Raw genomic sequence first — 122,581 nt, forward strand, 5'->3', positions numbered from 1 at the left:
TAAAAATAATCATGCCAGGCCCTATCCAGGTCAATAAAATCAGAATTTCAGGGGCCCGGACAGCAGCATTTAAAAACTACCCCAGATTGGGGCTTCCCTGGTGGCGCAATAGTTAAGAATCTGCCTGCCAATGCAGGGGACACAGGCTCAAGCCCTGGTCTGGGAAGATCCCACGTGCTGCAGAGCAACTAAGCCCACATGCCACAACTACTGAGCCCACGTGCCACAACTACTGAAGACAGAGTGCCTAAAGCCTGTGCTCCACCACAAGAGAAGCCACTGAAATGAGAAGCCCCGCACCGCAACAAGGAGTGGCCTCTGCTCTCTGCAACTAGAGAAGGCCCATGCACAGCAACAAAGATCCAAAGCAGCCAAAAATAAATAATTAAATTTATTTAAAAAATAAAAACTACCCAGGATTGAGAACCACTGTTCAAACCATTTAATTATTTCTCTCGCTGGTGAAGAGAGAAATAGCTAATTTCATTGTTTTGAATTGTTGGGGAGGAAAAACTTTACCCACTTTTGTGTTTGAGAGCCTACTAATTAAACTGACAGATTAGCGAAAGAAAAGACAGTTGTAGTCGAGTTAGAGGAAGTTCACAGAAGTGTGACTTAAAGGGGTGGTTAGAATTTGGGGCTTATATATCATCTTGCTAGGGGAAAGGGGGTGAAGTACGCTTATAAATGACTTAGAGGAAGTTGTGGGGAGAAAGCACTAATGGGAAAGCCAATGATTTTTAGGAAAGATAAAACGATCCTTAGGAAAATAGATGGTAGATATGATAGTTCTGTAACAAAAGTCTGTTTAGGTGTCGATTTCTCGCTGTCTCTGGTGATGAGTTAATCTTCCCTGGTTGCTCCCTGTGAGGGGATTTATGGCAATGGAGTTCTTTGGGGAGGCTCTGCTATTAGGCAGACAGGATTTCAGGAACTCCAATGTCTTCTACTAAAAATTTTATGCCCCAGTGGCATATTCTGGACCCCTTAAGTGTGGATGAAGTAGTTGGAATACTCAATTCTAATTACCATGTGAGTCAGTAAATTCTTAAATTGTTCCTTTTATATTCAGCTGAATCTGTTGAACACATATACAGGCACTCTCCAGGGGGTTTATACTAGCCTGGATTGAAATGTAACACATTTTACAGTTTCAAATCAAAGATACAGTGAGGAAAATGTGCACTCTCAAATATGACAGATCCCTTTTTAGGCTTGGGATCTTCTATGAGCATAATTCTTATGTCACTCCCCTATTTAAAATCTTTCAGTGACTCGATTCCAGGAAAAGCTTAAATTCCCTATTACAAAACACCTTAAGCTCCAGTTATGCCAGACTCCTTGGAGAAGACGTGCCCTTGTGCTGGCACTTCACTTAAATTCTTGTAAGACTCTCCGGGCCACTCTTGTCTGACACCATCTCCACCTCTAAGTCAAAGACATGTCCCTTTGTTGTGCTTCCAAGTCATGCTGTGCATACCTCCAGGACTGTTTACCACACTTCTAGAAGACTTTTTAATTGTATGGACTTAATAAGCCTCTTGAGGGCTCAGCCTGTTTTGTTTTGGTATACTTTGTGCTTATCACATAATACATTCAATATCTGAATAAATGGATGAAGCTTATTTTCCTAGTGCTTATAAAATTAAAGGTGTCCTCCTTTAGAAAAAAAAATGTGTCTAAATGTAATAAAATTACGGATAAGAACTGTTATGCAACTTAGTATTGGAATAAAGGAAATAGATTAGGCTCTCTAGGAGTCTTATCAGGCTGGGGAGAGAAAGCAAGACAGCAGAGCAGGACCATGTGGACACTATCTACAAGTTCTACAAATGCATTTGATAGTTGCTCCCTCCCTAGGTCTGGGGAAACTGGACCAGATAATCTCTAAGACCCCTTTCCTGCTCTATTACTCCATGATTCTAAGGGATAAACAATTTGTTATCCAGATCATGATAACCTTACATTAGAAAAATACTCTAGAAATGTCAAATTACATTTGTAGGCAAGATGTGAGGGGGAGGCAAGATGTGAGGGGGAGAAATCTACTAGAATGTGCTTTTGAGAAAACTTATAAACCAGGTTTTGTTAATAGCAAAGGCAAAGAAGAGAGAACTTAGTTTATTCCCCACCGCCAAGGGTATCTTTACTTCTCCCACTTCCTTTCCCTGTCCCCCATTTATTTCTCTATTTATTCATTCATTCAGCATTTTCCTGAGTATTTCCTTAGTGCTATTTTATTGCCCTACCCTGAAGGAACTATAACCCAGAGCAGTGGTTCTCAAAGTGTGATTCCGCAGACCAGCAGGGTCAACATCACCTGGAAACATGTTATAAATTCGTACTCTTGGGCCCCACCCCAGACCCTATGAATCAGAAACTCCAGGAGTAGGGCCCCAACAATTTTAACAAACTTTCCAGATGATTCTGATGCACCCTGAAGTTTGAGTACTACTACTCTAGAAACACAATTATGATACAGTTTTAGTGGTTTGATAGCAGTTGTACTAGGCACCCAGTGTGTTCAGAGGTATGTAGGTGAGAAACGATGACATAACAACTGGCCTGTAGTTCTGGCATGAATAGTTCTTTGAACTCTCATTAGCCTAATAATAATAAACATTTTCATTACTTAACGTTAACCGTTAGTATGACCAAAACCAGATCAAAAACTCTTTGAGGGCAAAGGGCCGTCTACTTGAATCCCTGATGTTTAAAAAGTATTCGGTGATGGGCTTCTCTGGTGGCGCAGTGGTAGAGAGTCCGCCTGCCGATGCAGGGGACACGGGTTCGTGCCCCGGTCCGGGAAGATCCCACATGCAGCGGAGCGGCTGGGCCCGTAAGCCATGGCCGCTGAACCTGCGCGTCCGGAGCCTGTGCTCCGCAGCGGGCGGGGCCGCAACAGTGAGAAGCCCACGTACAGCAAAAAAAAAAAAAAAAGTATTCGGTCAATCAAAGGCACAATAGCAAATTGTTACTGAAATCTTATTTGACATGCAATAGTACAAATCATATGCCGTGCTCCTTCAAGTTGCAAGACCTTAATGTTTTAAGTATAATAAGAGATATGGAAAATCCAACGGCATATCTTGAATTTAAGATGTTGCAACCTCAAATGAAACAGTATCCAACTAATGCAAAAGAAATTAACCTTTGCCCCGAGTACAGGGTACATATTTTTGCTACGCGGCTGTGACATACCAGCTGCTAGGATGATGTATACAAACTGCTCATATTAAAGTATAAGTACCTACACACGTCATACAAGGGGTTTACCTAAGAACTTGTGGAACAAAATTCCTTAACAACGGTCCTGAAGGGCAGATCAAGTTATGTTCTCTAACGCCTTCCATCAGGAAACGAAAGTTAATAATCTAAGGAACTTTTGGGAAATGCTCTTCAAAGCTTCGAGTCCGCAAGCCACGGTGGCGCCACAACCTAGAGAGTTGGCGTCTCTCACCAGTCGCACCCACAAGGCTTGGCCTCACTACCCACGTGCTTCCTAACACTTACCCGCAGGGCCAGCTTGCGTCATGTGACACACCTCGCAGGCCCCGCCTCTCATCTATGACATCCCCAAAGGAGCCAGATTATTTTTTTAAAGAAAGCTGGCTCCAATCTCCAATAAAAAAGAGAGAGAGAACAAGGACTTACAAGCACTTATCTTCTGTGATTTTCGCTTCTAAGCTTTTCCTCCCCTTTACGAGCAATCTTCCGGCACTACTTTTTCCTTATTGATCGGGCGTCTTCCTGGGCAGCTCCGCTGTTCTGGGTCTTTGCGGGCTATAGGCGCTGGCGCTGTGCGTCACTGCCCGCCGCCGTGTCCGCAGGCTGCTCCAGCCAGCCTCCTCTCGAGTCTGCGGTCTCAATGTCCTTCCGCAGGTGTGCCTCGTTGTGGGCTCGGCTTCCCCCGGGGCGCCAGCCTGGCCCCCGGGCAGCCATCTGCTCTGCCCTTCGCGCCCACACTGGGCCCTTTCTTGGGACTCTGGGGCGCGTTCCTGCCGTTGCCTGCGCCTCTTCCTCTGCCTCAGGAGGCTCCAAAGCTCCGAACACGTCCTTGTTCGTGCCGCTGACTGTGAAACCGCAGGGCCGCAGCGCGGACGGCGATGTCGGGGCCGAGCTAACCCGCCCTCTGGACAAGAGTGAGTGCAGGAGCTGGCGAGGGCGGCGCGGGTGGTGTTGCAGGGCCCACGAAGAAGCTTACCCCCCGCCCTTCCCCTGGAGACCCGAGGTCCCCTCGAGCGTTGTCATCGTGCCTGTCACTGTCTGCCTCCCTTACTGGCGTGTGAGCCCTTCAAGGCTTGGGACTGTGTCTTATTGATCCTTTGATGTGCTGCTCCACAAGTGGCCTTCTCCCTTTCACTGTTGTCCTGTGAATGGTTTAAGCCCTCTTGTGATGGGACGATTCACCTTTTTTGAGTCGTTAGGTGGACGACTGATTTCTAGCGTACTCTTTCTCCTCCCCCGCTACCCAGAACTATTGCTCCGAGAAGGGACAAGGGAGTGGGGCATTGAAAAGCCAGAGGAAGATTTCTTTCAGGAGTTTTTGTCATTGACTGGGTACCTACGCAAACCAGACATTGTGTTAGGCTGTATGGTGGTTGCCAAGAGGAACCAGACTCACAGCCAGATCTCTTCCGCTCCAGAAACTTACAGTCTCGTGGGGAGGAAGGACATATGAATGGCCAGCTGTAGTACAAGGTGGAACATAAGGGTGTGCACACCGAAAGTGGTAGGTTCCCTGGTCATCCGGGGCTCCAGAGGGAAAGGAATCGGTTAGCATCAGCAAGTGGCAAGATCTAATCCTATTGCTCCCTTGCAAAACATTGTTTAATGTTTTTCCATTGTTCCCAGTTTAAAAGGGTCCTCAATCCCTGCCTGATCTGGCGTGGGTACCTGTTGGAGAAGCGTTGTTGCGAGCCACTCTCCTTGTTTCAGTCAAACTGATGAAATGTGCACTTGTGCCCCAGGGCTTTTACACATGCTACTCCCTCTGCCTAGAATACATCTGTAATTCCATCTTCTTCTTCTTTTTCTAAAAATAACAATGGCTAATACTCAGTGTTTGCTAGAGATAGGTACTGTTTTAAGCATGTGACCCGTTTAATCTTTCCTGTAACTCTTATGAAGTAGACAGTCTTTACCCCTGACACTTATCTAGTCATGCAGTAGCACATACATATACTTATATATTATGTAAAGATATATATAATATATATATTTTTTTCTGGTTGATTGTAACACATACATATATGTATATAAGTATATGTATATATATTGTATGTATATGTGTATTTATTCTGGTTGATTGTAACACATTTAGCCATGTGAACATGATTGACTCCAAGTAGAAAGATGGTGCATATTTGTGATAGTCATTACAGCACTTAAGTGACTGGCCCGATTTACAGTTTACTTACCTTTTCTCCATTTCCCAAATGGTAAAATGAGAGTAATATTTTCTTTGCTTACATCTCTGGATTGTGAAAGTCATGATAAAGAGTTGGGCAAAGCACTTTGAAAAGTGTAAAGGGGTGAACAAATGTAAACTAGTGTCACTTGTACTAAACATTTGCTATTTGAAAAATGGAATTACCCTGCAGTAGAATCTGTGATGTGTGGAAACTGGGAAAACTATTACCCTAGGAGCCCAAATAATCTATCCCAACTATATAGCATAGGTTGATGTGAGGATTTAACAAAATACTTATTTTTGGGGTATCGTATAAATAAAGGTTCTAAGCCTCTCTTTCTTTAGGCTGTTAATAGCTGGTGTAAAATTCCTTGGATGTATTTTTACTCATGATCAGCTGGTCCCACCAGATTAGTGTTTTGAAATCTTTTGGGCACTGTTATGAATTTTTAAGTGTTTGGAAGTTCTAACAATGAAGTGCAGCTACCTTTGATGGCAGAGTGGCCCTCCCCTTTCTTGGACAGCTGACTAAGCTGGAAGTTTTGGGCGGTCTCAAGTGGAGCAGTGAAGGAGGAAGGTAGCACCGAGGCACTGAGGTAAGCTAGGTGAGCCCTGGCTGACCATGGGTGATTGATGCACCTCACATGATCTCTTTCTGATTTTTGATTGATAACTGGTATGTTTACAGGACGTGACAACAACAAATAATATTCATGGTGAATTTTATTAGCAGTTGTGACTCCTAGGGAAGGTGTCAGATTAATTGAGACAGGTTGTGGTAGTTTCCTCATAGATGCTAGTAGTGCTAGATGGGTAGATGCAGATTGGAACTTGGATTCGTAGGGTTGAAGCCACTCAGCTCCATATTGGTAAAGTGAACTGGAGTCAGAGTTTTGGGGGAAACTTGCTTTTCAAAACACCTGGGTTGGTATGTTCTGGCGAATCACTCACGAAGTACAGAATTACGGTGTAATGCTAAGGGGATCAAGATTATGGAGACAGTTTCTGCCTAGGGTATTAGGCAACACTTTTCTGCCCAGAGCACAGCTAGCTTCCTGGATGAGAATCATGCTGTTGGTTACAAGGGGAACCTTAAGAAAGAACAGAAGCCTAACAAAGTCATTGTAATTTGATGTAGGTGTATCAGGTACAGATACATTTGAGGGTGTAGGGAATAGTCATCTCTCACACCCATCACCTGAGAGAGATGCAGAAGGGTCGGAGACATTTGGCCTAATGCAACTGTCTGCTGCAATAGGGACAGTTTCAGTAAATCTAGTACTATTTTTTATAATTCCCTTTGTGATGATAAAAAAGGTTCATCATGAGTTCAACCACTACTAGAACAATATTTCAGTACTTCTTCATATTCAACAAGAGTGGTAATACTAGTTGTAATATTAAAGGGGTGGAAACTAAATGCCACTACTAGGTGGTCTTTGGTATAGTCCCTTCAGGATTGATTCTCCCTTTCCTTTTTGGATCCTAGAGATGTTCTGATCTATTCTGATCACTTCTCCCCACCTGTTTCCACTATGACTTTGGCATTTCCAATTCTGTTTTGAAGAGGTTGAGTTTTGTACCTTTCCACCTGCTTCTCCAACCCTCAAGTGATCACAGAGCTTTGATGTATTAAGTAATGGGCTTCTAGTTAATTACTGATAAGTACAGTGGAACATGCGAATTAAAACATTTTAACAAAATGGGTAAATCATAAGGTTTAAGCAGTCCCACCCATTAGTAGTAGCTACTTCGTTCTTCATCGAGATGTACGTGGAGTGAGTAAAGTGGATCATTTTTGTGTAAAGACTCATGTGAGGTACATTTACATTTTAGAAGAGAACCTGTTATTAAATCCCAAACTCCCATTGTAGGAAGCTGGAAGAAAGCTATGAATTGGTTAAAAGTTGTAGTACTGAGTCATTTTTACTGTGGCTGCAATCTAGAGAGTCTCCTTTAATCACCGTTAATTTAAATGAGAAGTAACTGGGATCCCCAAATCAGGTCATTCTGTTAAGAACAATGAGACAGGGACTTCCCTGGTGGCGCAGTGGTTAAGAACCTACCTGCCAGTGCAGGGGACACGGGTTCAAGCCCTGGTCCGGAAAGATCCCACATGCCGCGGAGCAGCTAAGCCTGTGTGCCACGACTACTGAGCCTGTGCTCTAGAGCCCGCGAGCTACAACTGCTGAGCCCGTGTGCCACAACTACTGGAGCCTGTGCACCTAGAGCCCATGCTCTGCAACAAGAGAAGCCACCACAATGAGAAGTCCGCACACCGCAACGAAGAGTAGCCCTCGCTCGCCACAACTAGAGAAAGCCCACTCGCAACACTGAAGACCCAGTGCAGCCATAAGTGAATGAATGAATGAATGAATGAATGATTTTAATGATTTTAAAAGAACAATGAGATAGTTAAAGCTTAATTTTTATGAAAAACAAAACTATGTTTCCATATACTTCTGTAGTAGATTAAATTTTTTTCCATGCTATTTCCATTGTGTTAATGTTTTTGCAGTTATCTTTTAAATTTTAGATAAAAGAAAGTATTGATACAGAGAAACTTCACTTTTAGTATGTGGGTAGTATTCATTTTTTAAAATAGCTGTACAGTATGATTTACATATCATAAAGTTTTTCCATTTAAAGTGTGTAATTAAATGGTGTATTTGCAGGGTTGTGAAACTATCACCATAATCTAATTTTAGAACATTTTCATGACCCCAAAAGAAATCCCATACCCAGAAACAGTGACTCCCCATTCCCCTAGCCCCCACTCCCCTCTGCCCAGCCCGTGGCAACCACTAATCCACATTCCCTTTCTGTTTGGACCTTTCATATAAATAGTATACAATACGTGGGCCTTCCTGACTAGTTTCTTTCACTTAGCATAAGAAACCTCATGTTTCTGAAGCATTTTAAATTGAGTGAAGTATCATAATTCTTGCATAACACTGGAGTGTTAGTTACAGAAAATGGATTAATTCTAATAAATGTGATGTCTTCAGTTTGTATTGAGTTTATAGGTCAGCAGAATTTCCCCAGGCAATTGCATGTGCCTTTTTTGTCACTGATTTTTCCACTATTGTAAAGAAACTGTTGGACCCACTGGGTACAAAGTAACAGAAACCCAGAAATATCAGGATAGCTGCCTGTGATAGTAGATATATTTGTATGCATCTTACATTTAGTTGTGGGCAAACCTAATGGCTAAACCAGCGACTTTGAAATTCCCTCATTCTGCAAAACAAAGTTTTGGTAGTGAGATGCTTTATTCAGGCTTAATTTCTTCAGTGAGTGTTGTGTGTGTGTTGTGGTTGGATGCAAGTGCAGTTGGTACTCTGGTGGGAGGCAAAAATACAGGCCACCTGGCCTTTCTGTGTTTCATGAGCAAAGACTGTATCAGTTTTGGCCTGCCTTCCCAGAAATGTAGAGTGTGTGGCTGGATTAGTAAAATGTTTATCTCTACAGAATAATGCAGTAGTGTTTTCACATGTGCAATGTTAATACAATTTCAACTTGATTAAAGTATTTTCCCGTGTACCGCAAAAAAAAAATTAAAAAAAAAAGTATTTTCACCTGTAAAATTAGGGACTCATAGTGGCATGTTATTTCAGCAGGTATCTAATCCAGCCTCCACTATAGCACAGTAATTTCTCTGCTGTCACCCTTGAAATACAGTCATCTAAGCCTTGCTTGAGTACTTTTCAGTGACAATGAGCTGGCACTTCTGTGAGACAACCCCTTTTCCCTGTTCTAATTATTAGGAAATTCTTGTATAAATTACACTGAAATCTGTTTCCTTCACTTCCCACTGACTTTAGTTATGCCATCTAGAACAAAATATGTATAATCTGTTCTCCCTAAAATCATCTCCAAGCTAAAGATCATCCCTGGCTCCTTTAGTCATTCACACGAAAGCATAATGATCTGGCCCTCACAGTATTGGTTATCTTTCTAGATACCTTTAGCTGCTCACTATTTGATGTTCAGAATGGTTGTAAGTAAACAAAACAGAACATGGTTATCTAAAAGTGGTCTGATGGAGGCTAGGGGTGATGCTAATCCTGTAGCACCTTGCTTAGTCTTCTGCAGTATTACAGGAATATTGCATTGTTTGACTTTATACTTTTTCTAGACACTATTAAACTATAAAGAGTTTGTGATCAACTAAAACCTTCAAGTTCTTGCAACACTCAGTAGACTGCTGCCTTGAGTGTTATGACTTCAGGTTTCTTTTGCTCTTTGGGCATTTCTCTGTCTGGAAAACAAATGTTAAACATATGTTAAATTTTTATATCTTTCTTCCAGATGAAGTAAAGAAGATCTTAGATAAGTTTTACAAGAGAAAAGAAATTCAGAAACTGAGTGCTGATTATGGACTCGATGGTAAGGCTAATAAGATTTCCATTAGAGACATCTTATTACTGCTTAGATTACAGCTTTGTCATTGTTGTGTGGGACCTAGTGTGGCCTGGACATACTTATTAATACATAGTTGTAATCTAGAGAATGTCCCTGACTTTTGCTTCTCTGTAGGCAGGAGATCGGCAGGATGCACCTGGGGAGCCAGACACACGGCAAGGGAGCTGTGTGTTCAGCTTTCCTTCATGCTCTACTAGAATATCAGTTTTAGCCCAGATCATAACAAACCAGCTGTACTACAAGAAAAGAAAAAGACACTTTGATGAGTTAGGTGTGACGTGTATATGTATTTTTTAAAATGAGAAATTAAATGAAAACTAAGTCCTACCTATTTTGATTTTGTGTTTCCCACAGCTCGTCTCTTCCACCAAGCTTTCATAAGCTTTCGAAATTATATCATGCAGTCTCATTCCCTGGATGTGGACATTCACATTATTTTGAATGATATTTGCTTCAGTGCAGGCAAGTGTTTAGAGACTTTTTAAAATCCTGTTGAGCATACTTTTTATTTCTTCCTATGTTTATTTCTCTAGTTAGGGTGTATTTGCTTTAGAATAAGCCCTGTTAATATCCTCTGTAAATAATTCAGTGCTTTCGTAGGAGGCCTTCTAGGTCCTTTTGCTTTTATAGTGGGTCCCTGAACTGGTTATTAAATCACCCGTATGTCTTAGGCTGGAGGAAGACTGGGGTCTTCATCTGTCATTATCTGCTCTTCACTATGTAGTAATATATAGGCTACAGTGAAATAAACTCTCACACAAGACAGAATTAATACATGACAGATTCCATCTGTTTCCGCCACTGGCTTGTTTCTCCCTCATATTAGGACAAAGCTCTTGCTATAAAAGATAAAAATGTAGGAACATTGGGCTTCCCTGGTGGCGCAGTGGCTGAGAGTCCGCCTGCCGATGCACGGGACATGGGTTCGTGCCCTGGTCCGGGAAGATCCCACATGCCGCGGAGCGGCTGGGCCCGTAAGCCATGGCCACTGAGCCTGCGCGTCTGGAGCCTGTGCTCCGCAACAGGAGAGGCCACAACAGTGAGAGGCCTGCGTACCGCCAAAAAAAAAAAAAAAAAAAAAAAATGTAGGAACATCATTATTTTGTTCCCATGGGCAGTTTGGCTTTGGTTATAGTTTTAAGTATTTGACTATTAGACTTTTGCCGTGGGCCAGGCACTGAGGTAGAACCTGGACACAAAGCAGAATTGGACACAGCCCCACCCTCATCAGAGCCACTAAGGTGTGGAGACTTCTTGCTGAGGCGTCAGTTCACTTTCATGGTTTGTCTCTTAGTGGTCTCTGTAGTTTAAAAAATACTTGGCACCTGTATTTCTCTTCAGTAACCACAGGCCTTCTCTCTAATGTATATTACCAGGTCCTTTGTTTTTTGTTGTTGTTTGTTTTGACCGTACCATGCCACTTGCGGATCCTAGTTCCCCAACCAGGGATCGAACCCGGGGCCCCCTTGCGATGAGGTGCCGAGTCCTAACCACTGGACTGCCAGGGAATTCCCCCAGGTTCTTTGTTTTAAACTTAACTTTCATCAATGCTGATCTTTACCTGTTTGCATAGAAGAAGTGGAACGTGGTTGTTGAAAGCCAATTTTCTGTTTTCCTGGAAAATATAGGTGAAATAAGGAGGAAAATGTAAGACAAAGCCGGACCTCAGGAAAGGATAGAGTTCCTTGTTTTAGGGTTTTTCTTTTTATTCTGGCAATGCCCCCTTAATTTAGCTCACTAAGAGTAAAGTTCTCATTCAGTGCAGTTATGGATAACATTTGGATTGCACATATTAATGCAGTGTTTTATTTTCCAGCTCACGTGGATGATTTATTTCCATTTTTCTTGAGACATGCAAAACAGATATTTCCTGTGTTGGAATGTAAGGATGATCTACGTAAAATCAGTGACCTAAGAATACCACCTAACTGGTTAGTTTCTTTATTTGTAGATTTGAAAGTTTCAGTTTCTAATCTTGGAAAATTAGTGATCATTATATACTTTTATTGTATGCTGGATGATAAATCATAAGTCGTCTAGATTGTTTTGTTTTCTCTAGAAAAGTGGGCAGTTTGGGCAGGCAGTTAACTGGTGTCTCCCCTTGAATCCTAATCAAGTTTGGTTTAAGGTTTTATTAGGGCAGATCTAGAGTAGCCCTTTGGGGTGTCATCCTTACAATTCAGGTGTGGCCTTCCTGGTGTCTCAGCTGAATACGCTATTAATGAGCTCTCCCCACTACCACTGTGGCTGGAACTCCAGCATCTCCTAGCACTTTGCCAACTCTTTGAGACTTTCCACTCAAACTCTTAGCAAGCTGTCCTCTGTTAGGCCCTGCACATGCTCAGTCCAGCCCTTGGCCAAGGACCCAAGGAACTCCCACACAGACTTCAAGGCTCCCCCTCTATTGCACCCTTTTTTCTCTTTCACACTCTGGCTTTCCAATTCCAGCTGCTTCAGCAGCTTTGAACTTGATCTGTACTGCTCAGCTCAGTGGGACTACTTTACCTTGCTTGGGTTCCACCTCCCTATGCCCTGCTGGGGTACTGCAGGGCTCATCTCAGGTGTTCCTTTCTTTTGGGGCTTGTAGTCCTGCACTGCCTCCTGTCCATGTCCCCGGGCAGCTGCTGTATATATTTTGTCCAGTTTTGTACTTGTTTATGGTGAGAGGGCAAGTGCTCATGGCCAGAAGCAGAAGACTCAGTCACTTTATTGTGTATGCTGAAATTCAGAAGCCTAGGAATATTTATTTATAGGGCATATGTAGAGCTGTGGAAATAATGTGGACAAATCTCTGGAGCTGTTAGCAGTTTAAACTTATTTTAGGTAACTCTTGGGGAAGGGGATTTGTACAGTGGCAAGAATATCCAATAAATTAATTTTCATTTGGATTTTTCTGTCCTCTAGTTAGTAAATGCTATTCTTGGAAAGCAGTCATTTTAGTGTGGATATGAAGCTCATCATTTAATTTTTCAAAGATGCTATCTTATGAATGTTAAGAGGATGTTTCCTTGGAATTTTTTTCATTTAATACCTTTGCCAGGATTTTGAGGTTAATGGAATTAAGCTGTTTACCTACTCATGTTTTAGGTACCCAGAAGCCAGAGTCTTACAGCGGAAGATAATATTCCATTCAGGTCCCACGAACAGTGGAAAGACTTATCATGCAATCCAGAAATACTTGTCAGCAAAATCTGGAGTATATTGTGGTCCTTTAAAATTACTGGCACATGAGATCTTCGAAAAGAGTAATGCTGCTGTTAGTATATTACCAAATATTCTCTCTTTTTCTTGTTAATTTGGGGGAGAGTAGAGTGAAAGGGGTAGAGGGGGAAGGCGTATGTAGTAATTTACTGTTAACAAAAAGTGCCATATTGCGTTGCATCTAACAAGCCATCAAGTGTAAGATGTACTGTTATTTTATGTAAAACTGAGAAAGAAGATGGTGCTGCCGACTGAATTCTGACATGCCATCCATTGTTAAGAGGTATCCTGGTTTCAGAGATACTAAAATGTGAAAAAACGTGTGTATTAGAATGAGTGAAATACAATATTACAGAATATTTCACATATACAGAGAAATGCAGGGAATAACATTCAGATAACCTGAGTCCACTACCCAACTCCCATCAGATTCAAGAAATAAAATATTATTGGGGAATTCCCTGGAGGTCCAGTGGTTAGGACTTGGTGCTTTCACTGCGGAGGGCCCGGGTTCAATCCCTGGTGGGGGAACTAAGATCCTGTAAGCCACGTGGCACAGCCAAAAAAAAGAAAAAGAAAATATTGATATAGATGAAACGCCCTCTGAACCCCTTCTTTGTCTCCTCAGAGTTACGCACCTACTCTGTTGTATTCAATTTACCTTTTTTTAAGATTAGACCTTTGATGCTGTCAACTAGAACTAACGATAAAGACTGAGAAAAGGACTGAATGCCCTGTGGTCTGAGGCATCGTTTCAGTAAAGGGGCCACATTTTAGTTCATTGTTTTATTATGACTTTATAATGAAAGATTAACCCGTTTTGGTAGGTGATTTGCATTCTCTTTTATTATGTTCTGAATAATTTGTGTAATTTGCATACATAATGCCTCCTTATTCATAAATAGTTAAAGTATTTCCACAGAACAAAGACTTTCTTTTACATAACCTCAGGATATTCATCTAAAGTAGGACATTTAATATCGATAGAATACCATTATTTAATCCACAGTCCATTTTCATATTTTGCCAATTGTCCTATAAACACTGCCACCACTCCATTTCCCCATCCCACCCACCCCCCCACCCCAGCATTCTGTTCAGGGTCTCCCACTGTGTTTTATTGTCATGTCTCTAGTACAGTTCCTCAGTCTTTCTGTCTTTCATAACCTTTACATTTTGTTTTTTTTACATCTTTATTGGAGTATAATTGCTTTACAGTGGTGTGTTAGTTTCTGCTGTATAACAAAGTGAGTCAGCTATACATATACATATATCCCCATATCTCCTCCCTCTTGCATCTCCCTCCCACCCTCCCTATCCCACCCCTCTAGGTGGTCACAAAGCACCGAGCTGATCTCCCTGCGCTATGCGGCTGCTTCCCACTAGCTATCCCTTTTACGTTTGGTAGCGTATATATGTCCATGCCAAACCTTTACATTTTGAAAGACTACAGGTCAGTTGTGTTGTAAGTTGTCACTCAGTTTGGATACGTCTGATGTTTCCTCATTAGTTTCAGGCCACTGTGGAGACCAGCTGTTCCAGTTTGCCTGGACTTTCCCTGATTTAGCACCAAGTGTTCTTCATCCTGGGGAACCCCTCAGTCCTGAGTGGACGGGGGTGGTTGGTAACTCAAATACACCATAGCATTGATGTTGGTCCTTCTCAAAGAAATATATTAGGAGGTCTTTATATTCTTAAATTTTATTTATAATATTCTTCTTGAACATAGAAACAATTTCATTTTAATAAACTAAAATGGTACAGAAACTATTGAAATAGTACAGAGGTAAAAAGTGAAACTGCTGCAATTTCTCATGCTTTTGTTACCTGAGAATTTAGCTGATTTGAGATGTTTCCAAGTTTACATAGGTTATATAAAAGAGTGACTTTTATTTTCTTATTAAAATTTTTTTTAAAGGATTGGGGGTATTTTGTTTCAACTATTAGACAAATAAATTTGACGTAATGGAGAGAATACTCTATTAAACATCCAAAACTTCTTTTTGCTATTGTTTTCAAGGTGGAAATAATTCCAGTTTTCTTTTTGTCATCTTAGGGTGTGCCATGTGACTTGGTTACAGGTGAAGAACGTGTGACGGTAGAGCCAGATGGGAAACAGGCTGCCCATGTTGCTTGTACTGTTGAGATGTGCAGTGTTACAACTCCTTGTATGTATACACCATTTTAAAAACTGTATGGTTTAGTATTTTTTTATTTTAAAATTCAGATGAACATATGGAATGTGTTTTTTATTGTGAAAAAAATTTTAAATTGAGACAAAGAAAAGAATAGTACAGCAAATACCCAGGACTTACCACTACTTAAAAATGCCAAACTTTCTGTTATGTTTGCTTTTGAATTTCTTTCCCTTTTTCTCATAAAAGAACTGAGATGTCACTAAGTATGAATTTTCCTTTGTGTCACTCCCCAGTTCAATTCCTCTCTCCTCTTTTGATCCAGTTGCTATCAAATATTTGGTATATACCTTTCCTTTTTTTTTTTTTTTTTTGGTATCACTGTTATGTATTGCCTATCAATACGGTGGATTGTGTGTTTTAAAACATTTACATGATTATCATATTGCATTATTATTCCACAATTTGCTTTTTATTTTACATATTTTTTAGATCTAGTCTCGTATACATATATATGTATCATGAATATATATCACATTTATTCATTTAAATTGTTATGTAGTATTCCATATTATGACTGAAATTATTCATTCCTCTATTAAAGAATATTTAGGTTGTTTAAAGTTTTTCACTATTACACATAGTACCACAGAAAACTTCTATTTAAGTACTGTAGTTTTGAAAGTATTTTAAATGAAAATTAACTTTTTCCTTATTATATAGGCAATCATTTCTTCATTATAGAAAACATAAAAATAAATGCAAAGAGAAGGAAAAAAAAAAATCTCCCAATTCCACCCATCCAGAATCAACAAGTATTAACCCTGTGGTGTATATTTTCTAGACTGTGTTTGTATTGTGTATGCATTATACTTATGTGTGCATCGTGAGTGTGTATATTAAATAAAATAGGGATTATATATTATGTACTATTTGGTAGCTTGCTTTTTTCATTTTAATAATCTTAACTTTCTGAGTAAATGGATAGTTTTCAAAAAAATCCATTTATTCTAAAAGTAATACATTGTAAAAATTAAAATAGCACATATAAATGAAAATTCCTTCTTCTGTGCCCTCTTTTCTAATCTTGTTTGTATACGCTCAGATATGCTAGTAATTTTTAATCTGATGGTTTTTCAGTATAGAATTAGCTTTCTTTTGTTTGCTAAATGTCATTGTGGGCACATTAAATTTTTCCTTTTTTTAAAATATGCTCCTTGCAACTCCTTGGTATTTTGGGAAGCAAACTAAAATATAATTTATATGACTTAAAAAGAATAAAATAATATGGTTGGAAGCATTTTGGCATTAGAAAATAAAATGAGCCACTATTTTTTTTACCATAATAAGCTTTAAAACCCCTAAGAATAAGCAGAGCTGGAGCTCAGGGAATTACACGTTCTTCTCTGGTTCTCCTCCTGACACCCGTCTGGATTCCTGAGGTGCTTCATTTTACTGCAGGGTTATCTACTCTTTGGTCCCAGGAGCTACTTCAGTTGCTGTGTGGATGTGTTCTTATTAGGCAGATTCTCCAGGCTGCTTCTGAGATTGCAGAAAATAGGACAACTGAACCTGTTCAGTTTGGGAGGCAGTGCAGTAGAGACGGTCTGGGTTTGAATTTCACGGTTTTAAATCTTACACTAGGGCCAGTGACTTAACTTCTCTGGGTCTCAGTTTATTCTTCTGTAAAATGTAAATGTACGGGAATTCCCTGGTGGTCCAGTGGTTAGGAGTCCTCACTTTCACTACCGAAGGCATGGGTTCAGTCCCTGGTTGGGGAACTAAGATCCCGCAAGCTTCACGGCGTGGCCAAAGACAATTATTTTTAATTAAAAAAAAAAGGATGAGATTAAAAAAAAAGGAAATGTAAGTAATAATGATACTTACCTAATGGGTTTGTCGTGAGGATTAAATGAGTTGTAAAGCACTTAGAACAAGCCTGCCAGAAATGGAGCACCTAATAAGTAATGATGATGATTATGGTGGTATTGCAAGCTTGAATTTTGGTACTGTGGCTTGTTTATAATACTATTGAAGTAGATGGTCTTGCTCATGATAACTTTTTATTTTAAGATGAAGTGGCTGTGATTGATGAAATTCAAATGATTAAAGATCCAGCCAGAGGATGGGCCTGGACCAGAGCACTACTAGGTTGGTGGTCTTATTGCTATAAAACCTGTGCTTTGTGACATCTGCACTGCGAATTATCTGCATTTATCTGCTTGACATTGCCAAATAGAGCCAGCTAGATTCTCTCTTGACACAAATCAAACAAAAAAGTCAGCTAAGTGTGAGCTTTAATTTTCCAAGTATTGTTCTAATAATGGGAAGTCCATTTCTTCTGTCATAAAATTAGCATAATCACTTAATTAAAGTGTTCAAATCCTGCCATATTTACACAACCACTATTAACATTTTGGTGTTTCATGGCAGTCTTTTTTCTCACGTGTATGGTGTTTTGTGAATATATAATTTTTATCTTGCTTTTTTTTTCAGTTCTGTTGTTTCATAGACTTTTTTTTCATACCACATATTAATGTTGCATGTTCTCCATTGAAGAACTGTACTACACAGTCGTCCTTTGGTATTTGCGGGATGTTGGTTCCTGTACCCGCACAGATACCAAAATCTGCAGATGCTCAAATCCTTTACAGTTGGATGGCTTCTGCATCCATGAATTCAACCAACCGCGGATTGAATATGTTCAATCCGCGGTTGGTTGAATCTGCAGATGTGAAACCTGTGGATGTGGGAGACCAGTTGTAATTTGTCCCAAAGAGTCGAACATTTTTCTCTATTATTAATGATGCAGTAAAAATCTTTGTAGGTGTTAACTTTTTATTCATTTTATTACTTCTTTAGGATAGGCTCCTGGAAGTGAGGTCCATAGACATGAATGAACGTTTCTCCTGCTTGATATTGGAGTGAATTTTTGATCAGCATATTGTAGGGCAAGTGTTTTGAAATTTAAAAACATAGGTAAACTTTCTGTAAACAAAGAGTATACACTAAAGCCTGTAATATAAAATAGATGAAAGTGGATGTGCTCAGGGGTAAGGAGCTTGGAGTTTCTCCTACCTACCAGCCCCCAGCCTCTGAGGCACCTCAGTGATTCCATGGAGCCTAATTTGAAAAAAAAAAGTATAGGACTAATGTTCAGTATTAACCATCAAAATGCAGGTTCTAGTTCAGGCTGGCTTCATCCTCTAGTAGACTCAAAACCTTGGCCAAAGCAATTTAAAAACCCCAAGATTTATAAAAGTGGTGATAATTTTTGCCTACTAGAAGGTTTTGTTTTGAGGTTAGAATCATAGAGATAATATGAAAACACTTGGTGAAGTTGTAAAGCAATAGGTAAGCAAACTTAAAGTATTTTTGGTATGTAGAGTATTGCATATTTAATTTTATATCTTTAAAATTTTAAGAAATGCCAATTTTGCATTTAACAGGACTCTGTGCTGAAGAAATCCATTTGTGTGGAGAATCTGCTGCTATTGACCTGGTTACCGAGCTTATGTACACAACTGGGGAAGATGTGGAGGTACTAGATTATACACTTTGTTCTCAAGGTGGCATAGCAAATAGCCCAGAGTACCCAGGCAGTGGCTTCATAGGCCCCAGATGGTGGTAAAATCAGAACTTGAAAGATTAGCTTCATTTCCTCGTAGTTGACTAGATCATACATAGTTGGTTGAGCCTCATGAACTAAAGTTCTGACTGCGTGGCTGTCACACCCTAAGTCTCCAAAAGTATAAGGAGATTCCTTATCTTTTCTTGACGAAACCTTTTGGAGTTTAAACAGAACTCTTTAGAATTAAATAAATCAGGAATGTTGGAAGTTGGAGGCTCCAGCAAAAGTTTGTGATTTTCAAAGTCTCAGGTGTCAGATATTGGGGACTTTGATATATATCTGATTGGTAGAGATAGTTTGTACCCTTTTTCAAATTCCTAGAGTAGGAAGCCACTCATTTCCATTTAATCCTACTTTTTGTTTTCTTTACCAGACTTCTGTAATAAAATGAAGAAATATTTTTAAATTGGTCCATTACTTTAGTTTTGTGCTCAGCTTTCAGAGAGAGATAGTGGAATGTAGTGGAAGAAATTCTGGGTTCCAGTCTTGGCTTTGCTGTTATTCACTTTGTGTTTTTAAGCAAATCAGAGAAGGCTAGAACTGGAAAAATCCTCATCAGACCTGATCTTTTATTAGACTCTATTTTATTCTTTCATAAAAGGGAAATAATATTTAATAACCTTTCTGAAATTACCACGTTGCCATAAAAATCAAATATATATGAAAGTGCTTTGAAAATTTATGAAATCCTCTGTAACATTTTGTTAATTTAGAAATACCAGTGAGAATGGATGGTAATATTTATAATATCAAAATAAATGTTTTTCTGTATTTTCTCTTGAAAAAGTTGGAACTTATCAGTTTCTAGCTACTCTTGATTGTGAGTTTTTCACAATATTAGAAGAAGCTGAGTTAGGTATGTTATTTTACAATATCATATCGTTTATTGTAGGTTCGAACCTATAAGAGGCTTACCCCCATTTTTGTGCTGGATCACGCATTAGAATCTTTAGACAACCTTCGGCCTGGGGACTGCATTGTCTGTTTTAGCAAGAATGATATTTATTCTGTGAGTCGACAGATTGAAATTCGGGGATTGGAATCAGCTGTTATATATGGCAGTCTCCCACCTGGTAATTATTGGCTTTCATCATGACAAGATATGAAATCTCTTGTTTTTGCCATTTGTGTTGAGATATGTCTAGAAAACACAGTAAAAGATATGAATTAAGTTGCTTGGTGTGTAATTTATTATAGGTCATATAAAATAAATATTTCTCTAGTCATCTTTGTGGTGATAGAAGTATTTTAATTATTTATAGCTCTTGTTACTTGATATTATTAGACTGTATTTTTAAATGTTGAGCTGATGACTTTCTTACAGAAATGTCATTAAAATATGAACTTGGTAATATTCTTAAAATATTACCAGAAGTCTATTGATGAGTGTCCTCAGAAATGATAAGAGGATTGTGTTGCTCTTTGTGGATATACTTAAAGGAATGGAAATAAAGGATAACTGGCTCCTTGAGAATGTAAAGAAATAAATTTGAAACAATAAGAATTTTATCCATAAAAATGGAGAGTAGGAGGTAAGGGTTTCCAAGATTTAGTTAGATAGTTAGTTGGTTGGTTGTCCGCGGGCCTCTCACCGCTTTGGCCTCTCCCATTGTGGAGCACAGGCTCCAGACGCACAGGCTCAGCGGCCACGGCTCACGGGCCCAGGCGCCCTGCAGCATGTGGGATCTTCCCGGACCGGGGCATGAACCCGTATCCCCTGCATCGGCAGGCGGACTCTCAACCACCTGCGCCGCCAGGGGAGCCCCCAAGATATATTTAGTGTGATGTAGTAAAAGATTGAGAATACTGATTTAACATAAACTGTTGCTGTTTTAGGGACCAAACTTGCTCAAGCCAGAAAGTTTAATGATCCTGGTGATCCATGCAAAATCCTGGTTGCTACAGATGCAGTTGGCATGGGACTTAATTTGTAAGTAATCTGTTTTTAATAATCATGGATATTCAGTGGGTTAGATGGAAATTAAAAAAACTTATAATTGGCATTAGAATGACCAAACACTTTGATTTAGGAGAATGGATATTATAGTATAGATCTGAGATTTATCTTGCTCAAACCTGTTGAGGGAATAAAATGAAAATATCACATAACACTTGGACTTTTGAGTGCTGCTTCCTACCACTGCTAACCTATTACATTAGCTCACTTGATTATCAGTGTCTCAGTCAACAAGGGTGTGTGCCTGTTGGGCGTGCGGGGCCAGCCACTACTTTTAGGGGTTAATTTGTAAAAAAGTTATTTTCTAGAGCCTTACTGAGGTATAATTTACATATTATACGGTTCACGCATTTTAAATGTATAATTTGATGATGATTTTTAGTAAATGTACACAGTTGTTAAAAAATGCTATTTAAAGGGAAGAAAAAGAATTACCAACAAACCCTTTTACCTTACTTTGTAAATAGTGGGCAATATTGCAAGTAGGCCTAAACTGGAATTAGAGTGAGCATTTCTGTAATGAATCAAATGATGGACGGTTTTTCAGACAGCAGTCTGTGAGATCAGTTGTATTTCTGTTTCAGGAGCATAAGAAGAATTATTTTTTACTCCCTTATGAAGCCCAGTATCAATGAAAAGGGAGAGAAAGAAATAGAACCAATCACCACCTCTCAAGCCTTGCAGATTGCTGGCAGAGCTGGTAGATTCAGTTCAAAATTTAAAGAAGGAGAGGTTACAACAATGAATCGAGAAGACCTCAGTTTATTAAAGGAAATTTTGAATAGGCCTGTGGATCCTATAAAGGTAAGGTGTAACACAGTAATTGGTACTTCTCTGTGGAGGACAGTCATTCCTTCCTTCCCTTACTTTCCAGACTTTTGCCTCAGACACCTGGAAACAAATAAGCAAAAGAAAATTTTGTGCCATGAAAATCATGTCAAGAAAACCCTGCTTTGGACTTCCCTGGTGGTGCAGTGGTTAAGAATCCACCTGCCAATGCAGGGAACACGAGCTCGAGCCCTGGTCCGGGAAGATCCCACATGCCGCGGAGCAACTAAGCCCGTGCACCACAACTACTGAGCCTGCGCTCTAGAGCCTGTGAGCCACAACTACTGAGCCTGCGTGCCGCAACTACCGAAGCCTACGTGCCTAGAGCCCGTGCTCCGCAGCAAGAGAAGCCACCACAATGAGAAGCCTGTGCACCACAGCAAAGAGCAGCCCCCGCTCACTGCAACTAGAGAAAGCTTGTGCACAGCAACGAAGAACCAACACAGCCAAAAATAAAATAAGTAAATAAATAAAAAAATAAAGAAGAGAAAACCCTGCTTTATTGCTTTTGAGAGGCCTAATAGAGACCCTTTTGTTAGAGTATGTATGTATGTATGTATGTATGCAAGTGAAAGATTCAGATTTTACAAATGTAGCCATAATATAACAAGTTTAGTAAACCTGATTTTCCTTTAGTTCTTCCTATAATCTAGCAGTGGGTGGGGATAGGGGCACGGTTGCTTCAGGTGGGCACACAACTATATCAGCAGACTGAAAATTGTGAGAAGCTCGGAAGTAGAAGAAACCTTTGTGTGGGGGGCAAAAATAGCATTAAGCTATACAACTTTGAACCAGTAAGGACAGGGTTAAATTTTGGTTAGTGTAGTTAATGAGGCAGAAGTGTACATGTTTTAAACAAACTTGCAAATTAAAGTTTGCCTGGAAAATTCACTAATTAAGGCTCATCTGATTTTAGTGAACCCAGGTAAAAGGGTATATAAATGAGAGAATGCAAGGAAAAGTTCCGGGAGGAAAGCTGCGGTTGAAATCATTTCTGTAGCTTTTGTTAAGAGTGCAGCTGATAACGGATCTCCCCCGTCTCCCTCCTGTGTAGCTCCTTTCTTGTGTTCATCGTCTGCCTCCCTCCCATGACTCATCTCTCTCTCCTCCTTTCCTCTTTGTTTTTCCCATTCCTTTTCTCTCTTATTTTCTTGCTTATACTTATTGTGGGCAATTCTTAACATTGTGTAAATATACAGGTAAAGAGATAGCTGACCTCCAATTTAGACATTTTCTCTTTATGTATGTATGTCAGTTTTATTGCCCTGGTTAAAGTGATTGGGTTTTCCTTTTTCGTTTTTGTTCAGTGGAGAGAATTGGGACCCCGGAAACTATTTGTGGTACTCTATCAGATCATCATAGATTTTAGAAATATAACTAAAATATAAGCAAAAGATTAATTACTCGATGGGTATACTTGATTAGTTTTACTAAATCATCTCGTCTGCTTTCCCAGTTGGTAATAAATGGCAAAGTATGTTGCTTTTCTCTGTTTTACTTAAATTCTTGTCCCTTAACTCATTTGGCAATAGCTTAACCTGAATATAGGACTTATCTTGAGATAACTTAAGAAAACTTATCCTTAAAAAAAAATAATAAGCTTATGGTTGTTTTTTCTTTACTAAAGGCAGCTGGTCTTCATCCAACTGCTGAACAGATTGAAATGTTTGCCTACCATCTCCCTGACACAACGCTTTCTAATCTCATTGTAAGTAGAAACTCTTACATCGCTTTTCTAAAAAGGTCAGTATGTCAGACAATTACTGGTTAACCTTGTGGACATGAATGGATAGTCTGTTTTTGTGAAGTTGCTGTTTATGAAGTTTATCTTGAAAGCGGAAACTTTCTCTCAAAATCTTTTGGGACTTTTGTCCTGAGGAATTTTCTGAGTATTTCAGGTCGGGAGGGCTATGGGGGAAGTCTGTTAGCTTGAGGAGGCAGTGAATTAAGCAGGCCTTTCTGGAAGTCTGTTAATGGATTAAAGTGATTGTCATTTATAGACTTGAGTCTAGGTAGTCCAGTAATTTAATATATTTTTCCCCCCCAGGATATTTTTGTAGACTTTTCACAAGTTGATGGGCAGTATTTTGTCTGCAATATGGATGATTTTAAATTTTCTGCAGAGTTGATCCAGCATATTCCATTAAGTCTACGAGTGAGGTATGTTTTCTGCACAGCCCCTATCAACAAGAAGCAGCCTTTTGTCTGTTCTTCATTGTTACAGGTAAGCCTTTATCTTTGTGATATTTTGAGTTGTTTCAGGTTGATGCATTTTCCCCAGACAATAGTTTGTTATTCAAAATAAAGAAATAAGAGAGTACCCTTTAGTATGAGGTACTGTGTACGAACTTAAATAAAAATGGCTCTTTTTTCTTACAGATAATTTTTTTGGGGAAGGAGAAGTCTTGCTTTGTATTTGGGCTTATATGGTAGCCTTTTTGAAGAAGCTAAAACAAAAATAATTAAACAGTTTTTTCAAGGAAAGGGGTCTTTGCCTGATGATATACTTTTTCCTTATTGGTGTTGGGTAATATGTTTTGGAAGGGAGGTGGCTTTGGGGTCAGTAGTGGCCATAGTATTCCGTTTTCTTAACTATCAGGCATTGGGCCGGGGATGGCTGTCTTGTGTGAATTTGGTGCCAAGGTTCCAGCCTCTTTTAACTCATTTGGGTAGGGATACAGATCTCTAACTTCTGAGCACAAGATTCACCCAAACAGGGGGACTAGGCAAAGGCAGTAGAAGCTGAACTTCCAGTCTCCTGCCGTGTCCTCTCACATCTCTGGGCCTTTGCTGTCCCTCTTGCTTCTGCTTGGAGCGCCCACCCCACTAAATCCAAAGGTCTCCTCTTTGAATCTTTTCCTGATTCATTGTTGTAGTTTCACTGCCATCTTCTTAATAGATGTTAGCTTTCTGCATACTAGCTCTGTTTTTACCAAATCTATTTATAAGCTTATGTTTTAAATTACTTTAAAATTACATAAATAATACATAAGTACTTTTTTTGTGTGAGCAAAATTAAAACATTAGAGAAGGTTAAATTGGGCTACCACCTTCAGTCTCAGTCCTCTGGCATAACTGCTATTATCAGCATTGTGTATCCTTGCAGACCTTTTCCGTTACATTTGCCTACATACCTGTGTGAGTAGAAATTCTAGTTTTTGTTGGGTGGGTGTGCTTTCCCATAAATGTTACAATGAATTAGTCTGTAGCTTGCCTTTTTCTTTTTTCCTCAATGTGTCTCAGAGGTGTTCCGTGTCCAGCTATTTACTGTGTCCAGCTATTACCAGCTCTCTGTTTCTTAGAGCTGGCGTTTGTGAGAGAGCTAACTAGCATAAGGTTGAAGTTTATGGAACAAAGTCTTAAACTTAAAAAACTGGCCTGGATGGAGCTGGAGCCCATGGCCCTGACCCCATTTACACCATCCGTCAAGCAGCTACCCTAATAAAGCGGAAGCATATTACTAAGGAGTAAGGAGTCTGGAGCAGTACAGGTCAATAGTTGTTATGTGTTGTGTTTACAGATTAAAATGTGAAATCTAGAGATATTTCTTTTTTCTTGATCTCCATTATTACTGAAGTATAAAGGAGCTCAATCCCACTGATGGTCTCTGATGCCCCTTAGGAAGTTGTTTTGAAACTGTGTTCCGTGGCTCCTGCATGGGCCTCTCTCCCTCCCCGTCTCTGAGCAGCTCCGTGCTTAGCTGTTTTACATATGGGCTTCCATTAGTTGTTTGTGGCCAAAAATATTAAAGCCACTGCCTTTATAAGAGAGCTTTTTGGCATGTCCTGCTTATTAGTAAGTTAGCGTGGTCACATTTACATTCTTCATGGCTGTCCTACTTGGCATTTATTAAACCTAGAAGAATGCACCAGACTAAAATTAATAAAATTGTGACATTATTTAACCACAATTATTTGAAAACTGCCCTGCCTCTCTAAAGTACTGACCTTGCTTAGGTTAAGTATTTAGAGATAATTTTCCCTAATTAGGAAATGAATCATTTGAAATCACCTTATCCTTGAAGCTAAAGATTTTTTTTTTTTTTTGAAGCTAAAGATTTTAAACTTCTGCTTGATAGCTCTTGCATGGTTTTATTTCTGTCTCCTATAGTATATTATGATGCATAATAATGCCTAGCATTGTCTGGGAGGCGGCATATTCTCCAAGAGTGTCGTGTGGTTCAAGAAGGAGGTATGATGGTCTTATGGTAATGAGGAAGCTGAAGCACAGTGGTGACTTGGCCAAAACTATATAACTAGTAAAGAGGTAGTCTCTTTACTAGTTTGATTGACTCATGACCAACCTTGCACGAAGCCACCTCAAAGAGTTTCTTTATAATAAGTGAGGATATTAAAAAAATACAAGCTCACATTTGAAGCTATAGGACTGTTGCATGAAGGAATGAGAGTCTTCGGGTACTGTCTGCCTAGAACTTAGAACATTAATTGTTCATAAAAGTTAATAGACAGTCCCTGGAAAGCTAGTTCATGTATATATTGTTGCCCTGGTTTTGGAAAAAAGAAGGAAATCATGTCTTTTTTTTTAAAAAGTACCTTTATAAGATATTAAATGTTCTCTAAAATACAGAAAAGTATAAAGAAGGAGAGAAACCAGCCTGCCTATTGAGATATAGCCACAGTTAACATTTTGTTGTGCTGTTTTGTTTTTTTTTTTCTGGTCACAGACTGAAGTGAATTCTGATTGTTTTACCAAATTCGTTTCTTCTGTTTCTCTCAGTTTGCCAGGCAGTATAGCAGGAATGAGCCCCTGACCTTCTCATGGTTACGACGATATATTAAATGGCCGTTACTTCCACCTAAGAATATTAAAGACCTCATGGATCTTGAAGCTGTCCATGATGTCTTGGATCTTTACCTGTGGCTAAGGTACCAATTTTTTCCTGTATGCACTCTCATTTTTTAAGTAATAGGGTGAATCAAAGGTTTTATGATGGTCTTTTGCACTTTCAAATTAGGGACATATTTGCAGGGTGCTCTATTTTATGTTTATTGTCCATTAAGGCAGTTGAGCCTGGTTTATACCTATTCCAAAAATGACTTAAGGAGTTCTTACGATTCTAGTTAAGATAAGTAGGTGAGAAAGTCCCCTAGATCCTTGTGACGCAAATGGTGATCCCTGGACCAAAAGCATTGTTATCAACTGGGAGCTTGTTAAAAATAGAGAATATCAGACCCACCCAAGGCTTAATCAAATTCTGCATTGTAACAGGATCCTGAGGTGACTCATGTATACATTGTGATTTGAGAGGTACTGCTGTAGATCAGTGATTATCAAAGGAGGGGCATGTCCCACTAGGGGAGCATATTGGAATCATTTAAGATATGAGCAAGGACCGACTCTCATAACAACATCTTCTTTAGGTGTGTTGGCCGAAATAAAGGTTGAGCAAAGGCACTGGACACAGTTTTGCAAAAGCAGAATATTTGGAATGAGTCAGTGTCAAGATGTAGTTACTTCATTGAGATTAGTCCAGTGACTGCGGTAAGAGCTGTTCCTATAATGTAATATGTCTTTTTTTCCAGCTACCGGTTTATAGATATGTTTCCAGATGCCAGCCTTGTTCGAGATCTCCAGAAACAATTAGATGGCATTATCCAAGATGGTGTACATAACATCACCAAACTGATTAAAATTTCAGAGGCACATAAACTGCTGAATTTGCAGAACTCATCAGTAGAAAGCCAGTCCCGTTTGTCAGGAACAGTAAAGAGCCGAACTAGAAGGAATCATGGCACCAAAGCTTTAGGGAGTAAAGCTGCTGAACCACTTGGCTCTGGTGCAGGAGAGAAATCCCTTGCTTCCAGATTGGTGCAGCAAGGACTCCTCACTGCAGACATGCTGAAACAACTAGAAAAAGAGTGGATGACACAACAAACTGAGCATGGCAAAGGAAGAACAGAATCTGGGACTTCCTTAACAGGGACAAGAAGAAAGAAGAAGGAACCCGATTCAGATTAGTTTTATTTTTATTTTTGCAAATAAAAATCTATTTTAAAATCCTTTTTTTCCTCATATGCATTTACTGCCTGCTATGGTACTGTGGCTATCTTTTACTGGTCTTTTTTTTTTTTGCTAAGAAAAATTAACTGTTAAGGATAACTAAACTGCTGTTTGTTTTGTGTCTTAGAGAATTTATTTAAAGATTTATTTAATGGCCATTTGTAGTATAGCACTAAGACAATGCACTATAAGGAACTCTGCGTGGGAATAAAATCAGTTTGGTGAATTGTTTTGACCAGTTTCCTATACCTTTGCTGAGGATGTCACAGGTAAAATTCTTTGACAGAGGTTGCTGTCTGTTGTACCCATGTACCAGAGGCTGTTCTAGGTGCTGGAAATACGCAGTAAGTGAGACAGATAATGTTCCTGCCCTTGTGGAGATTATATTTTGGTATGGTGACTGACAGGAATAAGTTAAATAAATAATGTCAGCTCTGTGAGGGCAAATATTGTTGTCTGTGTAATTCACTGCCATATCTATGGTGCCTGGAATATAGTAGAAGCGCAAATGAATGTGAAATTAATAGATGTGATTTCAGAGATAAATGCTAGAAAGAAGTAGAATAAGGGAAGAGAGTGGTAGTGGTTGGTGGGCTATTTTACATAGAGTGAGTGGTCTTCCCGTGTCCAAAGGCCAGTCTGATGCATAGTGGCCTTTACTTGTCCAATAAAGATTTTAAGCCTTGGTTAGAGATATAGCTAAAAGGAGCTTAAGGACATAGTCTTTGGAGTTGGATAGATTTTGGTTTAGCTTCTCTCATCACTACCAGTTAGTTCAGTAATCTTACCTTCTCTATGGCTTGGTCTCCACATCTGAAAAAGATGGACAATAACACCTACTTAGCGTTGTTTGGGAGGTTAAATGTGATGAGATGCCATATAGCACAGGACTTGGTATACAGGAAGTGTTTTATAAATGAACCTGAAGGTTTGGGTTCATTCTGGGCTGTGAATTGAGCTCTTAGGTCATTCGAAGAACTAAACTAATTTCTTGAGCAACTGCTAAATCGAGGCTGACTTCAGACTAGGGATTAAACTGACTTGGTCGTAGTTGGGTCAAGGAGTAGCCACATTTACAGTTAGTCATCTCTCTGACTTTTTCTTCAGTAGTTCAGAGTTCAGATGATATTTAATTGATAGCAGTCTTTATTCTTCTAACCTTTGCCTTCATGAAAATGAAGGCTGAACAGGCAGCACTGACTGTATAGCTCCCTTACTTGTGGATAATCAATAGTGAAATGCCTGGAAGGGCATATTTCTTTTGATATTTTGCGTTTGAGCAACTTTAACTTCTAGGACTTGCTTTTCCGCTGTGACTTAACGTCATGGCAGACATAGTCTATTCTTGCCCAGATGGACTCAAGAAATACCCATGAACTGAACTGGATAATGGAGGGTTGGTCTCGTATTTACGTGATGAGATACGTTACTTAAGAGGGTTTTTTTTTTTTCATAAATTTATTTTATTTTTGGCTGCATCGGGTCTTCATTGCTGCTCGCAGGCTTTCTCTGGTTGGCGGCGAGCGGGGGCTACTCTTCGTTGCAGTGCGCGGGCTTCTCACTGCAGTGGCTTCTCTTGTTGCGGAGCACGGGCTCTAGGAGCGCGGGCTTCAGTAGTTGTGGCGCACGGGCTTAGTTGCTCCGAGGCATGTGGGACCTTCCCAGACCAGGGCTCGAACCCGTGTCCCCTGCATTGGCAGGCGGATTCTTAACCACTGTGCCACCAGGGGAAGCCCTTAGAGGGTTATTAATTCTCTCACTTTCTCCAGTTTAGAAGCTAGAATTGGTAAGTCAGAGAAGACACTTAGGCAAGACACTTGCAAGTTAATTGTTAGTGAAGCCTCAGATAAGAGGAGTGGGGGTGGGGTGCTGTCAGAGAAGGGCTGCTTGAACATTGAGCTACAGAGTGTTTATAAATACTAGTGATAGTTTACTTTTCACCTTTCCCGTCTTTGTGGGGGAGGGAGAGCTCTGTGGTTAGGCAGAAGAAGAGATTAAAAGAAAGATGAAATCAGGTGAAACAAAACAGGAAAAATATAATTGGAATGGCTGTGAATAACTCTAGTGTGTTTAAAATGATCACTGTGAAATCAGGTCTTCCTTCTCTGCTACAAGTTTGACATGTCACTTATCTTTCTTTGTGGGCTTATGGGGCAAGCTAAGTTCAAGGCATGCATTTCACTAAGGTCATGTTTTCAATCTTTCCAAAACTTTTTTTTCTTGCAGTTTTCTAACAGGTTTTGAAATACTTGCCTGAAAACCCTCCTTGGACTATTGTGGATTCAGCTGAACATCAGCATTGGGCATGGACTGAGGCTTAGATGCCGACCTCAGTTCCATCAGTACAGATCTGGGTAATTTAGTAAAATGTGGTTAGTACATAAATGGTTAACAATAATAACCAATGACTTGTAATGCTTTGTACATTGTTTATGGACGAGTGTGAGTATACAAAATGGAATTGGGTCTTTTGAAAAATGACTTATTGTGAATCACAAACAAAACTGTCATCACAAATCACCAAAAATTCTTACACCTCAGACCTGGGAGTCTGTAATTATGATGCAGTCATTCTTTGTGTGTCCAACTGAAAACAAACCTATGAGGATATAATGAAAAGTTGTGGTTTGATAAGAGAAGCAAATGGATAAATGAATTAGGCTGTTTCCCTACTCTATTTTCAAAAGTTGTAAAATACATAAACTTGAACAGAGATAACAGTGTTTCTAAACATGCTTCTGAGCACTATTATCTAAAAGTCTGTCACCCAACATAGTAGGACAATTCCAACAGAGACGATAAACAGTAGTTGTCTTAATGGGCAGAAAGATGCCAGAGAAGGGGAAAAAAGCTTTTGAAGTAGGATCGGGTTTTGAAAACAATTTAAGAAGCTACTTTTGGCAAATTTGGGTTGAGGAGGCGTTTTGAAGTCCTTTAAAGCTACGCTCTTAGAATCTGCCCAGAGATTCAATATCATGTGCTCCTTAACCAGTCCAGGCCTTTGAAAAGCCCTTGGTGCTTATAGAGGCTTGGGAAAGGCTTGTAACCTCAGTGACTACTTTGTTGTTGTTGTTGTTGTTTTAACATCTTTATTGGAGTATAATTGCTTTACAATGGTGTGTTAAGTTTCTGCTTTATAACAAAGTGAATCAGTTATACATATATCCCCATATCTCTTCCCTCTTGCATCTCCCTCCCTCCCACCCACCCTCCCTATCCCACCCTTCTAGGTGGTCACAAAGCACCGAGCTGATCTCCCTGTGCCGTGCGGCTGCTTCCCTTTAGCTAGCTGTTTTACATTTGGTAGTGTATATATGTACATGCCACTCTCTCACTTCGTCCCAGCTTACCCTTCCCCGTCCCCGTGTCAAGTCCATTCTCTGGTAGGTCTGTGTCTCTATTCCCATCAGTGACTACTTTGAACTGCTATTTGAGACACCTGTAAAGTGCAGTGAAATTGATAATTCCCTGCTGGGAGATCGTTTTTTTTCAAGTGCTTGTAATTAGGTCGAGATCATATATATTTTTAAAAGTTCCTTAAGTAATTTGTAATGTGCACAAATTGACTTATTCTTTCCTCTTAACAGCTGCATTTTCATTTTCTCAGCATGTTTATCACTCATTGTTATTCTTTAAAAACTGATAAATAGATGTTGATCGCATGTAATTAAAAGTAGTATATAATATAAATTCAAAACAAAGCTCACTTGGAAATAAGAACTTTCCCCTAAGCCACACTTCTGCACATTAACTTACCTCTAACTCTATATACATAAGCCAAGTAAGCTTAAGCCGTGTTTTAAAAATTAATTTTTGTCAAAGGAATATATACATAGCTTTAAAAACCAGAAACAAGCATTTTCAACTCTATTATCTATTTCTTCTAATACTTAACCTCATTGACTGCATAATATACATCTCCTACTGTCTCTTGAGTCATCATTTTAAAGCATTAGCTACTGATTTCCTGTTATAGCAGGTGAGGATTTAACTTTCTTAAATCACTCCTTAAATCATTCCTTTTCTCCATTTCTCTTTTGATATATCTATTATTCCTTTTTGTGGTTGTTAAATCAGTATTTTAAAATTATACTCATGACTTTTCTGCTACTTTCTAGGTAATTTCTCCAACTTTATCTTCTAACCTATTGAAAATTTAATTTTCTCTATGTTAGTTTTCATTTCTTAGAGCTCATTATTTGATAGTTCCTTTTTTCATTTTGAAAATAAGAGGAGTAACAATAAACAGTGTAATGTCTACATCTGAGAAGAGATTCAGATACACATTTGAAAAGAAAGAGAGTTAGAGAATTCAGAAGAATAAAGGGGAGTATGGCAATGTGCGAGAAAGAAGGTAAGACTTTTGTTGCTTATTATGAGAATGTTGGCATTCTCTCATTTTTTTTTTAATTGAAGTATAGTTGATTTACAATGTTTTGTTAGTTGCAGGTGTACAGCAGAGTGATTCAGTTATGTATATATATGTGTGTGTGCCTGTGTATGTTCTTTTTCAGATTCATTACCCTTATAGGTTATTATAAAATATCGAGTATAGTTCCTTATGCTATACAGTAGGTCCTTGTTGGTTATCTATTTTGTATATAGTAGTGTGTATATGTTAATCCCAAACTCCTAATTTATCCCTCCCCCCCTCCTTTCCCCTTTGGTAACCATAAGTTTGTTTTCTATGTCTGTGGGTCTATTTCTGTTTCGTACTTAAGTGCATTTGTAACATTTTTTTTTAGATTCTACATATAAGCGATATCATATGATTTGTCTTTTTCTGGCTTACTTCACTTAGTATGATAATCTCTAGGTCCATCCATGTTGCTGCAAATGGCATTCATTCTTTTTTATGGCTGAGTAATATTCCATTGTATGTATTTACCACATCTTCTTCATCCATTCATCTGTCAGTGGACACTTAGGTTACTTCCATGTCTTGACTATTGTAAACAGTGATGCAATGAACATTGGGGTGCATGTATCTTTTCAAATTATAGTTTTATCCAGATATATGCCCCAGAGTGGGATCCCTGGATCATATGGTAATTCTGTTTATAGTTTTTTAAGGAACCTCCATACTGTTCTCCATAGTGGCTGTACCAATTTACATTCCTACCAACAGTGTAGGAGGGTTCCTTTGAGAATATTGACATTTTAACAGCTGGCAGTCCTGAGTTCTCAGAAAGTAGATGCTTTCAGCTCTGGCCTTTTCTGGGGAGCTTTCAGCCACTAGAAGAGTCTACCCTGAGATGACAGAAGAAAAACCTCCCATGATTTAGTCTCCTAAGTTCTGCACAGTGATTTAATTTTGTCACCATCTGGTCCATATACTGTGACTTTTTACTCAATTATATGTGCAAATTCACATAAATGATTTCCAGCTGAATTATCAATTCTGACTCCTGTTTTTAGTAATATTAGAACTCATATATTTTCACATATTCTTTTAACTATAAATCTTGCCTTGATCTTAAAACTTTTTAGCTTCTCTTATTTTCCTCAGCTAATGCTCTTCTTCCCTTACCAACTTAATACATCATATTGTATTGTTACAGCAAAGTTTACAATGTATGCATGTGTGTATTATCCTTATTCATTTACAGACAATCCTAGTACAACTGTATGTATTTCTCAGAGGCCATTATCTTATTAGTGGAATTTAAACCACTCAGAGCTAATTAAGAGTGCTGTAAAATGTAACCAGAGAATATGAATGTTTAATACAATCAAAAAATACTGGAAAATGCCTTAGAGAATACACCTTTAAATTATTCCCAGAAGTTTTATTAGGACGTTCCCTATAGATTCATATAAGTTTTTTTATCAGTTATGGCTCAAAGTTAAATTTCTCTTTTTGAGCTTAAAACTCTTGCTAGGAAAAAAGTACTGAATTTTTTTTTTTTAAGTGTCATATAGTTCCTCTCCCTCCCCCCTGCTCCCACCCTTGTTTGTAGTTATCCTCTTGTTCTTGTTTCATGGATACAATCAATATCTTATTTCCCTAAAGATATTATAGTTTTTGTTTTAAGTTCTTTTCTGTTTCCTACTTTTTTTTTTTCTTGCTTGGTTTTTGCTTTTACCATTGGAAACTTTTCTTTAGTGTCTAGTAGTCTTTGGCTCTGTTCATATTTAAAAGTGAGGAATTATGGGACTTCCCTGGTGGTCCAGTGGTTAAGACTCCATGCTTCCACTGCAGGGGGCACGGGTTAAATCCCTGGTTGGGGAACTAAGATCCCACATGCCTTGCAGTGTGGTCAAAAAAAAAAAAAAGTGAGGAATCAAGCTAATAGGAAGCTCTGTTTACAAGGGTAAGGCTTTTGGATTTTGATGTAGGTTGATTGGATCGTAAGCTGGCTTTTTTTTAAATTGAGAAATAATTGACATATAACACTGTAATTTTAAGGTATGCAGTGTGTTTATATATTGTAATATTACTTCAGGAGCATTAGCTAATACCTTTATCATGTCACATATTTATCATTTCTTTTTATGTTAACAGTAGGTAAGATTTAGTCTCTTAGTAACTTTAAAGTTTATAATACAGTATTATTGACTATAATCACTATATTGTACCTTAGCTCTCCAGAACTTATTTATTTACTAGTTACAAGTTTGTACCTTTAGTATTGCCCCAATTCCCCCATCCCCAGCCCTTGGTAACTGTGTTCCACTCTCTGTTTTTACAAGTTCAGTTTTCTTAGATTCCACGTATAAGTGAGATCATACGGTATTTGTCCTTCTCTGATTTACCTCACTTAGCATAATGCCTTTAAAGTCCATCTGTGTTGTTCCAAATGGCAGGATTTCCTTCTTTCTCATGGCTAAATAATATTCCGTTGTATATATATATATACACATCTTCTGTATCCATTCAGCTGTTGACACTTAGGTTGTTTCCATATCTCGACTATTGTGAATAAAGATGCAATGAACATGGGTATGCAGATACTGCTTTGAGATACTGATTTCAGTTCCTTTGGATGTATACCCAGGAGTGGGATTGTTGGATCATATGGTACTTCAATTTTTAATTTTTTGAGGAACTGCCATACTGTTTTCCGTAAAGGTCAACTCAATTTACAATCCCACCAACTGTGCACAAGGGTCTCCTTTTCTCCATATCCTCACCAATGTTGTTATCTCTTGTCTTCTTGATAAAAGCCATTCTAACAGGTGTGAAGTGAAATCTCACTGTGGTTTTGATTTGCATATCCCTGATGATTAGTGATGTTGACCATGTTTTCATATATTTGTTAGCCATTTGTATGTCTTCTTTGGAAAAATATCTATTCAGGTCCTTTGCCCATTTTTAATTGGATTATTTTCTTTTTTTGCTGTTGAGTTGTATGAGTTCTTTATATATTTTGGATATTAGACCTTTATCAGATATATGGTTTACGAATTCTCCCATTCTGTAGATTGTCTATTCAATTTATTGATGGTTTCCTTTGCTATGCAGAAGCTCTTTAGTTTAATGTAGTCCCACTTATTTATTTTAGTTTTTGTTTCCTGTGTTTTGGTGACTTATCTAGGAAATCACTGCCTGGACCAATGTCAAGGATCTTTTCCCCTGTGTTTTCTTCTGGGAGTTTTATGGCTTCAGGTCTTACATTTGAATCTTTGATTGATTTTGAGTTAATTTTTGTGAATGCTGTAGGGTAAGTTTCATTCTTTTGCATGTGGATATCTAGTTTTCCTAGCACCATTTATTGAAGAAACTGTCCTTTCCCCATTGTGTATTCTTGGCACCCTTGTCAAAAATTAGCTGACTATATATATATGGTACTATATATATGCCAGTACCATACTGTTGGTTTTTTAAAATAAATTTATTTTATTTATTTATTTTTGGCTGCAACGGGTCTTCGTTGCTGTGTGTGGGCTTTCTCTAGTTGTGGTGAGTGGGGGCTACTCTTCCTTGAGGTGCGCGGACTTCTCGTTACGGTGGCTTCTCTTGTCGTGGAGCACGGGCTCTAGCACGCAGGCTCAGTAGTTGTGGCTTGTGGCCTCTAGAGCACAGGCTCAGTAGTTGTGGCACATGGGCTTAGTTGCTCTGCAGCATGTGGTATCTTCCCGGACCGGGGCACGAACCCGTGTCCCCTGCATCGGCAGGCGGGCTTTCAACCACTGCGCCGCCAGGGAAGCCCCGCTTTCCTTGATTTTGATGGCTTTGACAGCTTTGAGGAGGACTAGTCACATATTCTACAGAATGTCCCTCAATTGGGATTTGTCTGATGTTTTTCTTAGGATTAGACTGGAGTTATGGGTTTTGAGAGGAAGACCACAGAGGTAAAGTGCTGTTCTTATCACACCATATCAAAGGTACATACTATCAACATGACCTCCCTGTTGATGTTAACCTTGATCATCTGGCTGACGTAGTGTTTATCAGGTTTCTCCACTGTAAAGTACTCTCCCCAACCCCTCCCCACCGCCTTTCCATGCCGTATGCTTTGGAAAGCAGTCACTATGCACAGCCCACACTTCAGGAGTGAGGGGTGTATGCTCCACCTCCTTGGAGGTGGGGGGGTATCTACACAAATTATTGGGAGTTATTCTGCGTGGGAAATTTGTCTTTTCTCCCATATTTATTTATTCATTCAATTTATTTATATTAGTATGGCTTGATGGGTATTTATTTAGTTATTGGGTATTTATTTTATACTTTGGGTTATAATACAGTAATACTTCATCTTGTTGCTCAAATTGTTCTAGCTTTGGTTACTGCAAACTCTTTCCGTTGGTCTTGTGTCCCTTTGATATATCCTCATCATTTGTTTTTGTTGTTGTTACTGTGTTTCGTTTTTTTAGCATTCTTATTTTTTTTGGCACTACAAGATGCTCAAGACCCAGCTTGTATATACTCTGCCTAGTTCTAGAATCAGACATTTCTCCAAGGAGCCCTGGTTCTTTTTTTTTTTGCCGTGGGGGTGTGGAGAATGATACTAGAAACCAAGATCTGAGTGCTAGGTATTCTTGTTGCTGCTGGGTATCATTGCTTCCAGGGTCTCTCAGCTTGCAGAGCAAGGAAATATATATGAGTATACCAACTTATGTACATATACATATCTACAAGTATTTATGTATATATATATATATATATATTGTGTGTGTGTATATACAATATATCTAACCATCTGTATTTATATTAAGCTAATCATGAGTTTATACTGATGGCCTCAACTCTAATCCAGAACCTGGATCATTCTAGCCTTCTCTACTCACTTGTCTGTGGCCTCCCACTCTAGCAGAGAGAAAACAACCTCCTGCCATCCACTCTCCATTTACTTGATTGTCTAATTCCAGTATACATTCGGCCCTCTGTATCTGCAGACTTGAAAGCTGAAAGCTTTTTATATACACTTTTAGCCAATCTTTTTTTTTTCAGCCTCTTGCTTTTCTGAAGTATCAAGCCCTTCAATTCCTGAGCATTTATTTCTAGAGTTACAGATGCCATTGCTCGTTTCTTGGTGCAGTCACTCTCTGCAGGCACTGAGGTGTCAGTGTTTCCTCTGCTAAGCTGTTACTTCTCTGTCAGCTTTCTGTCTTCCAAAATTATGTTAAGCTCTCTTGTCCTTGTGGGTTTATGCCACACTTATGTATTTTGCAAATACAGCTCTTAATGTACAGTTGTGATAAAAAATAATTGTGTGCAGTTGATGTCTTTCTTTTTTCCCCCCTTTAAAAAATATCAAATTTATTTAGGTATTATTTACATACAGAATAATATGCACCCATTTTTTAAATGATTGAAGATTAATTAATTATTATTGAACTGTAGTTAACATACATGCTCATTTCTTCATGAGCATTCCCTGACTGCTCTTGGGTCAGGAATAAACCTATAAAAAACTATCAGTAGTATTCTTTTGAAACTTGCTGAAGTTAACATTTCTGCTTCATTTGTGGTTGCTCCCATGGCAACACCATAGTAACTGTAACTGCTGGCAGGGTTTGAAAGTTTCTACTTTGACTTTCTTTTGTGGCAGTTTGCTCTTTCACACACTCTCTTTCTTATTCTTTTGCAGCATGTGGAATACCAGCAGGGCAGACTGTTTTATATTATGGACAACTTAACTTTGGACATATCATTAAAAAAATAGGGGACAGAATTCAAGATCTGTTTTCTTTAGTAACAGGAATAAAATATTTATAAAATTCCTAATTGTTTCTGTAATTCCAATAAATGGAACTGGTACCTTCTAATGGTTTACAGTTATGGTTTTTTAAAAAGTTTATTCAAGTTTATTTGCTTATTATTGAGGTATAGTTGATGCACAATATTATATAAATTTCAGGTGTACAACCTAGTGATTCACAATTTTTAAAGGTTATATTCCACTTGTAGTTTTTATAAAATATTGGCTACATTCCCTGTGTTGTACAGTATATCCTTGTAGCTCATTTATTTCATACATAGTAGTCTGTACCTTTTACTCCCCCACCCCTATCTTGCCCCTCCTCCCTTCCCTCTCCCCACTGGTAACCACTAGTTTATTCTCTATATCTGCGAGTCTGTTTCTTTTTTGTTATATTCACTAATTTATTTTTCAGATTCCATATATAAGTAATATATATTTTATGTTTTACTGAATGTACTGAAAGGGCTGCATGCATTTTTTTTATCCTAAGGGATTAAATGGGATGAGATGAAATAGCAATTTTAAGAAGGGGTACTGAACTAGGTGAAGGCTTAGATTAAAGAGATGCTTTTAGTGTGCCCACTATGGGATGCGTGGCTTCTCTTATGTGATCTCATTTACTTTTATTCTGCAAATGACCACAATGGAGCTATGAACCCTTTACAGATATGAACTTGGAGCCTTTGTCTTCAGTCAGGGCAGAGCCAAAGTGGGAAGTCAGGGCCTGTGCACTTTCCACTGGGCTTAGGTCCTGTATTTCCCTAGCTTAGGTTTCCCTAGCTTAGATTCTGTATTTCCCCTGTGCTTTGCTTCCAGGTTAATGAGAGCAGTGTAGCACAGTGGGTAAGCATGGACTCTGAAGCCACACTGCCTGCATTCAAATATCTATTCTACCATGTACCACTTGGGATCTTTGCCTCAGTTTCTCTATCTGTAAAATGGAGAGAATGATAGTTGTGGTGGGAATTAATATTGTAAAACACCTAGTAAACATTATATCAATACAAGTGTTTACTAAATAATAGGTAAATTGTGTTGCTCTTCTTGTCCTCCTACTGTGCTCAATACTAAAAGGAAAACAGATACTGTCTTTAGGTCTTCCCATAAGGGCCAGCTCTGTGGAAACAGAAATGTGTATAGATGTGAGAGAGTTCCTTCTTACATGGAAGGTTTGGGCCAGACAGGTAATACGTTTTAACTAAAATGTCACTTAGCAGCGCTAACCCTCAAATGATGTTCTTAAGCAAAATCTAAGTGCTTATAAGACTTGTATATCGTTGAATAGCTACATAGAGCTTTAGTAAGGGTGAAAAATTCCATTGGTTGAACTGAAATAATCAGATGAGGAATGGTAAAATAATCTAATTATTTTGTCTTTCTAAAGTGAGGGGGCCGAGCTAGATGACTTCAAATGCATGTGATTTTTATAATCATTAAGCTTCTTGGTTTAGTCAGCTAGCTCAGACCTGGAATGTAGATGCTAATGTGCTTAGATTAAAAAGTGGAATGATGTAATAGCTGAAAATCCTCTGGTGTCATTTGCCTAATTAAAATCCCCAAAGCTGCCTATCTGGCACATAAAAGCAACCACTAGATTGCAGAGATCTTTGGTTATAACTTCGTGTCCTTTTGTCCATGAGCCATTGTAACCCCTTATCCCTATGTTGAATAAGTCAATGACCTTGGTGCCATACTGCACCTGAGGTTACTTTTTAAATGAAGGAATTAAGACAATATTGTTATCACCTGTAGGCGGGTGACCTGCCCAGGATGTTATCCAGTGCAGACTCAGCGACGGCACGTCTGTTTCAGAATACCAGTTCCACATGGGGAATTGAATAGTGTCAACAACTAAAGATTAGCCTTTGCTTGTTTGTAGAAACGACAAAGTAAAGGAGCTAGAAGAGTTCATAGTCTGAGGGGTAAACACACTGAAAAGGATAGTGTTTCTCATTCTGGGAGATGGTTTTATATCAGTCTGAGAAAAGCATCTGAGTAGTTTTAATCAAACACCCTGGGCTTAGGCTAGACTTCCAGTGGCTCATCCGCATGATGGATGGATAAAGAGCACTGACTGGAGAATCAGTGGCTCCTGAAGAGGCAGCTGTTGAAGGTTCTCGCCAGGCAATTGTCTGGCAATTGTCTTGATAAATGAGATTATGCAGTTGCAAAGCAAACAAAGTCTAGGCCGCTAAGTTGACCAGGAAAAGTCATTTTTTTTTCCGTTTGTATTGTAGAGCAGGTGCCTATAGGAGCAGAGAAACACTGGGGTGCCCAGCTGACCTTCATTAACATCAGATCAGTTGCTAACTTTAGTAAGCATTTGATTAGTATTTGGGATGTTATGGTCAGGAATTTCTTCATTTGCCATTTTCCCCCACTGGGAAGATCCCATTGAAGTGATATCTGTGTGTTTAGTTTTCCAAGTACTATTGACCCTTGAACAACTCAGAGGTTAGGGACGCTGGACCTTCCACACAGTCAAAAATTTACTTATAATTAATAGCCGGCCCTCTGTACAAGTGGTTCCCCCGTATCTGTGATTCCACATCTACAGGCGGATTCAACCAACCCTGGATCATGTAGTACTGTATTATTTACTATTGAAAAGAATCCTTATGTAAGTGGACCCATGCAGTTCAAACATGTGTCGTTCAAGGGTTAACTGTGGTTGGAATTCTTGACAATAACCCCAGAGAATGCTGCTGCTAGTAGTAGCTATTAACTGAGTATCTATTGCATGGAAAAGGAAGAAAGGCAATATTATGTATTGTTTAAGAGCTGGGCACTGAAATGAAACTCCTGGGTTTCATTCCTCACTGTACTATTTACAGGCTTTGTGATTTTGAGCAAATTAACCTTTCTGGGCCTCAATTTTCTCATCTATAAAATGGAAATAGTAAGTGCTCTATCCATGTTAGCAGCTGTTGTTAACAGCATCGTTGTTGTTGTTGATTTCATCAGCTGACCGATGACTGCGGGAAGAGTGCAAAGTCTGTTGTACCCATACATTGACCCCTTTCTGGGTCCTTCTCACATCAAGTATGATGGAGGGAGATAAGTGAGTGAACCAAATATCCTGGTGGTCTGAGACATTTCCCGTCTGTGACTTCAGTTTTTCTCTCCAGCAGCAGCTTCCCAGTGAGTACGGGTGACTTCATTCTTTCTCATGGATAATTTTTTTCTGGTTCATTAGCTGGGATATCAAGGTTTTCTGGCTTACCACTGTGAGTAGATAAACCTTTATTGATTTTTTTCCATTACCAATGGCTGTAAGCTAAGAGATTTGATTGGTCACAAATCAAGGAATTTGCCCCAACATTCTTTTTTTTGGGGGGGGGGTGTACGCGGGCCTCTCACTGTTGTGACCTATCCCGTTGCGGAGCACAGGCTCCGGACGCGCAGGCTCAGCGGCCATGGCTCACGGGCCCAGCCGCTCCGCGGCATGTGGGATCTTCCTGGATCAGGGCACGAACCCGTGTCCCCTGCATCGGCAGGCGGACTCTCAACCACTGCGCCACCAGGGAAGCCCTGCCCCAACATTCTTGAAACCTCTCTGACCAGGGCAATACTTAGTCTTAATTAAGATAGTGCTCTTGAGGAGCAGAGAGTTAGGAGTTATATTCCTGTGCTGAGAAGAAAAGGACTAAAGAGAAAAGCCTGAGACTAGACATTTGCAGAGCAGCTCAGCTGGTTGAGAGTTGGCTTTGTTTAACGCCCAACTTCTCAGAAGATTTTCCTCGGCTGAGTGGGCTTGGTGGGACATTAGCTTGAGAGTGTTGCTTAGCAACGAGATTTTGTGGGACCCAATTCTCAAAGAGTCAAGCAACCCGTCCCCTGCCTACCCTCCACCAACCCTCAGCTACCATCCTGAGCCTCCTATTAGACAATCAAGTGTGTGCTGGAGGGAGGGACCAGAGACAGGGGGCAAAGTTTAATCGTTGAACTAAGCAGCCTGGAAGTATTTAATCTGTAGCACCTAGTTCCCCGGAGGGATCCAGCCTGGACTGGAAGTGGGCAGCGCTCCAGATGCGTGGGAGTGAATGCTGCACGGAAATATCTGCTCACCTTAGGAGAAACCAAACTTGGGGAGAATGTTTGCGGTACACTTGATGGCATTTTACTTCACCAAGCTGAAGGAGGATCAGATCAAGAAGGTAAGGACTCACAGAGCTGAGAGATACCTGGTCCAGTCTTCCCTGACAGAGTTAATTGATCCCGTGCCTACATGTGAAGAGATTTAAGAGAGCTTATTAGAAAAGGTACAGGGTGCACAGAGGCAGTAAAAACTCACAGAAGGGGAAGAGGAAGTAAATCTCCCATGGGCTGCACATTGCATACTGTCCTGAGCCTTCAGTTTCACTCGGACTTCAGATACCAGACGGGAAGGGGATGAGGAGAAAGTCTTTAGAAAGCTTGAAGACAATTGTGTTTGATGTGAGGAATGTTTGGGGGAAAGGCTACAAAGAAGAGTCATTTTTAAAGAAAATTTGAGAACTCATTAAAGTAATTCACATGATTCTTCACATACTTGGAAGGATATAAATACGGATACCAAGAGGGGTGTGAGTTTTTACGTACAATATTCAAAGTATATATTGTTGGCACGTGCTGTTGGCCAGTGGTGTGCTCTTAATGATGTGCATTATTTTGCCACTTTGCACAAGAAACCTGTCTACAAAATTGATTCCAAGGTCGGCTGGTTAAAAGTTGCCAAGGCTCAAATGGGGGCCAGCCACCAGCATTCTCTCCTGGCAGCCTAGAATGAGCCCAGCCTGCCCCTCTACCCACACCAGCTGCCAGTGGCAGGGCTCTGGGCACGAGCATCTCTCAATTTATAGATAACAGAAGTCCTCCCAGCAGGTGGATTTAGCCAAGATTACCCAGGTATTTAAAGTGGAGTGAGGATTAAACCCAAACCTCTGAATCCTCCTTCAGCATTCTTTCCATTGTGTCATGATGCCTCCTGGCTTTTCAAACTGAAAGAAAGAAAGCATGGCACCTGACAGCCCTCCTGTACTGGGTGGGATAACCTCCCACTACATTCTGTTCATTAGGGAGTTGGGTTGCCGGTTATAGCAAATCTTAAAATATTGTAAATCAATCAGTTATCTTAATTTTCATTTATTGATTAGATTCAGAGAGCTCTCTACTAGCTTCTTAAGGAGATGGAAAAGTCCTACAGTACTGCTTAAGAATTCATTTTCTGTTACAACCTCTTAGTAAAGATGTAACCTGCATGGAGTCTCTCCAGCCCTCAAGGGGAGTCTTTGGACCTTTATACCTCTAGTTCTAGCAAATTAGTTTCATTTCCTTGGGCCCCTTTGTGGTGGTTAACCTTTAGTTACACCCAAGAATCAGGCTAGACATGTTTGTCCACCAGCCCAGGTGCAGGCCCAGGAGGTGGGATTGCAGCCTCCACTGATCTGTTCCAGGTCCTTCTGGGAGGAGGGTCAGCGTTTGTCAAGGCCTGGGGTTGACCCCTCTCTCTCTCTCCCAGGGGAAGGCAAGATAGCTAAGCGTGAGCTGAGCAGGGATAGTCAGGAGCACTTTCCAGCCACCATGTTGAGTGAGCCAGCAGGTGTCTGGGGTAGCAAGGGTGGCCAGTTTATGAGTTGCTGCGTTGAGTCATAGGTTCTGAGAACACCAACTCATTCACTTCTCATGGTGACAACACACCTGGTCAAAAGGCACAGGCTCTTTCTCCGTCCCGGTCAGGTAGCCAGTCCCCTCCATAGTTTCTGTGCTTCCTGCTTCTAGAGTTGTCAAGATCCTGGGTGCTACGTGCCTACGAGGGTTACTATTCAGACCCTGGAACAATTTTTTAAAATTTCCTTATACCAACATTAAAACTAAACCAAAACAAAACAGGAAGGAAGGGGAAGAAAGAAGGAAGGAAGGAAAGAAGGAAGAGAAAGAGAAAGGAAGGAAAGAAGGAAGAGAGAGAAAGAAAAAGAAAGGAAGGGGGGAGGGGAAGGAAAGGGGGGAGGGGAGAGGAGAGGAGATCTTTTCCACTTCGATGTAGTGACATTATTTGACCTGTTGATAACATTGGACTGGGTCTGGTCACTGACCTGCAGATTGTTCATTCATAAGAGAAGAACTGGCTAGGTTTTTCCCTGTGTACTTTTTACAGTTTAGTAAGTCAACATTACGAAAAGTGAAAATGTTACCTTTAATCCCACCCTTCTCACAGACACTGTCACGTTTGCCACGTGGAAGCCCTTGTTGTCTTTTTTCACAGTGGATGTTTTTACAGTTATATTGTGTTTACCACTGTGGATCTGTATAGTTCACTTACTGTTAAAACGTAACCACTTAAGTACATTTCTCCATAATTATCTTCCTAAAATTCAGTCAAGTTGGATATGCCATAATTTAACCTTTTCCCTCTTGTTGGACATTCAGCCACTTTCATAAACATTTTTTTAACAAATAAAATATTGCTATGATAAACATTGGTGTGTATTTAATGTTCTCCATATTTGGGATTGTTTCCTAAGGATAGATTACCAGAAGTGACATCACTGGGTTCAAGAGTTGAACCATTTTATGACTCTGGATTCATAATACAGGATCTTTGGACTAAGTGATCTGTAAAGTCCCTTCGGGCTCCCACATCCTGTAATTCAGCAGCTCTGAGCCTGCAGTTTTGAATTTGCTCTTCATATGTTAAATGTGATGCTTGTTGGCTCTTTTGTTTAGAAAATACCTGGTGTCACATGGTTTGTGAGTCACTCCAAGAGTGGGCTTGGTTTTCTGAACTCAAGTACCCTTCCTTGGTGCCTGCAACGTGTGGGCCTGCTTATACAGGCCTCAAATCACCTGTTTGGATTTAAAATACAGCCTTTTTGTCCCAGCGTATGTTTCATTCTTCCCTTCTAACTACTGTACCAGGTGCTGTGGAAGATACAAAGAATAAACAAGAAACTGACGCTAAGTTCACATTTGTCTGTCATAACTTTAACTTACTGAAAGAGCAGGAGTAGTAACCCAAAGTTCTGAATGACTGTTAAAGTTCAGCTGGCAAACTACCCCCAAAGGGCCTCAAAACCACTACTTACATACAAAGGATGATGCTATGGGGTTACCTGGAGGAGGTCTTTATACTCTGGGTCTGAGCAGAAATGAGCAGTACGTTCAGGGGCACTGTCTGAAGGGCCTTGGGGTGATAAAGAAGCAAGTTTAGGTTCCGTGTAGTACATCTCACCCTTCCCCAAACTCCAATTACTTGGGTCACGTCCCTTCTGTCGGTTTTCTCCTTGTGTGTTGCTGTGCCAACCAATTAGTCATAAACAGACTCGGGGTGAACAGAAAGCCCTTAATGAAGCATGACCTGATTCCATCCTATCTTCTCAAATATGCTGAAAGCCCAATTGTCCTCTTGTTCATGGCTCTCTGATGGTTTTCTGGCCTCTCGCTGGGCCCCCAAGCCCCTGGAGCCATGGACCACTTCACTGGCTTAGGACTCCATACTGGCCCTGGACTGAACTGGGATGCCTGCCCTCTAGGGCTGGCTGATGACTGCATACCTGCCTTATGATAAAGGTCATGTGACCCCTGGACTTTGGTATAACTTGTCTGTGGGGCTTGTGGGTCCTGCACAAAGCTGTGAAGCAAAACCAGGCCGTGGAGCGAGGAATATGGAGACTGCATTATAGTCCCAGGGCTGCCACTTACCTATGGGCCTCCTAATGCTGCTTAATGGCTCTGAGTCTTGGAGTCCCCATCTCTCAATTAGGAGCAATAATTTGGCCTTACCTGACTGCCTCCAGTGGATGTCTTGGAGGTTAGATGAGGTGACATACGTGAAAGCACTTTGTATACTGCAACAAATGTTCTTAGCCTTAGATAAAAGTGTGGGAGAGAAGTTCCTGCAGGAATGTGCCAAGATGAAGCCTCCTTGTGACCTGGATGAATAGAGAGGCTATTCAGTAGAGAAAGCAGGGTGGCAATACAGGGCACCTGTGCCGCTGTCCCTCCTCCTGGTACTCCATCCCAGCGAGCCCTGGGAATCTAGGCTGCCGCCACCAAGTGATTAGCGTTAGCACGGGGAGGAAGGTAATATGATGTGACTTACTGCCTTCAAATGGACTGTGCACAGCAATAGTAATTTTTATATCTTCCCTCCACTGGGGTAGTGGTCCTTTGTCCCAGTTTTCTGGTTACTTGAGTGACATGCTCTCATTTCCAATAGCAGCTTGATCTGGCTTTAAAAATTAAACTTCATCTTAGTTAAAACAACCTCAGTTAAAAACAAAATGGAAATTTAAAGCACTGGACTTCAGAGGTTGCACTTGGAAACTGAATTTAGCTCTGCTCTTCCTAGCGGCCCATAAACAAGGGGAAATGTGTGAATATATATTGTTACCATTGCACAAAAGAAAGGTTCCATGTTTAGGAATTTGAGGTTCAAGCTATAGCTAGTCTTTTCCAGAAGAGAGGCAGTAGGACAACGGTGAGGGCCTTGAACCGGGAATTAGAAATTGAATCCTTCTTCGTTTTTGCCCCTCCATTGTCCCATCAGAGAAATGGGGGAATCATTTTTTCCTCAGAGCTTGTTTTTCAGAGGAATAAGTCCCCACCTCCCTGGCTTTCCATTCCATTCTGTTCTAACTCCCCAGCTTGATGAGTGGTCAGGCAAGGGGCCTTTGGGAATCCACATCGAGAAGCTGTCCCGAGTCAGGAAGGCAGCTTCATGCCTGGAGTGGGAATTTACAGCCTTTAATGGTGGTCAGGTGTCCCCAGCAGCCAACCCTGATCACTCTGCTCTCTGTTCCAGGTGGACAGGTTCCTGTATCACATGCGGCTCTCCGATGAGACCCTTTTGGACATCATGGCTCGGTTCCAGGCTGAAATGCAGAAGGGCCTGGGGAAGGACACCAACCCCACAGCGTCGGTGAAGATGCTGCCCACCTTTGTCAGGGCCATTCCAGATGGCTCAGGTGAGTGGAGCTGGGGGCTGCCAGGGACCCTGATGCCCCTGGTTCCCTCTTGGCTGATGGGTACCTGAAGTTTGCTTCTGTTCCCTGGCTTACCTCTCCAGCCCTCTCTCCACATCCCCCCACCCCACTGACTCTCTATGCTTCAGTCATGCTCAGTACCAAAAGTTTTGAGCCAAAATTCAAATGCACCTTGTTACTTCCCTGCCTGCCTTAGCCCTACACACTCTGTTCCCTCTCCTGTTGGAGAATCCCAACACTCTTCCCCTTACGAACACCAGTTTGGCTTTTCCATCTCAGTGTAGAGGTTACTGCCTCCATCTGGGAAGCATCCCTATGCTGGATTAGGTTCTTATCAGAGCTCCTGTCACCCTGCCGTGTATGAGAGTCTCCCCACTGGACCATCACTCCCTGAGGGCAGGGTCTGTGTCTTCTTCACCACAGCGCTCTGAGTGCTGCGTAGTGCTTGATGCCTACTAGGCCTGAAATATTTGTAGAATGCATAGTAAATGGCATTTCACTCCTAGGTATCTAGATTCTAGGCTATAGATAGGAAGTGGTGGAAGATAGTATGACGTAGTGGCAAAAATATTAAATAATAATTGAAGAAACCTAGGTTCTAGGCCCAGCTCTGTCATATCTCAGTGACCTTTGGCAAAATGTTTAGCCTCAATTTTTCTATCTGTAAAATGTGCTTTCTTCTGCTGCTGTAATAAGTTAGCACAAACTTAGCAGCTTTAAACAACGCAAATGAATTTTCTTACAACTCTGGAGGTCAGAAGTATTCAGTGGGTCTCCCTGGGCTATAATCAAGGTGTTGGCAGAGCTGCATTCCTTCTGGAGACTCTGGGGAAGAAGCTGTTTCCTTACCTTTTCCAGCTTCTAGAGGCCACCTGCATTCCTTGGCTAATGCCCCTTTCCATCTTCAAGCCCCAGTATAGCATTTTCAGATCTCTGACTCTGACCCTTCAGCCTCCCTCTTCCACATTTAAAAACCCTGTGATTACATTAGGCCCACTCAGATAATCCAGCATAATCTCCCAACCTCAAGGTCAGCTCATGAGCAATTCTGATTCTATCTGCAACCTTAATTCCCCCTTGTTACATAACCTAACATATCCATAGGATCTGGGGATTACAACGTAAACATCTTGGGGGAGCCATTATTTTGCTTACCATAGCCTAGAGACCTCTAGAGGGAATCTGTGAGGCTCCATCAAACTCCTTCACTCTCAGCCTCTGGGTGAAGCCATAGGAGGGAAAGGAACTGGTATCTACCAGGCACCTATTATGGTCATGCAGTGCTAGGGTCTCACTGTTTCATACAATCCCTATAAGAACCCCATGGTGTGACTCTTATCCTCAGGTCAGATGAGCGCAGTGAGGACCACGGGGCTTCCTCAGTGTCAGGGCCGCAGTTCTGCAACCAAGCTCCAGCGGGGGCTTTGGGGCTCTTGAAGGAGCAGGGACCTTTGATCGGATTAGTGGGCTTTGGACCCCTCTGGGCCAATGCCTGGGCCCAAGTAGCTTGGCTCTGCCTTTTGAGAACTGGGAACTGTGATGGGAAAGACCCGTTCCCTTGCTGGTGGCGGTTGTGTAGTGGGCAGTGTACCACCATGGAGGAACACAGGCTGTGGAGAGAGACAGTCCTGCTTTGAAATCTCTGCTGAGTTCTGACACTGCTCTTTGAGAATGCTGTGGGGACTCTGTCCTTGATAGATCATCTGGGGCATTCCGAGGAAGCACCTGAATCATGAGGTGTGTGAGGGAGGGAGCCCCAGGTCAGAGTCCTCCTGGCTTTTGGTGCTTTGGTTCCTCTTGTAGACGTGTGTCCCCAGAAGCAAGGGAAGGTGGCCTTTGATGGTGTGAGGCTACTGGCCAGGTGTGCCTTCCCGACCCTGGCTGCTTCAGGAAGGTTTGGAAGTGAAACTGACCAAGTTTTAGAAATTGCGTCCTCCTCAGGCCAGGAGACACCAGCTCCTTTCTTCACTGTCTCCTTAGAGCCTCTCATCACACAATAAATCTCACCAGTGATCCTGCTGCAGTGAGGTCCCTGGGCCCAGAGTCCCTGTGGAGCCAGGTGACCTTGTTAAGTCCCAGAACCACTGTACTCCTGTCCTCATTAGTAAAAGGGATGTGGCCAGTTTGTCCCACCAACTTGTAGGGTCGTTAGGATCAGATGAGGTCATGTGGAAGGAATGCTCTCAACTATTCAAAATGTCCCAAGTCCTACAGAGCTCCTGGGAGCTGGTGGTATGATTTCATAATTACATCCTAATCTCTTGGGGTCTCCATTTCAGAAATGTATTCAATTTCCAGAGAAATCGTTTTGAGTTTGCTTACTCTCTAGTTTCCCCTCTTTCATCTGAACCTCCCTGAGAGGGGGTAACCTGATTGAGCCTTAGTTACCTCGCAGCCTGTCAGTCAGGGAGCAGCAGTTGACTGTTCTTACGAGTGCCTTAAAAGCATGGTTATTGTTTGTGCCTTCTCTTCTACCAGTCACAAGGGAAGGGGGACAGGAAGTGCCCATCTTGCGATTTGAAGGTGACAGTGGTTCTTCAGGCCCCACCCCAGCTGCCTCTCTTCTTGGCCTCTGTCTCCAGGCAGCCTCCTAGGCCTCCTGGAGGGTGAGCCTTGCAAGTGGAGCCCAGGAGCCCCAGTGTTGTCAGCTGATGGGCCCAGGGGTCTGCATTAGGACAGGGGTCCCGCACTTGCCTGAGCATAAGACTCACCTGGGACGATTCCTAAACATATGGCTTCTCGGGCCTCTCCCCCTGGAGATGGTGAATCTCCAGGAATATACACGTTCAGTCCTCCTGCGCCTTTGGGAGATGCTGCACTAGGGAGTGGGGAAGGAGCACAAGCCCTGGCAATGGCTTAGGAGAAGGAAACCCCTGGTGTCCACGGCTGCCTGGAGCCACTGAAAGATCACTGGAGGATCATCTACAGCTGGTGGATTCTCAAGGAAACCTCACCTTCTTGAAAGATCATTTCTTTTTTTTTTTAATTAGTATTCTTTTTATTTTTTAAAATTGCGACATAATTGACATATAACATTAGTTTCAGGTGTACAACATACTGATCAGTATTTGTATATATTACGAAAAGATCGCAACAGAAAGTCGAGTTACATCCATCAGCACACACGGTTACAAATTTATTTTTCCTGTGATGAGAACTTTTAAGATCTCTCTTAGCAACTTCCCAATATGCAATACAGTATTATTAACTATGGTCACCAAGCTGTACATTACAGCCCCATGATGAGAGGTCATAATGATCTTAATAATCACCGTAAAGATCCTGATGGCCCCCCTGCTGCTGTTGCCCTCTTCTAGGCAGGTCCTCCTTGCCCTGGGGTCCAATGAGTCCTTTCTCTGTGTCAGAGTTACAGAAGGGATCACACCATGTGGTTTTTATTAAAATCCTCCAATCTGGGCTTCCCTGGTGGCACAGGGGTTGAGAATCTGCCTGCTAATGCAGGGGACACGGGTTTGAGCTCTGGTCTGGGAGGATCCCACATGCCGCGGAGCTACTAGGCCCGTGAGCCACAACTACTGAGCCTGTGCATCTGGAACCTGTGCTCCGCAACAAGAGAGGCCGCGATAGTGAGGGGCCCGCACACCGCGATGAAGAGTGGCCCCCGCTCGCCGCAACTAGAGAAAGCCCTCGCACAGAAACGAAGACCCAACACAGCAAGAATAAAATAAATAAATTAATAAACTCCTACCCCCAACATCTTCAAAAATAATAATAATTATTATTATTATTATTATTTTTAATCCTCCAATCTATCCTGGTTGGTGTCAGAGGCGTTTTCCCAAAATCTCAATCAGGTCTTGGTTAAAATCTTTCTTAAAATCTTTCTGTGGCTCCCCCTCACCTGGATAAATCCCAGATTTCTTGGAGGTGGGGTGGCTTTTCCAAATCCTTCCTAATTTAACCCGAGACTGCCCGCCAGTCTCATTTCTGTCACACGTCCCTCCTGCTCAGAAGCGCAGACCTTTCCCACCCCAGGCAATCTCATTCCTTTGCTCCTGGCCTCCTCTCCCTGGACCCCTGCTCTCCTCTGTCTGTCTGGCTGACTCGCTCTCTTTCTTCATCACTCAGCTCTGTATCACTTCCTCTGGGGTGGTGACTCCTGCTCTGATTTAGTAGACACTGCTCCCTGTGCTTCCCACAATCAGAGCACGTGCCCTACTGTGTGTAAATGGTTTATTTACTTGCCTGTATTTCTGATGGGCTTCCCAGGGGGCCCACAGTCTTTCGTCTTTGCATCCCTAGCACCTGGCATGTCACTTGTCACAAAGTCAGTGCTCAGTAAATGTTCATACGTACATGGATCATGTGATCTACCCTCTTTCCTGTGCAACACCTGTGATAGCACCTGTGAAAGCATCTCTTGCTTGGTACGTGATGAGTGCTAATAAAGTTGCACAGGATTAGGTCCTTGGAGTCCCTCCCTGAATAAATGGCTCCATCAGGTTCCTTTCAGGGCTGATCTAGGGAGATAAAGAGTCTTGCTTTCTAGAAATCTCCACAAAAGCAAAATATCCAGCTGGCTGGGTCTATAAATGAGGACTCTAAACCTTGTTCCACGGACCTGCAGCAGCAGCTTGTTTAGAAATGTAAAATCTCAGGCCTCACCTCCACTGAATCATAGTCTGCATGTTAACAAAATTCTTGGGCGATATACATGCACATTAAAGTTTGAAGAGCGGTGCTGCACGCCATTGGGAGGGCTTGCCGCTAGTTCCTTGCTTGCTAGGAACAGAGAAACCCAGTCAAGGCAGGTCAGGAAAGGAGGCTTGTAGTACAAGCACACATAAACCCAAAAGGGAGACACACAGGACCTTGTGGGAATCTGAGGGCAGGAACCGTGGTGCACTCAGGCTTCAAGGGAACTGGAACTTAGGAATTTTCCTCCATGGTTTCAGCCTACATACATGTGGCCGCCTTGGCTACCCAGCTGACCTCTGATGTTTGGGATGCTTCCACTTCAGTTTTTACCACCTACTAGCAATTTCCTTCTATGTTTTATTTCACATTTCACGAGGAGTGAATCTGAATGGCCAGCTGGTTCCTTAGATTCATGCAGCTGTGTTTAGGGTCACATGGTACCAAAGAAAGGCCACTTGGGTGACCAGATTTGTGGTCACGGAGTTTCACTCACACGTGCCTTGGCCATATGTCATGAAGCATGCCTGGTACATGCAGCCACTTTTCCAGCACAGATAATTCTGTACAAAGACTTGTTGGTTCAAGGGCTTGCACACATGAGTTCCCGTATCTGTGGCTGATGCTGAAGATACTGGCGGGGTCCTAGGCAGGACCTCTGGCTGGAATCTGAGTTGAAGTCATCAGGGTGGGCTGCCTCACCCCAACACATGTGTCATTTCCACCTTTTTATTAATAGCATCTGTCTTATACTGGACTCAGTCAGGTTACATTTTCTCCTTTTGGAGTGGCTCTGGCCCAAAATATTAAGCATTCTTGGCTCCTTAAGGACCAGCATTTGGTTCTTGTCTCCTTTCCCTCCTGGAGTGTCTCCTCTCTGCCCATAAGACTGAGGCTCATATGGGGCTACTTTCTCTTCTCTGCACTCCCCCTGCCTTTTCTGCCGTATGCCTGTTTTCCGGAGTGTCAGCTCTCTCCTCCCTGTTGCTGGGGTTGTGGCGGGCTAGAATATGCTCCACCGTCAAGGCCCATTTCTAACACCACCTGCGTGAAGGATGTTCACATTTGCCCTCTCCAGATGAACACGTTTATTCCCTACTGGATGGCCCAGTGGGCAGGGCTGAGGCTTCAGAGGCAGGCAGACTTGGGTCACACCCCAACTTTGCCCCTTGGAGGGCACAAGTCAACGGCCACACTTCTGGAGTCTTGGCGCGTGGGCATAATGATACCTGGCTCGTGGGGTGGTTGTGAGACTTCATGACATTTATTACAGTTCCAGCTTCAAACACAGAGCTTGCTATTTAGCAGACCCTCAATAAATGATAACTTTTTTGGCTTTGTTTTTTAATAGAAAACGGGGAGTTTCTTTCCCTGGATCTTGGAGGATCTAAGTTTCGAGTCTTGAAGGTGCAAGTCTCCGAAGAGGGGAAACGAAATGTCCAGATGGAGAGTCAGTTCTACCCAACACCCAATGAAATTATCCGAGGGAATGGCACAGAGGTAGCAGGGCAGGGGCTCTGTGAAGGTGGGGGAAGGCCTTGGCATCAAGTTCCTGGGTGACCGTGCCTTAGCCCCGTGTCCTGTGCTTTCTCTTCTCTGCAGCTGTTTGAATACGTAGCTGACTGTCTGGCAGATTTCATGAAAACCAAAGAGCTGATGCAGAAGAAATTACCTCTTGGCCTAACCTTTTCTTTTCCCTGCAAACAGACTAAATTAGAAGAGGTAAGGCTGGTGCAAGGGAGGGGGAGCTGGATAGGATTTGGGTTTGGGGCTGGAGAATGGCACGTGCAGGGGTCAGGCTGGGAACAGGAGAGATCAGCAGGAATTTTCTTGTTTGTTTTTTCTTTTTTTTTAAACAGTGAGGTGGAATTGTGAGGCAGGGAATATGTTAACGTGGCCGCCTTGATTTTACACTTCCTAGGGGCACAGCACAGGGAACAAGATGGTTTTCACCACCAAGCTCAGTGGTTCTCAGACCTTGGTTGCGTCGGAATCCCTGGAGGGTTTGTTAAACACAGATTGCTGGGCCCCATGCAGGAGTTTCTTAATCAGTGGGGCCTTAGATTTGTATTTCTAATAGGTTACCGGGTGATACGAATGCTGCTGGTCTGGCGACCACTCTCAGAAGCATTGACACAGCTAACTAGAATAAGAGGGGGAAGACTTGGGGAGTCTCCCTCTATAGTGAGCGCTTAGGAGGAGGATCGAGGTGGGGTCACTGGAGTGACAGCGTTACTGGACAGACCCAGCACCTGGGAGGTATAGTCTCAGCTGTGCCACTAGCCAGCTGGAGTCTCCGGTAATCCATCTCTGTGTGCCTCAGATTTTCAATTTGTAAACAGGGAGAAGGCAAAGCTGATCTTATGTGAATCTGTGACAATAAACAAGGGGCCATATAAAAGGACAGTGAGCTTTCTGGGGCCAGGGGGTTATTGTCACAAGTCAGGTCTCCACAGGCTACTCCTGCCTGGGGTGGTGGTCTGTGAGCTCCTGCTGCACAGACTGGTCATGACACCCAGCTCATAGTCAGTTCATGGACCACCTTGACTTGGGATGTGTTCGATATTGTTGGCTTGAGCCGCTTATTGATAGTGGGATAGTGGAAAGGGAATGGGTTTTCACGTTCCACAGACCTGGCTTTGAATCCTGGCTCAGAACAAGTTGCGTCCCCTGGGCAAGTTACTTAACTTCTTGGGTTCCTTGTTTTCTTATCTGTAAAACAAGGATAATATCTACTTGCTGGGCTGAGGTGAAGCGTAGACGAAGCATCTGTAATGCGCTGAGCACTGTGCCTGGTGGATCAATGGTAGCTGCAAGGTTTTGACCATTGTCCCTATACAACTTGTCTCTTCATTCTTTTGTACCTTGTCCTCCAATTCCACAGATGTTTCTGGAGGGCAGGCACTATTTTATATTGTTCTTCCTCTCCATCCCCAGGGTCTCTAGCACAATGTCTTATATTTAATAGCTATTTGATAACATCTGACAATTGAAAGGTGCAACCAATCATTTATTAGATTCCGCTGAATGGGAATTTGCCATCATCTGTCTATATGGGAGATGGGCTGAGGTTTACTTTTTAATTATTTTCTTGAGAAAGAATTAGAAAAAAATAGTGTGAAGAAGGTTTCAGGGAATGTTAGAAGAGGAAGGGGGAGCTTCGCTTGTGTTTGCAGACTGGAAGAGCAGAGTTCCCCCAAATCAGTAGGGGAAGTGGGAGGAGTCAGGAATCAGGCCTCAATGCACCAAACAATTAAACACCTCTTATTTGAGCTTAGGAACAGAGACTTCAAGAAGAAGGAAGACGATGATGGTGATGGTGATGGTGATAGACTGTATCTCAGATTTTGACACTGTCTTGCACTTCTGATGAACTCTTTATGTGTATAACCTCATTTAAATCCCAAAGCACTCATATGAGGGAGATATAATTATTTCCACTTTATATTTGAGAAAGTGCAGTTCAGAGAGGTTAAGAGACTTACCCAAGGCCACACAGCCAAGAATGGCTCAGCCCATGCTCACAGACTCCCTGACCACACTGACTTTCCAAAAAGACACAGGTGTAGAATGTTGTTTAAAATGCCAGCAGGTGCCTGAAAGCATTTTGACCCATTTTGTGTTGTATCCCAATGAGGGTTTTCAGACGACATTTAAACGAGGCAAGGGTGGCTTGATTATATCGAGGAAGGGAAAAACTTTTTCTCTTCAAAGTCTAGTTGAATTACCTGCATTTTATAAAATTTCCTCCCAAGCTGCCTTTCAGTGAAGTCTAAAGTAGAAAAGCTTCAGCCACAAGGAAATGCGTTAGTAATAATAACCAAGAGTGGGCATAGCTGTTACCGTGATTCTGCTGCACATGTAGATTTGTGACATGAAAGTAAGGGCTTTGGAGAAGGTGGAGTCTCATCAGCCATGTAAGTGCGGAAGGAGGTGGGAAGGGGAAGACTTCTTATGAGGAGGTATGGTTAAGGGGGATTCTTTGTAAAACTAAAAAATGATTAAAGATCAGGGCATTGGAATTAAAGCAGAATGTTAGTTTGTTGTTGCTGTTGTTTTGTTTGTTTAAGTGAGGGAATGGAAAAGTCTTAGCCAAAGAGAAATTTCTTTGTGTGTGTGTGTGTGTGTTTCTGATGATAAAATGGTAATACTTTTTCAAGGTAGGAAAAAGAAGAGAGAGGAAAGAGGGTAGGAATTGAAAAGTTTAAAGAAGATAATAGAAATCTCCTCTAATCCCAACCTTCAGAGATACGCCCTACTAGAATTGTTGGGTTTTCCTTCCAGTCATATCTATATTAAATACTGGTGTTATACTGTATGTGTAATTTAAAAATATGTAGTTGTATGTATAGCTTTTTTTTCACTTAACAATATATCACATGCATTTATTCCCCACTCCCCCATATATACTCCCCCCAACAGGTCCCACATTGTCCCTAGCATTCTTTTTGGGGGGACACCACCCTACAATCTCTCACTCCTCTGTCTGGTGGGGCAGGGATGTTACCATAGCCCATGAGGGCAGAATTTAGAGCTACCACTAGGTAGCGCTGTGGTGCAGGGAGAAACCTGGTCACTGGTTGGGTGCATCAGAGACCTATGTTCCAGTTGGGCTCTGTCCTTCACTCACTGTGACACCTGGAACAGCTTCCTTCCTCTCTAAAGCTTGGCTGCTTTATCCATAAACTGAGGGGGTGGGGATGGTCAGGGAGTCAGTAAGTTTGGGCTCAGCTCCTCTTGACTATGTGACCTTGGGCAAGTCTCTTAATCTCCAAATTCTCTTCCAGTCTGAAAAATTCTGTGATTATTTGCTATGTTAGACATGAAACTCTTGAGAAACACCACTTGTAAGCAGATAATTGATAATGCAAATTGAGAACTATTTTTCTAAGTTGAAATGAAGTCCCTGAGGGAGTCTTAAAGGTAACACGTCAGTTCTGCTTTGTGGACCTGGCAAACCAGGCATTCTGCACACATCATGCGTCTACCGTATGCCGGTACTTCTATCAGAGCAGTCCTGTGACAGAGGCAGGGAAGTGATGTTTCCATTTTACAGATGAGTAAACTGAGGCTCAGAGAGGTTAAATGACTTGGACAATGTCTTATGAATCTAAGTGTTCTGACTCTGCTGCCATTGTTCTTTCTGCCCCTATGTATTATGTTTTAAACTGCTCAGATGAGAGTAATAAACATGTCAAAATTATTAGAAAAGGCCTCTGGAGAAATGTTGAAAGGATTGGTGTGATTCAGCTTAAAGAAGAGAAGGCCACAAGGGGGATACACTTTAAGCATGAAATTTCTGCAGCTCATTTTCAGAACTGAGTGCCTTCCTTATTTTGTCTGGATCTGAAATCTTCCCCCAGGGTGTCCTGCTTTCATGGACAAAGAAGTTTAAGGCGCGGGGAGTTCAGGGCACAGACGTAGTGAGCTCTCTGACCAATGCTATGAGAAAACACAAGGTAAGGAATCCACCTCCGCGTGGGGAGGTCTCCCAGTTCTAGCCCCTTTCTCTTGCGGGGGTGAGGGGAGTATGTGGGGGAGGGTTATCTCCTACATGCCTGCCCTCGTAGGAGAATCAGACACGGATTTGATCTTAGGGAAGGTCTCACTGTAGCACAGATGCTGCCGATTTGGATAAACCCACCTGTGAGCCTTGGCATGTGGAGAGTGTTCCGATCACTGTTGAAGGGTGACCCGCACTTCCCTGGGGCCTCCCCAGCTGCCACAGCCCCTCGGGGGTCTTGGTTAGACCTGAAGCTGTGTGTGATGCTCCAACCGCCACCTTTCCTCTCTGAGGCTTAAAAGGTCACTTTCTTTCCTGTCTGGCTCTTGATCCCACTTTCTTCCACTCTCTACTCATTGAGTATTTCTGTTTGTTGAATACATTTTATGATAATTTAAAGAACTATAAAAATATAAAAGCAAGACATGCTCCTTGCAGAGCTGAGAAGCACACAAATAAACCCAAATGACTTGCTGCCCTGACAGCATGAGGAATATATTGATGTATACCCTTCCAGTCTTTTTTCTCTTTAAAGTTGCTCTCATGTTCTTTCGTACCCTTTGTTTTTCTCTTATTGTTTTCATTTCACTTTAAAATGCTCCCCCAAACCTTGTGGAACCATGGTGTAATAACCCGCGCCGACTTGGTAGAACGGGGAACCCATGGTGGTGCCCACGGAGAGGACTTGGCTGAGGCTGGTTAAAATGTCCCCATGGGCAAGGACTTCAGTGTTTTCTCCTGGAAACACTATTGCTCCTAGGATAAACATGCTTTTCTCAGGGTCCCTCAAACATGGGCTGGAGTCCTGGTGATCGGTCCCTCGTATTTTCATTGCTCAGAGGCTTTCACCCGCAGAGCAGGAGCATGAGTTCCACTGTTCAGCTCCCAGCTGCTCTTTCTCTCCCCCGAACCTTGACAAAGGCCTTATTCCTTACAGGCAGACCCAGAAGGCAGGATCTAGAGATTGTCTCAACCAGGCACCTTCACTGCTTTTGCTTCCTCTGTGGGGAAACATAAACGGATAACAGCTCCCTCCCACCCACTGATGCCCTCTGGGACTTGTGTTCCAGCAGGACTTAGATGTGGACATCCTGGCTTTGGTCAATGACACCGTGGGGACCATGATGACGTGCGCCTATGATGATCCCTCCTGTGAAGTTGGTGTCATCATTGGTAACTCAATTTGACTTCCTTTGTGGAGGAGGGTGAAAGGGGTTGGTTTGGGGCTTTGTTTCGGGGAACTCTGAGTAAATGCTGTGGGAAGGTTATTGGCACTTTCTACTTAGAAGAAGCAACATAGGGAGATGGAAAATTAATATACGCATTCATTCGACAAGTGTTTACTGAGTGCCCATTGTGTGCCGGGCCTCGTGCTCTGCATCAGGTTCTCAGTGGTGAGAGTCCCAAAGGTTCCTGTGCTCATGAAGCTTTCAGCGCGGTGGTGGGTGAGAGACCGAAAAGGCCTAAACAAGTAACATAATTTCAGGTGGTGGTTAGTATGATAAGGAATATAAAGCAGGGTGATGTGACTGAGAGTGACTGTCGTGCGGTGGTCAGGCCGGGCCTTGCTGAGAGGTGACGTTCGAGCAGGGACCTCAGTGATGAGGAAGAGGGAGCGAAGCAGAGCTGGTGGAGGAAGAGAGTCCCTGTGGCCTCTGAGGTGGGAATGAGTCCGAGGCGCTCGAGAAACCCTAAAAGGCTGAATCAAAGCGAGTGAGGCTGAGGGTAGAAGGCATTTCACGTGAGAGAGTGGACAGGACTGGGCAGGTGGCCTAGGACACGGAGCACAGTCACTGGAAGGTCTTTGGCTTTTACCCCAGGGGAGACAGGGCACGGGAGGACTTTGGGTGGCGGATGGATAAGTGGGGTGTGCATTTTTATTTATTTTTTAATTATAAATTTATTTATTTTTTGGCTGCGTTGGGCCTTCGTTGCTGCGTGTGGGCCTGGACCAGGGAGGCCGCAGCGCAGCGGGGGTGTCTGGTGGGTGGTCCCAACACCTGAGCTGGGAGGGGCTCTCCTGGAGGGGTCCATGAGAAGGCTGTGCAGGGGACAGTAAGGCCAAATGGACCGGGTTTATAGGCTGTTCTCAAACATCCCTGCAGCTTCCCTTTTCCTTTACCACTATTGGGGGAAGTTTTCTGAATTGCTTTTTCTTAATTTCCAACTCACTCTCCTCAGCCTGACTTTCCCAAAGGGCAGGATCTCTACAGCGGAGGGGCTTGATCTGACTTCCTGTTTCTGGAGCCCCACACCTCTGAGTGGGCCTGGCGCTTGTCTGTCATGGCATCTGCTACCGCCCACTGTGTGCGTCTTAGCGACTGTGTCTGGTAACCTGCCAATTGGGTGCCATGCCTAAACAGTGTCTGTGCCTCTCTGAGAAAAGCTTTTTCCAAATATTCTATTACACTCTGATTCTCTACATCTCTTATTTCTCATGTTGGCTTTAAAATTCTGACACCAGAGAATCAGCCAGGGGAAGATACTTTAAAAAAAAAAATTTTTTTTAAGACAGCTTTATTGGGGAATTCCCTGGCAGCCAGTGGTTAAGACTCCATGTGCCCACTGCTGGGGACCTGGGTTCGATCCCTGGTCGGGGAACTAAGATCCCGTAAGCCACGCGATGTGGCCCAAAACAAAAACAAAAACAGCTTTACTGAGGCATAAAATCCTCTCATTTAGTTGTGTAATTCAGGGATTTTTAGTGAATTTATAGAGTTTTGGAACCATCCCCACAATCCAATTAGCACATCTCCATTATCCCAATAGGTCCCAAACCTACTGGCTGCAGGTTGTGCCCATCTGCAGCCACTCACCACTACTCAAGTGGCTGAGGTATTTCCTTGCAGTGAGTTTGTGTGTGTTTGAATAATGGCATGTTGCTTTCTTATGTGATAGCTAATCGCTGTCAAAGATAAGGATGTAGCTTATGCTAGGAACAATTTGTGGCAGGCTATGAGTAAGGAATAATTTTAGTATCAAATAGAGAAGAAGCTAAGTAGCATAGGGAAAGGATTAAAAATATGACTGTGGGTTGGTGATTTTTTTTTTTAATATATTTACGAAGTTTGGTTAACTCATCCTCCTCTTAGTAAATATACTGTCAGCTTTCATACATATTCATCAGGGACTTCTTCACAATTGACTCCATTGATAACAGCAAACCATTAACACCCTGACAAGTGTAGGCTTGGCATGTCAGCTTTATTCCTCATGAACTCCCCAGCTGGCCAAAAGCTGCTTCCCTCAGCGAGAACCAGCCCCCGGCGTGGATCAAAAGCACTTTGTGATGCGTTCAGAGGACTCTTGGGCAGTTGAGAGTCCCCTCTGTCTTTGTCCAGCTGGGAGCCCTCATGTCTCTGTTTCCTCCCTGATCCCTCGTCCAGGCACCGGCACCAACGCGTGCTACATGGAGGACATGAGCAACATCGAGCTGGTGGAAGGCGACGAAGGGAGGATGTGCATCAACACCGAGTGGGGGGCCTTCGGGGACGACGGGGCCCTGGAGGACATCCGCACCGAGTTCGACCAGGAGCTGGACCTCGGCTCTCTGAACCCCGGGAAGCAGCTGTGAGTACCCTGCGCTGTAATCTGGGCATCGGCACCAGTAAATGTCCACTTACTCAGGTATGCTGTACCTGGGAGGCTTCTTAGCTGTGACTCGTTATCCATCACAGGGAGTTTATGAATCAAGCCTTGTATTTCAGTTTCACTGGACAGATGAGGAAAGTGAAAGCCAAGGAAATTGAGTGATTTGAATTCAGTCCAGAGGTAGGGGAGATACAGCTGTGAACTGAACTAGGTGTCCTGCCTTCTTGGCGCATTTGGATGAGTGGCCACAGAGCAAACCAGTGCAGCCTGAGGAAGCACACGCTCCTCATTTGTGTTCCCCTTCCGCCCCGCCCCCTCCTTCTCCGAGGCCTAATCATGCAGCACCTGGTGTGAGTCCCTCTCAGTCTCAGGTCTTGCCGAGCCTTTCTCTGCTCTCATCCCACACTCACCTGTGGTATAAGTGTTCAGGGTCTGCCTCAGCTCTGCCTGTATGCTGAGTTCCCTGAAGGCGGCTACACCTGTGATTTTCCTTTCCTTTCTACACATAGGGTCTTACACATTATTGCAGTTCATTAAGTGTTTGTTAAAAAAAAAGTGTTGAATGAAAAAACGCTTAAAATTTTAAAAATAATTTCAGACTTACAAAAAAGTAGTGAAAATAGTATAAAATTCCCCTTCACTCAAATTCCCTAATAGTAACATTCTCTCTCTGTATATATGTATATACACAGACACATAAAATACACATATACATAAAATACACATATGTCTATATAAAATTATTTTTCTGAACATTTGAGACTAAAATCGCAAACATAATATCCCTTCACCCCTAAATACTTCAGAGTGTATTATCTGAAAAGAATTACATTCTCTTATATAATTAAAGTATAATTGTCAAAATTAGGAAATTAACACTTAATCAGTTCTAATCTCTCATTTACAGATCTTATTCAAAACTCACCTGTTGCCCCACTAATGTCCTTTATAAAAAAAAAAATTGTCCTGGTCCAGGTCCAGGATCACACATTACATGTTGCTGCCGTGTCTCTTTAGCCTCCTTTAATCTTCTGTAATATCTGTTTGGTTTTCATGATCTTCAAGCATGCAAGCCATTTATTTCACAGAATGTCCCTCAACTTGGATTTGTCTGACGTTTCCTCATGATTAGATTTAGGGGATGTATTTTTGGCAGGACTATCACACAAGTGGTGTGTGTCCTCCCCTGGGCATCGGATCTGGAAGCACATGTTGTTTGTTCCGTTACTGGGGATGCTAACTCAGATCACTTGGTTAAGGGGATATGAAAGAGGTTTCTGCACCACATTTCCTCTATAATGAATAAGTATCTGGTGAAGAGATACTTTGAGACTATGTAAATATCCTGTTTCTCATTAAACTTTCACTCTCTAGTTTTAGCATCTGTTGATGAATTTCTAGATCCATCATTCCCTGTAGGTTATTAGCTGTTATTCTACTATAAGTAAGAGCTTTCCTATCTCCTCCATTTATCTACTTATACTAATATGGATTCTTTTTTAATTTACTGGGTTATAATTCCTTCCTATTATATTTCTTTGGATATTCAAATTCTTTTCAGATTTAGCCAGTGGAAGCTCCTTCAAGCTAGTCCCTGTGTCCTTTTGACATGATTCCGTCACTCTTTAAGTACTTCCTTATTTTCTGGCACAGTAAGATGCTCTAGGCTCGCCATGCGCTTTCCCAGCCCCAGCCCTGAAATCAACCATTTTCCCAAGAAGCCCTGGTGAATAAATATTTTAAGTACCTCCTAGAAACCACTCAACACTAGAAGTGCATACCTGGGGAGCAAATTTCTGCTTTGGATGCACCTGGTCCCCAGCACACACCCATTTCACTAGTGACAAAGAGCAGCCACAGCCCAAGGAAGTGGTGCCATTTTGGGGACTTTATCATCCTCCTCCTATCCATTTCACTTAAAATAAATTCCACTCCCCCAAACCCAACCTGGATTTCTTTTGATTGTCTTGTTTCTGCAATGTTCTAAGACTTTATATGAAATGGATAAAGTTGATTAGGAAACAGGTTGTCCTTGATTTTGTATCTTATGTTTGCAGAATAAAAATTATATTTAATAGTTTCCTTGGGAAACAGTAAGTAATTGCTTGGTGTATGCAGACTGAGAGTCCAGGTGTAGGTAGCCTGGTGAGATATTTCATCCATATTATTGTAGAACCTCTCTGGAGCTATCCAAGCCCATCTCACAGACACAGCATGTTTCTCTCTTGGGCAGAAACATGTGTAGGAGTTGGAAACATTTGAAATTTGGATTTGTCATGCTGTGGTTGGTGATCCTGGGAAAGTACCTGAAGTCTCTGAAGTTGAGATTCCTTATGCCTAATATGAGAATGGCACCCCCATGACCAAGGGTGATTTGAGATAAAGATTTTCGGAATCAAGCACTTTGTGATCAGGAAAGAATCTTTGGTTTCCTCTAGTTTAGTCCTCGCCTTTTACAGGTGAGAAGAATGTAGCTCAGAGAGGATGAGTGGGCTCCCAAGGGTACCCCAAGCTGGCACAGGGACTGAGGCCTCTTGACCTGTAAAGAGGCCCTTCCACTACTCATGCTCCAAACCATGGGCTGTGGCTCATGGGCTTTGGGAAAGGATGCTGCATAACCAAAGGCATTGCTGCCACTGATCTGTTCACCAAATTGTAGGTTTGAGAAGATGATCAGCGGCCTGTACTTAGGTGAACTCGTCAGGCTCATCTTGCTGAAGATGGCCAAGGCAGGCCTCCTGTTTGGCGGCGAGAAATCCTCCGCTCTCCACATTAAGGGCAAGATTGAAACACGGCACGTGGCTGCCATGGAGAAGTAAGCTGCTGGCAGGGTCCCTTCCACCTTGACTCTGTGGAGGGTTAGGGTGGGCAACCAAGGAGTGGTGTGCTCGTGGTGGTGGTGCACAGAAGGAACCAGATCTTCCTTCTTCACAGGACGATTTCATACCTGGACACAGCTTCAGGTGGATTAGCAATGCCTGCCATGCCTCACATGTGGCTTCTTGTTGGTTTCAGCAGCCAGGGATTCTGCTGTCGGAGGTCTGCACCCTCCTCATGTTTTGTTACCTTTTTCCTCACTGAAGTGGTGATGTAACTTTTTTTTTTTTTTTTGCGGTGTGCTGGCCTCTCACTGTTGTGGCCTCTCCCGTTGCGGAGCACAGGCTCCAGACGCGCAGGCCCAGCAGCCATGGCTCACGGGCCCAGCTGCTCCGCGGCATGTGGGATCTTCCCGGACCGGGGCACGAACCCGTGTCCCCTGAATCGGCAGGCGGACTCTTAACCACTGCGCCACCAGGGAAGCCTGGTGACATAACTCTTTTAGGGTCACAGACCCCTTTGAGAATCTGATTTAAGTTCTGGACCCTTTACCCCCAAAATGCACATTTGCACACCGTTTTGCTTATAATATCAGGGCATCCTTGGACCCGTTAAAACCCAAGCATGGAATCCAAGTTAAGAATTCCTGCTATAGCAATAACCTTCTCTACCTGGTGCTGTCAGGGACTGGCTTTGGCTTTGGCTTTGGTGATTAGGGGGCTCACACAAAGGTGTGCAGTGGGGAGCTGACTGGTGGTGGTGGCTGGCCCCAGTCGACCCAGGATCCTGTTCCTCAGGCTTAGAAACCCTGGCATTACCCTGAGCTTTGCAATCAGCTTGGATTCTGAGTTCAACAGGGTGACATCTGACTTCCAGAGTCTGTGTTTATGCAGAGCTTGGCAGAGACTGAGTTTCTGTCAAAGGCAGTATAGCACAGGATGCTTTAAAGGGTGGGCTCTGTAATCGAACTGCCTGAGTTCAAATCCTGCCCCTTGCACTTACCAGCTTTGTGCCTGTGGACAGGTTACCTACCCTGTCTGTGCCTCAGATCCCTCTTCTGTGCAATAGGATAATGACAGTACTCCCCCCAGGATTGTTGTGAAGGCTGAGTTCACACATGTCAAGGCCTTAGACAAGCACCTGGCACATAGTGTGCAACAAATAGTGGCTGCCGTGATCATTGGTGAAATTGTCATTATTATCACATGACTATGTGCCAGCCTGTTTATTTTCACAGTCCTGAGAGGTGGGAATGCTGGCTCTCTGAGGGGGACTCGCACGGGATGGAGAAGTGTGGTCCTCTCATTCCTATCCCCTGGCTAGGTATAAAGAAGGCCTGGCTAATACAAGAGAGATCCTGACAGATCTGGGCCTGGAGCCTTCAGAGGCCGACTGCATCGCGGTCCAGCACGTCTGTACCATCGTTTCCTTCCGCTCAGCCAACCTCTGTGCAGCAGCCCTGGCAGCCATCCTAACACGCCTGCGGGAGAACAAGAAGCTGGTGCGGCTCCGGACCACGGTGGGCATGGATGGCACACTCTACAAGATCCACCCCCAGTGAGTGCTGGCCACCGGCCCACACCCCCTGCAAATGAGTCCAGTCTGTCTGCTTGGAACCGAGTCCAGTTTTGTCTCTAAACTACGCTGCTTCTCTGGGTTGCTGGACCCAACTGCCTTCTGTGGTTCTGAGATTACAGGGGAAGGGGTGAATTCAGAGATTACATTCATCTAGCTGGCTGGGTTGCTTTAGGGGATCATTCTTAAAGGAATATTCTGCTAAAACCAATTGCCCAACTAGCAAAGCCGTGTATTTATCCATCTGTCTATCCATCTATTCATCTATCTATCCATTATTATTATTATTAAATACTTGCTATGTGGTAAGATTGGAAAGTAAGATACACCCAGTTATAAATGGGGAAAAATCAGGATGGCAGGGGTTGCCAAGTCCACATGAAAGATACCAGTAGGAAGACAGTATCGTTTGAGTCTACTTGGGGGGAAAAGAATAACAGCAGTAAAAGACGCTATTCAACTATTCATTCTTTCATCGCTTTTATCCTTTTGCCTTTATTCCTCAAAGTTTCATTAAGCACCTGCTACTTGTCAGGCTCTGTTGTAAGCACGGTAACAGAGCAGTGAAGAAAACCCAGTCCCTACCCTTATGGAGCCTAAGTTCTGTTGGGTTAGCAGACAGTAAACAAACAGGGAAATGAGAATTTCTCAGAAGGAGGGATCACAAAAGTCCCTCTGACTAACAGAGGTGTTATTGGAAGTCAGGTGGGTCCACCTGGGAAGAGCTAGGGAAAGAACCCTTCCCCTTTGGGCAGAGACGATGTTCAGCCAATACATTATGTGTGGACATGCCCTACTGCTTATAATATTAGTGATAAAATAACCACTTCTTTGAGCCTTCCAAGTGTCTCTTCCACTGTCCCAGCTGCCCTGGTCCCTACCCCTAGTCACCTCCATCTTCCCCCTCCATCCAGCAACTGAAGGGGTGAGCCTTGGCCCAGCAGGGCTCCCCGGGAGCCCGTTCCTCTGCTACACCTGTGTCTGTTCCTATTGGCTGCTCCCGGGCCTTTATGATTTTTGCATATTTTGCCATCCCCCCTCCACCTCCAGATACCCAAAACGCCTGCACAAGGTGGTGAGGAAACTGGTCCCGAACTGTGACGTCCGCTTCCTCCTGTCGGAGAGTGGCAGCACCAAGGGGGCCGCCATGGTGACCGCAGTGGCCTCCCGCGTGCAGGCCCAGCGGAAGCAGATTGACAAGGTGCTGGCTTTGTTCCAGCTGACCCGAGAGCAACTTGTGGGCATTCGGGACAAGATGCGGGTTGAGTTCGAGTACGGGCTGAAGAGGGACACTCACCCGCTGGCCACGGTCAAGATGCTGCCCACCTACGTCTGCGGGATGCCAGATGGCACAGGTGGGCCGTGCACAGCTCCCTTCTCTGATGGGCCACCCAGAGCTCGTATCAAAACTCCTTAAATCCAGTTAGGTCTTTTGTTTCAAGAGCCTTGGGTTCATGTCTGTAATGGAGGGAGGAGGGTTGGGGTAGAAGGTTAGTACTCTGCTCAATCTGTTTGCTTTGGCTGATCCACGGCACTCAGTGAAGATTACCTAAGTTAGGTTCCATGTGTGTGAAGACGCAGATGCTGTTCCCAGGGGCTACCATCTGGACACTTGGAGTGTCTGGCTTGTCTTCCACCCTCTTCTCTGGCTCTCTTCTCTCCTGGGGCTTGGCTCTCTTCCTCTCCCCTCTCTTCACTTTCTGCCCCTGACTTTTCCGATACTTGGTCCTTCTCCTGGTCCTCTGTGCTCGTCTGACGGTAGCCACAAAACAGTGAGGTCAGTTCTTTAGACAGGTTACTCCACCTCTTTGAATCTCATGAGTCTCACCCAGATATAATGACCTTTGTAAAATGCTTCATATCTTTAATTTGCTTTTGAACGTTTAATTTCATTTTGTGCTCACAGCTACTCTGTATGTTATATAAAGAGAATGATTCCCATTTTATGGATGCCAAAACTGAGACTCAGAGAGGTTAGGTGACATACTCAAGGTCACACAGTTGTACTTGGAATGTCTCAACAACAAAGATCTTTTCTAGAGCCAGTATCATTTGAGTCTACTTGGGGGGGGGGGAAACAGTAAGAGCAGTAAAAGACGCTATTCAACTATTCATTCTTTCATAGCTTTTATCCTTTTGCCTTTATTCCTCAAAGTTTCATTAAGCACCTGCTACTTGTCAGGCTCTGTTGTAAGCACGGTAACAGAGCAGTGAAGAAAACACAGTCCCTACCCTTATGGAGCCTAAGTTCTGTTGGGCTGGCAGACAGTAGGCAAATAAACGCCAGGTGATGCCGTGTAATGACAGGACTATGAAGAAAAATAGACCACCGTCAGGGGTAAGAGAACTGGCTGAGAGTGAGGTCGTTGGCAAATTCAAGGAACAGCAAAATGACCAGTGTGGCTAGAACAGAGTGAATGAGGCAGGGAGAGAGGTGAGGAATCACACAGAACAGACTGACATGCTCTGCAATGTCAGAGAGCCGAGAGCCACTGCACTGGGGGGCCCTGCACGGTGATGGGCGTCAGACTCGATACAGTTTCTTATTAGTCAGGTGGGGGTGTGAGAATCCAGGGAAGGGGCGAGCAGGACAGAAGAATCATTTCATGCTCAGGATGAACAGCTCCTCTAGGCCATATGACAGGATGGAAGCACCTTCCCGAGTCCATTGTAGTCAGGTAGCCTGGCCTGGATTCACCCTCAGAGCCTCCCTGAGCATAAGTATCATGTGTGGCCTTTACCAGACAGCAAGAAAAGCAGGCTGGCCTCAGATGGGCTCAGGGTGCCTGCCCAGTGCCCTGACACTGTGCTTGGTGACCGCCACACCCCTTTGGCCCATGAGCCCCAGGCAGGCAGGCTCTGGATCTGCTCACTTTCAGCATCACCTCTTCCTCCCAATGCCTGCACACGAGGCCCTGCTCGGTGCGTGCTGGTGGAATGCAGCCCCCACTTTCTCCACCATAGAGAAAGGAAAGTTCCTCGCCCTGGATCTCGGGGGAACCAACTTCCGGGTCCTCCTGGTGAAGCTCAGAAGCGGACGGAGGTCAGTGCGAATGTACAACAAGATCTTCACCATCCCCCTGGAGATCATGCAGGGCACTGGCGAGGAGGTAAGTGCCGGGCAGGGGGATCCGCACTCCGAGGTGCCAGCCTGCCACCCTGTACAGTGCAGGCCTGGCATGACTCCCGCTCTCTGCCTGCAGCTGTTTGACCACATTGTGCAGTGCATCGCTGACTTCCTGGACTACATGGGCCTCAAGGGAGCCCAGCTGCCTTTGGGCTTCACATTCTCATTTCCCTGCAGGCAGGCGAGCATTGACAAGGTAAGACGGCCCAGCCTGGTGGGTCCATTCCCTCCTACACCTGGGGAATCTCGAGACAGCTCTGGGTCACTGTTCATTTTATTTCGGGGTCTCAGGTTCAGGGCAGCTGGGGAGACATGATCGAGAATTTGGACCATTTAAGTTTTTTCTATTTACTGTGTTCCTTTTCATTATTATTGTTTCTTTGATTGAAGTTTACAAAATAATTTAGTGTAGTATACAATAAAGGGACACTTGGATAAGGCTACTGTTAAAAGAGAGGTCAAATCATATTATCGAGAGATAAGAAGAGGTAACGACCAGTTAAGGCCAGTTATAACTCTTAGTCTACAATATTACCTGGGTCTTCCTGTGTACACAGGGAAATGCAGTAGGTCGTAGGGTTTTTATTGTCTGATGAACAAAAGCATACCAGTGCCTCAGAAGAAATGCATTTCTTTCCTGATATTAGAATTTCAGGAGTTTATCACATAGGCACTTACCTAGTTGACATTGAAGAACATCATGGATAATGATTTTAATACATTATTCATAATAATTTAGAAATGTACATCACAAGATTTTTCTTGGAATTCTTGGATAAAAGCACCATTCACCAGCTTATGGAGAACAGAGTACTCTCTCTTGCTCTCTGATAGGCTTATGTCAACCAAACTTACAGGACTGGCATAAAAGCAGAACACCACTCCTCAATTTATAGAGAGAACTCTGGTCAGCACAGCAAGTCAGCCAGAGAGCTCATGACAATAATAAGAATGACACCAAAGATTTGTTAAGATTTTGTCTAATCCAGTCAATGTCCCCATGATGTACACACTAGCTTTGCTTTGTTTATTTTACCATTTCTTATTGTGGTAAAATAGATATAACATTTACCACTTTGACTGTTTTTAAGTGTACACTGGTACACTTAAAAAGTACAAGTGTACTGTGGCATTAAGTACACTCACATTGTTATGAAACTGTCACCACTATCCATCTTTCGAACTCTTTCATCTTCTCAAACTGAAACTCTATACCCATTAAACAATAACTCGTCACTTGCCTCTCTCCCAGCCCCTGGTAACCTTTATTTTACTCTCTGTCTCTATAAATTTGACTATTCTAGGTACCTCATATAAGTAGAATCATAACAGTATTTGTTATTTTGTGACTGGCTTATTTCACTTAGCATAATGTTCTCAAGGCTCATCCATGTAGAATTTCCTTCCTTTTTAAAGCTGAGTGATATTTTATTGTATGTATACACACTTTTTTTTTTTTTTTTTTTTGTGGTGCATGGGCCTCTCACTGCTGTGGCCTCTCCTGTTGCGGAGCACAGGCTCCGGACGCGCAGGCTCAGTGGCCACGGCTCATGGGCCCAGCCGCTCCACAGCATGTGGGATCTTCCCGGACCGGGGCATGAACCCGTGTCCCCTGCATCAGCAGGCGGACTCTCAACCACTGTGCCACCAGGGAAGCCCAGAAAAAACTTTTGACAAAATTCAACACCCATTTATGATAAAAACTCTCCAGAAAGTAGGCATAGAGGGATCTTACCTCAACATAATAAAGGCCATATATGACAAACCCACAGCAAACATTGTTCTCCGTGGTGAAAAATTGAAACCATTTCCACTAAGATTAGGAACAAGCCAAGGTTGCCCACTGTCACCACTGTTATTCAACATAGTTTTGGGAGTTTTAGCCACAGCAATCAGAGAAGAAAAAGAAATAAAAGGAATCCAGATCAGAAAAGAAGTAAAGCTGTCACTGTCTGCAGATGACATGAAACTATACATAGAGAATCCTAAAGATGCTACCAGAAAACTACTAGAGCTAATCAATGAATTTGGTAAAGTAGCAGGATACAAAATAGTGCACAGAAATCTCTTGCATTCCTATACACTAATGATGAAAAATCTGAAAGAGAAATTAAGGAAACACTCCCATTTACCATTGCAACAAAAAGAATCAAATACCTAGGAATAAATCTACCTAAGGAGACAAAAGACCTGTATGCAGAAAACTATAAGACACTGATGAAAGAAATTAAAGATGATACAAACAGGGGCTTCCCTGGTGGCGCAATGGTTGGGAGTCTGCCTGCCGATGCAGGGGACATGGGTTCGTGCCCCGGTCCTGGAAGATCCCACATGCCGCGGAGCGGCTGGGCCCATGGGCCGTGGCCGCTGAGCCCGCGCGTCCAGAGCCTGTGCTCCGCAACGGGAGATGCCACAACAGTGAGAGGCCCGCGTACCGCAAAAAAAAAAAAAAAAAAAAGATGATACAAACAGATGGAGAGATATACCATGTTCTTGTATTGGAAGAATCAGCATTGTGAAAATGACTATACTGCCCAAAGCAATCTGCAGATTCAATGCATTCCCTATCAAACTACCAATGGCATTTTTCACAGAACTAGAACAAAAACGTTCACAATTTGTAAGGAAACACAAAAGACCCCGAATAGCCAAAGCAATCTTGAGAAAGAAAAACGGAGCTGGAGGAATCAGGCTCCCTGACTTCAGACTATACTACAAAGCTACAGTGATCAAGACAGTATGATACTGACACAAAAACAGAAATATAGATCAATGGAATGGATAGAAAGCCCAGAGATAAACCCACACACATGTGGTCACCTTATCTTTGATAAAGGAGGCAAGAATATACAATGGAGAAAAGACAGCCTCTTCAATAAGTGGTGCTGGGAAAACTGGACAGCTACATGTAAAAGAATGAAATTAGAACACTTCCTAACACCATAAACAAAAATAAACTCAAAATGGATTAAAGACCTAAATGTAAGGCCAGACGCTGTTAAACTCTTAGAGGAAAACATAGGCAGAACACTCTATGACATAAATCACAGCAAGATCCTTTTTGACCCACCTCCTAGAGAAAGGGAAATGAAAACAAAAATAAACAAATGGGACCTAATGAAACTTAAAAGCTTTTAGACAGCAAAGGAAACCATAAACAAGATGAAAAGACAACCCTCAGAATGAGAGAAAATATTTGCCCATGAAGCAACTGACAAAGGATTAATCTCCCAAATATATAAGCAGCTCAATATTAAAAACACAACCCAATCCAAAAATGGGCAGAAGACCTAAATAGACATTTCTCCAAAGAAGATATACAGATTGCCAACAAACACATGAAAGGATGCTCAACATCATTAATCATTAGAGAAATGCAAATCAAAACTACAATGAGGTATCACACCAGTCAGAATGGCCATCATCAAAAAATCTACAAACAATAAATGCTGGAGAGGGTTTGGAGAAAAGGGAACCCTCTTGCACTGTTGGTGGGAATGTAAATTGATAGAGCCACTATGGAGAACAGTATGGAGTTCCTTAAAAAAGTAGAAACAGGACTACCATACGACCCAGCAATCCCACTACTGGGCGTATACCCTGAGAAAACCGTAATTCAAAAAGAGTCATGTACCACGATGTTCATTGCAGCTCCATTTACAATAGCCAGGACATGGAAGCAACCTACGTGTCCATCGACAGATGAATGGATAAAGGAGGTGTGGCACATATATGCAATGGAATATTACCCAGCCATAAGAAGAAATGAAATTGAGTTATTTGTAGTGAGGTGGATGGACCTAGAGACTGTCATACAGAGTGAAGTAAGACAGAGAAAAACAAACACCGTATGCTAGCTCATATATATGGAATCTGAAAAAAAAAAAAAAAAAAAAGTGGTTTTGAAGAACCTAGGGGCAGGACAGGAATAAAGACGCAGACGTAGAGTATGGACTTGAGGACACGGGGAGGGGGAAGGGTAAGCTGGGATGAAGTGAGAGAGTGGCATGGGCATATATACACTACCAAATGTAAAATAGATAGCTAGTGGGAAGCAGCTGCATAGCACAGGGAGATCAGCTGGGTGCTTCGTGACCACCTAGAGGGGTGGGATAGGTAGGGTAGGAGGGAGATGCAGGAGAGTGGGGATATATGTATATATATAGCTGATTCACTTTGTTATACAGCAGAAGCTAATGCACCATTGTAGAGCAATTATACTCCAATAAACATATTGAAAAAAAATTAATACACATGGGAAGGAGGAAGCTGTGTGCAGCTGTCCATGGTCCTGAATGATCCAGGGCACAGGTGCACCTCCTGACTCAGGACACTGGGCCTTCAGGCCTCTCTCCCAGCAGTTCTGACAGGTTCATGAAGACACAGCTAAGAAGGAGGGGAGACCAATGGACATCTGGGAGCAAAGCCACTGATGGCTGGGGAGAAAAAAGAGAGACTTAAAAATTGAAGTATAGTTGATTTACAATATTATATTAGTTTCAGGTATACAACATAGTAATTTAATATTTTTATAGCTTATACTCCATACAAGGTTATTATAAAATATTGACTATATTCTCTGTGCTGTACATTACATCCTTGTAACTTATTTATTTTATACCTAGTAGTTTATACCTCTTAATCCCTTTCACCTATTTTGCCCCTCTCCTCACTCCTCACCCTTCTGGTAACCACTAGTTCCCAAAAGAGAGACTTAGGTGTGGTACATATATACAATGGAATATTATTCAGCCATAAAAAAGAATTAAATTGGGTCATTTGCAGAGATGTGGATAGACCTGGAGACTGTCATACAGAGTGAAGTAAGTAGAAAGAGAAAAACAAGTATCGTACATTAACGCATATATGTGGAATCTAGAATGAACTGGTTTGCAAGGCATAAATAGAGACACAGATGTAGATAACAAATGTATGGACACCAAGGGGGGGAAGTGGTGGAGGGGGATGAATTGGGACATTGGGATTGATATATACAGTAATATGTATAAAATAGGTAACTAATAAGAACCTGCTGTATTAAAAAAATAAAATTCAAAAAAAAATAGAAATACTTTTTCTCGGTATTATAAAAATTATACATGCTAATTTTAGGAAAATTAGAAAATATAGGCAAACAAAAAGGAGAGACTAAAAGGTACCAGTAATCTTGTACACAGAGGAAACCACTGTCAACCCCCTGGTGTGTGCATTGTTCCAGGCCTTTTTCCAGATTTGAGTGTGTGTGAGTTTTAAAATAATAATAGAATAATTCACCATCTATATTTGTTTAATGTGAGTTCACTTAACAGTGTATGGTGAGCATCTTTCTCTAACATCTAACGTCTCTTAAAGCATTATGTTTTTATGGTTGTAGAGCATTTCCTATATTGATGTACAAGATGATAGATCCATATTGTTGGAATGACAGGATGCCTCTAGTTTTTCCTGTGAAACAATGCTTTGATGAACCTTTTGCAGCTTTATCACAAAGATGTGATTGATTGGGTAAATTAGAACTGGCCTTTGTTCTGTGCAGTCATGGCCAGGGAACATGAGTTGACTCTTGATAAATATGAATTGCTGCAATTATTCCTCAGCAGTAGACCTTGTCTGAGCATCACGCTCTGTGGCACCTCTGGGCCCAGTGTTAGGGCTACAGATGGAAGCACAGTCAAAAGCATTTGACTGCTAGTCAGCTATAGTGCCTTGCATCTATTTGATGCTGAGATTGTGTAGTGGTCCCAGCAAACTATTGCGCAAATGAATTTGCCCTCCTTTCTTACAGGGAACACTCATTGAGTGGACCAAAGGCTTCAAGGCTACTGACTGTGAAGGGGAAGATGTGGTGGACATGCTCAGGGAAGCCATCAAGAGGAGAAATGTACGTTATGGTGTTAAGGCTCATGCCTGACCTTGCCCCTTCCCTGAGGCCCCTCTGCTCTGCCATCCTATACCCAGCCCTGTGACTCTGGCCTCTGCCCACATCAGGCTGATGTGCCCCTCCTGAGCCTGTTTGGCTTGCACATCCTACTTAGAGTAGAGCTGCTTCCTTTGCAGGAGTTTGACCTGGACATAGTCGCAGTTGTGAATGACACAGTGGGGACCATGATGACCTGTGGCTATGAAGATCGTAATTGTGAGGTTGGCCTGATTGCAGGTAAGCGATCAGGCATGTCCTATTGGCCTACTCCCATCTGATCTTTTAGAGGTTCCCTTTTAACATAGTGAAGGGCAGGGGGCCATTGTTCCATTACGTAGAGGTTCTGAAGCCAGCTTTCTCCAAAGTAGAGACAGAGTTAAGGTTGGGATTCCAGGTCTCCTAATTCCCAAGTCTTTACTTAACATCTTTTTCCCTAAGGGTCCTAAGCCAAGGTTTTCTTTTCTGTTGAGGAAGGAGAATAACAGAAAGAGGGGACTTTCAAATTAGCGCCTTGGGGCAGATTATTCTGGGAGGAAGGAGACCCCAGTTGGATCAGCTTGGCACGGGGCTGAGGGAGCTAGATTTTCATGTTGGCTCCAACATGCACCTCCTCTGTTCTCTGACCTCTTCTGGCTGTCAGGATGCACAGGATGGAGAAGAGTTGGAAAGAAACCTAGGAGAGAAGAAGGGAGTGGTCTGAGGTATGATATAGGCCTTTTAAGGGTCTTTTGGAAAAGTCTGGCAGTGATTAAGGGCAAGGGTCGATTCCAGGAGGATACTCTAACAGGTGAGGGGACAGGTGGTATTTGAACAGGTGGAGACAGGGGTGATGGGCATTCTCAGTGACAGGCACAGGTTAAGTAATCACAGAATCTGGGAAAGTTGTTCCAGCTGGTTGTCTGGGCTTCCTGCCTTTAAGTAGTACATAGAACAGGAGATGGGGATATATTGAGATGTCTTCAATGCCAACTAAGAGGTTTCATCTCACTCCAGCACTTACCTACTTTGTGACCTTGGGCAGGTTGCTTATTCTGTCTGGACTTGAGTTTCCTCATCTGTGGGAAGGGCTGGGCTAGATCTAGGAGGACAAAGAGGTAAGATTTGTTTGATTGATGATAATAGTTGCCTGGACTGTTGTGTTGAGAATAGTTCTGAGACCAGGTCATGGACAAAGGAGAAGAGGGTGGCTTTCAGATGCCAAGTGTCTGCTTATCCAAGACCAGATGATTCCTCATGGTCCCTTCCAGCTCTGACTGCTAACTCTGTGACTGCTTGGAGCTTACTTGGTGTGCCTGTGGCTTATCAATAATCATGAGGAGAAGGAGGAGGAGGATAATGATATCACAGGTACCAATTCTATGTGGAGGAAACTTACGAACATCGTCTCATTTTTTTTTCTTTATAACAAATCTATAAAGCAGGTATTATTTCCTTTTTACAGATGAAGTAATTGGCTCTCTGAAAGATGAGATACTTGTCTAGGGTCACCCAGCTATGAGTGTAAAGCTAGAGTCCACACCCAGTTGTATCTGACTCCAAACCTAAATTCCTATCTACTGTACCCTGCTGGCTCTTTAAGACGTAGTGGTGTCTTTTGAAGACTAAAGTCCCATCTTGACCTTTCAGGAACAGGCAGCAACATGTGCTACATGGAGGAGATGAGGAACATTGAACTGGTGGAAGGGGATGAAGGGAAGATGTGCATAAACACAGAGTGGGGAGGATTTGGAGATAATGGCTGCCTAGATGACATCCGGACCCAGTACGACAAGGAGGTGGACGAGGGGTCCTTGAATCCTGGCAAACAGAGGTGAGGAGGGCAGATGTGTGCATTTATGCAGGTTGTGCAGTGTACGACTTCAGCAGATCTAAGGGGGCACCATTTTCATGTTACAGACACCATAGTTTGTATATTTATGACAACTCTCCATCAGATGTTAGTGAAATGTCTTATTTGAACAAAAGCATAAAGTTATGACAAGTTTCCAACAAAGAGAAAGAAGATGAGCCTTTTCCTAATTACCACAATGTACCATAAGGTCTAGTGGTGGCTTTGGAAGTGAGGCAGAGGTTGTCAAAAAGTCCATTCACTGTGGACTGGGTGTCACAGAGGTGGGACATGGTGACTTACTGGGCCCTTTCAAGATGGGCTTCTAGTAGGTACAGTTTAGAGGTCAACATCCTTAGTCTTTCAAGAGCAGGCTGCCAGGTTGGTGATCTCTTATTCTGGGGGTGGGGAAGTGGCTGCAGGTGATGGGTGGGAGTCCTGGTTCTCAGCCATGACGTTGTGTTCCAGCATGGGTCACAGTCACTTTGTGAGGTGTATTGCAATTGATAACCATACTAAAAATACTGAAAATAATGATGGTTTAAAAAAAACACAAAACAGAGTACATTTTCACTTGCATTCTCACATACCTTCTTGAATAGGAGAGAAAGGGGTAGACAGGGATAGAGCTAGCGTATGGTGGATTGATCATTAGCCTGAGCCCATCCATTACGACAGGGATTGGCAAAACTTTTTCTGTAAAGGACCAGATAGTAAATGTTTTACTGTCAGGCCATATGGCCTTTGTCACAACTAAACCCAGTGTCTTACTATATAATATAAGATGAAAATATACATTTATCCTGATGGATGATATCCAAGTGGAAAATTTGAGCAGATAGGAAATGTAATGGGATGCCTGGGCCACAGGTGCCTCGCTGACTGTTGAACTGAGAAAACTCAATAGGAAGAGGCTTGACAAGACCAAGACCAGCCTTGGTGGTCCCTCACCTTCCTTTGGCACTAGTCTTTGTAGGTGGGAGGCAGGTGAATTGTGGTCAGCCCAGCTGAACCAGGGACCAAAACACAAGGGACCTTAACAAAGGGCCTTATCTCTAAATCCCAAGTTGGGGCATCCAAGTTTTATGTCTGAATCCACTGGAAGCTCACGTTTTTGGAGTGAGAGTTTAAGGGGGCAATATACTTGAATTCACCTGCTGTCACCATTATTTGTCTAAGTGTCAGTTCTTTAGACTGATGAGGTCCTGAGCAGTTAGGAGAACACAAGTCCAGCACGTAAGTCTCAGGCACGCTCAGATTTCCATTTGACCCTGCAGGCAGTGGCAGTCCAGCTCTGCATCATTGTTATTAATACTGTCACACATACCTGGGCAGCGTGCCTGATCAGTGCCTGTCGGTTGCAAAGCTCCTTTTTCTCTTGCACCTTCCGCCTTGGAGCTCACAGCCTGATAGAAAGGGGGAAGGGAGCTAACATTTTGGACCACCCTTGGTGTGTGCATACAGTTTAAATGTGTTATCTCATGGAGCAAAAGCTCTAGTGGAACAGATTTCTTCAAATACAAAGCCAAGGAGAACTAGCTTTGGGGCCAGGAAAGGGACTCACTTTAGCTTAGTGTCTACTGTGCAGCAGACGGTTGCCTCCCAACAGTCCTGTGGGGTCAGGGTTTTGCTCCCTGTTTTATAGATGATGGTTTAAAGTGCTTGCTCAGGTCATGCAACTAATGTGTGGCAGAGCTGGGACCTAGTTCTTGCTCAATATGGCTCCAAAGCCTGGTCTTCCCACATCATACTGTCTCCTGCATGCACTTCTCTGGGCCTGCTGCCCACTCTGACCCACTGCAACCCAGGCAGCTGGTGGATGCCAATGGCATGCCTTCCACACTCTGACTTGTGATCCTTTTGGATCACACCACTCACCAGCACTGATTTTCCTGCTCTCGCCAACCTTATCCCTCTTCTCTAAACAGATACGAGAAAATGACCAGTGGGATGTACCTGGGGGAGATCGTGCGGCAGATCCTGATTGACTTGACCAAGCAGGGTCTTCTCTTCAGAGGGCAGATTTCAGAGCGTCTCCGGACCAGGGGCATCTTTGAAACCAAGTTCTTGTCTCAAATTGAAAGGTGACTCGTGATCAATTTCACCTGCTCGGCTTAATGTGACAGGCCCTATGTTGGACGTGCCGCTGTCACACCAGGTTCCGGCAGATTTGAAATTTAAAAATAAAAAGAATAAGGGCCTGGCTGGGCATAGGGTTGCCTCCTGGGGTTGCTCCCTCTCTCCAGCTGTATCAGGACCACAGCACCCAGCTGAGGGTCCAGCAGCCTGTCTGGGCCCCGAGGTTCCTAAATGGTTACACAGGAGTTAGCTTAGACTAAAAAATGATCCTCTTTTGATCCTGAAAAATGATGTGCTCACACTTTATTCTTTAAAGATGATGGGACTTCCTGGGGGTGACAGACCTTCTTGAATCTCAGCTTCTAAGGCATCCTGCTCCAATCTTACCATTGCTTGGATCATTTTCTTCTCCCTCCCGCTTGAGCATCTAGGGATGGGGGCCTGTGAGCCCCGCGGAGCGGGTTCTAGGACCCCAGGAATAGGTCCTGATGTCCCGCTCTGCTTGCCTGCAGCGATCGGCTGGCCCTCCTCCAGGTCAGGAAGATCCTGCAGCAGCTTGGCCTGGACAGCACGTGTGAGGACAGCATCGTGGTGAAGGAGGTGTGCGGAGCTGTGTCCCGGCGGGCAGCCGAGCTCTACGGTGCCGGCCTGGCCGCCATCGTGGAGAAGAGGAGGGAAGACCAGGGGTTTGAGCACCTGAAGATCACCGTGGGTGTGGATGGCACCCTGTACAAGCTGCACCCGCAGTGAGTGCTCCAGAGAGGCAGGGGTGGGAATCTGAGGCTGAGTGTGGACCCTGGTGAATCTGACAGACGAAGTGCAGGCCCTGGGGGCTCTGCTTCCTAGTGCTGTGATGTGGGGTGTTCACCACCCTCTCTGAACCCCAGGCTCCTCATCTGTAACAGGCAGGCAGTAATAATCTCTGCCTCCTAGGCCTGCATCAGGGTTGAGTGAGTTCCTACATGAAAAGTGCTCTACACAGTGCTCAGTAAATACAAGTGATTATTATTAACACAGTCTCACCTGACCTCACAGGGAGCAATGAGAACTGACTATTTTGCACAGTACAGAGCATGTGACAAGTATGAGCTCAGAGTCAGGAGGCAGAAGGATTAAGAGTGAGTTTGAATCCTGGCTTCACCACTTAGAAGCTGGGGGGCCCAGGGCCAGTTTCTTACCCCCTTTGACCCTAATTCTTTATCTCTAAAATGGTGACAAAAATCATACCTACCCCATAGGTTGTCAGGAGAATTAAGTCAAATAGTGTCTGTAGACTACGTGGCACATCAAAAAGAGGCAGTGAAAGCTTTTATTTAATGTTTTATATTTTGTTTTGGGGATGAAGAAAAGTATTAGCAAGCTTATAAAAATTTCCAATCCTGCTGAAATGTATACATGAACATATTATTACTGTAATCCTTGATGCGTAGCCCTTCCCATGATGCTAATTATCCAGAATAACTGACTAATATCTTTTCTTCGTTTTCCCCTTGGGGGTTACATATTTTTGGTGTGGTTCCTACAAGCCTCTTCCTTTGAACCAAGACCTGACCAAGGGACAGAAACCACATGACCATTTCAATAGGTGCAGACAAAGCAGTTGATAAAATCTAGCACCTTTCCTCATGATAAGAGCACTCAACAAACTAGGAATAAGGGAGCTTCTTTAATCTGATAAAAGCATCTATGAAAAACCCACAGCTGACATCATACTTACGGGTGAGACACTGGATGCTTTTCCCTTGGGATGAAGACAAGGATGTCCGCTCTTGCCACTGCTGTTCAACATTGTACTGCTTCTAGCACTGCCTCCAGATGGTTGTGTGGTTTTGTTTCTCAGTCAAGTTTTGATTCAAGGGAGAGGCTTATAGGAACCAGACCAAAAATATGTGACCTCAAGCAGAAAATCAAGGGTGAGTCTACACAAGGCAGTTAGGCAAGAAAAAGAAATAAAAGACATCTATATTGGAAAGGCAAAACTAAAACTGTCTTTGCAGATGACATGATTTTGTATATAGAAATCCTAAGGAATCCACAAAAAACTATTGGAAGGAGCTGAGAAACAAATTCAGCAAGGTTTCAGGATGCAAGATCAGTGTACAAAAATCATTTGCATTTCTGTGCATTAACAATGAATTATCTGAAAATGAAATTAAGAAAATAGCATCAGAAAGAATAAAATACTTAGTAGTAAATTTAATAAAAGAAGTGTAAGGCTTGTACATTGAAAACTACAAAACATTGTTGAAATAAAGAAAACCTAAATAAATGGAAAAACATCCCATGCTAGTGGATTGTAAAACTTAGCATTGTAAAGAGAGCAACTTCCCAAATCTTTTTTTCTAATTGAAGTATAGTTGACATGCAATATTATATTAGTTTTAGGTATACAACATAGTTATTTGACATTTATATACATTACAAATTGATCACCACAACGTCTAGTAACCATCTGTCACTGTATAAAGTTATAGCAATGTTATTGACTATGTTCTCTATGCAGTATATTATATCCCCCGACTTACTTATTTTATAACTGGAGCTTGGTGCCTCTTAATACCCTTCATCTATTTTGCCCAACCCTCTAGTCCCCTCCCTTGTGACAATCACCAGTAGTTTGTTCTCTGTATCTGTAACTCTGTTTCTGTTTTGTTTGTTCATTTGTTTTGTTTTTTAGATTTCACATATAAATGAAATCATGTAGTATTTGCCTTTGTCTGACTTATTTCACTTAGCATAATACCCTCTAGGTCCATCCATCTTTTTGCAAATGGCAAGATTTCATTCTTTTTATGGCTGAGTAATATTCCGTTGTGTATATATATACCATATCTTCTTTATCCATTCACGTATTGATGGGCACTTGGGTTGCTTCCATATCTTGGCTATTGTAAATAATGCTGCCGTGAACATAGGAATGCATATATCTTTTCTAATTAGTGTTTTTGTTTCCTTTGGATGAACACCCAGGAGTGGAATTAGTGGATCATATGGTAGTTCTATTTTTAATTTTTTGAGAAGCCTCCATACTGTTTTCCATAATGGCTGCACCAATTTACATTCTCACCATCAACTGATGAGTGGATAAGCAATCTATTTTCCATCTATGCAATGGAATATTACTCATAAAAAGGAAGAAGTACTGATACACGCTACAACTAAGTGCTGATGACGCTTCTCTTTTTCTTTCTTATAGCTTTTCTCGGATATTGCAGGAAACTGTGAAAGAACTAGCTCCTCGATGTGATGTGACATTCATGTTGTCAGAAGATGGGAGTGGAAAGGGAGCAGCTCTGATCACTGCTGTGGCCAAGAGGTTACAGCAGGCACGGAGGGAGAACTAGGAACCCCTTGGGGTTGGGCCGCATGTGCCTTGGATACTGACCAGCCTTTCCTCTGGCAGATGAGTTGGTCAGAGACCAGCAGGCAAGCTTCTGGCTGACTTCACCTTCTGGATAGCCAAAAGAGAACCCCAGGTTCTTGGGTACTCTTAGCATTTTGTTACTGGTTTTCAAGGGCATTAAATGACATCTCCGTTTGGCATGTTTGGACCAAAGATGGGCCAACTTATAAAATCAAAGCATTGGGCCCAAGAGATCCCCTTTCAGCAAGTCTTTCAGTTGAGACCTGAGCTGTTAGTTCTCTATGGCTTTGGGTCCTGTGGCTGCTGGGTTCGGAAACAAATACACGATCTGCCCATGTGGCCTGGCTGGCTGAATTCCCCACTGGGATGCTTCAGCCATTGCTTGTAATAGATTGAGCCATCTACTTGTGGATGCACATTTGAGAGGGATAGGGGCTTAATCAACTGGAGATTGAATCTAACATGTCATTAACTTGTCATGTTGACTTCAAGCGTGAAGAGAGAACAAAAACTTTGCAGTATTCAGCCCCAGGATGAAGAAGCGTTGATTGCCAGGGAGCCCTGTAGGAAACTTGTCATGCTTAAAGTGAGTTATATCAGCACCCTGTAGGATTTTGTTTCTCAGTAAACGTGTGTGATGGGGAGGGTGCTGTTTGGGGCACCTGTTATCATTTTACATGTGGTTTTTGTCACTGCTGATAATTGTTTTAAGGACTGCTAGGTATATGAAATCCAGTAAATGAATAAAAATATTTCATTTCCCAAGAATCTTTGCATGAGGTTTTAATATTTCATCTGGGAGGCTTGCTTGGTAACTTCACGCTCTGTTGGTGGAATGAGGGACCCATAGAGTCAGAAGTTGCTGACAGCATCTCTCTAGTTCAAACTTCTTACCAACAGGGGAAAAATATATGGAATATCTTCTATAATATCTTTGACAGATTATCCGAATTTCATTTAAATGAATACTTCCTGTGACTGGGCATTTACCACATGATCCTACAGCTATTGCTTTTTTTTTTTTTTTTTGCGGTACGCGGGCCTCTCACTGTTGTGGACTCTCCCGCCGCGGAGCACAGGCTCTGGACGCGCAGGCTCAGCGGCCATGGCTCACGGGCCCAGCCGCTCCGCGGCATGTGGGATCTTCCCGGACCGGGGCATGAACCTGTGTCCCCCGCATCGGCAGGCGGACTCTCAACCACTGCGCCACCACGGAAGCCCAGCTGTTGCTTTTGAACAGCTGGAGTTGACCAGAAGTCCTTTCACCCTCCAAACTAACCTCTGCCTCTCTGGAACTCGGCCCCTCCCACATGCCCCATCAGTCTCCATTCTACCCTCCAGAACTAAGAGGAATTGGCCTGTTCCTGACCATTTTCCCAGTGGACGTCCTCTCTCTCTTTCTCTTCATTTCATCACCTACCCCACACCTCTCTGCCCTTTATCTGAACCACCCATAACTTTCTACCTTGTCACAGAGTTATCTGTATGCATTTCTTATTTGGCCTAGTAGATTGTAAGATCTTTGTTAGATACATTTTTGTTTTGCCCCAGTGAACTCAGTGCTGTGCCATTCTTATTAAATACTTACTGGATGGAGGCATGATTGAAATAAAGTGTTCCAAGAAATTTTTCTTAGAAAAAGTGGAGACCATTGTCACGGGAAACAAACTGAAAAGAATAATATTCCAGGTCATCCAGGTTGATTTACTCTGATTTATGTACTTATTCCTAGTGCTAATTGTCACCATGTGCTGAAGCAGGATGTTCAGACAGACAGAATGGAGGAGGCTGGAGGAGGGTAAGAGAGAGGCCAGCTGAGGCTGGGGACAGATGAGGGGGGTGAGGTTCCCTGGGAAATATTTTTTCATACATTTATGAAACAGGTATGGAGATACTGTTGTGGACAGGTTCTAGATTTACCAAAATGAACTTTTTTGTATTTTAGAGTTATACCTCTCTGCAGAGATGTTGTGTGGATTTGTTAAAATTATGTTTTTGTGTTTTGAGGTTCTGCTTCCTTGGGGAAATGTTTCACCTTAACAGATTTTGTCTTAGTCAACCCCAAACCTTGTTGTCCTTGTTATCTTGCCCCAGTTCTCCTCTTCCTCGGTAAGACACCCCCAGCTCCAAGTCCCGCTCTCTCCTGGCTCTGCTGCGGGGTCTCTCCCTTTGCCATCCTACCTGGATGGATGATCTGGTCCAGAGATTCAGGGAGTTGCACCACCACATTCTCCTAAAACCTGGTCTTTCAGCACATGTTTGGTAGGTTCAAGGTCACCTGGCCTACTTGTTTTTCAGTTTTGGTCTCTTACAAGAAAGAGAAGCCCCAAGGTATCTATCCCAAGGTATGTAGGCAATCTTGTATATTCTGACTAATTGATAGCATCATAGAATCCTTGAACCAGAACGGAACTGCAGAGAGGGCAGACATCCATTTTGCTGTGTTTGGACAGGCCAGCCCCTGAAACACCCGGGGCAATGGAGGGCTAGTCAGAAGTTTACTAGGCAAGACCAGCAACCATGCAACCAGGTAAACTGTCCTTGTGCAAATCCCACAGACATCCTCTTAGGAAGGGCTTCGTGATCATCTACATTTTCTACCCCTGTGGTGACTCTCTGTCAGTAACCTTTTGGCTGGAAAGAGCTGATGAATATAGATTTAAGAACTAGATTTTCCCCATGATTCTGACTCTCCAGAACAAATGACCTCATTCCCACTTGTCTGTCTTCAGAACTCTTGTTTCCTCTTCCTTCCATTAGCTGGAATGGGCACTCCATGAGAATAAGGACTTGGTTCTCAGTTTTTCTGTTCTCCCCAGAGCCTACCACGGTGGCTGGCATTGAGTAGCCATTGGACAATTCTCTAAATGAATGAATGAATAAATGCTAAAACAAGCACGTGAATGAATTATTGCTCTCCTTTGAATCACTCCATTCTTCTGTCTCAGCCAGTGGCACTTGAGCCTTATACACAGTAGACACTCTATAAATGATAGTTCAACAAATGCTAAGCCCTGTTCTAGGCACTGAGGACCCAATGAAATGTAAGGTACCATTCCTGCTTTGTGAGAACTCACAGGCTAACAGGGAAGGAAAGACATATAGATATATGCTTTACAATATGGTAAACAGGAACAAGATGAACACACAATTCGTGACCATGTCCTGCATCCTTTAGATCGGGAACTCTCAATCTTTGTGTGTGTGCACGCATGTATGTGTGTACACACATGTGTGTGCATGTGCACCATAAACCCCTTTGGCAATCTTATGAAACCTATGGATCCTTTCTCAGAATGTTTTTAAATGCATTAAATACCTAGGATTACAAAGGAAGTCAGTGGTAGTGAATTATAGTTATTAGAATATTAAAGTGGTAGTATGGTAATAGATGTGCTTATTTGTTAATGCATTCTATGCCAAGTTCCAGCAGGAACCTAATAACAATCATAATTTTCCTGAGGAGTGTAAACAGTATTTTGAGACATTTGTAACAACAGCACATATATGAAAACTTCCATGGTTCCCACTGGAGACAAAGTTACAGGTGCTGCTAAAACTACTGTGGTTTGCTGCCCACATTCATAATGGATGGAGAGGCTAAATTTCAATTAGAGGTGATTGAAATAAAGTTGAAACTCTTTTCCAGAGAAGTTTATGAACTCCTCGCTTTGAGAGTCCCCCCTCCCCACCCACCCCTCACCATGGGGCCCAGGTTAATCATCTCTGATCAGAATGTCCTAATAGAACTGGCACATTTAGGGATAGCATCTTAGGTGGCAGAAAGGCAGTATGCTTGGATTCAGAAGAACTAGGTGTGCTGTTTAACCTTCCTGAGCTTCAATTTCCTCATGTGCAAGAGGAGACTTTATAACAGCCTAACGTGGTTATGTGAACAACACAAGCTAAACTCTGGGCATGTGGATAAGCTATGAGCCGTTTGTACACGTGTGAGGGGGTGTGTTAAGGTCGGTAGCCGTTGTTGGGGGCCCGTCTTATCATGGGTATGATCAACATTAAGGTCCCTCCAAGCCTATTGTCCGAACATATGGCTGGCTAATGACTGGCAACTGGGGGAAATGCATTTCTCACAACCCCTTCCTTCCACCTCTGACATCTTGATATTCCCTCTCTTGCCATTTCACAGTTGAAATTCCTGGTGAACCATATTTTATTAGAGAAAGGAGGGGACTTGGGAGAGGTTGGGTAATAACGGGGGAATCTGGTAGCTCATATCTGGGGTGAAATAGGAGAGGCGATTAGAGTAGAAGAGTTGGATTCTTTTCTGGTCCAGCCAGGGAAAGAATGAAGCTGGGGAGAAAGTGAAAATACTAAAAAATCTTGCAGGTTTTGTTTTTGTTTTTCCTAATGAGAAGGAAAGAGATAGGGAGAAAGGTAGGTTATTGACAACTTGGAATCAGCATGGCTTGAGGGATTGACCTAAAGAACAGGGATGGACTAAGCACAAAGGACAGTTCCAGCGTCTACGATTCACATCATGGTCTATTTGTGGCCCAGTTCCTAACAAGTCACCTCTGTGGTAGCTAGCATGGTCTAAAGTGGCCTTTCACAAAGTATGTTCACAGTTTAACTGGATGTTCCCAAGTTCACCAGTTCCTGGAGTCAGTCACCCTTTTCTTTAATACTTAAATAAGATGGCTTATTTCTCCATCCCACTTACTACAGAGAGGTCTCTCTCCCACCCTAGTATTTCAGCAATTGCTGGACGGAATGCTGATATCTTCCCTTTACTCCTCTAATTCCTGTCTCCAGTTTGCTTCCCCCCATCTCAATTGATCCCACACTTCCTGCAGCTACTTCCTCTCTGTTTTGCCGGCTGTGTGGAACTGTCTCTTTTTGATTCCCCAAAACACCGTTAACTCAAGGCCAGTGGCAGGAACAGACTTGGCTAAAGGTTTGCGGATTGTGGAGGGAGACTACATCACACAATAGGAAACTATTTTAGTTTTTAATTTTTTTTTTGGCCATGCCACACGGCTTACGGGGATGTTAGTTCCCCAATCGGGGATTGAACCCGGGCCCTGGCAGTGAGAACGCCAAGTCCTATCCACTGGACCACCAGGGAATTCCCAGGAAAAAACTTAAATATGAAATACTAGATATCAAAGTTCTATGACCATCCCTGCCCCAGAGAACTTCTCACTGGCCATCTTTCTCCATAGGCTCTGCTGGCTACATGTTTTATGGATTCTTCCCACTTTCTCTGGAGACTTCTTTCTCCTCTTCTGTGAATTCTGGACTCCTCCATAAAATGAAAACTTCCTATAGTTTTATTTTACAGAGTAAGTGATTCTCCTATGGTCTCAATCCACTCCTAGGGCAGCCCAAGGGACCACACCTTTCCCAAACAAAAAGGCCTGTTGAGGTGTTTGGATGAACACCTTTGAGAGAAATAGAAGGATTTTCTCTCTAAAAGGAATTATTCTGTTCTCTTAGAGTCAAGCTACAACGAGCGTTTTTCCTTGACATATAGTAAATTGCGTATATTTAACGTGTATAATTTGATACAATTTGATGACATCATTACCACAATCGAGATAATGAACATTAACCACAAAAGTTTCCTTGGGACCCTTTGTAATCCCTCCTTCCTGCCCCTCTCTTCCTCCCTCATACTTGGGTAACTACTGATTTGCTTTGTTTTTAGTATAATTTCTTTTGCACTTTTTAGAATTTTATATAAATGGAAGCATACGTTGGTACACTTTTTTGATCTAGCTTCTTTCACTCAGCATACTTATTTTGATACTCACTCATGCTGTTGCAAGTACGAAGTGTCCATTCCTTTTATTGCTGAGTATTCCATTGTGTTAATATACCACAGTTTGTTTATCCATTCATCTTTTCATGGGTATTTGGGTTGTTTCCAATAGCCAATAGTTTCTGACTATTAAAAATAAAACAGCTATGAACATTGTATACATACAAGTCTTTCTATGGGTATATACTTTCATTTCTCTTGGGTAAATACCTCAGAATGGAAAAGCTAGGTCATTTGGTTAAATATTTAGGCAAAAGCCAAATTATTTTCCAAAGTAGTTGAACCATTTTGTTTCTTTAAGCTCCATTCATAAATGAAATCATATAGTATTTGTCATTGTCTGGCTTAGAATGTTGATTTCTTTAAAAGTACCTTAGTAGGTTGTCAGTCTCAGGACTGATGTTAAGAAAGAGCTGTTTTGGTAATTGTATTGATGTTGTATTGCATCTGTAGATCAATTTGGGGAGAATGATCTCTTTAAACTGTTAATTCTTCCTAGTCATTAACATGGGATGTCTCTCTTTTGATTATGTCTTCCCTGATGTTTTCCAAAAAGCTTTGTAATTTCCTATATAGGTCTTGCACTTTTTTTTAATCTTAGGTTTATTTTTAGGTAGTTTGTAGTTTTGTTGTGATTATAAATTAAGTCCTTTAAAAAATTTTTTAGTTCCTGATTGTTTGGTTGCTGATGCAAAGAAATGCAATTGACTTTAAGAGTAAATTGCAAAGATCATGACCCTTTACCCCTAAAAAAGTCATCATGTATTTATTGGGAACAACAACAATCTCTTACAAAACCACAGTGCAATTATCCAATTTAGGAATATCTTATTATTTCTAGTTATTTAGATTATTTTGAATTTTATGTATTGACAATCATATAATCCACAAATAATATCAGTTTTATTTCTTCCTTTCTACTCTTTTCACTTTTAATTTTCTTCTTGTCTTAATTTAGACCATCTAAATCATACAGTGCAATGTCGAAGTGAAGTGATGTTGGTGAGCATCTTTGTCTTATGCCTGATTTTTATAGGGTATACCCAAACATTTCCTCATTTAGAATAATTTTTGTGTATTTTCTTAGGAGTAACTTTTATCAGAGTAAATAAATTCTCTTTCGATCATAGTTTATGAAGACTTTATTTTCCCATGATCAGGTATTGAAATTTATCAAATTATTTTACTATGTCTATTGATATATCTTAATTTTTTCTCAATTGCTTACAATAATGAGTACTATTAGTTTAATAATATTAAACCATCCCTGCAGCCCTGAGATAGACCCATCTTGGTCATGGTTCATTACTGTTTTTATAACTGTTAGATTTGATTTGCTAATATTTTATTTAGAACTTCTGCCTCTTTATAAGTGGAATGAGCTTATAAACTTTCTTTTTTGTACTGTCATTGTCTTGTTTTTGTAGGGTTATACTAGCCTCATAGAATGAGTTTTTATTCTCTGGAAGAATTCATTGAAAGTTTTGTGGAACTCACCTATAAAACCATTTGGGCCTTTTATTTTCCTTGGGGTAAGATTTTTAATTACTGCTTCAATTTTTTTGAATAATCAGATTATGCAGGCTTTCCATTTTTCTTAATCAAGTTGGTAGATTGTATTTTTCCCAGAATTTATCCATTTTGTCTTCTTTTTAAAATATATTTGCATAAATTTTTTAGATTTATATATAATTCATGTAACATAACATGCACCACCTTAAAGTATAAAATTCAGTGGTTTTTAGAGCGTTAACAAGTTGTGCAACCATCACCAGTATATAATCCCCGAACATTTTCATCATCCTAAAAACTCCATACCCATTAGCCGGTCACTCCCGTTTCTTCTAACCCCCAGCCCCTGGCAACAACTGATCAACTTTCTGACTCTATGGATTTGCCTATTTTGAAATTTTCATGTCATGGAATCACACAATATGTGCCCTCTTGTGTCTGACTTCTCTCACTCAGCATAATGTTTTCAAGGTATTCATTCATGTTGTAGCATGTATCAGAACTCATTCCTGTTAAATGCCAAATAATTCCATTGTATGTGTATACAACATTTTGTTTATTCATTCATAAGTCGATGGACATATGCTTGCTTCTACATTTGGCTATTATGAATAATGCTACTATGACTTTTTTAAATAAGTTCTTGTGTGAACATATGAGTTTGATTCTCCTGGATGTATATCTAGGGATGCAATTGCTAGGCCAAATGGTAATTCTAAGTTTTAACTTTTTTTTTTTTTTTTTTTTGCGGTACGCGGGCCTCTCACTGTTGCGGAGCACAGGCTCCGGACGCGCAGGCTCAGCCGCTCCGCGGCATGTGGGATCTTCCCAGACCGGGGCACGAACCCATGTCCCCTGCGTCGGCAGGCAGACTCTCAACCACTGCGCCACCAGGGAAGCCCTAAGTTTTAACTTTTTGAGGAACTTTCAAATTGTTTCCCAAAGTGGCTGTATCATTTTACCTTCCCACCATAGCAGTGTGTGTGTGTGTGTGTGTGTGTGTGTGTGTGTGTGTGTGTGTGTGGTGTGGTGTGGCATCACACCACCACATCCTCACCAACGCTTGTTAGTATCAGTCTTTTTGATTATAGCCATCCTACTTGGTATGAAGTAATATCTCACTATGGTTTAGATTTTCATTTCCCTAGTGACTAATGATATTGAGCATCTTATTATGTACTTGTTGGCTATTTGTGTATCTTCTTTGGAGACATGTCTACTAAAATCCTTAGCACATTTTTAAAAATTAGTTATTCCTCTTTTCATTGTTGATTTTTAAGTGTTCTTTATATATTCTGAATTCTAGACCATTTTCAGATGTATGGTTTACAAATAATTTCTCCCATTTTGGTGAGCTGTCTTTTCATTTCCTTGATAGTGTCCTTTGAAGCATATAAGTTATAGTTTTCACAAAGTCTGATTTATTATTTCTTCTATTTGTGCTTTTGGTGTTATATCTAGAAAACCACTGCCTAACTCAAGGCCAAGAAGATTTACCCTTATGTTTTCTTCTATGAGTTTTACCTAATTTGCCTTAAGCCTACCCAATGAATTCATTTTTCTTTCTTTCCTCCCGTTTCTTTCTTTCTTTCTTTCTCTCTCTCTCTCTCTCTCTCTCTTTCTCTCTCACAAAATACTATATGAAAAAGGCATATCACAAGACATGACTAGTGGGAGAGCACAATAAATTATCACGAGCATAGATTAAGAGAAAATGGTTTTTCAATATTTATATTGAATATATTCAATTGAATATATTCAATATTTATATTGATTTCCAGTTTTACTGGGTAGTGATAAAAGAGAATGTTTTATATTGTATGACAACATAAAACAAATTGGTATTTTAAAAATTGTTATTGAGATATAATTGACATATAGTATTGTACTGTATTAGTTTCAGGTGTACAACATGACTTGATAGATGTATATATTGCAAAATGATTACCACAATAAGTTTAGTTAACAATTTTTTTTCTTGTGATGAGAACTTTAAAAATTTACTCTTAGTAACTTTCAAATATACAATATGGTATTGTTAACTATAGTTGTCATGGTGTACATTACATCCCCAGGAGTTATTTATCTTATAACTGGAAGTTTGTACCTTTTGACCACCTTCACCCATTTTACCCATCCCTTTATGCCCCACCTTTGGTAACCACCAATCTTTTCCCTGTATCTATGAATTTTTAAGATTCTACACATAATTGAGATCACATGGTATTTGTCTTTGTCTGATTTATTTAGCTTAGCATAGTGCCCTCAAGGTCCATCCATGTTGTCACAAATGGCAGGGTTTCCTTCTTTTTATGGCTGAATAATATTTCATTACACATAGATACCACATTTTCTTTATCCATTTATCCACTGATGGGTACTTAGATAGTTTCTGTGTCTTGACTGTGTAAATAATGCTGCAATGAACATGAAAGTGCAGATTATCTTTTCAAGATAGTGAAATGGTAGTTATCCTTCAGATAACTACCCAGGAGTGGAATTCCTGGATCATGTGGCATTTCTATTTTTCATTTTTTGAGGAATCTCCATACTGTTTTCCCTAGTAGCTGAACCGATTTACATTCCCATCAACAATGCACAAAGGTTCCCTTTTCTCCATATCCCTCCCAACACTTGTTATTTCTTGGGTTTTTTGTTTTGTTTTGTTTTTTAATAATAACCGTTCTAATGGGTGTGAGATGGTTTTGTAGTTTTAATTTGCACTTCCCTGATTAGTGTTGTTGAACATCTTTTCATGTATCTGTTGTTGATTTGTTGTTGTATATCTTCTTTGGAAAAATGTCTATTCAGATCCTCGGCCCATTTAAAAAAAATTTTTTTTTCTATTGAATAGTATGTGTTCTTTATATATTTGGATATTAACCCCTTAGCAATACATGATTTACAAATACTTTCTCCATCCTATAGGTTGCTTTTTCATTTTGTTGATGGTTTTTCCTTTACTATACAGAGCTTTTTAGTTTGATGTAGTCCCACTTGTTTATCTTTGCTTTTTGTTGCCTTTGCTTTTGATGTCAAATCCAAAAAGTCATTGCCAAGACCAATGTCAAGGAAATTATACCCTTGTTTCTTCTAGGACTTTTATAGTTTTAGAACTTACATTCAAGTCTTTAATCCATTTTGAATTTTTTGTGTATAGCGTAAGATAGTGGTCCAGTTTCATTCTTTGGCACATGGCTGTCCAGTTTTCTCAGCAGCATTTGTTCAAGAGATTGTCCTTTTCCCACTGTATACTCTTGGCTCCTTTGTTATAAATTAATTGACCATATATATGTGGGTTTATTGGTCTGTTCAAATTCTATATTTCTTTATGATTTAGTCCTGGTAGTTTTATGTTTCTAGGAATTTATCTGTTACTTCTAGGTTGTCCAGTTTGTTGGCATATAATTTTTCATAGTAGAATCTTATGATCCTTTGTATTTCTGTGGTATTAGTTAAAACATCTCTCTCATTCCTGATTTTATTTACTTGAGTTCTCTCTTTTTTTCTTGGTGAGTCTAGCTAAAGGTTTGTTTATTTTGTTTATCTTAAAAAAAACCCACACAGCTCTTAGTTTCATTGATCTTTTCTATTGTCTTTTTAGTTTCATTTATTTCTGCTCTGATCTTTGTTATTTCCTTCCTTCTATAAACTTTAGGCTTAATTTGATTTTCTTTTTCTAGTTCCTTGAGATGTAAGGTTAGGTTGTTTATTTGAGATCTTTCTTGTATCTTAATGTAGGCATTTCTTGCTATAAACTTTCCCCTTAAAACTACTTTTACTGCATCCCATAAGTTTTGGATTTTTAAAAAATTAATTAATTAATTTTGGCTGCATTGTGTCTTCATTGCTGAGCGCGGGCTTTCTCTAGTTGCAATGAGCAGGGGCTACTCTTCGTTGCGGTGTACAGGCTTCTCATTGCAGTGGCTTCTCTTGTTGCAGAGCACAGGCTCCAGGTGCGTGGGCTTCAGTAGTTGTGGCACGTGGGCTCAGTAGTTGTGGCTTGCAGGCTCTAGAGTACAGGCTCAGTAGTTGTGGCGCAGGGGCTTAGTTGCTCCGCAGCATGTGGGATCTTCCCGGACCAGGGCTCGAACCCGTGTCCCCTGCATTGGCAGGTAGATTCTTAACCACTGTGCCACCAGGGAAGTTCCCCCATAAGTTTTGGTATACTGAATTTCCATTTTCATTTGTCTCAAGATATTTTTTGATTTGTCTTTTGATTTTTTCTTTGACCCGTTGGTTGCTTGGTAGCATGTTGTTAAATCTCCACATATTTGTGAATTTTCCAGTTTTCTTGTAATTGATTTCTAGTTTCATACCACTGGATGGACGAGATGCTTGATATGATTTCAGTCTTCTTAAGCTTGTTAAGACTTGTTTTGTGGCCTAATATATGATCTGTTCTGGAGAATGTTCCTTGTGTGCTTGAGAGGAATATGTATACTGCTGCTTTTGGATGGAATATTCTGTATATGTCTGTTAAATCATTCTTTTTCTTTCTTTTTGTTCCTCTGATTGGGTGAATTCCACCCCCCTGTCTTTGAGTTTGCTCATCCTTTCTTTGCTTCATCTAATCTGATGTAGAACTCTGCTATTGAATGTTTCAGTTCAGTTATTGTGTTCAGTTCTGTGATTTCTGTTTGGTACTTTCTTATATTTTCTTTCTCCTTGTTGAAATTCTCACTTTGTTCGTGCATTGTTCTCCTGACCTGGATGAGCATCTTTATGACCATTATTAGAACTCTTTATCAGGTAAATAACTTACCTCCATTTCATTAAGATCTTTTTCTGGAGTTTTATCTTGTTCTTTCATTCGGAACATATTCCTCTGTTTCTTCATTTTCTTTGACTTCCTGTGTTGGTTTCTGTGCATTAGATAAAACAGCTACCTCACCCAATCTCGGAAGAGTGGCTTCCTGTAGGAGATGAACTTTATCCTTCAACCCTGCCTTAGTTCTTGGTTGTCTCTCAAGCCTTTCTGATTGTCCAGGCAGCCTTCTTTGTTCTTAGTGGCCTCCAGCAGTTGAGGGTGTGCTGTGACCTGTCTGTGACTCAAAGGGGAGGATCTTAGTCAGCACGTAGATGTAGGCTGATTGGAAGCCAGACCCCCAGGCAGCAGTTTTTAAAGTATGCAACTCTACCTCTTTCAGGGGAAGACTGGGACATGGGCATTTCTATGTGCTCCCTCTGCGCTGAGCCCTGGGGTAGGGGGGATAGCTAGTTAAGAACTGCTCCTTTGTTTGCTGTTGTCCCGTTGACCTGTGAACACAAGCGCTGCTGGCCACCAGAGCCAAGCTGTCAAGGGATGTCTCCTCTGGGCCACAGCCACAAAAGCCAGGATACCAGACGTGCACACAAGCTCCTTTCAAGGAGACACCAGAAACCTGGGGCTAGGGACTTTCCTGGCGGTCCAGTGGTTAAGACTCTGCGCTTCCAATGAAGGGGGTGCGGGTTTGATCCCTGGTCGGGGAACTAAGATCCCACATGCAACGTGGCACGGACAAAAGATAAAGGAAGGAAGGAAGGAAGGAAGGAAATAAATAAGTCTGGGGCTAGGCAGAAGGAGAGTGCAAAGATGGCACCTGCAAGTCTCCTCCAGGCAGACTTCTCTTTCCCAAATTTATAACACTTCAGAAAAATCTTCCTCTGAATTTCCACTCTAGCCCACAGTCTCCTCTACTGCCCAGCACATAGTAAATATTCTGTGAAGGAACACTGGCAGGTGGGGAAAACCAGCTGTGCATGTTTTGTGACAGGTGCACATGTCTGTGCGCCTGTCAGAGTAGGTTGGCCTCTGCTCTGACAACTCGCATCTCTATCAGCCCATGCCCAGACTCAGCAAATGCCCTCAGAGACAAAAGCAGTCACTCATCTCCACTCACCTTGGAAGAGTTCTTTCTGCTCTGGAATTTAGTTCAACTAGACTTCCTTCTATCCATAACTTTCCAGTGTCTCTAAAAAGAGATATGATTTTGTTAGTTTATCCATTTGTTTTGTAATTGTTACAGTGAATACAATGGTCTGCTGTTACCTTCTACACCCTAACCACTGATTCTAAATATTTTAAATTCCTGTTATGATATCTTATTTCACTTATTAGTTATTTAAAAGAGATTTTAAGTTTGTACTTTCATAATTTCCAAAACTATGAAGTTTTAAAATTTATCATTTTGTTATTAACTTCTAACTTAATTGTGTGCTGATCACAGAATATGGCCTGTATCAGGGGTTGGCAGACTTTTTCTATAAAGGGCCAGATAATAAATATTTTAGGCTTTGTGGGCCATATAGTCTGTGCCATTGTAGCACAGAAGTAGCCATGGACAATATGTGAATGAATGGGTGTGGCTGTGTTCTAATAAAACTTTATTTACAAAACCAGGTGGCAGGCTGGATTTGGCCTGCAGGCCATAGTTTGCTAACCCCTGGTTTATGTTATATTCAGAAATCTATTAAGGATTGCTTTGTATATATTTTATGTGTGCTTAAAAAGAATATATATTTTCTGATAAAGAGTTATATATATTTATTAATCTTGTTAATTATGTTGTTCAAATCTTCTATATCTTTGTTGATTTTTTTTGTTTGCTTGACCTAACAACAAAGAGAAATATATTTAAATTTCCTCTTAAAATATGGATTCGTCAGATTCTTTCGGCAAGTCTAACAATTTTTTTTTTTAACATCTTTATTGGGGTATAATTGCTTTACAATGGTGTGTTAGTTTCTGCCCCATAACAAAGTGAATCAGTTACACATATACATATGTTCCCATATAAGTCTAACAATTTTTGCTTTAACTCTCGAAAGGACAAGGTATTAGAATTGGAAATGCCTGAGGCTAGTTAAGCCTCACCTGCTTTGCCAGCTCTTTACCCAAGCAGGGTTTATATGCTGACCTTACTCCATGGACCCCTGTACTGGAGTCTGAGATATTCCTGCCCATAGTGAAGGAGCAGGAAGCAATTGTCTTAGGTTATATGCAGGGAGAGGCAGGAGCAAATTTTAAATAACTCTTCTCTAATCTTCGCTATTTTTCACCTATAAAAATAGACATTTCACATGGTACAGTTGATACACATGGATATGGTTGTTTTGTTTGTTGCAGTGGCAATAAAAATGGGATTCTACTCTACACATTACTCTGTATCTAGCTTTTTTGGCTTAACAATACATCGTGGATAACAATTACGATTTATGTCTTTTTTTTATAGCTCTTTATAAGCCTAAATAAAATAATAATCACCAGGTGCCCCAGTGCTGATAACAACGTAGTATGTTTTGTAGTGAACTGTGGAGGGACAGAGGACAGGGCTGAATCTGAGGGGGCAGAGGAAAGGAGATTGACATTTCCCAGAGAAACTGACAGGTTAGCCAATGTCCCAGGTCAAATCCATCTTCTTGGAACCACCCGGCATTTCCTCTGGCACCTAAAGCACTTGGCATAAAGCAGTTACTGCTCACATGGTGGCTGCTTGGCTCATTTTCCTCAGGTATGTGTATGCTTAATCTGTGTTCTATCAGCTCTTTGAGGGTTTCATAGTTCTACTCTGCCCTCCCACTCCCCACTATTCACCCATGCCCTTTGCCTCCTGTGCCTGGTACATAGAAGGCAGCACTTACTGGGTGAAATTGGAAATCCGTCTCTCCTCTCAAAGAGGGCTAGAGCTACTTGGTCAATCTCTGGGCCCCAGATTCTAGTCTACCTAGATTTCTGAGTCAGCTGGTGAGGCCAGCGAATGCTTCTGGGGGGAACACAGGCTGGACTGTCCTGGGATTGAAGCTTGGATCTGAATGGTCAGACAGTGTCTGGAGTTTTGCACAAAAGAGAATTGAATGTGGATCAGCTGGGAGGTTCTTGTGATAGCCCTGGTGCCCTGCGCCTCCAGGGGACTGGAACCCTGTGGGAGCACATAGCTGGCATTTTTTGCTTGAGATTAGGAAGTCTTTTGCTTCCTCTGTGTAGAGGCTTGAATTCAATGGACTGTTGTGGTAGGATGGAGTCTTTTTTTTCAGTATAAATGAGAGGTTTGGCTCCAGTTTTTACGAGGTGGTGGGCAAATGAGCTGTCTCTCTGGCGTTGAGTGGAAAGCCGGTTTAAGAGCATGTGGTCACATTTTTGTCTGACATCGTCAAGAGCATAGAGAATCTGTGATTCCAGCCTCAGAAGAGGGAGCTTTTATCTCTGATGTGATTCTCCAAAGACCATCTTTATGCAAGAAGTGTCAGAGCCCCATTTCATAGTAAGTTTCTTTTGATGTTTTATTTTGGTTGAAGATAAATTTCTTATCATCACTCAAGGACTGACATCATCTCCAGATGGTGGTGTCCAGAGAGCCTTCCCAGGCCTGGGAGGTGCTGAGTGGTGGTGGGATAACCAGGCTGAGCGGCAGGTCCCTGTGTTGTATTTCTTCCTGGGCTTCAGTCTGGCTCTCCCTGGGCTAATCATCTCTCTGCCCTCTTCTTTGTGTTGCAAAGGATGTTGGGAGAGTATGAGAGTGCAAGTTCAAAAGAGAATTTAATCTGCTCTTTCACACTCTGCCACAATTTGTTTTCTCTGGGCCTTTTGTTAGCATAGTCTTTGGAGTAGAACTTGCCTAGGGTTTTCTTAGGTTTCTCAATTTTGAGAAGAAATCGTGTAGTGCCCAACTGCAAGTAGACTGAGGAGGGTGGACTGGGATTGGATGTGCAGAATGGTGAGATGAATGGGTGAATGAACATACAATTGGTTGGATGTGATGAGGAACCTCAGAATGACACAAGAAACATGCTCTGAGGACTGTTTCTTCCAGAAACGAAGTAGATCCTGGCTGTAATGTAGTTACATAAGCATTGATAGTTTAAATGTATAGTCCCAAAACGTCTTCCTAACCAACCAAGTCATGAATGCACAACCTGAAATAAACCACATGCTAGAGGTGTCAATGAGTTAGGGAGCATGGGAGGCTTGGGCCAGGGTTAGGAATCAGACCCTGTAACCTTTGTTGAACATTCTCCAGAATGTGGGCCAGTCCGCAAGGCCACCCTCATGTCAACCAGCCCAGCTGAAGGGCACGTGTACTTGAAGTAGTTTCTGTCATGTTCACTCTTGCTTTAATGAAAGCATTCATAAGTCTGGGGTCTTCTCTTATATTTTGGTTGGTCAGTGATTGGGTCTTCACTAAGAACTCTGGATAAGCATGATTATCATCCTTGGGAGGTCATGGGAAAGAAGATTTTTTTGCAAGAATCCACAGAACTAAGGCTGATGAAAGTCAGAAGGAGGCAGATTTCATCTCAGACATGACCAGCCAACAACGGAAAAGGCTACTTTAAAGGGTGAGATATCACCTACCCAGATCTTGTCTTGCATGGAGATAGGAATAGGATATGAGGTGCCAGGTTCTTTCCAGTTCCCCAAGATTATGCTTTTACCTCCTGGAGTCTCATACCTGGGGCAATGAATCTCTGAATTGCTAAAATGTTGGTATTTTATCCCCCATCCTCAACCCCATCAAGCCACTTGTCCCATTTCTCTCTACAGCTGCAGACCCCTACCAGGCCTACTCTCAGAACATCATCTATGAATTCCTCTATGAGGACCTATCATACTTTTAGTGGGTGAATCCACTTGACTGTAGGCATCTGGAACATGGCTCTCCACTTCAGCAGGTTGCAGAATGGCCAGGAGGACTTGTTAAACACCAATGGTTGGCTCCATCCCCAAAGTTTTCAATTCGATAGTTCTGTGGCAGGGCCTGAGAATGTGCATTTTTAACAAGTTCCCAGGTAATGCCCCTACCACTGGTCCAGGGAGCAGACTTTGAGAATCATTGCCCTAGAGACCCAAGCCAGCCCACTCTCAGTAAGGCCCAAATCTGGAGGGATGGATTAGTAAGTGTTAGGGCACATCCTCCTCCTTCGTTCTTCTCTCCTGTTCTTTTATCAAGGCTCACTTCTCCCTGGCTCAGGGGCCTCAAAGGAAACTCTGACAGAGGCTGATGCATCCCAGACCCAAAGTCACTTCCCCTGGGAAGCTGTCCATGCACTTCCGGGATCAGGTGTTGTGCCTCCCCTTACTTCCTCCTGATGTGACCACGCCCAGTTCACAGTTTGTAACTATAATTCATGTGACTTCTTTTTATTTTATTTTATTTATTTATGTTTTGGCTGTGCTTCGCAGCTCATAGGATCTTAGTTCCCCGACCAGGGGATTGAACCTGGGCTCTCAGCAGTGAAAGCACCAAGTCCTAACCACTGGACCACCAGGGAATTCCCTCTTGTGACTTTTTAAAAAAATTAATTAATGTATTTATTTATTTTTGGCTGCATTGGGTCTTTGTTGCTGCACGCGGGCTTTCTCTAGTTGTGGCGAGCAGGGGCTACTCTTCGTTGCAGTGTGCGGGCTTCTCATTGTGGTGGCTTCTCTTGTTGGCGGAGCACGGGCTCTAGGCAGGCGGCCTTGGGTAGTTGTGGCTCGCGGGCTCTAGAGCGCAGGCTCAGTGGCTGTGGCACACGGGCTTAGTTGCTCCACGGCATGTGGGATCTTCCTGGACCAGGGCTTGAACCCGTGTCCGCTGCATTGGCAGGTGGATTCTTAACCACTGCGCCACCAGGGAAGCCCCCCTCTTGTGACTTCTTAATTAACCTCCCTCTCCTCCAGAGACTGTAAGCTCCATGAGGGCAGGATTTAAGAACAGTAGGAAAGAGGTGGAGGGACAGTGGTAGATCACCCAGGACTGTGGAAGAGGGTGGAAGAACAGGGGTATTTTTCCTGAAAGAAGCTCCTAGTGACGGGAGGAGGTAGGAAGGAGGTGACCTGGGACAGTCACTAGGACTTTTGGCTCAGGTCTACCCCAGCTCAGTCTGGCACCAACATATGAGGTTTACCTTCTCTATTTTTTCCACCAATCTGGTCATTTCATATCTCCCCAGATTTAAAAACTTGAGTTGGTGTTTGATTCCACTTATACGAGGTACCTAGAATAGTCAAATTCATAGAGTCAGAAAGTACATTGGTAGATGCTAGGGGCCGGGGGGTTGGGGGTGGGTAGGGGGAATGGGGTGTTAGTGTTTAACGGGGACAGAGTTTCAGTTTAGGAAGGTGAAAAATTCGGGAGATGGATGATGGTGAGAGCTGCACAACAGTGAGAATGTACTCAGTGCCCCTGACCTGTACAGTTAAATAGGATTAAAAGAGTATGTCTTATATTATGTAACTTTTACCACAAAAAAACACATTAAAACAAAATGAAAGAAATGGAATGAACCTTATACAAGTTTCAAAACTTACAGTTCAATTTTTGTGAACTTGTTTAATGAATACTGTATTGAATTTGGGTTAAACATATTCACATGTGTTTCTCATGCTTAATTCTGTTATTTACAGGGTGTCTTCCTTCTACATACTTTAGACTATAAATGCTTGACTTAAATAAATAAATAAATTAATTAATTAAATTAAATAAAAATAAAAACCTGAGTTGGTTTTACTAATTCTGAGCTACTTGCCAGCTCTAAGCCTCAGCTACTGCACCCGTAAAATGAAAAAGTAAAGCCCCAAGGTGGGAGAGATCCAAGTTCAAAACCTGGCTCTGCTTCTGCTGCGTTTCCATGAGTACCTGACTCAACCTCTCTAAGCTTCAGCTTCCCTGGGCCTAAGGAAATAGTTTTCTACTTCCTGACGTTGTTGGGAAGCTTCTGGAGTCAAGACACAGGAAGTCTTTAGCACAGTGCCTGTGGCACACGTGAGGGCTCAGTGCACACAGGTTGCCATTGTCATCACCATCTTCACCGTCCTCTTCACCATTGTCACCATTCTTGTCCTCCCCACCCAAAGCTTCTGTTAGGGCCCAGTGGGACAAAGAACTTTATAACCATAAAGCAGCCTCTGAATGTCAAGGACACCAAGGGCCCCAGCCCCTGACCATGAGGCTGCAGTAACATCCCCTTCATTGGAAACAAGGCTCACACCCTTGCTTCCACAGGATGGTGGAGCAGGCTTCACCCCTTCCAGTCCTTTGGTGACCCTTGATACTGTGACAAATGCATCTTTTGTCCCTTTCTGTTCTCAGGACTCCAACTAACCAACCAAAGAACTGTTACCCAAGAGCATTGTTCCCAAGGAAGAAAAGAGCCAAACACCCACACACACCTGCTTTGTGCCAAGAATCTACATTCGGGTTGCAAGGCAGCATATGTTGTCCTTTTGGAAAAATGAAAGTGAGACCAAGTGAAGAGCCAGTAGAGGTGTCTCAAGTCATCCCAAGGCAAGTGAGTAGGCGGCCAAACCCTGGTGGTCTCACTCCTCCCCAAGCCACACCCTCCCTGACCTTTGCATTAGGCACCTTCCTGTCCTTCTCTGTAAAACAGGATGAATAAAGAGATACTCAAGTCTCATGATCTCAAAGGGTAGATCCTGGAGTTTAAACCCACTTACTTGACTGAAGAGGCCCAGAGAGGGACAAACACTTTGCCAGGTTACGCAGTGATTTTTAGCTGGACCCAAACTCACTTCAGTTAGGTCTTTCTGTTTGAAATAAGAGGGATAATGTTATCTACAGTGTGATTATTTTTTTAAAGGTAAATGCTGTAGTGGTATTCACCATAGCTTAATAGACTGTAAAAGGCCTCTCTCCGCTGAGTACCATTTGCCCTTCTTATTAACCTCAGTGTCTGAGCTGATGCTCTGCTGTTGAAGAAGAGTGTAGTACAGGGGTGGAGAGTGCAGGAGCTGGAGCCAGCTGGATCTCCAATCTCAGCTCTGCTACTTACCTGCTGTGTGAAATTGGGAAGTTACTTGACCTCTTTGAGCCTCAGTTTCCTCATCTGTAAAATGGGATAATATTACTTATGATGTGTTCTAGTGAATTAATGTCTTGACTCATCTGTAGCAGTGCCTGACAAATAATATGCCCTCAATAAATGCTAGTTACAATTACCTCCAAGTGAGTTGCTTAAGGGAAAGATGGGAAGTCAATTGATTAGGGGGTTCCTGCTCTCTGATACAGAGCCGAAAACGATTCAAAGAAAGCATAGCTGGAAGCCAACAGCCATTGGTAGATGCAAATGAATAGTGGATTTTTCTGTTATTAAAATGCTGGGATATCAGGATCCCTAAATTCAGTTAAATGACACAAGAAATGAAGCTTTATTTTTAAAATTGAATTAGAGTTGATTTATAATGTTGTGAAGCATCTGTTTTGAAATTGTGTTGTGTTTGCCAGCTTTTTTGGGAAGGGCAATATTCAGTTTACACAGATGCTTTAAATTCTGAGGAGGGAGTTGTAGGGAGATCTGTGTGAGTCCCAGAGAGAGGGCCGATGGGCTCCCAGGGGAATTGAGTGATAGAAGAATGCTGGCTCCCAGCAGGAAGGAGGGTGTGCATACAGAAGGAACCACGGCGGTGGGCCAGTGGAAATGACACCAATTTCTACATGAACTCTAGGCCAAGCAGTCTTTTGACAAAAAGCAACGCTAGTTTGAATGACCTTCAAACTGAGTGCCCTGGGCCAGTCCCTAGGGTTTCTTTTTCCCCCTCACTCCTGGGTAACAGCAGATAGGAAGCCAGCGAAGAAGAGGATGAGAGCATAATCTTCTCTGTCATACGACAGACCCATGGGGTCTTTAAGAAAGAAATACCAATGGGAAAGATGTAAGTTTATTCTCTGTTAGGTTGCTTTGGTGATCCAGGGCGGCGTTTGAACTAGACTTGGGAAGCTGCCCTGGTATCAGAAAGTGTGTGTGTGGAATTTGTTGATGAACAGGTTTGAATGTTAGCGGGCAGCTCAGCTCCTGCAGGCTCTCCTTGTAGAGGGCCTGGAGCTGGGGAGTGTGTGATTCTCCCCACCCCAGCATTCAGGATGCTGAGGCGTGAGGAGGGGTGGATGACATGACATAGACTCTGGAGGAGAGGCAGCCCGTGGAGTGGGAAGAGGGCTCTGGACTCTGTGAGAGTTGCACCCGTGCTTGTTCTCCCATGTCCTGCTGTGTGACCTTGAGCAAGTTACAGCGCCCCTCTGAATGTCAGCATCTTCATTTATAACTTAGGATCATATTATCCCCCTTGTAACGGTGTTACCAGGATCAAGTGAGAAAATGTATAAGTGCAAAAGCAACTCTTTCTTCTTATGGCATTATCAGTGATTATTGGGCAACAAAGTTTCTTTATGGCCAGCTGCCTTTCAGGTCATGCTAATAGCTCCCTTGAGGGATCCAAGTAGCTGTATGTGATCTTCACAATGACCCACTGAGGTAGACAGGAGAGCAGTTGATACCAGGTGACACTCTGAGGCTTGGAGGGGTAAAGCATTTTCCCTGAGACCATTTAGGTAACAGGTGGTGGACCCAGGACTAGGGCAAGCCAGCTCTCTGACTCTTAACTTAGGACTCTTCTATGACAGCCTGCTCTTGGAGGGTTCAATCACCTATTGCTGCGTTAAAAAACCACCCCCATGGGGCTTCCCTGGTGCCGCAGTGGTTGAGAGTCCGCCTGCTGATCCGGGGGATGCAGGTTCGTGCCCCGGTCCAGGAAGATCCCACATGCCGCGGAGCGGCTGGGTTCGTGAGCCTGTGCTCCGCAACGGGAGAGGCCACGGCAGTGAGAGGCCCGCGTACCGCAAAAAAAACCCAAAACAAACAACACCACCCCCATACTTTGTGGCTTAAAACAATAAGCTCATGATTCTGTGTTACAGCAATTTGGGCTGAGCTCAGCTGGGTGGTTGTAAAGGAAGATGTTTCACCTGTGTCTCTCCTTCTCCCTACTCACACTAACACTTCTGGTCACCAAATGGATGGGGTTTCTTTCCCAAACCAAGCAATTCTGTGACACCAGAATTATAGAATGTCCTCTAATTTAACTCAATTCTGACACCATCTACCGACCCCACAGGTTAAAGGCTCAGTCCCACAAGACTGTCTCCCCACCTCCACTTCAATGCCAATCACAAATCCAGGTTGTCACCTGTGTTTCTGACCAGTTGACTGTAGATCAGAGTTTCCCACAACCCCCTCCTCAAGTTTGATTAATTTGCTAGAGCAGCTCACAGAACTCAGGGAAACAGTTTACTTACTAGACTACCAGTTTATTATAGAAGGATATTATAATTCAGGAACAGCCAAATGGGAAAGATTCATAGGGCAAGGTATGTGGGAAGGGGCATGGAGCTTCCATGCCCTCTCTGGGTGCACCTCCCTCCCAGCACCTCCATATATTCATCAATCTGGAAGCTCTCTGAACCCCATCCTTTCGGGTGTTCAAGGAGGCTTCAATACACAGGCATGCTTAATTAAATCCCTGGCCGTTGCTGATTAATTTGTCCTCTAGCCCCTGTCCTTTCCCCATAGGTGGGGTGAGGGTGAGGCGGGGAGGGGGCTGAAATTCCAACCCTCAAATCACAGAATTGGTTCCCCTGGCAACCAGCCCCCTCCTCATTAACATAAACTCAGGTGCTGTTGAAAGAGGCTTGTTATGAATAACAAGACGCTCCCCTTTATCACTTGAGCTGTTTCAGGAATTGGAGCTGTTTGAGGACAAAAGACCAAATATTATAACCAAAGATTCTCCCATAATTTTTTATCACTTAGGAAATTACAAGGGCTTTAGGAGCTATGTGCCAGGAACAGGGTTGAAGACCAAATATATATTTCTTATTGTAAATCACAGTATCACAGTGGTTCTGCAGATCTGAGGCAGATGTGACTGGTCTTGGTCGGACTCACTCCTGTATGTCAGTCAACTCCCTGGTTGGCTGGGGGCTGGCCTCAGATACCCACCTGGGATGACTGTTTCTGCTCCATTGTAGCCTCTCATCATCCAGTAGGCCAGCAGGGGCTTCTTCCCATGACAGCAGTGGCAGGGCTCCCAAGGGCATCAAGAGAGAGTAAGTCCCTCATGTGTAGGCACTTTTCAAGTTTTTTCCTGTGGCACAGTTGCTATTGGCCAGTTGGCCAAAGCAAGTCATTTGCCAAGCCCGGGTCTTTGTGGATGGGAACTACCCAAGGGCCCGGATACAGAGAGTCCTATCCATGGTTGCAACAATCTACCATGTGTACAGTGATGGGGGGAGAAGGTGAGTGCCAGGGCTCTGGTCTTTCTCCAACCTAGGATTCTGTGCCATGGGCCGGAGGTTGGTGTCCTCACTGTGAGGAGGCTTCTTGGATTTCTAAACATATATCGTTCAAGACATAGTTCCCCACTCTTCGCCTGCCACAATGCACTATAATTGCTCCTTAATTGTTATAAGCTCTGCGAGGGCAGGGACCATGTCCGTCTTTTCCACTACAGTGCTCCTAATATCTAGTACAAATAAATACTTGGTGAATGGACATTTGTATAAATTCTCTTTTGAGAATTACAGAGAGGTGTTTTCTCATGCTTCATAGTCGGGCTATATCTGGCAGCTTGATATCCCGACCCAGGCTTCTTGGGGTTAGAATGATCTCTGGCCCACTGTGAGTTGGTAAGTGCAGATAAAACATTAATAATAATAATGGCCATTTATTTAGTACTGATAGTTGTCGCTTATTAAGTACTTACTGTATGCCAGGCTCTCTGCATGACTTCATCTGCAGTGCCCATCAGGAGAGTTCTAGACTCTACTAGACCTCCAGATTCAACGACTGCCACAGGCCACACTCGGCCCCATTCTGCGTGCAAGGCTGTAAGACAGGAACCACAGCTTGCCGGCAGGGCAAGGCGGAGCGCTTCTTTTCTGAGGGAGTCCGTGTAGCAGTCCACAGACAGGAGGAGACAGGATCTCACTGGGCAGGTGCAGGATTCCCCTCTTGCTTAAAAGCCTCCTGCTCCACAGGAACCAAATTCTCTTGAGCAGCTCCATAGGGACATGTTCCAGAGTCCCTGCAGGGGACAAGACAAGAGTCACCTCTCTCAGGAAGCCCAAAGCTATGGCATTCCATCTAGTATTTATAGTTCTTCCAACCCAGAAGCGGTCTACCAACTAGGGGTCATCTTTACCCTAGGAGATGTTGCTCAGAAATATATTTGACATACTACCCTTACAAGGTAAGCAAGGGAACAGAGCTAAAGCACTAACCTAAGGCCACATTCTAATGCAAAAGGGGGAGTTCCCTGGTGGTTTAGTGGTTAGGATTCCTGGTTTTCACTGCTGTGGCCAGGATTCAGTCCCTGGTGAGAGAATTGAGATCCTGCAAGCCGTGCTGTGCGGCCAAAAAGAAAAAAACGTAGAAAAGGGTTACTAATTTTCACCTATTATTACCCCCGCTTTATAGACAAGGAAACTTAAGGGAAGTTCAGTAAGTGGCAGAGCAAGGATTGAGCCCAGGTCCCAGGCTGCATTGCTATTTTAACTGTTAGCCTATCTAGCATAATTAGGAGGAGAACATCTTTTTATAAAAACAAAGTTAAATCATAATTTACCAAGCAAAATCTTTGTTATGCTTAGATCATGTTCTACTTTGGACTGTGCCAGTGACTGGAATTTCATTAGCACTGGGTTGATGGAGCCTGTTACCTCCTGTCAGTGTCTGTGGAGCAAACTAATAGTGGAGCTGGGGATAAAACCAAGCAGGCTTTACACTCCCAGCCAGGTCCCTCCAAACCTTTTTTGGTCATGCACTCTATCAGTAAAATACTTTTGTAGGCATGTTCCCAAATGCATGTGTTTTAATTATTTTGAGATTATATACATGTATGATTTCATATATGTGGAATGTTCCAAATAGACAAATCCATGGAGAAGAAAGTAGATTAGTGGTTGCCAGGGGCTGGGGACTGCTGATGGGTACAGGATTTCTTTCTCTTTTTTTTTTTGGCCACGCCACTCAGCCTGTGGGATCTTAGTTCCCTGACCAAGGATTGAGCCCTCGCCCCCTTCAGTGGAAGAGATGAGTCCTAACCACTGGACCGCCAGGGAATTCCCTACAGGGTTTCTTTTGGGGTTGATGAAAATGTCCTGGAATTAAATAGTGGTGATGTTTGCACAACCTTACAAATACACTGAAAGCACCGAATTATATACATACTTTGAAATGTGAATCTTTTGATATGTGAATTATAGCTCAATTTTTAAAAAATTATATACATTTAGTAATGTACTAAAAGAATATACACACTATAAAGAATAGCCTAAAAAAGTTATAGAGTGAGATTTAAAAAGTTGTAAATAAAAGTTCTGATAGTGTCTTCCCTCACCCCAACAAATTGCCTAGTGCTCTCCCTGTGGAGTCACTGCTCTAAACCACCTCTGAACAGGCTGTGCCTCCAATTATAAGCCACTTATGTTCTCAGTAAAAGCCCTTTTGCTTTCACAGCTGTTTTGAATTTCAGTACATTTGCTAATCAACCAACAAGAATGATGGTTAACTAACATATTTTGAATACATGCTAGGTGCCAAGCACTATTCTAAGTGCTCTGTTTATGTACACACACCTCATTCCTATGTGGCTCTGTTATTATAGTTATTATCCCCATTTTACAGTCGAGGAAACTGAGGTTCAGATAGGCTAAGTAACTTTTCCAGAGTCAAGGCTATTATGTAGCTGAGTAGGGCTCCAGACCAAGCAGCATGACCTCGAGGCTGTGTTCAACACCTACTATGTGCCTAGAACTGGGGACCCACAAAGTCCCCACACCCTGGGAACTTATTCTCTGATGGGAGAGGGCGGCGATTATCAAGTAAATATCAGACAAGTACTGATATTTCTCAGTTCTCTGAAGGATATACCACAGCCAAGTTCTGTGTCTTTTCTCATCCAGAAATTCTCGGGATGAAGGAATTAAGTATGAACTTTAAATCAAATTTTGTTTAGGTAAACAAATAACAAAGCAGCCTCACAAATTTTGTTTATGCCTCTGAGCTGGGCCACGGAGGCTTTGGGGTGTCAGGGGTGCCAGGTATCCTGCCAAGACCAATTCTGGCAGAATTCACAAACTTTGAATCGGGATTCAGTGGCTGGATGCCCAGCTTACGCCAATGTTTAGTAGCTTGGACTCCTGGCTTACCCTCTGAGAACTGAAAAAGCCTCAAATAGTAGGGAGGCTTTTGGATTTGCTGCCGCACACTAATTGTTAGGCAAATCACATAATATTGTAAGCTGTTCATGATATGTAGTGACAATAAAATTGCTACGAATTTTCAGTTAGGCTATTTGACATTTATTGAATAAGGATTCTTGAATTAGCCTTTCTGTATATGAACTATAAAATCTTTACCCAGTGTAGCTAATAAAAAATGATGAGATCTTGATTAATTTGACATGAAAAGATTTTCATAATATATTGTTCCTTGGAAAAAAGTAGTTTTTAAAAGTATATTGTAGACAGTGTATGTAATATGCTCTCACACACAAGAGGGGGACAGTATATATTAAGATTTGCTTGTATAGGCACAAAATACGCCTCGACAGTTATACCAGAAACTTATACCATTATTTGCCCAGTGAGGGCAACTGGGCGGCTTGGGAACAAAGGTTCAAGGAGGACTTTTCACCATATGGCTTTTTGCACCTTTTGAATATTAGAGTGAATGTATTGTTTCCAAGATAAAAGAAGAAAAAAACGTATATTATAGCATGGTTCCATTTCTGTGTTGTTATTGGTATGTAGTCATCTGGAAATATAAAGAAGGGATATGTACCAAAATGTTAATAGAGCTTGTTTCTACAGGAATAAAGGTGATTTAAAATATTAAACTACTTGCCTGTATTTTCTGGCTTTTTTTTTTTTTTTGCGGTACGTGGGCCTCTCACTGTTGTGGCCTCTCCCGTTGCGGGGCACAGGCTCCGGTCGCACAGGCTCAGCGACCATGGCTCACGTGCCCAGCCGCTCCGCGGCATGTGGGATCTTCCCGGACCGGGGCACGAACCCGTGTCCCCTGCATCGGCAGGCGGACTTCCAACCCCTGCGCCACCAGGGAAGCCCGCTTTCTGGCTTTTTAGTGATGAGTGTGCATTGCTTTTTTAAAAAAAATTTATTTATTTTATTTTTGGCTGTGTTGGGTCTTCGTGGCTGTGCGCAGGCTTTCTGTAATTGCGACGAGCTGGGGCTACTCTTTGTTGTGGTGTGCGAGCTTCTCATTGTGGTGGCTTCTCTTGTGGAGCACAGGCTCTAGGCACGCGGGCCCAGCAGTTGTGGCTCACGGGCTCTAGAGCGCAGGCTCAGTAGTTGTGGCACACAGGCTTAGTTGCTCCGTGGCATGTGGGATCTTCCTGGACCAGGGCTCAAACCCTTGTGCCCTGCATTGGCAGGTGGATTCTTAACCACTGCGCCACCAGGGAAGCCCAGAAAATTACTTTTTTACCCAGAGATACTCCCTACCGTGTTTAAATTAGGGGAAAAGAGCGACACCATGATGACGATCACACCTCTGAAATGCTGGCCTTTGGAAGTTGTCTTGGCTAATTTCCATTCCTACGTGATTTCCTCCCCAGAGCAGCACCCAATTCCAGACCTCTGTGTAAGCAGAGGAGGCTGTAGTTGGGATGAGGCACCACCTGCAGACTAGGTTCCCGGGAATTTCTTCTGGGATGATATCCCGCCAGAAACCTTATGACAGTTTACTTGGGATTACAGACCGTTTTGGAAATAGGGGCCTGCACTCTGCCCCTGGTCCTCAGTATCTGGTGTTTAGCTCCCAGCTGGGGAACAGGAGCGAGGCTGGTGCACCCCTGACACTGCCTCCTTTGGGCTTTGCTTTTCTCCAGGCATCACAGCCCCTGCTGCTGAGAGCGGAAGAGAAGAAAGGATCTAGGCACAGCAGGTGTCCTCCCCACCATGGGGCAGACCTGCCAGCGAGGATGGGTAAGATCTCCTCTAGCTTTTCTCTAGCTTCACATGGTCACAGGCACCCCTGCCCGCTCAGCCCACTCCCTCTGGCAGGTGTTACATTAGGGTCCATTTTATAGGAGGGAAGCCCCAGACCAAGAGCACTGCAGGGACCTGTTATGGAACAATTCAGGAGCCCCTCAGATCCGGCCTCTAATTCTCTTTGCAGTTTAATTTTCACCAGGGCCAGAAAGGTCCTGACCAAGGGGAGCCCAGAGGATCATTCATGTAACCCCTCTGCTTAATTGCTTCTTAGACAGTCATGCTGCAAAGTCACAAATGTGTGATGAAAACAAGAGTGTGGCTTTTTCTCAGAGAAACCATCCTTGGCTGGATTCTACGTTGCCATGTAGAAGCTGAAGCCCATTCTTGCTTCTTACAGAGAGCTTTGCTTCTCCTCTGCATGTTGAAACACACCCTGGAAAACGTTTACTGGACAAATTATGTTCTGAGTGGCTGGCTCATTTCAAATTAACCTGTGCTTCAGAATGCCCCTGTGGGCAAGAACTACAATTGCTCCCTTTTTCAGTTAGGGAAATAGAGGCACAGTGGTGTTTAAGCCCAAGGGACAAACGCAAGGCTAGTGCCCTGGGGACAGAACTCTCTCACAGCAGAGTCTCAATCACTGCTGTGGCCCAGCCTGTTTGCTTTGTGAAGACTTTCCCCAGGTCAGTGCTTGGATGTCAAATTAGTTCCCAAATAGCATCTGAAAGTGGGGAGGAAGTGCTAGCTCAGGAGGGAGCCGCTTTGGCCTCCAGGTGAGAAGCTTGGGCACACAGCGGGTTGGGTGGGGAGGGGGGACTTTCCCTCAGTCCTGCAGGACTGGTTTAAAATGCCCCCTTCATCATCTCTGAGAAGGGCTTTGCAAAGTGTAGCCCAGACACATCTTTCCTACCTTACAGGGCATTGAGAGAATTGGACTCGATCCCATTTCTAACCCCCAAGTGGAAGCTCAGTCTCAAGAATCCAAGGCACCTGTTTGGTTATAGTGGGGAGACTCTCTGTGGGTCCCGGGCCTCCGATGCCTCTTCCTTCTCTTCTTCTCCTTTACTCCACAACCAGGGCGAGACAAGTTTTGCCCGCTCTGGGGAAGGAGGAGCACTTCCACACCAGGAGGTTCATGTGGGATGTCATTGCCACACCTCCTGGTCCCCACTGTCCCCTTCCTGTGCCCCTGCTTGGCTTTGCCAGCCCCAGGCAGAATGCCACCAAGCCTTTAAAGCAGGCCAGGACAGCCTTGGAGAGGTGGCACAAAGCAGCCAGTGTCAGAGGCGCCACGTGGCAGTCAGCAGGCTCGGGCACTGGCACTTGGAGTTCAGGGTCAATCTGTGGGTCTAGGGCTGGTCCTCCATGGCACTTGGGGGTCCAGAGAGAGGAACACGGGCTCTGGGGTCTCAGACACAAGCTGAAAACCTATGAGTTGGAGCTTGGTTTGACCCCTCAAGCAGGCCGGTGTAAGTTGGCATTGTTGCCCTGTGCCTCTGTATAAATCCATGATCTTTTCTGCAGCTGCTGCCGTTTCAGGAGCAGTACCCCGTGCCAGGACTTCACTTTACATGGCCTCCTTTAATTTTCACAAAGGCCCAACAAAGTAGGTATCATTCCCATTTTACAGATGGGGAAACTGAGGCTTAGAGAGGTTATATTACTTGCCTAATTTTGCACAGCTGGTCAGTGGCAGATCCAGGACATAAACTCAGGTCTCTCTGACTCCAAGCCTGTACTCTTTCTATCTCCACGTCAAACTCAAGGCTCAGGGCCAGGCCTGCCGCTCAGACCATAACTGCCTTAGGACAGTTATATTTCAAATTGTTCCAAGCTTAGAAATGTTGTGCTTTGAATATTGAATTCCCACTCTTAATCTAAGGAAGGGCTAGAAATTATATGGTCCATTCAGTTTCTTTCTCCTTGGCTCCCTGGCTATTCCAAGCCCCAGACAGTATTTTTCACTATCGCCTTACTCTTGATTCTAGGCCTATAAGTATATGCAAGGCTTCACGAGAGCCCTTTCAGCAAGAAATTTGCTCTCGTGGGGTATCAGTATAAAGCCTAGACTGTTTGGGCCTTGGGCATGTGGAAAATTTGCCTGGATTGTCCTGGTCATTTTATGCCGATTCTTGCTTTCCTAGCTTCCCTAGGATCGTGATTTCTATGGAGCTTCTTTGATTTGGGGCCTGCTTAGAAGAGGGCATGGCTTTTCAGTTCATGAACAGCAAACATTTATTGAGCACCTATTCTACGCGAGGCAGGACAAGAAGTGCTGAAAAGATAGGGGCTGCCCTTCAGGGAGGATGCGTAGTTTACCGCTGGTTTTCACAGGGACTGGTTGCATGTCTGTGAGCTGCTATGCAACCTTCTAGAAACCTCAGTCTCCTTCCTTGTAAAGTGGGATTTCCTCTTGTGCTCTGTCACTCTGGTTTCCATTCCTTCTCACCCACTGAGAGTGGTTTTGTAAGAGTCCCAAGAACAGCAAGAGAGGGCAAGCCCCAGCACAAGCAATTTTTCAAGCCTCCGCTTTCATCCTGTTGCTGTTGTGCTACTGGCCAAAGCGAGTCACACAGCCAATCCCAGAGTCACTGTGGGAGGAGACAACATGAGAGCATAGATACAGAGAGGTGAACTGTTGTGGCTGTTTTCTGCAAATAATTTACTATATCCTCCTTATCCCTTCAGCTGCCATCATGAAGAAATCCACATGGGCCTGTCTCTTGATTGGCATCAGCTCTCCAAATCTGTGAGGCAGGGGAAGTTGTAAAAAGGTTATGGAAGGGTGGGGTGCTAATTCACCAAGGATGCTAACTCGTCAAGCTGGTCACTGCTTGTTGCCCACATTCCCTCCATGTTCATCTGGGAAGCATCTCACCCTGCAATTTGGGGGACACGGCAGGGCGGGGCCAGAGGTCCAGCAGAGACAGACCCCTGTGTTCCCATAGCTCCCCTACACGCCTCTCTAGCAGTTCAGCCAGCTGTGCTTTCATTATTGATGAGCACATGCATCTTCTCTAGAGGACTGTGGATTCCCTGAGGTCAGAGCCACTAGCACAGTGCCTGGCACATTTGTAAGTACCTAATAAACGCTGATGTGAATAGATCTGTGAATCGAAGATTTCTGAGCTCTGCTGCATTTCATCCAGAGAATCGTTTATCATTGTAGAATTTGCTTAGGTATTTCAGTGTTACTTGTAACTACTTTTGCTTTCTGAGCGTGGTTGGTCAACTGTAAGCACCAATATGCTGTGAATGCAAGTTGCATGCCTTTATAACACCTTATCTTGTCCTGTCTTGAAGGGTACAGCAACTGAAAGTCCAGTTCAGCCCCCGCTCGCTCAAAGTAAGGTAAGAAACCTAAATGTTCTTTCCGTTTTCTTCTGTAACGTTTTCTGTAAGAGAAACATATTGTATGGCACTTCTCTTTGGGAATTCTGATCATGGTTTTAGTGAGCAGCCCTGCAGTAGATTCTGGGGTGAGGAAGAGCGCTTACCTCTAGTTGCTCCCGCTGGGCCCAGCCCACTGCCACAGGGCAGGGGCTTTCTGAGGGACCTTTGTTACTAGGCTCCCTTCTTAGCCCTTTCTTAGAAGCAAAATGCTAAGCCTCAGAACTACACACTCAAGCCTTGGTGCTGTGTGGCACGCCGACTGTGGGAGAGACTCTGAGGGAGGGACTGCAAAGGCCTCTTCCCTCTCTTGTCTGGTCCAAAATGCAGGGTCAGGGGCTTCCCTGGTGGCGCAGTGGTTGAGAGTCTGCCTGCCGATGCAGGGGACACGGGTTCATGCCCCGGTCCGGGAAGATCCCACATGCCGCGGAGTGGCTGGGCCCGTGAGCCATGGCCGCTGAGCCTGCACGTCCGGAGCCTGTGCTCCGCAACAGGAGAGGCCACAACAGTGAGAGGCCCGTGTACCGCAAAAATACAAAACAAAACAAAAAAACCAAGAAAGCTGAAGAACTCATATTCCCTATTTTCAAAGCTTATAAAGACAGTGTGGTACTGGCATAAGGACAGACATATAAATCAATGGAATACAATTGAACGTCCAGAAATAAACCCTTACAACTTTACAGTCATTTGATTTTTGACAGGGATATCAAAACAGTTCAATGGAGTAAGAATAGTCTCTTCAACAAATGGTGCTGGGACAATCAGATATCCACATGCAAAAGAATGAAGTTGAACCCCTACCTCATACCATATGCAAAAATTAATTCAAAATGGATCAAAGACCTAAATGCAATAGCTAAAATTATAAAACTCTTAGAAGAAAACATAGGTATGAATCTTTGTGACCTTGGATTTGGCAGTGTTTTCTTAATACAACACCTGTTATGGACTGAACTGTATCCCCCCCAAATTCATATGTTGAAGTCTTAGCCTCAGAATGTGATCATATTTGGAGACAGGGTCTTCAAAGAGGTAATTAAACTAAAATGAGGTCTTTAGGGTAGACTCTAATCCACTCTGACTGGTATTTCTATGAAGAGGAAATTTGAATACACAGAGACATCAGGGATGTGTGCACACAGAGAGAAGTCCATGTCAGGAAGGCAGCCATCTGCAAGTCAAGGAGGGAGGCCTCAGAAGAAACCAGACCTGCCAACACCATGCTCTTGGACTTCTAGCCTCCAGAATTGTGAAAAAGTAAATTTCTGTTGCTTAAGCCATCCAGTCTGTGGTATTTTGTTAGGGCAGCCCAACTAATACAATACCAAAAGAATCCCCAAGGTGGAAACAACCAACTGTCTATTAACTGATGAGTGGATAAACCAGCTGTGATATATCCACACAACAGAATATTATTCAGACCTAAAAAAGACTGAAATTCAGATATGTACTACGACATGAATGACCCTTAAAGACACTATGCTAAATAATAAAAGAAGCCAGTCACCAAAGACTGTATGATGCCATTTATACGAAATGTCCAGAATAGGCAAATCTGTAGAGACAGGAAGCAGATTGGTGGTTGCCCAGGGCTAGGGAGCCTGGGAGCTCGGGTGGGAAGTGACAGCTAATGGATATGGGTTTCTTTTGGGGATGCTGAAAATATTCTCAAATTGATTGTGGCAAGGATCTCACAACTCTGCAATTGTATTAAAAATCATTGAATTTTATACTTTAAATGGGTGAATTGTATGGTAGTGAATTACACTCAATAAAATTGTTACCCCAGAAAAGCATTCCTTTTTTATAGCTGAGAAGTATGGTGTATGGATGTACTACAATTTGTTTAACCACTCGCTTGCTCAGGGACATTTGGGTTGCTTCTAGTTTGGGCTGTTACTAATAAAGTGTTCTGAATATTCGTGTACAAATCTTTGTAGGGACACGTGCCTCAATTTTTCTTGGGTAAATACCCAGGAATGGAATTGCTGCGTCATGGGGTCGGTGTATATTGTACTTTATTAGAAACAGCCAAGCAGTTCCAAAGTAGTTGTATCACTTTACACTCCCATCTGTCTCATCCATTTTCATGTTGAACATAGACATTTAGGTATGTTTTATCATATACCTAACGAATTCGTACAGTCATATGCACTGATAGTTGTAAATTAATATACATATCGAGATACATGATCCAAACATTTTTACTACAGGGGTTTCTGAACAGACAAGTTCTGTAGCCTGGGGCTAAAAGAGAGTAGATATTGTGCTAAAGGCATTGTATTTGTTTCCTAGGGCCACAAGAACAAATTACCACAAACTTGGTGGCTTAAAATAACAGAAATGTATTGTCTCACAGTTCTGGAGGCCAGAAGACCAAAATCAAGGTGTCAGCAGGGCTGTGCTCCCACCACAGGCTCTAGGGCACTTCTTCCACATCTGGGGGCTCCAGGCGTTCCTTGGTTTATCTTCACATGGCATCTGCCTCTGCCTTCAAGTGACAATTTCTTTTTTCCTCCCTGTGTGCTCTCTTCTGCTTCTTAATCAGGACAGTCGTCGGATTTAGGGCCCACCAGTAATCCAGGATGATCTGGAGGTCCTTAACTTAATTACGCATGCAAAGACTCTTTTTCCAAATAAGGTCACATTCACAGGTTGTGAGGGTTAAGACATATCTTTTGGGGGGTGCCCTTCAACCCACTACAGTCCTGTTGTAGCAGAACGAATCAGAAGGAGAAGATGGATTCAAGAGAGTTTGTAGGTTTGATTTGTGTTGTGTTTGTTCTCAAGACACAAGTATAAGTAGACTTGGTGGGGTTTGGTGACAGATCAGATTAGACTAGATGGGGTTTGGGAGGGGAAAGAGCTCACGGATGGTATTCAGGTTTCCAGCTTGGGTGGCAGGGAGACGGGTTCTGCCTGGAACACTCTTTTCCCAAGAGAGAAGAGGAAGCACAGGCATGGCATACTCCCTCATTTTATTCTGGTCTCTGCTCAAATGTCACATCCTCAGAGAAGCCTCCCTTATCCATCCTATCTAAAGTGATACATTCTCTGTTGTTCTTTATTGTAATTTAAATTTTCTCTCTCAAGTTCTAAAAATCTGGAGGTAGTCAATGTGGGGATGATATGGGGCACCTCGGTGACAGTTATCTCATAATCCAAGATGGTTCCTGGATCTCCAGCCTGTCTGTCTGTGCTTCAGCCAGCAAGAGGGAAGAAGGGGGGATGGCAGAGGGAAAGCTGCACAATCTTAGGAATGGCTCTTGGAAGCTCCCATGAGGCCGCACTTTCTTCTTGTTACGTCCTCCCTCCTGATGCACAGCAAAGCCAGTCTACTGACAGCGGGTGGCAGTGGATGAAGTACAGCGTGTACAGCATTTACTGCAGGGCACCAAGGGGCAGCTCGTGCTTGAAAGACTTTCAGGCAAGGGTTTTTTAAAAGGAGCACTAGGGGTGAGGGTTGCAGGGTGTGTGATCAGTTAGCAGACATTCTTCTGATTGGTTGGTGGTGAAGTAACAGGGGGATGTTTCAGGAATCTTATTCATCAGCCTTCTGGTTCCAACCAGTCTGGGGTCTACGTGCTTGTGGTCAGCAAGTCACCACCGTCCACTGAGTGGGGGTCTTAATTTCTGCAGAACCACTCAAAGGTATGCTTCAGATGTTATCTGTATCCCTTCAGGAGGAACTAGGAGGCCTGTGACTATTGTCCTAATTATTAACTGCTCTTTGGAAATCAGGGAAGGCCAAACAAGAAGGGGGTGAGGGAGCATGGAGGGGCTTGTACCTGGGAAGACCCTGCAGGGGCCTGCTCAGTTTCAGTCCCCCCTTTTTGTTAAATTTTATTTTTATTTATTTTTATTTTTGGCTGTGTTGGGTTTTCATTGTTGCATGAGGGCTTTCTCTAGTTGCGGCCAGCGGGGGCTACTCTTTGTTGCGGTGCCCGGGCTCCTCATTTCAGTGGTTTCTCTTGTTGTGGCATGGGGGCTCAGCTGCTGTGGCTCATGGGCTGTAGAGAACAGGCTCAGCAATTGTGGCGCACGGGCGTAGTTGCTCTGCGGCATGTGGGATCTTCCTGGACCAGGGCTCGAACCTGTGTCCCCTGCATTGGCAGGCGGATTCTTAACCACTGCACCACAAGGGAAGCCCCCCCGCTACCTTTTCTTTGATATTTCTCAATCCTGAGGGGAACAGGGGTAGGACAAGAAAGGGAATAAAGTTTTGGATAGAGAGGTTAATCATAAACTTGGCAGGGGAACTCAGTTTTAGGGGGACTTGGCTTTACTCTCTGGCCAAAACTTGGTCCCCTGGCCACATCTAGTTGCAGGCTGGCTAGCCTTTATTCTGGGACGCCGGGCCAGGGCACCTAAACATTAGAGCATTTATTAGTTAGGACACAGGGGAAATGGAAATTGTAGGATGCAGCTGTGTCACATACACTTTGATTTATTTTTCCTCCTAGCGCCTGACATAAGGTACATTTAATTTGTGATTTGTTTACTGTCTGTCTCTCTCCACAGAATGTGGGCAGAGACTCTGTTTTGCTCACCTGTGCATTTCTAGTGAACTAGGAAGTGCAGATCACCTTAAGTGCTTCAGAAATATTTGTTGAGTGAATAAATGACAAGGGGAGGAATCGAGAAGAAAGGAAGTTTAAGAAGAAATAACTGTGATGGGAGACAAATTGAGTTTCAGGTGCCCATGGGATCTAGGAGTTGATATTTACAGGCAGTTGGAAATATGGGTCTGGAGCTCAGGAGAGAGGTGGAGGCCGCAACTCTTGACAAAAGTGATTCTTTGGGTAGGGCACGTTGGGATGGACCTGCAGAAGACTGAGAGAGGAGGAAATAGTCAGCTCAGCTGAATCCACCAAACTAGACGCCCCCCGCTCCCTGCCCCTGCACTGGGAGGGGCAACTGCTTCCACACCTCCCTTATAGGCCCCTCTGTCACGGGATCAGCCTCACCACTTGGTTTGAGAATGCCCTTTGTAAGAGTGAAACCCCTTGGAGGCGATTCTGGGCGCTCCAAGGAGCTCCAGTCCTTTACCTCTCAGCATAGAAAGAATTCAGCGAGGCAAAGTGATAGATAAGAGGTGATTTATTAGAATAGGATGCTTGTGAGGCTTACAAGCAGGTGGACGAGAGGGTGCCACACCCTGAGAACTTACTGGGTTACAGTTTTTTTTTTAATTAATTAATTATTTTTGGCTGCTTTGGGTCTTTGTTGCTGTGCGCAGGCTTTCTCTAGTTGCGGTGAGCGGGGGATACTCTTTGTTGCGGTGCCCGGGCTTCTCACTGAGGTGGCTTCTCTTGTTGCAGAGCACAGGCTCTAGGCGCACGGGCTTCAGTAGTTGTGGCATGCGGGCTCAGTAGTTGTGGCTCGCGGGCTCTAGAGCGCAGGCTTAGAAGATGTGGTGCATGGGCTTCGTTGTTCCACGCCATGTGGGATCTTCCTGGACCAGGGCTTGAACCTGTGTCCCCTGCATTGGCAGGCAGATTCTTAACCACTGCACCACCAGGGAAGTCCCTGGGCTATAGTTTTATAATCAAAGGAAAAGTGGGGATGGGGAGAAGATCCCCTTCCTCCTCATTCGTTGGTAGATGTCATACTTCCATCATCAGCTCCTCCTCCAGGTTGGGTGGGGGAGTTTCCTTGTCCCTACGTGGTCAAGCTGGGACTGACTGTCATGGCACTATGGAAAAATTACTTCAGGTCTCAGTACAATGAGGGTCTTTCCCTTTGAAATGTCACCTTTCCATAAATTATTGTTTTTTATGTGTGCAGAGAGCATGTCCTAGGGTCAATAACTTACTGAGCTCACTGGGCAGGATGTGGGTCTCATGCCACTATTGTTTTATTGTTTGGGGGCATGTCTCATGCTTCTGTTGCATGGTTTTGTTGCTAAGCAAGCCTGCTTGGCTTTGTGGTTAAGAAAACTTGCTTTCTTGAGTGATCCTTAACTTACAGGGGTCTCCCATATTTTTTTCTTTACTTACAATTTCCTAGTGGGATTAACTATTTAATTACCTGCTTTGTCCCTTTACTCTGTCCCTATCATTAGGGTTCTGCAGAGCCAGGATCCACGTGCCATGTTTTATAAATCTAACCAAGAGTGGCTCAGTACACTAGGGGAGAAGCTCTCCAACTCAGGTGCTTGGACCCATCTGTGACTGAGCCGTCACTGGCCCTGGTTAAATAAAAGAAATAAGGACAATATAGTAAAATGAATATTTCACCTTGTTAGAGCAGCAGGGTGGCCTTGAGTCTGACTGCCTGGGCTGAGATCCCAGCTCTTCCATCAGTAGCCCTGTGACCTTGGAGAAGTCACTTAATCTCCCTGTGACTCGGTGTTCTTGTCTATAAAATGGGGATAAAATTAGTTTTTACCTCATCGGGTTGTTCTGTGGGTCAAGCAAGTTAATGTAAGTAAAGAATTTAGAACAATACCTGGTATGTAGTAAGTCCTACCTAAGCACTAGTATTATTATAAAACAAAAGTATTTTGTTTGAAAACCAGCCCTTATGTTTACTTCTCTGGGTTAAAATAGTTCTTCCTTTAGGAAATTATGGTAGTGGGAGATGGAAATTACAATGAAAAAAAAATCCGTAGCAAAATGAAAAGCCAGTGCCTAGGTTTTGTCTATATGTTTAATTTGCTGGCCTGTGCAATCCCATAGCCTGGGAACCCTGCCTAAGGGTTGACACGGACTCTCCTATGTGAGCATTTCCCTCCATATTTTGGAGCTAATTCTAAGGGGTAGGATTGAGGAGGACCTTCTGTTGGACCTGTGAGCTTGGCTGTGTGTGGGCACTGGGGAGAACTATCCCAGGAAACTCGGGGTAACCAGCAGGGTGATTTAAGATTGCTCTGTTCCAACACGATATGGGCATCCTTTGGGGCAGGAGCTGGCCTCAGATAAGGAGCAGGGCTGAAGCCAGGCAGGACTCAGCGGTCTGGTTAACCCTTCTTCCTGCGGGCCATTATTCTTTATGCACAGGAGGCTCCTTAGGACCAGACTGGACTTTCCTTTGGCTTCCCTGAGGGACTGTCACCCCTAAAGGGGAGTAGAAGACTTCTTGGGACAGAAGCTGAGCAAGGTGTCTGTAGGGGGTCAGGCCTTTTCTGAGCCAGGTAAATAGGTCAGAGTTGAGCAAGGGGCAGGCAGGCAGGGACCTTAATGAAACCTGAGAGGGTTGGGACTTGGGTGAAGCAAGAGAGGTGCTTAGGGTGCAAGGCCTCTCAGTCCCGGCCCTAATACCTGAGGCCTTCGGTCTACAAATTCCAGTTATCAGTTGAAAGTTGAAATGCCTACAGGGGCCAGTCAGCTGTGTGTACCAGTGAACAGGTGGGCTGGGTGGGGCCTGGGTAAGCTGCAGCACACCTACCTTGTCTGAAGGGGGCAGTGGTGCTCAGTGCCAGCTGCTTATTGCCAGTGATAACGTGGGCTCTGTGTGGCTAGACTTTGGGTGCCAGAAACCTGGATTTTAAAGTGACACGTGGGCTTCCCTGGTGGCGCAGTGGTTGAGAATCTGCCTGCCGATGCAGGGGACGTGGGTTCGAGCCCTGGTCTGGGAAGATCCCACATGCCGTGGAGCAGCTGGGCCCATGAGCCACAACTACTGAGCCTGCGCGTCTGGAGCTTGTGCTCCACAACAAGAGAGGCCGCGACAGTGAGAGGCCCGCGCACCGCGATGAAGAGTGGCCCCCGCTCGCCGCAGCTAGAGAAAGCCCATGCACAGAAACGAAGACCCAACACAGCCAAAAATAAATAAATGATTTAAACTGACATGTCATTTTCAAGTGTTGGCTCATAAAACATTCGGTGGGCCAAATAAGATGCTTTAGCCTGGTGCTTGTCGATCTATAACCTCTATTGTGATGTTGTTGGAGGGCAGCACTTTGGGCGAATGCGAGAGGAAAGGAGGCAGGCTGAGGTGATTTTCCAACCCCAGAGACTCCTCACCAGCCTTCTCACGCAGGAAGCAGAACTGTGCAAAGCTGATGAGAAAGTCACGATGGACTTGCGTCCAGTGTGCTCCAGATCTGTAGTACCACTAGGACCCTGGAGGAACCACTGGTCGGCAGCATCCATGAGAGACTGCTGAAAGTCTCCATGCTGAAATCCATTTCAGGCATTTCCTCCAGATGTCCCTGTAGAAAGTAAGGGTCTAAATCAGTCATTCTCATTCCTGGTAGTCCCTGGGACTCACCTGGGGAACTTTCAAAAGGATGTTTGGGGCTTCCCTGGTGGCGCAGTGGTTGAGAGTCCGCCTGCCGATGCAGGGGACACGGGTTCGTGCCCCGGTCTGGGAAGATCCCACGTGCCGCGGAGCGACTGGGCCCGTGAGCCATGGCCGCTGAGCCTGCGCGTCCGGAGCCTGTGCTCCGCAACGGTAGAGGCCACAGCAGTGATAGGCCCGCGTACCGCTAAAAAAAAAAAAAAAAAGCATGTTTGGACTGCACCCCAGGTCAATTCAGCCATCATCTCTGGGGCTGGGGCCTGGGGCCTGGGGCCTGGGTATCAGCATTTGTAAAAGCTCTCCAGGTCATTCTTTTTTTTTTGACCACACCACATGGCTTGAGAGGTCTTAGTTCCCCGACCTAAGTGATCGAACCCGGGCCCACTGCAGTGAAAGCACTGAGTCCTAACCACTGGACCGCCAGGGAATTCCCAACACCACGGATCTAACTAATATGAACACTGGGTCAGGGTCCCTTCCTGGTGCTTCTTTTCAGAATGTGCTGTGCACAACAGGGCCCCCACTGTGTCAGGAGTCCAAGATGCTGCCCTGGTGTGGTCACTGGCCTTACTCTTTTCTCTTTTTGCTTTCTCTTTCTCTTTGCGACCTTAAACAAGCTCTTTAAATTTCATAACCCTCATCGACTGATTAAGTGGGGATAATGATATTTGCCCTTCTAACGTCACCAGCCTGTTATCAGGAGAAATGAGGCAATAAATGAGAAACTACTCTGTAAACTGTCAACATTATGCAAGCATTGCTGTTACAGGTGTGCTGCCAGATGCTGGGGTACAGCTTTCCTCCGCTGCAGAGAATTTCTGGTGTAAAGTTCCTAGTGCCGTGGGTCTGATGCAAATGGTTTCATTCTGACTTAGCTGCAGCCCTCATTCTCTTACCAGCATGGGTGTTGTGTGGGTTGGCAGCCCAGCACTGTCTGACCCTCCACCCGCCATCCCAGCTCATACAGGAGGAAGCCCAGTAAATGAACAGAGAAACCCAGGGGACTTCTGGGAGAGGGGAGGGCCATCTCGAGGGTGAGGAGAGACCTGTGGAACTAGGTTTCCCATGGTCCAGGTCTTTGCTGCTTTTCCTCAGGGTCTGTGGAGTAATCAGCAAGGGGACTTGGCTGGGGTCCAAGAGATACGTGACAGCAAGAAAAGAGGCAGAGTAGTAAAGAACTGCAAGGGATGATAACTGGCATGACAGAAAGGGGAGACAGGCCAGCTCTGAGCCCAGTGTGGGACATAGCAGTGCAGAATGGACTCTGGCCTCAGGAAGCTGTCTGATTGGGGCAGATAAGGCCACCCCCAAGAAGACAGTCAAAAATATCAGGCAGACTGTTATGACTCAGTGTTACTTATCTGAGAACCAGGCTGCAGTGAGGTAGTGGGGAAGGATGGACAGAGCACTGGCTGGGCAAGATGGCCCACCTGCTGCTTCTCACATTCTTAGCCTGTAAAGAAGAGTCTTGGTCTAGATCTAGATGGACTCTGAGCACAGTCCGAGTTTGCCCTGTGGAGGTGCTGAGGCCTGGGAGACTGCAGTGAGTAGCCGTGGTCAGGGAAGAGTTTACGGGGAAGGTGGGAGAGCTGGGCCTTCGGCGAGAGGGACACCGGTCAGGTGGAGGTGAGTGGAGAGGGCCGAGCAAGCAAGGAGATATGGGCAGGGGCTCCAACAGGATGGACGTGGAGTGGGCC

The 122,581-nt window shown here is 43.1% G+C and overlaps 2 protein-coding genes across 7 annotated transcripts; both read left to right on the forward strand.

Moving 5' to 3' along the window:
- Nucleotides 1-3,810: 3,810 nt before the first annotated feature.
- SUPV3L1 (Suv3 like RNA helicase) lies at nucleotides 3,811-29,042 on the forward strand. Of its 2 annotated transcripts, XM_029201092.1 has the most exons (15): nucleotides 3,811-4,142; nucleotides 9,725-9,802; nucleotides 10,193-10,300; nucleotides 11,655-11,769; nucleotides 12,926-13,094; nucleotides 15,096-15,207; nucleotides 17,248-17,325; nucleotides 18,624-18,715; nucleotides 19,698-19,878; nucleotides 20,642-20,735; nucleotides 21,347-21,566; nucleotides 23,218-23,298; nucleotides 23,638-23,814; nucleotides 26,328-26,476; nucleotides 27,134-27,607. In XM_029201092.1, the coding sequence occupies exons 1-15, from the start codon at nucleotides 3,869-3,871 to the stop codon at nucleotides 27,567-27,569; spliced, it is 2,364 nt and encodes a 787-aa protein (XP_029056925.1). In that variant the 5' UTR covers nucleotides 3,811-3,868; the 3' UTR covers nucleotides 27,570-27,607. The 2 variants fall into 2 exon arrangements, with proteins under 2 accessions (XP_029056925.1, XP_029056926.1); XM_029201093.1 differs by lacking the exons at nucleotides 3,811-4,142; nucleotides 9,725-9,802; nucleotides 10,193-10,300; nucleotides 11,655-11,769 and having other exon boundaries at nucleotides 12,926-13,083; nucleotides 27,134-29,042.
- A 255-nt stretch (nucleotides 29,043-29,297) lies between these two features.
- On the forward strand, nucleotides 29,298-81,947 carry HKDC1 (hexokinase domain containing 1). 5 transcript variants are annotated; one of them, XM_029200943.1, is made up of 20 exons: nucleotides 29,298-29,965; nucleotides 40,724-40,900; nucleotides 41,736-41,916; nucleotides 46,542-46,704; nucleotides 52,730-52,878; nucleotides 52,981-53,100; nucleotides 56,742-56,837; nucleotides 57,952-58,054; nucleotides 60,268-60,451; nucleotides 63,132-63,287; nucleotides 64,613-64,846; nucleotides 65,915-66,219; nucleotides 67,829-67,974; nucleotides 68,068-68,187; nucleotides 73,777-73,872; nucleotides 74,049-74,148; nucleotides 75,538-75,721; nucleotides 77,668-77,823; nucleotides 78,331-78,564; nucleotides 81,015-81,947. In XM_029200943.1, exons 3-20 carry the CDS (start codon nucleotides 41,854-41,856, stop codon nucleotides 81,160-81,162), a joined length of 2,757 nt encoding a protein of 918 aa, XP_029056776.1. In that variant the 5' UTR covers nucleotides 29,298-29,965; nucleotides 40,724-40,900; nucleotides 41,736-41,853; the 3' UTR covers nucleotides 81,163-81,947. The 5 variants fall into 5 exon arrangements, with proteins under 5 accessions (XP_029056776.1, XP_029056778.1, XP_029056777.1 ...); XM_029200945.1 differs by having other exon boundaries at nucleotides 41,833-41,916; XM_029200944.1 differs by lacking the exon at nucleotides 29,298-29,965 and having other exon boundaries at nucleotides 40,413-40,900.
- Nucleotides 81,948-122,581: the final 40,634 nt, after the last annotated feature.

The sequence above is a fragment of the Monodon monoceros genome, unplaced genomic scaffold, assembly GCF_005190385.1.
Source record: "Monodon monoceros isolate NGI ecotype Baffin Bay Population unplaced genomic scaffold, NGI_Narwhal_1 Super_Scaffold_4, whole genome shotgun sequence".
Classification (NCBI taxonomy): domain Eukaryota; kingdom Metazoa; phylum Chordata; class Mammalia; order Artiodactyla; family Monodontidae; genus Monodon; species Monodon monoceros.

Bases quoted from the DNA above. Each gene is read 5' to 3' on its own strand.
- SUPV3L1 (XM_029201092.1), top strand. From the start codon at position 3,869: ATGTCCTTCCGCAGGTGTGCCTCGTTGTGGGCTCGGCTTCCCCCGGGG. The intron at 10,301-11,654 runs GCAAGTGTTTAG...TTTATTTTCCAG, and splicing joins TGATATTTGCTTCAGTGCAG to CTCACGTGGATGATTTATTT. The intron at 19,879-20,641 runs GTAATTATTGGC...TTGCTGTTTTAG, and splicing joins ATATGGCAGTCTCCCACCTG to GGACCAAACTTGCTCAAGCC.
- HKDC1 (XM_029200943.1), top strand. From the start codon at position 41,854: ATGTTTGCGGTACACTTGATGGCATTTTACTTCACCAAGCTGAAGGAG. The intron at 60,452-63,131 runs GTGAGTACCCTG...ACCAAATTGTAG, and splicing joins CTGAACCCCGGGAAGCAGCT to GTTTGAGAAGATGATCAGCG. The intron at 64,847-65,914 runs GTGAGTGCTGGC...CTCCACCTCCAG, and splicing joins CTCTACAAGATCCACCCCCA to ATACCCAAAACGCCTGCACA.